The 144,179-nt window shown below is 43.8% G+C and overlaps 2 protein-coding genes across 2 annotated transcripts in view; one reads left to right on the forward strand and one right to left on the reverse strand.

Moving 5' to 3' along the window:
• The first annotated feature begins 31,283 nt into the window (after positions 1-31,283).
• Positions 31,284-102,948, forward strand: Fam117b (family with sequence similarity 117 member B). The gene is made up of 8 exons (XM_051153875.1): positions 31,284-31,884; positions 76,781-76,932; positions 83,328-83,420; positions 86,282-86,395; positions 90,651-90,794; positions 92,404-92,629; positions 95,376-95,496; positions 102,525-102,948. The coding sequence occupies exons 1-8, from the start codon at positions 31,293-31,295 to the stop codon at positions 102,841-102,843; spliced, it is 1,761 nt and encodes a 586-aa protein (XP_051009832.1). The 5' UTR covers positions 31,284-31,292; the 3' UTR covers positions 102,844-102,948.
• A 12,176-nt stretch (positions 102,949-115,124) lies between these two features.
• Ica1l (islet cell autoantigen 1 like) overlaps positions 115,125-144,179 on the reverse strand; it is a 78,941-nt gene continuing 49,886 nt past the window's right edge. Inside the window, 2 exon segments of the mRNA XM_051153876.1 lie at positions 115,125-115,722; positions 130,511-130,585. Coding sequence (XP_051009833.1) covers positions 115,607-115,722; positions 130,511-130,585 — 191 coding nt within the window. The 3' untranslated portion in view covers positions 115,125-115,606.

Genomic DNA, 144,179 nt, shown 5'->3' on the forward strand with positions numbered 1-144,179 from the left:
TGGCAGTGGTGGCACACGCCTTTAATCTCAGCACTTGGGAGGCAGAGGCAGGCAGATCTCTGTGAGTTCAGGGCCAGCCTGGCCTACAAAGTGAGTCCAGGACAGCCAAGGATACACAGAGAAACCCTGTCTTGGAAAAAAAAAATTTTTTTTTGGACTATCTGGGTGCAGTGGTGCACACCTGTAATCCCAGCACTCCGGGAGGCAGAGGCAGGCAGATCTCTGAGTTCGATGTCAGCCTGGTGTAAAGTGAGTCCAGGACAGTGAAGGCTACACAGAGGAACCCTGTCTCAAGAAAAAAAAATTTTTTTTGGACTAACAAATATGTAAAGCAGATCAGGAAGAATGATAGTCCTGGAAGCATGAAAAACTCCAAGTGTAGTTTCCATTGGGTCCCTTTAAAAAGACACCAGATGGCCAGGTGTGGTGGTGCACGCCTGTAATCCCATCACTCAGGAGGCAGAGGCAGACAGCTCACTGTGAGTTCAAAGCCAGCCTGGTCTACAAAGTGAGTCCAAGACAGTCAAGGCTACACAGAGAAACTCTGTCTCAAAAAAAAAAAAAAAAAAAAAAAAAAAAAAAAAAAAAAAAGACACCACACACACACACACTCTCTCTACAGCTAAACGCAGGATTAAGTATGTTAACTGGAAGGACAGAGAGAGAGATGGTGACACAAGCACCCCCGAAGGGCTTGTTGTATGCAAGTCTGGACTCACCTTGAGAGTCAGTGAAGGAATTTAACCATCAGCTTTTAAAGTAGCTAGCCCTCTGGGGAGTATAAAGAATGAGCTGAGAGGATGGGCACTGAGAGTAAAGTCATGGGGACAAGCACTGGCACGAGAGAGACAACAAGAACCTGCCCCAAGCTGAGTCAGAGACAGGAGGGAGGCAGTTGCAGACCAAATCAGGGTCCATGAGATCAGAGGGACCCAGTGTCTGGGTTCTCCTTAGGCAAGAGAATGACCATCCATCCCTTACCCCATCCCACAGGCGAAAGAAGTCTCAGGATGTTGAGATGACTAGCCTTAGAAGCTTGGGTATATTATATCCTATTATTAAATCATATGTTTACATTTTTGGCTGTACACATACTTTTCTGAGTAAGCCATATAGAAAGTCAATGTGCTTTGAGAAGGCCTATTATTTTGATAAATGCATGACTTGATAAGTTACCTTGTTTTACATTAAGCCTGGACGGGGGGGCTCTGTGCCCTGTTTTTTGGGGCGGGGGGAAACAGCCTTAAATTGGGAATGGTGGCACATGACAACAACCTCAACCCTCAGGATGCAGAAACAGGACTGCCAGGGCTACATGGCAAAACTGTTTCAAGAAACTAAAAGAGCCAGGTGGTGGTGGCACATGTCTTTAATCCCAGGATTCAGGAGGCAGAGGCAGACGGACTTACAAATGTTCGAGGCCAGCCTGGTCTACAGAGTGAGTTCCAGGACATGCAGGGCTACACAGAGAAGTCTTGTCTCCAAAAAACCAAAAGACAAAAATAAAAAAAGAAGGAAGCTGGTGACCTGTGTTTCACAGACACTCCCTAGAATTGTCCTCAGATGTCCCCAAGCACCTTGTGGCGTGCGCCTTCCCACCACTGTTTACTTCTATTTATTTATTTTTAAAATGGGTCAGAGCACCTTAAAAAGAACAGCAAGGCTTGGCAGATGTGACTCAGTCGCAGGCGAGCCCTTTGTATGCATGAGGCCACAGGGCATAAGGCAAGCAAAGTTGTCATGGGGTGAAGATGGGGTGGTCCAGTGTCCCTCAGTCACCTGCCCGCCCCCACTCCACCCCCGTAACTGGGAAGGGAAAAACTCTGTTCAAGGGAACGAACAGCCTTGGAATGCTTGTGTGTTTGTTCTTTGTTTTGTAATAAATGGGACAGAAAAAGATGAAGTTTTCCTTTCTTATCAGTTTTTCCAGTAGTATTTAAATCATCATGTATAATATCATGGAAAATATGCTTCAGTTCCTAAGGGGGTAAATATTTCAGGAAATACATTATTGTCTTTAGAAATCATACAGAACTTCAGAAATAACCCAGATCTGGGGACTGTATACATATGGTACATGGGCATACACAGAAAAAAAATTTTTTTTAATTATGTCTTTTCACTTTTAGAAAAGTAATTTTTAAAAAATGGCCATGGTGGTTGAAGGCCTATAATTGGGAGACTGAAGAAGAAATAGCAAGTTTGGGATAAACTGGGGAGCCTAGTAAGACGTTGTTGAAAACTCTTAAGAGATTTGCTTTTATAACACCGGATTAAAGCTCAGAGGATCCAGATGCACTTCAGGAATGCTGACTTGACCATAGTAGCAACACAAGAGATGTCTTTAGGGCAATGGAAGGCCAACACATGCCTCATCTGTTATGAACCTATGGGGGGAAAAAAGAGATACACACAAAAGGCCTTGGAGAGATGGCCAAGCAGTTGAGACCACCAACTGCTCTTCCGGAGGACCCGGGTTCAGTTCTCAGTACCCACATGGCAGTTCATAATGGTTTGCAACACAGACACATGCAGGCAAAACACCAGTGCACATAAAATAAAAATAAATAAAAAAGATAACACACAAAAAGGTCAGCCTTTCAGCGTCTCTGAGTGGCTTGTGTACTTCTTCCACAGCTTACGTGAATACGTGCTAGGAGACTTGCTTGTTTTCTTGAAATACTACCTTAGTGAAGAGCTACAATGTCCACAGTGGGGCATTAAAGATACAGGATAAATAAAAATAACACCTTTGAAAGTGCTAAGAGGTGATGATAGGATGTTGCCTAGCATGTGTGAGGCGCTGGGCTCAAGCTCCCTGTACGGCAGAGGGGAGAAAGTACAAAGATTATGTGTCCGTCTTAGCTCTTAGTGGTCTTAGTTGTGCTGAAAACTCAGTGTGAGAGCTGGTCTTCTCTCCAAGCCATCCAACCCGAACTTCCAACTGTCTACCTGTGGTGGCCACACACATGTCCAACTCAGCCTTCCTTCACCACGCCTCTGAAGTGGTTGGTTGGTTGGTTGGTTGGTTGGTTGGTTTTTCCAGACAGGGTTCCTCTGTGTAGCCCTGGCTGTCCTGGAATTCACTCTGTAGACCAGGCTGGTCTCAAACTCACAGAGATCCACCTGCCTCTGCCTCCCAAGTGCTGGGATTAAAGATGCACACCACCACCCAGCTCTTTGCTGGAACTACTAGCTTTTGTAGGTAGGAGAGTCCCATCAGTTTTCTGTCTCTGAAATAACAATGTTTAATAAACTGCTGTGCTAATGCCAAAATACTATTCTTTTTTATTTCTTTTTTCTTTGTTTTTTTTTTGTTTTTGTTTTTGTTTTTTTTGGTTTTTCGAGACAGGGTTTCTCTGTGTAGCCTTGACTATCCTGGACTCACTGTGTAGACCAGGCTGGCCTCGAACTCACAGCGATCCGCCTGCCTCTGCCTCCCAAGTGCTGGGATTACAGGTGTACACCACTGCACCCAGATAGTCCAAAAAATTTTTTTTTCTTAGACAGGGTTTCTCTGTGTAGCCTTGGCTGTCCTGGACTCACTTTGTAGACCAGGCTGGCCGCGAACTCACAGAGATCCACCTGCCTCTGCCTCCTAAGTGCTGAGATTAAAGGCATGCACCACTGTGCTCTGCTAAAAACATGTTTTTATTTAGCCTCTACTAATCTGGCTTCTTGGGCTAAAGATGGAGGTCAGTGGTGGAGTGTTTGCCTGGCAAATTCCAGTCCAAGTACCACCTAGGCACATGCATACATGCATGCACATGTAAGTCAGGCATCAGTCCTTCTGTGCTATCCTGGGTGCCTGAAAGCAACTTAACTGCAGGTCATTTGTGAATTTGGCATCTTGTTGGAGTTAAGTTGGACAGTGATCAGCACTGAAGGAAAGTGTGGCTGTGAGACTGCACCACCCACAGACTGCGCCCAGCACCGTGGCTTTCAAAAGAGTAACTCTGGGTTTTCAAATGTTTCAAATGCTTTTATTTTATATTTTATTGTTATCATTTTTTTTTTACTCCCCTCCCCCATCATATTCAGTAAAACGGAACCCAGGCAGAATCACCCACCTTTACAGATCTCCATGGATGTAGGAAAAGAAGGAAAATTTCTCAACCTTGACACAGGTCAGTTGCAACACCCACTGGTGACTGGTAATCACAGGGCCAGACTCCATTCCCGAGATAGTTTTACAAGATGTCTTCATCAAATGACATCTACCCTCCAGGCCATGCTACTAAAACCACAGCAGCAAATCTGTGTGTTGCTTGGCCACTAGGCGGCGCTCTTAGTTCATGTTCTATTTGCTGGAGTGCTTTCAAAGAGCATTGTCAAATTCTGCTCGTAATGCTTTCTGCTTTGTTACATTTATTTATTGTGAGTGTGCCTCTAGCACACAAGTACCATGCCTGCATATGGAGGTCAAAGGGAAGATTGTGTGAGTTTGTGCTTTCCTCCTACCATGTAGGTCCCAGGAATGTTTTCTTTTTGATTGTCAATATCCGGCTAGCGGGGCAGGCTCTGTGAGCACAGTTAGGTCCAGTGCTACGGTTTGAACTAAGTGGAGAGCCTAAGATCAGTCCTTCCCGGAAAGGCATGGCCTAAATGCACACTTTAACACGATCTCATGGCCTCACTTGAGCTTCTCAGAGAAATGTAAATTACGATTTATTTATTTTTGTGCATGGATGTGTGTCTGTATCTGGGGGAGGGGCAAAGGTGTGCTGTGTCAAAACATACAGACAGCAACATTGAGTGTCAGTCCCTACCTTCCAACTTCAAGGCAACATTTTTTTTTTTTTTTTGGTTTTTTGGTTTGTGTGTGTGTATGTGTGTTGGTGGTGGTGGTGGTGGTGGTTTTTTGAGACAGGGTCTCTCTGTGTTACCCTTGGCTGTCCTGGACTCACTTTGTAGACCAGGCTGGCCTTGAACTCACAGACATCCACCTGCCTCTGCCTCCCGGAATTCTGGGATTAAAGGTGTGCACCACCACACCTGGCAACAACAGCCTTCTTGTTTGTTTGGTTTTTTTTGTTGTTGTTGGTGGTGTTTGTTTGGGGTTTTATTGTTTTGTTTGTTTGCTTGATTTTTCGAGACAGAGTCTCTCTGTGTAGCCCTGGCTATCCTGGACTTACTTTGTAGACCAGGCTGGCCTTGTTCTCACAGTGATCCACCTGCCTCTGCCTCCCGAGTGCTGGGATTAAAGGCCTGAGCCACCACACCCGGCTTTGCAACATCTTTCTTGTCTGCACCTGCGCCGTGTACTCTAGACAAGCTGGCCGATGGACTTCCGGAAATTCTCCTGTCTCTGCCTCTCATTTTGCCTTAGGCGTACTAGACATACAGATATGGGCCACTGAGTCTGGCTTTACCATGGGTTCCAGGAACCAGAACTCGGGTCATTAGGCTTGCACAATAGGCACCTTGGCCAGTAAAGCCATCTCCCCAGCCCATAATTTACAATTTCTAAGATCTCTGACAAGGTCTTTCATAGAACCCTAGCATTTGGCAGAAATCTATTAAAGTCTATCCAAGTTCCTAGGAATAATTTATAAGCAAATTAGAGTTTCAGAGGGCTTTTCTTTTCATTGATTTTGGCTTTCTCAATAGTTAAGTTTTTGAGAAAGTAGTTTCTGGTTACTGTGGTATTTTTTTTCTGTTTAAGATTTATACCTGGCCGGGTGTGGTGGCACATGCCTTTAATCCCAGCACTTGGAAGGCAGGTGGATTGCTGTGAGTTCGAGGCCAGCCTGGTCTACAAAGTGAGTTCAGGACAGCCAAGGCTACACAGAGAAACACCCTGTCTTGAAAAACAAACAAACAGATATATACCTAGGCTGGGAATGGTGGCACATGCACGCCTTTAATTTCAGCACTCAGGAGGCAGAGGCAAGCAGATCTACATGAGTTTGAGGGCAGCCTGGTCTACAAAGAGAGTCCATGATAGCCAAGGCTACATAGAAAAACCCTGTCTGGCGGGGGGGTGGAGAAAAAAATGTATATATGTATCTTTAAGATGTATGTATGTATGTATGTATGTATGTATGTATGTATGTATGTATGTCCTGCACTGTGGAGTACAATTTTAGTCCCAGAAGAGGCAGAGGCAAAAGGGTCTTGGAGTTCTAGGCCAGGCTGTTCTACAGAGCAAGTGCCAGGACTACATAGAGAGACTGTCTCAAATTTTTTTCTGCTACTACCTTAAAATTGCATATGCACCAACATTATGAACAGGACTGCGCAGGTAGCGCCTGCCTTGCAGGAATGAAGACCAGAACTCCCAGAACCTACATAAAGAAGCTAGGTGTGCGGCGTGCACTTGTAATCCCAGCCGGGGAGGCAGAGGCAAGAGATCCATCCTTTGAGAGGCTTGCTGGACAGCCAATCTAGCTGGCCTACATGACAACCTACCACCCAGTCAGAGACCCTTCCTTAAAAAGTAAGGTGGGGGGGGGGGGCTAGAGAGATGGTTCAGAGGTTAAAAATACTGTCTGCTCTTCCAGAGGTCTTGAGTTCAATTCCCAGCAACCACATGATGGCTCACAACCATCTATAATGAGATCTGATGCCCCCTTCTGGTCTGCAGGTGTACATGTAGGCCGAGCACTATATACATAATAAATAAATAAATAAAGTAGCTGGGTGTGGTGGTGCATGCCTTTAATCTCAGCTCTGAGGAGGCAGAGGCAGGTGGATCACTGTGAGTTCGAGGCCAGCCTGGTCTACAAAGCAAGTCCAGAACAGTTAAGGCTACACAGAGAAACCCTGTGTTGAAAAACCAAAAAATTCAACACAACAACAACAACAACAAAAAAGGTGGGCATGACTTAGAAGATAAAAGTGATTTATACCAATTTAACAACCTGGGTTGGAGCCCTGGGATCCTCATGGTGGAAGAAAACATTCCGATACCTTCCCTCTGCATGTTCACTGTAGCATATCTCTACCCCTGTCTCCTCACCCCAGACACACTCAAATAAATATAAAAGAAAAAACTAGACATACAAGCACGCACACACACATACATACATTCATACATACAGATAGAGAAGCAAGGCAGAGGGCTAGCGTGCCCAAGGTTGCCCTCTTAGCCTCCACTTACATGACACAGACACAGCACACACTCTCATACACAAAAACACACGTGTGCTCTCAAATCATCGAACAGTGTTTTATCCGGCTTTCTATGTCTGCAACATAATACCTGAGGCAATTAACTTATAAAGAGACGTGGCGCCTGTTAAACCAAGACTCCTTAAATGATACCGTCCCCTATCTCCATCTGGATCTGGCTCAGCCAGTAGTGACTTCTAACCTACAAAGAAAACTTCCCAAAGAGGTTTACAAGGAAATGTTTTCCATTTCCTAACCCAAGGCAGATTAGAAGAATCCAGACAGGACACCAGAACCAGGGCTCTTTGTTTCAGCTCAGATGGTATTCTTAGAATTAATTACGATGTTTGACTTTCCATGTCATTTACATATGTGACATATAAGAGTGGACATGTCGGTGGTATCTGTTCTTAGGAAGAGACTACCGTGATGAGCACAGGGACGAACTGGCCAGATGCAGTTTGTTTGGTCTGCAGAATATCTGAAATTTGTTTTTATTTGGATGCCTCTTCTGTGGGGCCTGGACTTTTCCAAACCCGTTAACCTTCTTAAGTTACATTCTACAAGATTTATTCATTTATGTTACTTCCAAGACTTTGTAAGCTTTTGGCTTGTACCTGCTCCAAAACCTTTATTCCAGACATTACATGAACACAAAACCCAGAGGCAATGCTTGGCATTTTCTTTTTTTGTTTTGTTTTGTTTTCTGAGACAGGGTTTCTCTGTATAGCAGCCCTGGCTGTCCTGGAACTCCTTTGGTGGACCAGGCTGGCCTCGAACTCACAGCAATCCACCTGCCTCTGTCTCCCAAGTGCTGGGATTAAAGGCGTGCGCCACCATGCCCGGCTCCAAATGGATTATTTTAAAATAAACATTCTGGGCTGGAAATGTAGCTGGGTTATGGAGTGCCAGCCTAGGAAGCACAGACCTCATGCTCATTCCTAACATCCCAAACAAGCACCAGAAAGGACCATAGTCACTATGTGAGCACCACCACACAGACGGGGCTCTCAAAAATCAGCCCATCTGAGCTGGGAGTGGGCATATGCCTTTAATTGCAGCATTTGGGAGGCAGACACATGAGGATCTCTGAGTTCGAGGCCAGCCTGGTCTGTGTAATGAGTTCTGGGATAGCAATGGCTATATAGTGAGACTGCCTCTAAGCAGGGAGAGGGCGGGGAAGCCAGCCCATTTGCAAACTCAGCTTGGTTGTTTTTCAAGAAATTCCTCCAGAACATTAAGAACCATGGCCAGAGGAAACAATCGAGAAAAGTGGAAAGCCCAGCACTCGGGAGGCAGATGCCGGCAGATTGCATCAAGGCCAGCCTGGTCTATAAACTGAGTCCAGGACAGGCAAGGCTACACAGAGAAACCCTGTCTTGAAACAAACAAACAAACAAACAAACACTAAAACAAAAGAATATTAAAAACAAAACAAAGCCAAAAGAAAAAAGAAAGAAAGAAAAGCAGAAAAGGAAGTCAGTCTGGAGAAGGGAAAATGAAGCAAAAGGCTTTCGAGCCAGCCCTGTGGAGAGGCTCAGAGATAGGAGGCCTTCAGAAACCTTGGCTCTAGGTTAGCCGCTGGCTTTATGACAAACTGAGCCAGAGCCATGAGGAGCTCTTTGCTGTCGGCCTCCCAGACTGCCGCATGCCCTTCACCTCCACAGCGGAGACCTGCAATCCCTATCTGCTTATAGCTCTCTGGTGTTTAGTCTTAGAGTTGCCTCTGCCAAAGAAAACAGTAGTGATAAGCTATTTTTAAAATTAGGGGGAAGTCCCCCACACAGTGTTCTTCTCCAAGTTATGAAATCCTTCTGATTTGCCTCATTCTCGCACAGGGTATTTTCAAGACCAAAGTGCCAGCGTCTTCCAGAGGTGTGTCTTAATAGAGCACCCAGGCGTGCCACTTTAAACAGATCTGCTATCTGAAAATCCCAGCTTTATACACAGGCGCAAGCTGTTCCCCAATACTTCTCTTTTAATAGGCTTTTCGCTGGTACAAATAGTCTTTTCACTCGGGCATTTCTCATGCAAATAAGCATGTTCTGGAATAATGTGAGAGGGTGAGAAGAAAGCTGAGTAATGCAGGGATGAGAGAGCTGCCAACTTCATAGAAAGCAACAGTATGCCACATGCCGGGCAACTCCACTCCACCTGCCTGTGGCTTTTTGGTGAGTTTGCTTTTTGGGTGTTGTTGTTTTAAGACAGGGTTCCTCTGTGTATCCTTGGCTGTCTGGAACTCACTGTTTTTTTGGGGTGGCGGGGTTTCAAGACAGGTTTCTCTGTATAGCCTTGGCTATCCTGGAGTTGGAACTCACTCTGTAGACCAGGCTGGAACTCAGAGATCCACCTGCCTCTGCCTCCCGAGTGCTGGAATTAAAAGAATGAACTACCATGGCCCCTACATCTTTCTTAATAAGTCTCCAAGCAAGAGTAAAACATAAAGGGTCTTGTTTGTGATCCTCTATAGCCTGTTAAACGTCTCTCCAAACAGATAGTGTGAAAACAGAAAGGAAATTAACTGTGCCACTTACTTGAGGTGTGGTGGCGCATACTTTTAAGCACTCAAGAGGCAGAGGTCAGCCTGGTCCACAAAGCAAGTCCAGCAGGATAGCCAGGACTACAAGAGAAACCCTGTCTCAAAAAAAAAAAAAAAAAGGAAACATACATTTACATTTTAATATCACTTTCCTTCATGTCCCAGAACTTTTAAAATCATTTGGACTTTGACATCTGAGAGAGAAAGAGAGAGAGAGAGGGAGAGGCAGACAGACAGAGAGACAGACACACAGAGAGAAACAGAGACAGTGACAGATAGAGAAGCAGAGACAGAAAGACAGAAGAGACAATGAACCAGAGAGACAGACTTGGAGAGTGAGAGGACACAGAGTACTCATAAAGCTCAGAGCCCTGGTGTCCTTTGATGCCCAGAGCAGTCGAAGCTGCATTTCACTGTTGCCTAGAGGTTTCAGAGGTAAAGCATAGGGAACTTACTGTCCTAGACACATAGCAGGCCACTGTCCCGAGGAAGGAGGTGGGGTTGAGCAGGCTGCCTTCATGGCAGGATGGCGCGCCCACCCTCCTGCACCCAGCAGCTCTATCGCTGTGACTTAGAGGAATGAGTGGCTCATTTCACGGAGTTTAGAGCATCTCTCCTGTGTCTGCCCCTCAAACCCAGGGCTCTCACACAGGCTATATTCACTGTGGGACAGTTTTAAATTGTTGATTTGTGACTGTGGTCTAGATTAAACCTTGTTGCCATTTGCAAAGAGAAGGAAATGGATTTGTCTGGCCTTGCATCTTCTGTAAATAGTTTTTTCCCCAGTCCAAAGTAGCTGCTTTTGTTAATTTATTACCATAATTATGTATGTATGCATGCATTTGTCATGTATGTATCTACACCTTCCTGTGTGTGGTTTTGGGGGACACATACAGATGTTTTCCTCAATCCCGTTGGTTTTATTTTTGTTGCTCTCACTCTCGCTGTCTTAGGTTTCTCACTGAACCTGCCTGGAGATTGCCAATTTCACTAAGCCAACAACTTCTGGGGATCTCTGTGCCTCCACTTGCCCCTCTTGGAATTACAGGCACACAGGGCTGACCCTTATGTGTGTGCTGGAGTTCTGAACTCAGGGCCTTATCCTTTGTGGCAGTCACTTGATTGAAGGGCCATCTGCCCAGTCCTATTTGTATGTATAACTCTAAGAGATAGATATAGTTTTCACACATCTGTAGACTGTGCTTCTATCACACCCACACCCACCCACCATCCTCTAGGCTGGTTTTGTCGTTCCTTGGTTTTGTGAGACAGATGCAGCCTCAGGACCCCAGGTGGGTCTAGAATTCACTATGCAGCATGCACTCCCGCTCCTCCCAGCTCAGCCCCCCCAGTGCAGGGATGAAAAAGTACACAAGCACCTCCACACCCACCCGGCCCAGGTGTTTTTGAGATTAAACTCGTTCCTTATTAGTCAATTAAAATTCTTTTATTTTATTTTAGATTTTTTTTCTCAAATGAACTAATTCATACATTCAACAACTATTTCTTAAGCGTCTGTCCTAACATATTTAAAACCCAGAACAGGGGGAAAAAAAAAAAAGAAAGAAAGAAAAAAGAAAAAAAAGAGGCCGGGCATGGTGGCACACGCCTTTAATCCCAGCACTCGGGAGGCAGAGGCAGGCGGATCGCTGTGAGTTCGAGGCCAGCCTGGTCTACAAAGCAAGTCTAGGACAGCCAAGGCTACACAGAGAAACCCTGTCTCAGAAAAAAAAAAAAAAAGAAAAAGAAAAAAAGAATACCTTGTGGAAGAGGCAGGCGGATCTCTGTGAGTTCAAGGCCAGTCTGGTCCACAAAGTGAGTCTAGGACACCTAAAGCTACACAGAGAAACTCTGTCTTGAGAGAGGAAAAATAAAATAAAATAAAATAAAATAAAAATAAATAAAGTCCAGAACAGGTGATTTTTTTTTTTAGCTTTCTTCTATATTATTTATTTATTTATTTGGTTTTTTTTGAGGCAGGGTCTCTCTGTGTGGCCCTGGCTGTCCTGGACTTGCTTTGTAGACCACGCTGGCCTTGAACTCACATCAAGCCAACTGCCTTTGCCTTCCAAGTGCTGGGATTACAGGCGTGTGCCACCATGCCGCAAAATACAACATATCTTATAAAGGAAAACATTTAATTGGAGCTTGCTTACGGCCTGAGGTTTACTCCATTGTCATCAAGGCAGGAAAACATAGCAGCATGTAGGCAGACATGGAACCAGAGACCTAGCTGAAAGTTCTACATTCAGATCCAAAGGCAGCAGCAAGAGAGAGAGCTACAAGGCCTGGCTTGAACTTCTGAAACCTCAAAGTCCACCCCCAGTGGCAATTCCTCCAACAATTCCTCCTCCAATAAGGCCACACCTCCCTCAACAAGGCCACACCCACTCCAACAAGGCCACGCTTCATTCAAAAAAGCCACACCTCCTCCAAGGCCATGCCTCATTCAACAAGGCCACGCCTTCTTCAACAAGGCCACGCCCCCTTCAACAACGCCACACCTCCAATCTCCAATCATGCCATCCCCAATGAGTCTAGGGAGGCCATTTTCATTCAGACCACCACACCCTTCTTTATGTCCTCATGTGCACCTGCCCGCCAAACGAAGGCACTGGATCTCATTACAGATGGTGGTGAGCAACCCTGTGGTTGCTGGGAATTGAACTCGGGACCTTTAGGAAGAGCAGATGGTGCTCTTAACCTCTGAGCCATCTCTCCAGGCCCCATTATGGGTTTTTAAAACTTACTTTTTACTGTTTTATTTATGTGTATGTGTCTCTGCGTGGGTAATCGTGAATTTGTAACATGTGAGCCACAGCAACTCTTTCTTCCCCAAGCTGATCACTGTCTCATCTCAGCAGCAGAGAAACTAATTGCAACAACAGTTGCCAGAAGTTAGTTCCCGCCTTCCACCATGTGGGTGCCGGAGACCCAACTCAGGCCATCAGGCTGGATGGAGTCGTCTCACGAGCCCGGGGAAGCGGGTGGACAGAGCGCGGTGGTGCACGGAAACCTTCGATAGCACCATTCAGGAAGCAGACACAGGTGGGTCTCTATTTTTGTTTTTGTTTTTTAGTTTTTCGAGACAGGGTTTCTCTGTGTGCAGCCCTGGCTGTCCTGGAGTCACTACGTAAACCAGGCTGGCCTCGAACTCTGCCTGCCTCTGCCTCTGCCTCCCAAGTGCTGGGATTAAAGGCATGGGCCACCACTGCCCAGCCAGGTGGGTCTCTGAGTTCAAGACAAACGTGGTCAAGTTCTAGGGGAGCCATGGCTACATAGCGAGAGAATCTGTCTCAAAAAAACAAAACAAAACTAAAAACAAACAAAAAATGGATGGATGAATATGTGTAGTGTAGGCATAAGGTTATTGTGTAATTAAAATGCTGATTTTTGTGCCACCCGTATCTGGTTACAATTCTTGTTCCGGGAATCTCTTGAATCAATGTTGTGTAAACACTGCTCCCTGATTGTCCCCTTGTATGCCAATAAAGCAGCTTACAGCCAATCACTGAGTAGGGGAGAGAATAGGGCTGGACTTCCTGCCAGCCAAGCGAGGAGGAGTTAGAAGAGGAAGTAGGGGATTCAGCCTCGGGAGAGGTCTGGGAAACATCAGGAGAGAGGAGCTGTTTCAAGAAAGATACAAAATGAAAGTATCATTAGGATATAAACCGGAAAGGAACCAAATTAGTTTAGAGGGTTAAGAATAGAGTAATATCACAGCACTTGGGAGGCAGAGGCAGGCGGATCTTTGTGAGTTCGAGGCCAGCTTGGTCTACAAAGTGACTCCAGGACAGCCAGAGCTACATAGAGAAACCCTGTCTGCGGGGGGGGGGGGGGGGGAGGGAGTAATAAATGCTCAGTTCTTGTGCTGTGAAGCTTATTATTTGTGTGTTAGCCCTGTTGAGAGAGAAACTAAGAGAAATAGCATGCACAAGATGGGAGGTAAGGATTACTAGGCTGAGAGGAAGGAAAGGGATGAAGGAAACTTTTGACCCAGAGTGAGATGTGATTGTAGGATACTGAAAAGATATCATTCAGAATTCATATTCATGGGCTGGAGAGATGGCGCAGAGATTAAGAGCACTGCCTGTTCTTCCAAAGGTCCTGATTTTAATTCCCAGAAACCACATGATGGCTCATAACCATCTGTAATAAAATCTGGTGCCCTCTTCTGGCCTACGAACGTACATGCAGGCAGAGCACTGTATAAATAATAATAAGTCTTTTTAAAAAAATGACAAGAATTCATGTTCATATTAAAGATTTTTCCAGGACTGGAGAGATGGCACAAGCAACTAATAAATATTTGTTCACATGAATTCTCAACCAGCCACCTCCTTGTGCACCAGGCTCACTTAATGTATGCCTGTTACAATTTGGGATGTGATTTAATTCTGTTCAAGTTATGAGGTTTGAATATGGCTCTCAGTGATTAGGAACGAAAGAGATTTCAGCAGTTATTGAATAAACAGTGGCTTCACTCTGACAATGGGGAAACTGTTAAGTGACCTTTCAGATCTACTCAGTGGTAGATAGCTGGTTGAATCCATGCCCTGCCAGTGTCTCACCTGCTATTAAATGCCCCAAGCCCTTAAAAAGGCAGTTTCCATTTTATGTTATATGACTATGTTTTCCCTTCCATGGTTCCCTCCATGTTCACATGCATTCAGCAGGCAAAACCCAAGATCTGGAACTTTTTTTTTCCCCCAAGACAGGGTTTCTCTGTTACACAGAGACCAGGTTGTCCTGGACTCACTTTGTAGACCAGGCTGGCCTCGAACTCACAGAGATCCACCTGCCTCTGCTTCCCTCAGCGCTGGGGTTAAAGGCGTGTTTCTATCACACCTGGCAAAACTTGGAACTTCTGAGAAAACCCAGGGTATCACTTTATGGCCCCAGCTGAGGCGGGCTACCAGAACATTGCTTTCTGCAAAGGTATTGCATCCACGTCTGCTCCCCAGGCCCTACCGGAACCTGAGTTCCTGGCTTAGGCACAGGCAGCCATCCTCTCACATTTGTTTTACTTTATTGTTTGGTGCTGAACATTGAACTGGGGTACTTTACATGTTCGGCCTTGACCACTGAACTACATCCCTAACCCAGGTCACAGGCATCTATTTTTTTTTTTTAATTTGTTTAATTTTATCTTATGTCCATTGGTGTGAAGGTGTCAGATCCCCTGGAACTGGAGTCACAGAAAATTGTGAGCTGCCACGCAAAGTGCTGGGAATTGAACCCAGGTCCTGTGGAAGAGCAATCAGTCCTCTTAGCCGCTGAGCCGTCTCTCCAGCCCCCAATTACAGGCATCTTTCTGCTCAGTGGACACAGTGAAAATTTAAGGTCTCCTTTTTCATTGTGTGTGGGTACCAGGGATCCAACACTGGTTTTCAGGCTTGCTGGCGAGCGTCCCTCCCACTGAGCTAGCTCACTGCCATCAGTTATCCTTCTTGTAAACCACGCAACTTTCACTATGTGAGTTCCAAAATATCTTTGCCTCTGAAATCCTATGGTTGCCTCTTGAGAGTTGGAAAGGATATCAAACTTCACCCTTGTAAGGTTCCACCCTACTGCCTGGGGGTAGGGGGGTGTGGGGGGGTGGGGGGGTGGAGGTGGGGGAGTTGGAGGGTGGGAATCTGCTCAACTTTTTGGTGTGTGCTAGTGTTGATGGGCCCTTTCTGTTATTTGACATAAGTGAAATGGTTTGGTTTGGCTTTCATTTCAATGGTTTCAATGATAGTTTTCACCTGCGTATACCCAAGAAGTAATTGGCACAGGGGTTAGTCATTGTTTTCCATTTGCCATGCTTCCCAAGAAATAGCTGCGGGATGGCTGAAGGGATCGGTGACTCAGCTCCCTCGGGGCTGTTTTGAAGATCCCAGGCCTCCTCCACCCTCTCACCATTCACCCAGATCTGCTCTTCCTCTGCTTCTTATAGAATTGGGAGAAGGGTCACCGGATCCTGAGATAAGGGTTGGGGAGGAGGAGGAAAGCTGCCAGGGTGCTAACTCTGCTTAGGCTGAGGCCAAGAGCGAGTGGAGACTTCACACATCTCCCCTCTGCAGGGTCACTAAATTTGCACTGTCTGCAAAGTCCCCTAGACATGTCTTGGCAGCTTGTCCTTTGCCACTTTCCATTCTTCATGCCTACACACCCAGGAACGAGAGTCAAGAGATCTGCCTCCCACTGAAAGGATGTCCTGTATGTCAGAGGCAGAGGCCTGCCTGGTTCTGGAAACCATCCTGATGCACAAACCTGCAGGTTGCAGAATTACCTATTACCTGGACTTCAAGGAACCAGGGGCCAACCTTGGGTTACTTTGTCCCTAACATGCTTTTCTTTCCACCTTTGGTTGCTCACACCATCAGTCACTAGACAACATTATGAAGCACTTGCCTTAAGCCTGGAGGAAAGGTTGAAGAGGAAGAGAAATCAAGATCTCTGTCCTTGAGGACTAAAAGACTGCTGTTGGGAGAGATTGCAGAGAGATACTAACTCACTCACACACACACACACACACACACACACACACACACACACACACTCACTCACGGGCACACTAACAAAATCCATAGGGTTTGCAGGCATGTACAGGCACTAAGTGGCATACTCCAACCTTGGGTGGAGCTCATCAGAGAGGCTGTGTTGCAAGAACAGCTCCTGCAGATTTAATTGAGCATATGAATTTAGGGAACCAAGCTCATTTAAAAAATATATATTATTTGTTTTGTTTTATGACAGAGTTTCTCTGTGTAACAGAGCCCTGATTGTCCTGGACTTGCTTTGTAGACCAGGCTGGCCTCGAACTCACAGAGAACCGCCTGCCTCTGCCTCCCGCCCGAGTGCTGGGATTAATGTTGTGTGCCGTTAAACCCAGCTTGCTTTGTTTTTCAAAGACAAGATTTCTCTGTGTAGACCAGGCTGGCCTTGAACTCAGGAATCTGCCTGCCTCTGCCTTCCGAGTGCTGGGATTAAAGGGGTGGGCCACCACTACCCAGATCAAAGGCATTTTTTAAAAGTGCATTGATTTAAGAAAGTACTATTGTGCCGTAGTCTAGAAAGACGAATGGCAGAAAGTAAAGAATACATGGTAAGTTAAATATGTAATCATGAGTAGAAAGACACCGTGATGCTAACCCATGGAATCTAAAACACACACCTGAGTGGGTGGCACACATGTGGACTTGATAAAAGTATTGGTAGGGGTACTGGGGGCTCCTGAGCGTGGATGACACCTGTGGAAGTGCCACCTGCCTGCTGTGTGGGAACAACAAGGGAAGATCAGAGCCCAGGTTAGAACGGCAGCTGTGGAGATGAGGCAAGAGGGAGCCGTGAGCAAGGCTCCATGAAGCCTGGAACCGGAGAAGCCAGCATTCATGGAGGACTTGCTATGTGACAAGTTTAAGCTTATCGCATGAGTTAATGAGCCGCACCTCAATGGACTGCTATGAGATGCTGCGTAACAGGCTCCAGATTATCTATATTCGTAAGTATGGGAACGGCATTGAACCGAGACGCTGTGGCTCCAAAGTCATTTAGTCACTATGCCGGACTACCCCGCTGAAGTCAAAGAGCAAAGGCGGAAAACCACGTGAGTGCAGAGGTTCAGAGGTTCACCCCTACAGTCACGCTTCCTGGCAATTTCTAGTGTTTTCTATACACTCTTGGACAATCCAGTTAAAAATTGACCTCTCCTTTTCCTCATCCATAAAAAATGGTAAAAGTAGTAACTGTATAGTGTTTCTGTGATGTGTGGGACGTGTGGGATGGTGTGGGTGGTGCTCAGCCCAGTGACTGGTACACAAGAGCGTTCAATAAATGTTAGCCACTAACAGAACTGTTGCCATCATCCCGTGTGTCTTAGAGGCTGGAGTCCTGGCAGCACAGGTTTATAACTGCAGAATATGAAGGGAGCCAGGTGTGGTGGTGTATTATGTCTGTGACGTCAGCAGTTAGGAGGCGAACAAACGGACGGTGGCCAGGAGTTCAGGGTCATTCTCAACCACATGGTGAGTTTGAGAACAGCCTAAGCTATATGAGGCTATCTCCAAAACAAACACACCCCAAACATATACATATAGGGCGCGGGCGCGCGCGCACTCACACACACACATATCCAATACTATGATAGGCATATTATAGGTCAGAGGGCTGCTAAGCTGCCACTCCACTCACTTCAAGAAGCCATTATGCCTCTGTGTAATAATTACTTAGGGGCTGAATCAAGCAGAGCCTTGCTTTGGTTTTCTAAACACACAGTCTGGGAAGGGCGTTGTTTCCAGTAAAAGGGAGGAATCAACTATCGTTCATACCCACCTCAAGCCAGGGTCTCATTATGTAGCCAAATTTATCCTCCAACACTATGCTTTCCAGGCTGGCCTCAAACTCAAAGCAATCCTCCTGCCTCAGTGTCCTGAGTGCTGCAGTCATACACGTGTACCACCACTGGCTAAGGTTATACTTTTTCAATCCTGACAGTGTGAGCAGTTCCCTTTATTCTCATGTACTGGCCTAAGTCACTCCTCTGGGTACCATGGGTCAGGTAATTTCCTCACGTGACAACGGACAGCCTACTTGGGGGCTAAGATACACCTGTTGCTCATAACAGGAAGCTGTGATTAGACACTCTGCCCTTTTAATTCATTTTGTGTTCTGATTAAGAGACATTAAGAAAAGATGGAGGTAAGGGGGTGGAGGGAATGGACACTGGAGAGATGGCTCAGAGGTTAAGGGCACTGTCTGTTCTTCCAAAGGTCCTGAGTTCAATTCCCAGCAACCACATGGTGGCTCACAGCCATCTACAATGAGATCTGGTGCCCTCTTCTGGCCTGCAGGCTCACATGCAGACAGAATATGTATAAACAATAATTAGTTTTTTTTTCTTTTTGTTTTTTCGAGGCAGAGTTTCTCTGTGGATCCTTGGCTGTCCTGGACTCACTTTGTAGACCTTGAACACACAGTGATCAGCCTGCCTCTGTCTCCCGAGTGCTGGGATTAAAGGCGTGCACCACCACTGCCCGGTGTTAATTAAATAAATCTCAAAAAAAAAAAAAAAAAAAAAAAAAAAAAGAAAGAAAAGAAAAGACAAGGGGCTGAAGAGATGGCTCAGAGATTAAGAGCACTGTCTGCTCTTCCACAGGTCCTGAATTCAATTCCAAACAACCACATGGTGGCTTACAGCCCTCTTCTGGCTTACATGCAGACAAACTACTATATAAGTGATAAATAAATAAATCTTTTAAAAAAGTGGCTGGGCGTGGTGGCGCATGCCTTTAATCCCAGCACTGGGAGGCAGAGGCAGGCAGCTGTCTACAAAAGTTAGTCCAGGATAGCCAGGATTGTTACACAGAGAAACCCCATCTTGAAAAAAGCCAGGGGCTCCACAAGATGGCTCAGCTGCTAAAGGCAATACCCACCAAACTTGAGTCTCTGAGCTTGATCCCCAGGGCCTGTGTGGTGGAAAGAGAAAACCAATTCCCACAAATTGTTCTGCACTCTTCACATACACGTCCCGACACAGCTATGTACCTACACACACAAACACACACCAAACAAACAAGCAAACAAACAAATAATGTACAGATTCTGTTTAAAAACAAAACCCACCTGGACTGCCTTTAATCCCAGCACTTGGGAGGCAGAGGCAGGTGGATCGCTATGAGTTCGAGGGCAGCCTGGTCTACAAAGTGAGTGTAGGACAGCCAAGGCTACACAAAGAAACCCTGTCTCGAAAAAACAAAACCCAGCAATGGTGGCACATATCTTTAATCTCAGCACTCAGAAGGCAGAGGCAGGCTGACCTCTGTGACTTCAAGGACAGAACCCTGTCTGGGGGTAGGGCAGGGACGGGACAGTACATAACTTATTGTAGCGTATACTGTCATCGTAGCAGAGACAGGAAAATTGCTGCAAGGTCAAAGTTCTCGCCCCTATATATAGTTGGTTCCAAGCCAGCTAGGGCAACATAGTAAAAGGCTGAAAAAAAAAAGTTCTAATCATTAGTGGGTGCAATTGGAGTAGTGTTCTGAATATCCCTCCCTCCCTTACACATGCTTACCAGCATGTACCAGCAGTACATTACAGAATCTCAAATGCTGTCCAATTGTGTATTTGCTAACACACAGCATTTAACTGCATAACAAAACCCGTCTCCACAGGCTAAAAGGATCAGGGAGGAGGCCTGGGTTAGGTGCACTGTGGCTTGGACGTGGTTTCCTGCTTCTCCGTGCTGCTCTTTGTCAGTCCCAGCTCCCATTTGGCAGTGGTTAAGTGGGTGCTACAGCACAGTCAGGCCCCGTGTCTGGGAGCTCTCTCTCTGCAGCACAGCCAGTCCCCGTGTCTGGGAGCTCTCTCCAAGTGGCTGCTACAGAATTTGAAAGGGCAAGGCTTATTGCATAGACCAGTCCTCAACTATTTCCATCAAGCTGTCGCCATAGAGACAGAAAACTTAAAGACTTCCTTCTAAACGTTTTGGAAGAGAAATGTCTATTTCTGGCGGAGGCCTGGCCTCTCTGGAGTTTATGGGGTTTCTTACTGTCTGCTATGTTGTGTGGAATTTAAGACAAACATGGAGCGACCTTTTGGGGGGTGAGATGAGCAGCAACTTTAAAAAAGGAAAACCTTACTTCCAGGTTGGGTGAGATAGGACAGGTCAGCTGTGGCCTGGCTATAACTCAGCTCTACAGTCTATTGACCCTCTGCCTCTGCCTGTGGCTCTCTCATTACCCTGAGGGCAGATCCCTGCAAACAGTGCAGTCATAAACTCAGATATCAGTGACCAAAGGTCCTGTAGGTTAAAGACCTTTCTTTTTTTGGGGGGGGGGGGCTTCGAGACAGGGTTTCCTCTGTGTACCCTTGACTGTCCTGGTCTTAAATTCACAGCAATTTGCCTGCCTCTGCCTCCCAAGTGCTGGGATTAAAGGGGTGCACCACCACTGCCCGGCTAAGACCTTTTTTTTTGTTGTTTTTGTTTTTGTTAATTCCGTAGCTTCCTACAGATAAATAAAACAAAGCACTTCTCTCTAAATTTCCTTCCACCCCCCCCCCCCCACCACCACAGGACCAATGAAATGTCTTTTTTTCAGCTGGGTGTGGTAGCACACACCTTTCATTCCAGCACTGGAGAGGCAGATACAAGTGGATCACTGTGAGTTCGAGGCCAGCCTGGTCTACAAAAGCAAGGCCAGGACAGCCAAGGCTACACAGAGAAATCCTGTCTCGAAAAACAAAAAAGAAAATAAAAGAAAAAAGAAATAAGAGAAAGAAAGAAGAAAGCACTTCATTAAATTATACTGACATTTAAAGCTTATAAATAGTGTTTTCTTGGTTCTTTGTAACCACTTTAAACTGTTTTTTTTTTTTTTTTTTTTGATGCTTCCAAAATTGCATTGGAACCTATCAGATTTTAAAATGCATACCCGTGGCAACCACATTTTCAACTCAAGACATTTCTTCCAGAAAAATATTCCCATCCACTTTAGTCCATCTTGGCCTCAAGGGCTAGGCCCAGCTCCTGTGCTTGGTTCTCAGAGCACTAGGCAGGAAAATGGGAGGAGTTCTCCTGGTCAAAATCAACGCCAAAAACAAACACAACACAACACAGCACAGCACAACAAAACAAAACGTCATTTGGAGGTCCTGGGTGAGTTGGAGGGACCCTACTTGATTCTAGAATTGGATTCCTCCCCTAGGAGACAAACCTCATCTGAGTAGTCAGGGTTAACAGTCAACTATTATGTGGGAATCCCTTGACATTTGAGGAATGCGTCCATCCTGAAAGCAGACACCAGACAAAGGGATTTTGAGAAAGCCGCAACAATGCGGGAAGACCAGTTATCTCCATGGTGTGTGAATGGACGGTGGAGGGGGGGGGAATGCTAGAGCGAGAGAATCACAGGGGCCAGCGGGGTGGGTGGCTCAGTGGGTAAAGGCGCTTGCCACCAAGCCTGCTGACCTGAGTTCACTCCCTGAAACCTATGTGGTGGGAGGAGAGGACTGACGTGCACACGCATAGACACAGAACAGTATTATATGACTCTACCATGCCACTGATGGTTTCCAGGAACCTGAGGTAGCCGGCGGGGGGGGGGGGGGGGGGTGTTCCAGGGTTGTGAGATGGTTCCTCTGGCGAGTGCTGTATAGACAGTTATGCAAAGCTCACTGAACTGTAGATAAGATAATATTTTTGAGGTGTCCTGGGTATCAAACCCATGGCCCCACCACATGTGGTAGGCAAGCGTTCTCTCACTGAGTCATCTCCTTTGCCCTAAGGTAATACATTTTTTAAAATTTTTATCTATTTATTTTTTATGTGCATTGGTGTTTTGCCTGCATGTGTTATGTCTGTGTGAAGGTGCCAGATCATCTGGTACTGGAGTTAACACACCATTGTGAGCTGCCATGTGGGTGCAAGTTATTGAACCCTGGTCGTCTGGAAGAGCAGCCAGTACTCTTAACCACTGAGCCATCTCTCCAGCCCCTGGTAATACATTTCATATTACGTGTATTTCAGTACAATTTTTTAAAAATTTGGAGAAAATCAGTGAATAAAAGAGATTTGGATATGAAAAAAAGTATGGTTGCTGAAATAAAGTCATGGAGGGTTTGGGAAACAACACAAGGCAACTCCTCACAAGGTTGACTCAAAAGGTGACATTTTGGTGGAAAGCAGAGGCCACAGATGAAGACTAACCTAGGTTATTCCTAAGAATAACCCTTATTTCTTGGGAAACTGGAGATGAAGGAGAAAGGCAGGTGGGGGAGACAAGGGAGAAGCAGATTAGATCAGAATTCCAACAGCAAACCTAATTCCTCCCACATGGCCCCACAGAGACTTTGGTGAAGGCACTCCTGAGAGAGCTGTGAGTGGGAGGGATTAAGGAAACAACCCAGGGTGCTGTGGAGTCCAAGCCCAGGAGGACCAGAGCAGAAAGGGAACGCAGACTGAGTCCAGAAAGAATGAAGTCAGGAACAGAGGCCTTTGTAGTGGTTACAGAGTGCCTGACGAGAGAAATCCATGGAAAGAAGGTTCGTTTTGGCTTAGAGTTCGAGGGGGATATAATCTGTCGTGGAGGACTAGGCAGGATGGCAGGAGCAGGAGGTGGCTAGCATCCACAGTCAGGAAGTGAAGAGCGATGTTCACTACGCTTCATTTAGCTTTCTCCAGGACTCAGGCAGTGGGATGGTGCTGTCCACTTGTAGAGTGGGTCCCCCCACCTCAGTCAACCTCGTCCAGGCAATTTGACACTGGGTGTGTCCAGAGGCTAAGACCATTGCTACAAGCCTCCCCCCACCCCCAGGCTTGTTTCTGAAGAGATTCCAGATCCGCCCAAGTTGTCGGTCTTGACTGGCTCAGCCTGTTGCTTTGAGAAGAAACTAGTGCCTCTCGATGTGGCTGACAAGAGGGACACAGTGGGAAAATGGCTGTGCTAGGCAGAAGACATCAGGCAAGGCAGGGATGTTAGTTTGTAGTTCACAGGGTCGCTTGCAGGGCAGGGCAAGTATGTGACAGGAAATAAATTATCAAAGAATAATACAATAACATTTTCCCATGAGGAAAACATCTGGTGTCCATCCCCAGAAATTAACAACAAACAACAACAAAGCCATATTATAAGGTATAACACAAATGTCTGGAAAAAAAAAAAAGCTAACAAAGAAAAGATGCCAAGAGCTTGCAGAAAGGAAAGAAAAGAGCATACATGCATCAGAAATGGGCATGGTATTGGGTTAACCAATAGCAACCCAGAATTCTGTGTGGTCACGGAGATGTTCCTTAAACTATCTAAGGAAACATTATTTCCAAACCAAAACCAATCACATCCAGGCAGAACAAAGACTTCTGCAAACATTCACTGCTTACAAACTTTGACCTGCAAGTCCTTTCTTAGGCATCAACTGCAGAACAAGGATGCAAACAAACAGACAAAAAAAGGGAAGGCGCTGGGCTCAGCGAGAACAGGATGTATGCTAAGCCAAGAAGGGAAGAAGGGAAATCCAGGCTGACAGCTGTGCAGACATCCGAGAACACGGTGGGAGGCTCTAGTAGGATGCCCTGAGGAAAAAACAAACCACTAATCATTTTCAGAAGGCTCAACAATTCTTTGAGGGATTTTTAAAGGGCAATAAAAACAAAGCAAATGTCTGTTTTTAAAAATTAGCTATTTCTCTCTTTCCTTTTTCCCTGCGATTGAGGACGTAATCCAGGTGTGTGTGTGTGTGTGTGTGTGTGTGTGTGTGTGTGTGTGTGTGTGTGTTGCATGCATGTGAGAAGTCAGAAGAACAGCTGGAGTTACAGATGATTGTGAGCTGGCTGGCTAAAGCACTTTCTATGCAAATGTGAGGCCTAGAATTTGGATTCCCAGAACCCGCTTAAATACAGGGTAGGTGTGTTGACTTCCCTGTAATTCCAGGACTCAGGAAGTGAAGAAGAGGGATTCTCCAGGCAAACTAGGCAGCTAAACTAGCCTTATCAGTTCAACTGAGAGCCTCTGCCTCCAAGGATAAAGTTCAGAGCCACAGAAGAGACTCCCAACACCAATCTCTTGCCTCTACATATACGTGCATAAGTGGACCTGCCCTCTCACATACATATGCCCACACATATGCAAACACACATGCCAACACACCACACACACACACACACACACATTTTTTAAAAGCCTAAAACATTGAGGCTGGCCTTGGTTACATAGTGAGGGTGAGGCCAACCTAGGCTAGACCTTGTGTCTTAAAAGACAAGACTTCCCGTTGGTGATGGCTCACGCCTTTAATCCCAGCACCGGGGAGGCAGAGATAGGCAGATCTCTGAGTTCGAGGACAGCCAAGGTTACAGAGAGAACTCTGTCTCAAAACAAACAAACAAACAAACAAGCAAAAAGACAAAACAGACAAATTAAGGAATAAACTCTGACTTTTTATTAGGGTGTGTCAATTTCCTCTATCATGTACCTCTGCCTTCCCAGCCTGACTTCTGAATACCCTCACCTTCTAACACTGGCCTTCTTCAGCTTCTTTGAACACATACAGATTTTCTTTTCTTTTTCTTTTTAAAACTTTATTTATTTCTGTGTACATTTGCTGCTTGGTCTAAATATATGTGTATGTGAGGGAGTCAGATCCACTGGAATTTGAGTTACAGACAGGTGTGAGCTTCCATGTGGGTGCTGGGAATTGAACTTGGGTCCTCTGGAAGAGCAGCCAATGCTCTTAATTGCTGATCCATCTTTGCAGCCTCTGCATACAGATTTTCTTTTTTCTTTCTTTCTTTCTTTTTTTTTTTTTTGTTATGTTATACAGAGTTTATTAGATGAGCATGGGGGGAGAAGAAATGGGGGGAAAAGGGTACCCTAGAGAGGAGAGAGTCAGATTTTCTTTTTTCTTTTCTTTTTTTTTTTTTTTTTTTTTTTTTTGAGTTCCAAATAGATATTTTGTCTGGAATATTCTTTCATAACAGCTCCATAATTTTTTAGGTCTCATCTTAAAAATCATACCTTGAGAAAAAATTTCTTGCCTAGCTTAGCTATTTATCCACTGTTCTCTTACGACTAATTTTCTTCATAGACTTTTGCCATGGGCAATCACTTACATATCTAGCTATATATGTGCACGTTTTCAAAATTAAGTAATTATTTATTTTTTATGTTATATACATTGGTGCTTCGCCTGCATGTTTGTCTGTGTAAGGGTGTCAGATGCCCTGGAACAGAAATTACAGACAGCTGTGAGCTGCCTTGTGGTTGCTGGGAATTGAACCTGGGTCCTCACGAAGAGCAGCCAGAGCTCTTAACCACTGGGCATCTCTGTAGCCCTTTTTAAAATTGCTTATCTCTAGGTCCATGAGGCATGGAGCATGTGGAGCTGCCCATCACTGAAGTCGAAGTTTCTGGTTTCTTTAAAAACTCAGTTGGAAAAAGCTGGGTGTGGTGGTGCACGCCTGTAATCCCAGCACTCAGGGAGGCAGAGGCAGCCAGATAACTGTGAGTTTGAGGCCAGCCTGGTCTACAGAGTGAGTCCAGGACAGCCACGGCTACACAGAGAGATCCTGTCTTAAAAAAAAAAACCAAACCAACCCAACCCAAAAAAACACCAGGTCAGTTGGGTCATGTGATGTTTTTCTGGAAACTGTCTTGTAAGAGGGCATGTGATGTTTTGCTGAAAACAGACAGGTGAGAGGGCATGTGATGTTAGAAAGAGCATAAACAGAACCCCGCAGACAATGACGCAATGCTTTTGCCTTGCTAGGCCACGCAATGCTTCCCTGGTCTTGGCTAGTCTTCACTTTATAGAAGAAACGTGCCATCTCGTAAAAATAACTTCTCAGGATATTCTGCCTGTTTCTGCTGGATTGTGCCACCGCTGCTGATTTGTGTTGCTGTTTGGTGTTTGCTATTGACCAGGAAGAGTGGAATTGCCCCATGGAACTACTTCTAAACAGGTACAGAATTCCTATTAACCTTCTTTTTCCTCTTCCTCTGTTTTTGTTTTCTTTTGCTTTTTCGAGACAGAGATTTTCTGTGTAGCTCTGGCTGTCCTGGACTCGCTTTGTAGACCAGGCTGACCTCAAACTCATAGCGATCCGCCTGCCTCTGCCTTCCAAGTGCTGGAATGCTGTGGGCTGACTCTGTTTGGTATAGGTCCTTGGGGGTGGGCAGAAGATAGGCGAAGTGACACTCAGACCCAAACTTCCCCTGAGTTGGTCTGTTGGTCACTTCGCCTATCTTCTGCCCACCGACGTTTCTAGAACTCCCGAGCCCAAGGCCTATACCTGACTGAGATGGTCCACGTCACTGCAATTACAGGCATGCACCGCCACGCCTGACTTTATCCCCTACCTTTGGTCCGTGGGCTAGAAGGGAGGTAGAATCTTTTAAGAACCCCAGTTAAAGTAGGTTTTGAAAAACTCTAATTTGGGGAAATGAAGAATGTCTGGAGGGCCGGAAGAGACTGAGGCAGAGGAAGGCCTTGAGAGGTATGGTGAGTCCCAGTTCTGGGTGCCTCCTCTGAAGAGAAACAGAAACTGTCCAGTGGTGTTAGGTGGTCTTGTGTGGGTTTTTCTGTTTGTTTTGTGGTGCTGGGAATGGGACCTGGTGTCTGAACATGCTGGGAAAGCACTATGCCACTGAGCTATCCAACCTCAGCCCCAACTCTAGGCGTGTGTTGTTTCACTCTGTCTGCCTTTGCCTCCCCATCTCTGGGATTGCAGGCTTATACGCATCACTCAGCTCAAGTTTGGGTTTCCAAAACCATGATAACAAGCCGGGAGTGGTGGTGCACACCTTTAATCCCAGCACTGGGTGGGGGGGGGGGGAGGCAAGAGGATCTCTGTGAGTTCGAGGCCAGCCTGGTTTACATACTGTGTTCTTGGACAGTCAGAGCTACAAAATAGAGGTATTCTGTCTCAAAACAAAACAAAAGAAAGCACACGAACAATTCCTGTAGGTAGAGGGGATTAATTCTGGTTGGGAGGAGGAAATTTGAAGAAATGGGTGCTTGGAAAAGCAGAGCTCCTGAAATACTTTCCCAAGTTCAAGATTAGAGTGCACAAACTGTCAGGGCTTTTTGTTTTGTTTTTGTTTTTTGTTTTCCAAGATAGGGTTTCTCTGTGTATCCTTCACTGTCCTGGACTCACTTTGTAGACCAGGCTGGCCTTGAACTCAGATGCACCTGCCTCTGCCTCCTGAGTGCTGGGATTAAAGGTGTGCGCCACCACTGCTTGGCTTTCAGACAGACATTCTAATATGTTGCTCCTTGCTTATAATTTCATGCGTTACATATCAACCTTGGGAGAACGTGTAAAAGTGGAATCAGCTTCCGAGAGGAGTGGGGTTCAAGCAGAGGGGGCTGCCTACTTTCCTGATCCTTGACAAACAGGGACAAACTCTTTTGAGAGACGCCACAACACTAAGACGGGTACAGCAAACACCTTAATGGATTGTTTTCTTTGATTCTTCAACAGCAGACAATGAAGTCAAGGACGAGAGTAAATGATGCTTTTATTCATTTCCATTCAACCTTAAAACCAGAAGCATTCCAAGGTACCCAACTGTCCAGTTCTAACAATTTATATTTTGATTGCTAAGATTTTCTGATGATTTCATAGCTTTTATTTACAAAAAACTACAATTATCCTCAACAATGATGGATGCTGGCTGTCTGTTGAAAATTTAGCTCTAGGTTGATGAATTATGGGGGTTTGTTAATTGAGATACAAGGATGGTATTTCTTGGATCTGCTGGATTTGTGATCCAGTAAAAAAGACAGCTGGAAAAAAATATGAACAAAGGAGGTATCTGTTGGGACTCAGACCCAGGACAAGTAGGAGGTGCCTATTTAACATACCAAAGCTGACCTGGCTGCCAGGTTCTTCCAGCATCCCTCCCTGAACTTTCCAGCCTAGGGGCTTATCACTATGTAACCCAGACATTTTACTTCCTTTTCTCTCTCCTCTCTCTTTGAACTCTCAATCTTTTTTTGTTTGTTTTGTTTTTTTTGGTTTTGGTTTTTCGAGACAGGGTTTTTCTGTGTAGCCCTGACTGTTCTGGACTCACTGTACAGACCAGGCTGGTGTTGAACGCACAGTGTTCTGCCTGTCTCTACCTTCCAAGGGCTGGGATGAAAGGCATGCGCCAGCACTTCCTGGCTTGCTTTGTTTTTTGAGACATGGTTTCTCTGTGTAGCTGTCCTGGACTTGGTGTGCGCCACTGCACCTGGCTTCGATCCCTAAATCTTTCTTCCCCACTCCCCCACTTCTCTGCCTCAGTTGTCTGCATGGTGACTCCCCTGGTGACTCCACCAAGAGCGGCTCCCGATAAACCTGCCTTTATACTTTACATTGGCTTGAACTGGGTCATTTCCTCGGTGGAGAATACCTACCAGTGTTATTCGGTTTGGAGTCCCAGCACTGCACAAATTGCACAAACTGGTGGCACAGGCCTGTATCCTTAATATTGAGAAGATGGAGGAAGTCTTAATATTGAGAAGAGGAGGCCTCAGGAGTCCAAGGCCATCTTGGGGAATTTCAGGCTAGCCTGAGCTATATTCCACTCTACCCCAAAACAAAAACAAAACAACAACAACAACAACAACAACAAACTCAGTTCTTTAGCTTTAAAGAACTGAGTTTCTGGGCTTTCGCTTTAGGTCAGTACTGTACAAAATATTATCAGAGAGCCTATGACACTAGAATATACCCCTAAAGGAAGTCATTGGTCATTTATACTGGTGTAAGTCTGAAAGACTTAATAACAGACAGTGTCCCTCACACCTAGCTGAAGAGTACACACATATCATGGTACAATGATGAATGAATGAATGAATGAAAACTCGAAAAGGAGAACTGAAGTCAAGCAAGTTGGTTCACACACGCTTGTAATCCCTGCACTCGGGAGGCAGAGGCAGGTGGATTTTTGTGAGTTCGAGGGCCAGCCTGGTCTACAAAGCAAGTCCAGGTCAGCCAAGGCTACACAGAGAAACCCTGTCTTGAAACCCAGGCACTCCCTGGGCCCACTCCCCCCTACTTAAAAAAAAAAAACAAGAAAAAGAGAAGAGAAGGAGCATTGTGGATTTCCTGCCCAGAACATTCTCATCAATTGCTGGTTAATAGTCAGAACTGTATGTAGGAGATGGAATTGCTTAGGGTTAGGGCTAGGGAGATATTCTCAGAATGTACATCTATTAAAGCAGCAAAGGGATCAAGTACCTGTGCGTGCAACCTGTATGTCCTTTCTGTGAGGCACGGCTTTTCTGGGTAGCTCTGGCTGTCCTGGAACTCAATTTTAGACCAGGCTGCCCTTGAATTCTCAGAGATCGCCTGCTTCTGTCTCCCAATTACAGGGATTAAAGGTCAATTTTTTAAAAAGGGGTTTATTGATTTTATGTATGAGTGCTCTATTTGCATGTACACCTGCATGCCGGAAGAGGGCATCAGATTATATTCTAGGTGGTTGTGAGCCACCATGTGGTTGCTGGGAATTGAACTCAGACCCTCTGGAAGAACAGCCAGTGCTCTTAACTTCTGAGCCATCTCTCCAGCCCTAAAGGTTGATTTTTTATTTTTTTTTGTATATTGCCTTTCAGACACCTTATGAAAACTATGGAGACTAAACTATGGATGGTGGGGCAATGAAATGGCTCAGCCTGATCACATAAGACTGATCTCCTGGACAGACATGGAAGAACAGGTTGTCCTCTGACCACCACACGCATGCATGTGCTTATACACACACCAAATGCATAAATGTAATACATGTACCCAGTTCGGTCTCAAAAAGAAAGGAGCGAACAGAGGCTTCACTATTTTATAAACTTGCAAGCTAATAGCCATTGTTCTAAGGTATAAAGGAACTGTGAAGTATAGCCTGCATAGTGAGTTCCCGGCCATGAAGGACTACACACTGGGACCGTCTCAATAAGATAAGATAAAAGTAACGCTGAAGTTCCGTATGGTGCCTCACGTTCCTAATGCAAGCACTTGGAAACTCACAAGAAGAGTGTCATGTTAAAATAATAGTGTCATGTTAAAATAAGAGTGCCATTTCCAAAGAGATGTGAAGGTTAATTTGGGGTGGGGGGGAGCGTAAGGGGAGGGTTGGGTTTTGGTTTTTTGAGACAGGGTTTCTCTGTGTAGCCTTGGCTGTCTTGGACTTGCTTTATAGACCAGGCTTCAAACTCACATAGATCCGCCTGCCTCTGCCTCCCCAATGCTGGGGAAGATTAAATTCTTGATTACTTGAGATCTATATAGAAGGGGAGAAGCAACACCATTTGATAACTGAACCTCACGATACCATCTAAACTTGCTTTCTAACCTGCAAATGTAACTGCTGTGAGATTGAGATCTTTGTGTAGGAAAAAAAAAAAAAAAAAAGGAAAAATACCGTAAGATTATTATTTTTTGTTTTCGAGCCCTGCCCATAGGTAGATTGAATTATGACAGAACAAAAAGATTGTAGGGGTGAGGGGACTCCCCAAAGAGATGTGCGTACGTGTTAACTCACAGACAGCTACCACTGTTGATGAGTTAGAGGAGAGGAAAGGCTCCTTTTCAGACGGTCCCCAGGGACACCGTGGTCCCGCACAGTCCGTCCGCCTGGACATATTCCAGCCTTGAGTCCCAAGTGATTCCCTCCAGCGGGACACAGGGACGCGCGTGCCCGGCCACGCGCCTACGCGTACACGCACGTGTATACACACACACGCACGCACCCGCGCAACCCCCGCACAAGCGTCCCCTCCCCTCCCCAGCTGCCCCTCCCGCCACGGCCGGCTTCCTCCGCCGCTAGACCCCCTCGGGGGCGGGCCTCTTTCTCTTTAAAGAGCAGACGCAGCCTCGGGAGCCGAGCTGCACGCAGCCAATCGGCGAGGCCGAGCGGCTCGAGCGCGCTGACGCTGCACCAATGAGCGGCGGCGGGGGGCGGGGACAACGCAGGCGACACTATTGTTGATGAGGCGCGGCAGCGGCGGCTGCTGCACCACCTCGTCGCTGCTTGCCCGCCGCTGTCCGCGCGTGTCCCCCGTTCCCCGAAGTCAGGCTCCGTCACCCGCCGGCCCCGGCCTTCCCTCGGGCCCCGAGCACCCGGTCCCCGCCGCCCGGCAGCCCCCGGGCGTCCGCGCGCCGCCGTCTTCGGGGCGGGGGGGAACCATGTCCCAGCGGGTGAGGCGCAATGGGTCTCCCACGCCCGCCGGCGCCCTCGCGGGTGGCGCGGTCTGCCCGGCCGGGGGCCCCGGGAGCCGCCTGCAGCCCATGAGGGCGACCGTGCCGTTCCAGCTGAAGCAGCAGCAGCAACATGGCAGCCCCACGCGGGGCGGCGGCGGCGGCGGCGGCGGCAACAACGGCGGCTGCGGAGGCGCCTCAGGCCCCTCGGGTGGCGGCGGCGGCGGCATCCCGCGCACCGCCTCGCGCAGCACCAGCCCCACGCGAGGTGGCGGGAGCGTGGCGGCGCGCACCAGCCCCACGGTGGCCACGCAGACGGGCGCGTCCGTGACGTCCACCCGCGGTACCAGCCCCACGCGCGGCACGACGCCTGCGGCCCGAAGCAGTCCTCCGCGACCGCAGCCGCCGCCGCCCCTGCTGGGCACCGTGTCGTCCCCCAGCTCGTCGCCCACCCACCTGTGGCCGGGCGAGGTGAGTGCCGCCCCACCCCCCGCCCGCGTCCGCCACCGGAGGAGGTCCCCAGAGCAGGGCCGGCCCTCGGCGGAGAAGAGGAGCCCCAGCGCCCCGGTGTGCAAAGCAGGTAGGTGGAAGGGCAGGGGTCCCGCGTCGCCGAGTGGGGACTGCGGGGCGAGGCAGGGCGGGGCGTGCGATCCGCCACCCCGGTGTCGTGCCCGCGCCGGTCCTCGCGGTAGAGGTGCAGCCGCTAACCTTGGGCCTGGGCCCAATTGTGGAAATCATAAACCCGGGGGTCTGGCCTTGCGTCGCTACTGCTCATGCTCGCTCGAGGGTGAGGCTAGGGCTAGTCTGTCACTTTTGTTTTAGTGACGCAGTTAATGCTTGCAAATAGCACATATGGGCTGCTCAGTGTTTCTGTTCCACAAAAACAGTTTCTGATCTAGAGGACGGAATGCATCAGCCAAGGCGGATTTGGATCATTGAAGAGTAGTGAGGCTGGGAGCGGTTTTTTGCATTTCGTAAGACTTAATGAATAGCAAGACGGGAGAAGTTAAGCAAGATTGCTTTGGGGTGTGTGCATAAGTATATACCTATGCACACATGCGTTCGCCCATATACGTAAATGGTAGATAGCTAGCCTGAGGGGCTGTGTGTATTTCTGAGATATTGGTTTTATTTCTCTCTGACTTTATCGTTTGTTTGCTTTTTTACTTTTCCTCCCCGAAACAGAGTCTCACTAGCCTTGGCTGGCTTGAAACTGTCTGTGTAGACCAGGCTGGCCTTGGTTTTTCTGCCTGCCTCTGCCTCCCTAGTGCTGGAATTAAAGGCATGCCCATCACACCTGGCCCCCTCTTCCTCTTGTGTGTACCTGACAGTTTTCTTTGGGAAGATCCTTAACGGAGATGTTGGGTTCCAAGGGAATTAATTCAGGAAGTTATTTAAAGGAGAATTTGAAATTGTAGGAAGTGGAGAGGGATAGCATTTCTTATATGGCTACTGACAGCGCTGTTGTGAAAAAAAGGATAAGTAGTCTTCAGTTATGAATTAATAGTGCCAATACATACCTTTGTTTTGTTTTGTTTTCCTATCTGGAGAATTTTAGCTAAAACCTGACAGGCAGTTAATTGAGGTTTTCAGGAAACAGTCTTGTTTCCTAGCCAAGTCAGTACGATGATGATGTGATTTAGTAAATGCAGAGTAATGTGAACCCTTCTTACGTTTGTTTTATGAAAGGTTTACAAGTTACTACATTTCATGTCTCCAGTGTGTGTGTGTCCATGGCCTGCAAATGGATGTCAGAGCACTCTCTGGAGGAGTTGGGCCTCTCCTTCCATCGTGTGGGTCCTGAGAGCCATCTCCTCACCCCTGGGAAGGGTTTTAGACAATGCCGCTTTAAGGAGGATTGCCCAGAAAAAAGATTGCTAGTGTTTTCTAATTAAAACCAGAGAACAGTGTCAAATCTTTTGGGACTACAAATTGCTTTAGGATGTTTTTTGAAACAGGGTCTCCTGGTCTGGAACTCACTTTGTAGATCAGCTGGCCTCCCCAGCTGCCTCTGCCTCCCTAGTGCTGCAATCAAAAGCATGGACTACTTTATCTGGCTACAAAGTACTTACTGGTTTTTCGAGACAGGGTTTCTCTGTGTAGCCCTGGTTGTCTTGGACTTGCGTTGTAGACCACTCTGGCCTCAAACTCACAGTGATCCTACTGCCTCTGCCTCCTGAGTGCTGGGATTAAAGGCCTGCACCAAAAAACTTTTTTTTTTTTTTGAGACAGGGTTTCTCTGTATAGTCCTGGATGACCTGAACTCTGCTTTGTAGACCAGGCTGGCCTTGAACTCAGAGATCCACCTGCCTCTGCCTCCCAAGTCTGGGATTAAAGGAGTGCACCACTATGTTCAGCCAGAAAACATTGTTAAGAGCATTCCCTCATTTGCAATTATGGGCAAGTGGTTTTCATACAAGGCCTTGTTTTAATTTCACATTGGCCTTTAGATAGGTTAAGGACAAGTGGTGACAGGTGAAATCTGGCTCTGCTTGCACTCCACTAAGAACATGTCTTCAAATTATATCAAGCAAAGTCTTCTAATATATAAGACCCTCTGGGAAGTAGATTGCACACCGAAATTACATGTACGTAGTTGTTATATCTGCTGAACACGATTTCTGCACTTGCCTTTGACTTTGTGGAGCCAGGACAGTGCATGTGGTGTATGGAAGATGAGCTGCCTAAGTGGACGGTATGCAGGAGCCAGGACCCCTCAGTCTGATAACAGATCTCAACACACTGTGAGGAGAGCTTGGTTAGTGTAAATAGTCAGATGTGAAGGAGGCGGCAGTTACTCTTTAGCTTACAAGTAAGGGATACTGGTTGTCACTAGGTGTTTCAGTCTTACTAAAGTGTAAGTGTCTGATGGCGTCTTTTTGGAATATACTCTTTTTTCACTCTAGTTACATCCATACAGATGGAAATGCTTTCATTTTCAGATTTTTCTAGCACAGACCACTATGATTAAATCATTCAGTGTTAGAGGACCAAATCTAGAAAGAGATATTGTAGTTACCAGACCCCCCTTTTTGATTAAAGGGAGATTATCAGTAGTTTGCAGGCTTGGTGAAATGTAAAAGTTCTTCCTGTAGAGACAGGTGCTTCTTTCTTTATGCAGTTGAGTAACTCTCACAGGCCCCCAGTGCCTGCCTTCATCTTCAGCTGCCAGCTTCTAGGTGTCTTAGTGAGTGCACAGTGACCCACCTGGGCCAGAGCCCTAGCATTACAGTTGTAGAGTCCCGAAGTTGGAGGTCTTGGGATCTCTTATCTGGCTGATTGTTTCTCTGGGCTTGAGACCATTCTCTCTGATGCAGAATGCCTTCCTCTTGACTGTGACAGAGTCACCACACACTCCTCAGTGGCAGCTGTTAAATGCCTGACTTGAGTACCTGCCGTGTTCACAGCAAAGTGGCTTGTCTGGGTAAGGTGCACTTTCAGAAAGTAACTAGGCAATAGGGTTAATTGTGAAGTTTTTTGGTGTGCTTTCCTCCCCTCGCCTTTTTTAAAAATACTTGATTTTATCTTATTTAGATTAAAAGTGAAGAGGCAGCATCAGAACAGTTCGAATAAGCTTTGAGTAGACACTGAGTTTAATACCTGTGTTTACTCACTTACGAGTCACGGGATATGGAGAAGTGAAGAGTCTCAATTGGTGATAGAGTCCATGCTTGTATGGGATTCTTTACAGGGTTTCTCTGTGTAGCCTTGGCTGTCCTGAACTTGCTTTGTAGACCAGGCTGCCTTGAATTCACAGTGATCCACTTTTCTCTGCCTCCTGAGTGCTGAGATTAAAGGCATGTGCCACCAAGCCTGACGTTCTTTAATTTTTAAAAATAATTTTATTTTGTAAGCATTGGTGTTTTGACTGCATATATGTCAGTGTGAGGGTCTCCTATCCCTGGAGCAGGAGTTACAGACATTGATCCCGGGTCCTCTGGAAGAGCAGTCAGTGCTCTTAATCACTGAGCCGTCTCTCCAGCCCTCTTTTGACTAATAGTTGTTTATCCTCATTAGATACCATTTGTTTTTTAACATAACTACGTCGTAAAATGATCACATTCGGCTTGATATATCTACCATTTCATACTCAGTTTGTTTTGGCTTTTTGAGACATGGTTTCTCTGTGTAGCCTTGGCTGTCCTAGATTCACTTTCTAGACCAGGCTGGCCTTAAACTCACAGAGATCTGCCTGCCTCTGCCTCCCGAGTGCTGGGATTAAAGGTGTGTGACCACTCACTTTTCCTAAACTTAACTACTAAAAACAGCCTGCAGTATTGGAAGGCTTACTAGAAATAAAAACATTCAAATTAACTTACAGCTTATTACTTTTTTTTTGTTTGTTTGTTTTGTTTTTCGAGACAGTGTTTCTCTATGTAGTCTTGACTGTCCTGGACTCACTTTGTAGACCAGGCTGGCCTCGAACTCACAGCGATACGCCTGCCTCTGCCTCTTGAGTGCTGGGACTAAAGGCGTGCGCCACCACGCCCGGCTCTTTTTTGTTTGTTTTGTTTTTGTTTTTTTGAGACAGGGTTTCTGTGTAGTCTTGGCTGTCCTAGGCTTGCTTTGTAGACCAGGCTGGCCTCGAACTCACAGCATTCTGCCTGCCTCTGCCTCCCGAGTGCTGGGATTAAAGGCGTGCACCGCCACACCCGGCTTGTTACATATTTTATATATAAGAATGTAGATAGCTTTTTACTGTCAAAGGCAGTGAACCAGAGAGATGAAGAGCTCACCAAAGTGGAGGTGACCACGTCACTCTGTGTTCTGAAAACTTCAGTTCACTGCCATAGCAACAGAAGGTGGGAGTGCAGTAATGGCACGGCTGAGTGTATGTGGTTATGGTTTAACCCTGCACACTCACTGTTACCTACACTGCTCTCGAGACTAGAGCCATGCCTGTTTGCATGGGTAGGGCCTGACAACTGTTCACTTTCTATAATAGGTTTGTGTATATTTTATAGTAGTGATAAAACAGACTATCACTTGTAGACAACAGTAAAACAGAGGATACACATATTTTAGGCATCTGTGATAAAAACCAACATTTTAACTATTGTGGTATTTTTAGGCCATGCAGTGGTTCTATGAGCTTTTTCAAACTGTTGCAGAGTCTCCACCAAAATCTTTACTTAAGTGGACCTGAGCAGTTTAGACCTGTGTTGTTTAGTATCAGCTGTACATTATTAATAGCTATAGCCACCTGCATATCTTGTCCTAGGAGTCTCTGTCATCTGGCTGTGTCTATTTGTGTCCTTTATAATAAATTGTTAATATGTGTAAGTAAATTTTTTTTTTTTTTTAGTTCTGTTAACCACTCTAGAATATTTGCAAACCTTAGAAGTGTTTATGGGAACCTGTGGTCTGCAGCTGGTTGATGAGAAGTTTAGGTGGCCCGGGACTTGCAGCTAGCATCTGGGGGTCAAGCCCTTGTTGTATGAATGTGACATGCTCCTAGCTGTGGTGCTGTTTTGTAAGAGCGATCTAGCTGGAGGAAGAGGTTGCCTTGAGTTGTATCTTTGTGTATGTCTTACTCTGACCCCTTCCTGTATTCCATTTTCTCTGCTTGCTGGCTGCCATGATATGGAATTGTGTGCTCTGTCTTGTCCTCCTTGCTACAATGGATTGATACCTCTGACACTGGGAGCTAGAACAACTTTAACTTCCCTTATTTTGTTCTGTCAGGTATTTTTTGCTACAGTGATAGGAAAAGAAACTGTGGGACCCCGTCTGTGCAAACTCAGGGTAGTTAGAATCAGAATTGGGTTGTTAAATTTCCATTTGGTGAACAGAGAATTGGCTGATAATTTGAAAACACCCCCAGGGTGCTTGTTTTTTTTGTTTTTGTTTTTGTTTTTGTTTTTGTTTTTGTTTTTGTTTTTTTTAAACAGTTTCCAGGTCTAATTTTAGGCCCTAAAAGTCCCTCCTAGTGATGTTACTATGCTCTATATTTAAAGAGTAGTTGCAGAACCTTCAAGAACATAGGACAAAAACAAACAAACAAAAACCCAAGCATCAATTTAGTATTTTTGTGACTTTTGTGGTGTGGCTGATGTGTTGATAGCAAGATGTGTTCTTGAACATTGCATGTCTTCTATTGTGTGAACTTTAACTATTAGGTGGGAGAGTGCCAAGAAAACCAACAAAAGATGCACTTCCTTAAAAACATACATCTTAGATTATGCAAAGCACCCGAGGTAGATTATATGCCTGTGGAGGCCAGAAGAGGATGTTGGATCCCTGGAGCAGGAGCTGCGCATGGCCATGAGCAGCCTGGTGTGGGTGCCTGGAACTGAGTGGAGCCTTCTGCTAGCCCCAATAGATGGACTTCTTAGAAGTTGTAGGCAGACTCAGAAAGTAGGGCAAGAGTGATGTCTGTTTCCTAGTACCTTCTGAAGTAGAATTCTGAAAATTCAGCATTTCTCTAACATTTGGAAGACAGTTGCTGTTTTCACACCTTCAAAAGACTCATTTTGAGCTAGGCGTGGTGGTGGTGCATGCCTTTAATCCCAGCACTTGGGAGGAAGAGGCAGGCAGTTCGAGGCTAGCTAGGTCTACAAATCGAGTCTAGAACAGCTAAGGCTACACAGAAACCTGTCTTCAAAAAACAAAAAACAAAACAAAACAAAAAAACAAAAAACAAAACAAAAGACTCCTTTTGGCTTGTGAGATAGGGTTTCTCTGTAGCCTTGACTGTCCTGGACTCGCTTTGTAGACCAGGCTGGCCTCAAACTCACAAAGATCCACCTGCCCCTACCTCCCAAATGCTGGGATTATAGGCTTACACCTCTGTACCCAGCTTGTGATATATTTTTTACAGTTGGGGAGAAAGTATTGTAAAACATCCTAGTTCTACATTTTGGCCAGTATAATTTTCATTTAATTTCAGGTCTGCATATTTGATTGAACTACTCCTTGTTACTATGCAGTACAAAGATATAAAAACAAGTAAACTAAAACCCTTTACAAACAACAGGTTAAAAAAAAAAAAATCCAACCCCCACAGTGCTCCAGAGATTCAAATTAATCGAGCAAGAGGAGCAGGACATAGCATATACTATGATTGCTTTTATTTATTTAGTTTTTAAGATTTATTTATTTATTTTGTGTATATGAGTACAATCTGCATGTAAACCTGCCAGCCAGAAGAGGGCATCAGATCACATTATAGATGGTTGTGAGGTATCATGTGGTTGCTGGGAATTGAACTCAGGACCTCTGGAAGAGCAGACAGTAGTGCTCTTAACTGCTGAACCATCTCTCTGGCCCCTGTTACTGCTCTTGTTATAAGAGTGAATAATTTGGGGCTGGAGAGATGGCGCAGTGGTTAAGAGCACTGTCTGCTCTTCCAGAGGTCATGAGTTCAATTCCCAGCAACCATGTGGCTCACAACCATCTTATAATGTGAACTGATGCCCTCTTCTGGCCTGTAGGCACACCTACAGGCAGAATATTGTGTATGTAATAAATAAATAAATCTTAAAAAAAAGAAAAGTGAATAATTCGCTGGACTGTGGTGGCGCATGTCTTTAATCCCAGCACTCAGGAGGCAGAGGCAGGCGGATTGCTGTGAGTTCGAGGCCAGCCTGGTCTACAAAGGGAGTCCAGGACAGCCAAGGCTACACAGAGAAACCCTGTCTTGAAAAACAAAAAAAGGGGGGGGGGGAGCTGGAGAGATGGCTCAGAGGTTAAGAGCACTGGCTGCTCTTCCAGAGTTCAATTCTTCCTGAGTTCAATTCCCAGCAACCATATGGTGGCTCACAACCATCCGTAATGAGATCTGGTGCCTACTGGTGTGTAGTTGTACATGCAGACACAACATTGTTAGATATAATAAATCTTTTTTTATTAATTTATTCATATTACATCTCAATTGTTAGCCCATCCCTTGTATCCTCCCATTTCTCCCTCCCTCCCATTTTCCCCTTACTCACCTCTCCTATGACTGTGACTGAGGGGGACCTCCTCCCCCTTTATATGCTCATAGGGTATCAAGTCTCTTCTTGGTAGCCTGCTATCCTTCCTCTGAGTGCCACCAGGCCTCCCCATCGAGGGGACATGGTCAAAAATGGGGCACCAGAATTTGCATGAAAGTCAGACCCCACTCTCCACTCAGTGGTGGAGAATGTCATGACCATCGGCTAGATTTGGGTAGGGGTTTGAAGTTTACTGCCTATATTGTCCTTGGTTGGTGCCATAGTTTGAGCAGGACCCCTGGACCTAGATCTGCGCATCATAATATTCATCTTGTAGGTTTCTAGGACCCTCTGGATCCTTCTATTTCCTCCATTCTCCCATGCTTCTCTCACCTAGAGTCCCAATAGGATGTCCTCCCCTCTGACCCACTTTCCTGGTAAGTGAAGACTTTCATGGGACATGCCCCTTGGGCTAGTGTCTCGATATAAGTGAGTATATACCATTTGACTCTTTCTGCTTCTGGGTGAACTCACTCGTTATAATAATTTTGAGTTCAATCCATTTGTCCACAAATTTTGGGAATTCCTTGTTTTTAATAGCTGAGTAGTATTCCATAGTGTAAATGGACCACAGTTTCTTTATCCATTCTTCTACTGAGGGACACTTAGGCTGTTTCCATGTTCTGGCCATTATTAATAAGGCAGCTATGAACGTGGTTGAGCAAATGTCCTTGTTGTGTGCTGGAGCATCTTCTGGGTATATTCCAAGACCTAGACATAATAAATCTTAAAAAAGAAAAAAAGAAAAACAAAGAAAAAAGACAAAAACAAAAAGAGTGAATAATTCGGGGCTGGAGAGATGGCTCAGAGGTTAAGAGCACTGTCTGCTCTTCCAAAGGTCTTGAGTTCAATTCTCAGCAACCACATGGTGGCTCACAACCATCTGTAATGTGATCTAATGCCCTTTTTTGGTGTGCAGGTGTGCAAGCAGAGCACTGAATACATAATAAATATTTTAATTTTAATTTAATTTTATTTATTTTGTCCAAGACAGGGTTTCTCTGTGTAGCCTTGGCTGTCCTGGGCTCACTTTGTAGACGAGACTGGCCTTGAACTCATAGCAATCCGCCTGCCTCTGCCTCCCGGGTGCTGGGATTAAAGGTGTGCGCCACCAGGCCCAGCTTCAGTGGCATTCTTAGTTTAGGCACTCAAGTGAATTTAATGAGATGGAACTTCCAGAGGTCTTGCCATGGGGGGGGGGGGTCCCCTTTCCTGATAGTCCATGTGTTTAGCATCAACTTTCTCTTTAATGAGGGCTAACCTCTTTAGCAAGACAACTGCTTTCAAAACTGCCTTGTCTGTACTTTCATAGTTATACTATTTCCTTGCTAAATTGCATGTTTTCTCATCTTTCTATCATACCTGTTGCTCTTTTTCACTATAGCCCTGAATGAGAGTAGTGAGTAGTGATTGTGACATAACCTGAATTCTATTCCTGCCTTGAAATTTCCTCTGCCAAATACAGTAGTTCACTACTTTTGAATTTAGTACTACTCAGTCTTAGGACATAGACAGAATGTAGGTTCTTTCCCATATTTTACCTGAATGGACTCTAGCCCAAATCCTAAGAGTCCTTATTCTCCTGTGCGCCTCATGAGCCAGGCCTTCATTGTCCCTGCTTAGCCAAGCTCCCATCTCTTCCAAGCTCCCATCAGAATGACTTACTGGGATCTCTGCTTACAGAATTTGAAAGTGTTGTAGCCCAAGATTCTAAACTCTTTCCTATTCCTGCTTCAGACCAGTTAAAAGGTCAGGTGTGTCATAGGGGGACCCTCACCTTAACACACAGGTCACTTCCTCGAATTAGTCACTGGCTGCTGAGACAAAACACCTGTCAAAAGCAACCTAAGGTGGGTGTGCTCTGTCTTACAGTGTGAGGGCATGTGTAGTTCATTATGGTGGAGAAATGACAGCGCACGTGTGCGAAGCAAGTGGCCACATAGGGCCTGCTTTAAAGAAAGACAGAGATGAGTGCTAGTGTCATTGGCTGTTACCTTTATTCGGTCCACGACCCCAACCCATGGAATTCTCTGACTCACAATTAGGGTAGTTCCCATCGCAGTTAACTCACTCCAGACACTGCCTCAGCTTGTCTCCTAGGTGATTTTAGATCTGTCGGGTTAGCGGTGAATACTAACTGCTATAAATGTTTCTGATGTCAGTGGAAGGAAGCAAGTTGAACAAAGCATTGTGCTTGGATCCATTTATAGGACGAAGAAAAATTCATGTTTTTTTTGGTTTAGTAAAAGTATTAACAGGAAAAATGCATGCAGGTCAAGGGAAAATGGCCATGGAAAATGGACAGGTGATGGGCCCTACTGCATAGAGTCTGGAAGTCTCAAACCATTAACAACTCCTCTTTTATTTACTAAGGAGGGGAAATGGGTATGGGTGTGGTTCAAGATGACAGATAACAGCAATAGAAGGGAAGGAAGTTGAGAAAGGCAGCAACTTCTGTCTTTAAAATACTTGGAGAAAAAATAGCATGTTTGTGGTTCCCCCTTTCCCCCACAGGGTCTCTCTGTGTAGCCCTGGTTGTCCTGAAACTCACTCTGTAGACCAGGCTGTTCTCGAACATACAGGTCCACCTGCTTCTGCCTCCTGAGTGCTGGGATTACAGGCATATACCACCACCACTTGGCAGCATGCTTGTTTTAATGCTACACTTAAAAATCAACCTTTTGAGCTAGGCATGGAAGTTAAGCCATGCCTGTAATCCCAGCACTCAGGGAGGCAGAGGCAGGTGAATCTCTATGAGTTTGAAGCTAACTTGGTCTACAGAGTGAGCTCCAGGACAACCAAGGCTGCACAGAGAAACCCTGTCTGGGAAAAAAAAAAATTAACCTTTTAAATCAGAGTACCTGTAAATAATTAAAAATTACAAATAGTAGTATACTTGTAACCAGATCATACCTCTATTTATTCTCACTCCTGTGGCCCCTAGAAATAATAATTTTCAACCCTTAGGGTTTTTTTTAAATGTTGAATATTCATACATGCATATAATGTGTTTTGATCAAATCTACTCTCATTTCCTCTCCTTGGGGTTTTTTTAGTGCTTATTTATTGATGCTTTAAGAAGATTTCCCCACAAAGTTTTATGTATCATTATCTAATTCTACAGAAAATGCAGGCTTGCCAGTGGTTACTTAGTATTAATGTAACTGTTTGTATCAGAACCTTGAGGTGTGCTATAAGTATCTTTTCTTCCTTGATAACTTTTTATGTGCCTGGAGATGAAATGTGCTTTGTTTGTTGTCTTTGTTTTCTGTGTACTTACTTAACATGAATTTATTCTGAAACCTTTAAAAATGAAAATTTTTTTAATATTTTAAAATACACCAGGTTTCCACCTGTCTTGTCACTATCACTGTTCTGTTGCTCTGGAGAGACCCCATGACCAAGGCAGTTCTTATCAAAGGAAGCATTTCATAGGGGCCTTGGTTACAGTTTTAGACCTTAGTTCATTATCATCATGGCAAGGAGCATCACAGTGGGCAGATACAGTGCTGGAGAAGTATCTACATCCTGATCTGCAAGGGGGGAGACAGACAGACACAGAGACACAGAATCATATAGAGAGAGGCAGACAGAATGACAGACAGAAACTGACTGAGAGAGACTGGGCCTGACATGGGCTTTTGAAGCCTCAAAGTCCACCTCTAATGATACACTTCCTCCAACAAGGCCACACCGACTCCTGCAAGGCCACACCTTCTAACCCTTCTCAAATAGTGCCACTTCCTGATACATGAGCCTGTGGGGCTACTCTTATTCACACCACACTACCCTTTCCTCCTTAGATTATGAACTGGCCTGTGGCTGTTTAGTCTATGACATAGCTACTATCCTGGAACTTTCCTGAGAATTCTCTTTGTATCTTGTATTTATTTATGTATTTTAGTATTCAGTGTTCTACCTGCATGTACACCTGCAGGCCAGAAGAGGGCATCAGATCACATTATAGATGGTTGTGAGCCACCATGTGGTTGCTGGGAACTGAACTCAGGACCTCTGGAAGAGCAGTCAGTGCTCTTAATCTCTGAGCTGTCTCTCCACCCCCCTTGGATACTGTAATTACAGGTGTGTCCTGCCACTCATGGTTTATGCATTGATGGGATCAAACTCAGGCTTTCACGAGTGCTAGGCTTTTTTGTCAATTGAGCTGCGCTCCCAGCCCACTAATACTCTTCTGCATTAAAGTTACTGAACTTTTATTTCTTTGTAATTAACAACAACAAAAGAGCTGGGCGGGTTGTGCACACCTGTGGTCCCAGCAGTCAGAGAGGCAGAGGAAGTTGGATCTCTGTGAGTTCAAGGCAAGACTGGTCTACAAACTGAGTTCATCCAGGATAGCCATGGGTATGCAGAGGAACCCTGCCTTGAAAAACGAAAGAAAAAAGAAAAACAAACGAACAAAAAACCTGAAAATTGTGTAAATGTTCACCATCATCTTTAGTCTGTAATAAACTTATGTGGCAGCCATGTTGGTACAAATACAGAATCGTCCCAGAATTATGAAAAGCAATAGTCAACTGTATTTCTATGAGATGATCTGGAAATCAAACAGCAGTATACGTTTGTTGTATTCTTTACTATTTATAAACTTTAACAACATGTAACTGTAAAGAAAGAAAAGGGGTGGATGAGAAAAATCAGAGAGAGGGAGACACTTGATAAGCAAGTTAAACTGCACAATTACAGTGTTAGCTCTTTGGAGGCCAGGGTTCTAAAAAAACTTCATTACCCCTCCCCAAAATGTATTACTTTAAACTCACATAGAAAGGGACCAATTTTTGTTTGTTTGTTTTCGAGACAGGGTCTCTGTGTAGCCCTCGCTGTCCTAGACTCACGTTGTAGACCAGGCTGGCCTCTGCCTCCTGAGTGCAGTGATTAAAAGTGTGTGCCACTATGCTTGGCCCCATATTTTGTTCTTAATTCTCCCTCCTTGCCTACCCCTATTCCTCTCTCCCAGATAGTTTGCCTATTTGCATATTTCCCAGTAAGCAGCCCCCACCCCATTTTGGAGACAGGGTTTCAGCCTTTTCTGGCCATAAACTCACTATGTAGTTAAGGATGGCCTTGAATGCCTTAGCTTCTGTCTCTGCCTCCTAGTAGCCAAGCTGCATTTCCAGTCCACTCTCCACTTCTGTTAAGACAGGGTCTCAAGTGGACTAGGTTAGCCTTGAACTTACTAGTTGTCTCTGCTTCCCAAGTGCTGGGATAGCAGCTGTACATTACCATGCTCAGCTTTATTATCCTCTTGTTCCTTTCCACCAACTCTTTAGGGCTCTTTCTCCTTTCTCATAGTCCCCTTTATGTTGCCATGTCCAACATGTATACACATATTTGTATGTATATGTAATTGAAATGAGGGGACTGGAGAGATGGCTTAGAGGTTAAGAGCACTAGTTCTTCCAGAGGTTGTGAGTTCAATTTCCAGCAACATTCTTAATGTTTTGGCTATTTGTATTTGACAGCCTTGAAGAAGACATCTTTCCTATCCTGGTGCCTCTAAATTTCTGAATGTAAATCAGTCTCCATCACATATTGTCATTATCAACTTAGAACACCTATCTAGACCTAAAAACATCTTAACCCCTAAACAATTAAGCTCCATTGTAAAACTAAGCTTACTGGCCTTCAACTCCCTCAGAAACTTGAGGAGTAAACTTGATTATCTGCTTATGCTGGGAGTGCAGGTTAGTGTCTTTCCAAATGAAAAGATGACAGAGACAGTTTTCTACCAGAATAGTCACCCAAAACTCTCTATAACGCTGGGGCATCTTCTTCAGCCTTCGTGCCCAATATATCTGACAGACATATTTTTGAGGCAGGAACTATTGAGGACTTGCTTACCCTGTTTTGGCAGAGTTTGGCCGTCAACTCTGCCTGCATCCAAGCTTGCCCTATTTTTAGGCAGAATTCTGTCTGTAGTATAAAGGAGGACCTTTTGCCCAGTGCCTAGTTTGCCCCATTTGAAGCCCTCTCCATAAGGAGGTTCTTTGATGCTCATCATCATTTATGAGGTAGGCTGGGTGTTGCCAGGAGTTAAGCTGTCTCATTGTCAATGAATCTTTACAGTAATTAAAAAAAATTCTAAATGCCATATTTTGCATGTCTCTGGGGTTTTTGAAGACCTTGTCTTTCTACAAAGTCTTATCTATCTGCTGTACTTAAGATGTATATTCTTGTGATAAAAGTAGACTAGCAACTGATATGACTATGATTTAATCTCCTAACATTTAATTTGTATATCTTACTTCTCCTAAATAGCTTGATAGCACTTTCAAAGCTTTGGAATTAGCCCTTGCATTATAATTGAGGTATATGGGCACAATAACTCATAGCAGAGTGCGTGTTTGTATATAATGTGTGGAGAGTAATCTCACATTTGATTTTTCTATACCACTGTTTCTAGAACTTATTTTGCATCTATATACACATATTTGTATGCATATGTTATAGAAATGAGAGGACTGGAGAGATGGCATAGAGGTTAAGAGCACTAGTTGTTCTTCCAGAGGTCGTGAGTTCAATTCCCACCAACCACATGGTGGCTCACAACCATCTATAATGCGATCTGGTGCCCTCTTCTGGTCTACATGCAGACAGAATACTATATAAGCAATAAATAAATACATCTTTAAAAAAAAATGCTGGATCTAGTGGTGCACCCCTTTAATCCCAGCACTTGGGAAGCAGAGGCAGGCAGATCGCTGTGAGTTTGAGTCTTGGACAGCCAGCGCTACACAGAGAAACCCTGTCTGGAAAACCAAAAAACAAACAAACAAAAAGAGGTGTTTTTCTTTCTAAATCTGGCTTATTTTGCTTAACATCTTTTTCTCCAAGTCAGTCTATTTTCTGAATGTCATAATTTTATTTTTCCTTTTAGCTGGATGGAATTCCACATTGCATATCTACCACATTTTCTTTATCTATTCATCTGGAGATGGTTATCTACACTGATACTTCTTAGCTATCTTGAACATTGTAGCAAGAAATAAGGATGCACACATATCTCTGTGGTGTGCTGATTTAAAATCCTTTGGTTTGGAGCTTCAGGTCTTATATTAAAGTCTTACAGGTTTTTTTTTTTTTTGTCATTTTATCATCTTAATTTATTAGTGTCTTTTTCTTTCAGGTAGATTGGCTGGTGATTGTAAAATTTATTTGTCAAAGGACCAACTCTGGTCAATTGCATGTATTCTTTAACATTTTTAAAGAGTTGTGTTTATGTGCATTGATGTTCTGCCTGCATGTTTGTGGGAAGGTGCTAGATCCTTTGGTGGAGTTCCTGTCAGTTGCGGGCTGTCATGTGGGTGCTGGGAAGTGAGCTCTGGTCTTCTGAAAGAGCAGAACAGCCAGTGTTCTTAATGGCTGAGCCATCTTTCCAGCCCTGATTCTATGTCTTCTTTTAGTCTCCATTTCATTAATTCCCAGCATGACCTTGATTTTTTTTTTCCTTTTCTTTTTTTTTTTTCTACATACTGGTTTAAAGTTTGGCTTATATATAAATTTTTTTTTTTTTAAATTAAACCTAGAGGTACATCATTAGGTTATTTGTTTAAGCTCTTTTGGATTTTCAATGTAAGGGCTCATAGTAATAAACTTTCCTCTTGGAATTGTATTAGCTATATCCCAAGCATTGTGATTAAGATGTACTTGTATTTTCATTCAATTGTAGGGATTTTTAATTTTCCTGGTTTCCTTAATAACTTGTTGGTTATTCTAGAGTGTATTGTTTAGGCTCTTGAGTATTTGCCTAGTTTCTGTAGTTTATCTTTTTAGTTTTATTCTGCTATGGTCACAGTCCCTCATTGAAGGAAGTCATGGCCAGAACCTGGAGGCAGGAGCCATGTAGGGGACAGCTGCTTACTGCCTTGCTCAGTCTGTTTTGTTGAACATCCCAGGATCACCTGCGCAGGGCAGCCCCACCTACATTGGGCTGGATGGCAGCATCAGTCACTAATGTAGAAAATGGTCTACAGGCTGCCTACAGGCAGTTTTTATGGAGAGTCAGCCTTCTGAAATGATTCTAGCTCATGTCAGCTTGACCTAAATCTCATCCGCATACTATCTACATCACTGTGCAGAGCTAAGCTACGTGAAACCTCATCTATTATAAGTACATGTAAGAAACGCCATTTCTCAAAAAGTTTTGTCAGCCGGGCATGGTGGCACACACCTGTAATACTAGCACTAGGGAGGCAGAGGCAGGTGGATCGCTGTGAGTTCAAGGCCAGCCTGGTCTACAAAGTGAGTCCAGGACAGTCAAGGCTACACAGAAAACAAAACAAAACAATCCCCAAACTTTTGTCTATTAAAGTATAGCAGGACTTTTTAGGACCTGCCAGTGGTAAAAATAATGACATGTTGGCTTACTAATGTTTAAAGGCTTAGATAGACAGACCCTCAGCGAGCTTTTCCAACTTAACTAGGCCTCTCCAGCCCTCCACCAGCCACACGGCTAGTTCTTTACCTCTCTGCTGCTGTTCACCCCTGTGTCCTGCTGGCAAATCTCTGGCCTCTGATTTTTTTCTCTCAGAGTTTCTGTCTGAAAGTTCCACTTTCTCCCCTTCCTGCCCAGTCGTTGGCCACCAGCTCCTTATTGAAGTCAATCAGTCTAGATTGCCTTAGGCAAGTGAGGAAGGAACAGATATTTAAAAAATATGTGACAGGTTAACGGTCATAACTCTCAACCCAGGTACAAAAGTAACAATTGAATATACAGAGACATACCTTCAGACAGTGTACTCAAAGAGATTAGTGGAGCTGGGCGGTGGTGGCCACCTTTATTCCCAGCACTCAGGAGGCAGAGACAGGTGGATATCTGAGTTTGAGACTATCCTGAGTGAGTTCCAGGAAAGCCAGAGCTACACTGAGAAACCCTGTTTGGGCGGCTGTGGGGGTGGGGGGGTTGATTGATTGATGAGTAGTAATTCTCTTTCTTCATGAGGATTTATTTTACAAAACACTTTTGATTGGCTGGAGTGGTAGCTCAGTGGTGAAAATCACTTCCAGTTCTTCCTAGGTGACCCCAGTTTAGTTAGCACCCATAGCAGGCGCCTCACAAGAGCTTGCAACTCCAGCTTCAAAGGTTTCCATAGGGTTCGATGACATCCTTTGGCCTCCTCAGGAACTTGCACACACATGGCATATATTTTCACATACAAATGCATACACATAGTAAAAATAACAACATAGAGAAGCTGTTTTGAAAGTGATATATTGGACAGTAGATTCTGAAGTTTTCTGTATCAGCAAAGAACAAGAAGGGAAAAGGATAATATAATTGGATGTATACTTCTAAATTAGGCTCTCATTTCATAAATGAAAATACTTAGGACCAGAGAACTGAGCAGTAAGAATTCAGTATTATACAAGACTGGAGAGATGGCTCAGTGAGTAAAGGCAGTTGCTGTTAAGTCTGTTGATCTGAGTTCAACCTCTGGGATCTGTTGAAGGATTATTAATATTTAATTATTATTTTAGTGGAATTAGCAGTTACTCCAACTTTATGCCCAAATACCCACACAGACCAGGATCTATTTAATTAGCCTATAGCACAATGCTGGGCAATAATTACTCCGTCCTAAACCTCCATGCTAGTATAGTTTTCTCGCATTCTGATTTCCTACTTTGTACTTGTTTTTAAATCATCTCCTAGGCCTGGCTCATTTCTCCTGATGTTTCCCGGTCTTCTCCTCTTGGTTCCATCCCCTCCTTTTTCTCTTTCTCCTCCCCTCACTGGATCAGGATGTCCTACTCTGTTTTTGCCCAGCATTTGGCTAGCTTGTTTTATTGGCAACACAGAGAACAAATGGTAACATGTTTACACAAACTTGAAATAGGAGCTACTTAGAATAAACATCACAATGCAATGTCCAGATTGATGCAGATAGTGGGGTAGAGAAATCAGCATTAATAAGGGTAAACTGTACATAGTCTGCATGAACATTATGCCAACAGGGATCCATGTGGTGGAAAGAGAGAACTACCTCCTTCAACTTGTCTTCTGATGTGTGTACACACATATTGTTTGTTTTTTTACAAGTCTTATATATATAGCCTTGGCTACCTTAGAATTTGCTATGTAGATTAGGTTAGCCTTGAACTCACGGAGATCCTACATCTGCCTCCCAAGAGCTGTGATTAAAGGCATGTGCCACCATGCCTAGCTCAATTTACACCTTATTTTGAGGACCATTTCAAAACCTTAGAGTATTACAATGATAGAATTCGTCCATTATGCTCCTATTAAAGAACACAAAAATAAGCCAGGTGTGGTGGCGTATACCTTTAATCCCAGCACTGGGAGGCAGAAGCAGGTGGATCGCTGTGAATTCAAGACAAAGTGAGTTCAGGACAGCCAAGGCTGCACAGAGAAACCCCATGGCATGGGGGGAGAACATAAAAACAGGGCATTCTAGAATTCCTTCTTGAGTCTCAATTTCTTGTTGAAGTATAAAAGTTAAGTATAGTGATAAATCAGGGCAGAATGATCGGAAAAGTTGGTAAACTTGGGAATGTTAGATAAAAATATTTTTCAGCCTTTTAAGTCTGTGCCTGTCTTTGGTAAACAGACTCTGCTGTGGGAATTTCAGAACAGCCTTGAAAAATAAAGTTGTGGTTGTCCACCTTTGATCCTGGCACCTGGGAGGCAAAGGCAGATGGAGTTCAAGGCCAGACTGACTAAGTTCCAGGACATCTGGGGCTACACAGAGGGACTGCCTTTAAAAAGAAGAATGAAAAAAAGAAACTAAAGTTAGTAAATAAAGCAACGGTAGCTGGTGTGGTGGTGCACACCGTTAGTCCCAGCAGAGGCAGGTGAGTCTCTGTGAGTTTGAGGCTAGCCTGGTCTACAGAGTGAGTTCCAAGACAGAGAAACCCTGTCTCAAAAAACAAAAAGAAAAAGGAGGAAGCCGGGCCTGGTGGCGCACGCCTTTAATCCCAGCACTCGGGAGGCAGAGGCAGGTGGATCGCTGTGAGGTTGAGGCCAGCCTGGTCTACAAAGTGAGTCCAGGATGGCCAAGGCTACACAGAGAAACACTGTCTCGAAAAACCCAAAAAAAAAAAAAAAAAAAAAAAAAAAAAAAAAGAAAGAAAGAAAAAGGAGGAGGAGAAGTTGTTTGCTGCTTGTGCCTGTTTGTGGGGTTAAAGCAAAAGACATTTTCCTCTTAAATTCTCTAGTTTGTTTTTCCTGGAAGCTATTCTGTTAACTGAATTAAATTTGAATTAAAAAGATTATTTTTGGAGGTATTTTGGCAAAGATGGAACATAACTAAGGAAAAATTTTCCTTATATTGTTTTAGATGGAATTTTTAGGCATGTCATTGTGAAAGTATTTCCTTAAACCATCCTTCTGAAGGGGGGAAAACACCCAAAAACCAAACCAGCTGAACAGTGCCCTTTGTTTGTTCTGGAGAGGGCAGGGTGGGTGGTGTGCCTAGCTCTGAAGCTCAGGCTGGCCTTGACCTAGGTAGGACCCTTGTACCTCTCAAGGGAAGGGGCCTCAAGTGCGTGTTGCTGTGCCCTGCGCCCTTCCCTAGTTAGTCTTTGAAATCTTGAACCTTGAGAGCTTTATTGGGCCAAAAAACGGAGCAGTGTTAAAGTATATTACCTTATGATTTGTTTGACTCTTTGTCCCTGGTTAAGGTGGTAGTTTTCCAGATCTGTGGTTGTGGATGTCAGTCCAGCCTTTAAACTCAGCAGTATGATAGTAGGATTGGAGACTGAATAAGAGTGGGTAGATCTGGTGACAAGAACAAAAATGCTTTCTAGGATACTTTTACTGAATGAGTCATGTGTCTGTTCGCTTCATTCTGAACTACTCTTTAAATTCACAAGTATTTTCTGAGTTCCTGTTAAAAGTAACAGCATGAAAGATCCCACTTTTGTTGTCTAGGAAACAAACGATAAAGTAAGGCAAAGTCTCCCTTCTCAAGGAGCTTATTTTCTAACCCAGGAACTTTTTTTTTTCTCCAGAGAGGGTTGCAGACATTTGTAGACTAGTGTTTCCATCTGTGAGTCCTGTGAGGCAGACACACTTGTAACTAACTACTTCCAGGGAAGGACTATGGCAGGCTGTGTGCCCATCCCAGATCCAAGTCCTATGCCTAGAAGGATGCAGTATAGTTAGCAACGGATCCTCATCCTGTTACTCACCCACTTGCCTGGAGGGTGAGGGGTGGGACAATTGTGGGGGCAGGGCGAGGGGTGTGTGTGGGGGCAGGAGTTTGTGGGAAGAGCTAGGGGAAGAGAGTGCACTGGGCAGGCAATGCTCTTCTGCAAGGCTGTGTTTGGAAATTTGATTCATTGTATCTAATACTCGTGAGAGGGCTTGCTGAAGTCTGCCTCCCTCTGGCATCCTTCCTCTTCAGCTTAGAGCAGGGAGTTTCTCTTTAACACGCACAGCTTCTATCTCAGTGCTCCTTAGCTGCAAGTTTAAACTTCATTAAGCGCTTTTCCTCAGCAAACTACAGGTTTTTGTTTGTTGGTTGGTTTTGTTTTGTTTTGGCCCCCCAACAAGGGTTTCTCTTGTGTAGTCTTGGCTGTCCAGTAGACCAGGCTGGCCTCAAACTCAGAAATCCACTTGCTTTTGCTTCCCTGAGTGCTGGGATTCCAAGTGTGTGCCACCGCTCTTGGCAACTACAGTATTTTAAAAACTCTTTCTGCCATACCTGTTGCTCTTTTTCACTATAGACCTCAATGCGAATGGAGAGCATTAGCCATGACACAGCCTGAGTTTACCCTGTCAAACAAACAAAATATGAAATGAAAATGAAAATACAGTTTATTGAGGGTTAACCAAATACCCTGTAGTTTCCAATATCTAGATAAAGAGGGAATACTATAAGTTTTGTTAGTGATTTCTGTGTGTGCGTGTGTGAATGGGTGTGTGCGTGTGTGAGTGTCTAGAGGACAACCCCAGGTGTCCACTGCCACCTTTTTTTTGTTTTTTGACCTGGGGTGGGGCCAGTGGGGTCCATCACTCACTGGCCTGGAACTCAACATCTGGAAAGCTGTTTGGCTGGCCAGTGTAACCTTTCTCTACTTTCCAGGTGCAAGGGTTATAGTGCTCTCCATACCCAGCAGTCTTACATGGGTTGATCCTTGTTGCAAAGCAAGCATTTTGACACCAGGGCTCTCGTCCCAGCCCTATAAAAATCACCTTGCTATCTGGGCATCATAATACATGCTGATAGCCCCTGTTCTCATGAAGGCCAAGGAAGGGAAGATCCAAGGGTTTGAGATCAGTGTAGGTGACATAACTAGGTTCAGTCAAGGCCAGCTTGTGCTACATGAGTCTCAGAGAAAAATATAAAGTGACATTTCTTCTTCCTTAGTTGAGAGCATGCAGTTTTATTGGTAGCTTAATCACAAATAGTAAAAGGCAGGTGTTCTTGTTAGTTTTAGCTACCCACTTGAGACAGCCTAGAATTCCCTGAGAAGGGGGTCTGAATTGAAGGACTGCCTGGGTCATGTTGGCCTCTCAGTGTATCTGGGGCATTTTCTTGATTGTTAATTGACTAAGAAAGAAGGACTAGTCTGTTGTGGGCAGCATCATTCCCTGAGCTGAACAGAAGATACATTGTTTTGTTGGTGGGTGTGGGTGTGCAACTTTATGTGACCCCAAGGTCAAATTTTACATTTAAGTGAAATTTTGTTACACTTAAAAAAAAAAGTGCCAGTCACAGTAGTGCATGCCTGTAACCCCAACATTCAGGGAGGCAGAAGTAGACAGATCTCTGAGTTCAAGGCCAGCCTGGTCTGCAGAAGGAGTCTTGGACAGCCAAGGTTACACAGAGAAACTGTCTCGAAAACCAAAAAACAAATGAATGTATATTTGCATAAACTGCCAGGAAGTATAGTTGTGATTTCTATGACGATTCTACAGTGAACATAATAGGCGTTTCCATGTAAATAGAAAATTATATTAAGTATACATTCTTGTTCTAGAAAATGATATTTTCCTGCCACTTGCAAATTACTAAGGTAATAAGAAAACTGTTAAAGACAAAAAGCAAACCTTTGCTGGAAAGAATGTGATAGTAAATATTTTGAAATTGTAATTCATCCATAGTTTTTATGACTACTTCTGCTGTTTGTGGCAAGAAAACAACCATAGACGTTAAATAAATAAATGCACATGATCATGGCTGGCTACACAGCTTGCCGTGTAGCTAAGGTTAACCTTGAATTCCTGATTCTCTTGCCTCTGCTTCCCAAGTGCTAGACGTACAGGCATGGCCCACTATACCTGGGAACTGAAGTAAAGGAAAAGGCATCTGGTTCAGGAGGCTCAGATATAGACTGCATGGTAAGCATTTTTATAGAAAGTGAGAACTGTACATTTTTCTTTTCTGTGGCATGATCTTTAAATAATATGCTAAAGCGACAGCAGTATAGACATACTTCTAAAATCTATTTTTATTTTGGTTTCTTATATCTCTTTTTCCTTTCTCCACCCCCATCCCTTCCAGTACCACAACACCAGGTAAGAGAGAAAGAAGGTTAGTGGGGAGAAAGGAAGTATTTCTCTTTGACTATTTCCTGCTGTTTAGGGTCTTTGGGTTCTTTGGGACAATAGCCATCTCTGTTGTCAAGATATTCAGCCTGCAGCAGTGGCCTTGTCTTCCTCTGATCTCCTCCAAGTGATCTTCTGGAAGCCCTCCTTCCCCCCTCTCTCTGTGGTCTTGTATTTATACCCTCTCAGAATCCACCCAAGGATATTTTCCAAATGGTAAAAACTATGCCCTTGCAGGAGGTAGTTTCCTGCTGACAAAGGTCACTCACCCTCTCAAGAGGTTGTTACCAGCTGTGGACAAACAGGAGCAGCCACCATATCCCACACCTGGGATTAAAACAAAAACATGTTTACATAAGATAGAGTTTTTAAAGAAGCCAAAACTTCTACAACATATAAGATATCTTTTTCTTCAAGGATTTTACAGGCCAGGATGAGGTCAGTATACTTCAGAAGTGCTTGAGTGTGTATCCAGAAGAGATTCCTGTCTTGAGAGTCAGGAGAAATTTCTTTGAAATGATACTTGAATTTAAGAGTTCCTAGGGCTTTGTCACTGGAATAAAAGGAAAGGGCACACTCTCTCTTTCTGTGGTATGATTGTATTGGCTGTGTTTTGGTTTATTGGGTGCTCTCTTCTGCCTGTAGCCCTTTGTACTCTCCTTGCCAGAACCACTTCCCTCAACCCACCAGCTCATCCCTGTCAGTTCTTCAGGTCTCAGCTATGACTTAAACTTCCAGGGCAGTCTGTACTTTGCTTAAGACTCATGAAACTTGATTGCTGTTCAGAACCTGCCTATTACATCAGAGTGTACATACACAACATGAAATGTTTCAAATAAGTTTTGAATTTTAGAGGATTTAAAAATACTAAATGTATTTGTGTGTATGCATGCATTTTTACATGAGTGTATGCTTGCCTCAGCGTATGTGTGAAGGTCAGAGGACAACTTGCCTAGTTATTTCTCTCCTTGCACTGTGTGGGTCCTAGGGAACATGCTCAGGTTGTCAAGCTTGGTAGCAGTCACATTTACCCACTGAACCACCTTGCTAGCCTTTTAAGAGTTTGCTTTTTAATTTTTAAAAAGATTTAGTTGTGTATATAGAGGCACTATTTGATATATAACCACATGATAGAAGAGAGCATCAGACAGAAGAGGGCATCTGATCACATTATAGATGGCTGTGAGCCACCATGTGGTTGTGGGGAATTAAACTCAGGACCTCTGGATGAGCAGCCAGTGCTCTTAACTGCTGAGCCATCTCTCTGTCCCCCTCCCCTTAAGTTTTAAAATAACATCTATTTCTCTGTGTGTGTATACATGTAGTCACCCATGTGCCTTTGGGCAGCATTACAGATCCAGTTATAGCATTGGCATTCGTAGGTATTTTATGAATTTTAATTTAATAATTATTTTGGGATAGGGTTTCTCTGTGTCCTGGCTTTTTGGAACTGAAGATATACGATATACTGTATACAAAATTAAATGCAATTGGCATGTATTTGTGTCCAGGTGTATGTTTGTGTTGATACACATGTAGAGGTATGCATGTGTGGAGGGCAGAGAGGACATTTCTTTTAGTTTTTTGAGACAGGGTTTCTCTGTGTAGGCTTGGCTGTCCTGGACTCAGCAGACTGGCCTGGAACTCACAGTGATCCGCCTGCCTCTGCCTCCCGAGTGCTGGGATTAAAGGCGTGCACCACCACGCCCGGCTAGGAATAGTTCCTTTTTAAATCAAAACATTTAAAAATATTATTTACCTTTATTTTATGTGCATTGGTGTTTTGCCTGCATGTATGTCTATGTGAGAGTGTCAGATGTTGGAGGTACAGACACTTATGAGCTGCCATGTGGGTGCTGGGTTTTGAACTCCGGTCCTCTGGAAGAGCAGTCAGTGCCCTTTACTGCTGAACCATTTCTCCAGCCCTAGAGCTTGTTTGGGATGAATTGTATTTACCTTAACTCCCCCGTTCTATTATCGCGCTCATGCTGTCAGGAAGCATCCTCGCTCACTCTTGCACTTTACTCTGTGAGGATGGCAGGGTTTCTTTGTGAAAGCCGGAGCTCTCCAATATGGCTGGTCTTGCTAGCCATCTTGCTCTAGGAATTTTGTCTTCACCTTCTGAGGCTGGAATTCCAGGAGGTGGCCGTGCTCTATTGGTATGTACATTGGTATGTTTCTGGGGATGCCCTCCCATACGCATGCTTGCACATCATGCACTTTAACCACAAGCCATCTCCTTAGTCCCTGCTTTACTTTTTGAGATATAAACTTAACAGAACAACCTTTTTGTTTTTGTTCAAATTGTGTTTTCATATAGTATCACAACTGAATATATATTTAATATATAAGAAAGAGGTGACAGGGAGATATACGTTTAGCTTAATATTTCAAGTCACTTTTTGTGTGTTATGGCAGACAATTTTAATTTTCATTCATTTAAAACAGATTTTTATTACTTGTTTGCGTGCAATTGCATGTTTGTAGGTGCCCTTAGGGCATTGGGTCCCCTGGAACTGGATTTGTAGGTGATGATGGTAAGCTGCCTGATTTGGGTGCTGGGAACTGAACTCTAGTCCTGAAAGACCAGTACGCCCCATATCTGTTAAGTCATCTCTCCATTTCCTAGCTGTATCTGGGGGTGGGGTCAGGCATGGCATGCTGTGCATGTGGGAATAAAAAGGGCAACTTTGGAATCTGTTCTCTCCCACCTCTGTATGGGTTGCAGGGAGCAAACAGGTGGTCGTTGTGTGCAGCAAAGGCCTTTACCTACTGAGCTGTCTCCCCAGCCACTGTGTGTGTGTGTGTGTGTGTGTGTGTGTGTCTGTGTCTGTGTCTGTGTCTGTGTCTGTGTGTGTAGGAGGAGGAGGAGGAGGAAGAGGAGGAGTGCCTGTAAGTTTTTCAAGGCCAGCCTGATCTGATCAATGACTTCCAAGCTAGCCTAGGCTACAAATGTAGTAAGACCCTGTCTCAAACAAAATCTTAAAAACCTAAAATTCCAGAAGAAAGGATCATTGTACCACCTTCATCTTACAAAGGAGGAGACAGTAAGTGCAGGTAGAAGGTGCACACTCACAGCCAGAAACTTGTGTTCAGTATTAAATAGCTCAGGGGATTGCTTCCCTTTTATTTATTTATTTTCTCCTTTTTCTTCTCCTCCCTTTATCCTCTTTTTGGATATTATTTTCGAGACAGGTCTATCATGTAGCCTAGATTGTCTCATTTCTCCTGGGATGATTTTTTTTTTAAAAAAAAATCCAGTCTGATGTCAGAGCCTGTGTTTTCACCACTGCATTCTATTGCTTGTTTGTAGTCATACCAGTGGGTGAGGTAGGAAGGGTAAAATTGGTCAGGGTCAGATGCTGTATTAAGATAAACCATTTTTTAAAAAATTTTATTTATTTTATGTACACGAGTGCTGTGTGTGCATGTATACCTTCATGCCAGAAGAGGGCATTAGATACAGATGGTTGTGAGCCACCGTGTGGTTGCCGGGAATTGAACTCAGGACCTTTGGAAGAGCAGGACCTCTGCTCTTAACCTCTGAGCCATCTCTCCAGCCCCCAAGATAAACCATTTTTAAAAGATAAGTATGTTAATTAGTTCTCTATAGGCATTATGCAGGGTATAGATACTTTGTAAAATATTGTGTATGATAAATACACACTACATTTTTTGAAAAAAGTGAAAACTGGAAAAGCAGCCAGTGCTGTTAAGCACTGAGCCATCTCTGCAGTCTCAGAACTTAAAATGTGTTGATTGTGATGGTTGCAGGAATCGTGGTGGTCACGCATACTCTCAGGATGCTTGCTTATCATTTCTCAGCTGAATCAGTCTGCAGTTACTTCTGCTTCATTTTGGTTTCTGTTCTTTTTGATGTTACCGTGTCAGATGCCTTCTGTCACATGTATGTAAAGTGACAACCCCATGTAGAATGCGTGTCCCTTCCTGTTCTGCTCTGAGTGTTAGCACCTGGCATATTTGCCAACTTTATGTATCTCACTTTCACTGTTAAAACAGAAGCTTTCCAATGGCAGAAACCTTTTTCTTTATTTCTGTATTTTTAATAGATGCTCAGTGAATATTCAGTGGACGAATGCTGTTGGACTTAGGCAGCCCTCAAAGGTCTGATTGTAACTTACCTCTTTAGACACAGAAGGCAAGCAGAAGGTCTCATAGAACATAGAGGAGAGAAAGAACTGAGGCTGAAGATGTGGGTGCTGACATGCGCAGTGTCAGGGCACATTGGCGGCCCCGTTCTAAAAGTGCCTTTTGAAGCATGAAATTTAAGTTTTGTTGAAATTGCTGGGCGGTAGTGGTGCATGCCCTCAATCCCAGCGCTTTCAAGGCAGAGGCAGGCAGATCTCCAAATTCAAGGCCAGCGTGGTCTACAAGAGTTCCAGGACACACAGAAAAACTCTGTTTCAGAAAACCAAAGCAAAGCAAAGCAAAGCAAAAAGTTTTGTTGAAATTGCACATATTTTTTTGTCTTTTGTTCCTTTATGATCGTTCTTTAAAAACTGATGTTGACACACAAGCTTTTTTTTTTTAAGTGCTAATGGATTTATTAATACAGTGTATGTTTTAAATTTCATTTTTAATTCTTTGCAATACAGAACACAGAAAGTGGACTTGGCGTACATGAACTAGGGTAGCATGTGCTTTGATTATATTTGGCTGAAACTGTGTGTGCTAGAGGGCTAAGTCTATACTTCATCATAAAACATTTCCTCTTACTATTTGCTTTATGTTTTAATTAGCGATAAAAACGTTGCTAATGCCTGTTGTACAGTGATGAATTAAGGGCTAGTTATTCTAGGTGTGATGGCACCACCCTGGTACTCTCTTCTGTGACCAAAGCAGGAGGCTCATGAGTTCAAAGCCAGCCTGGGCCTCATAGCAGCTAGGGAGCTAGCACCAGTTTTAAAAAGTCAAGTTGGGTAGCTCACATCTATAAATCCCAGCCCTTGAGAAGCTAAAGTTGGAAGATTACAGCAAGTTGGGGGGAAATCTGGTTTACAATTACAGACCAGTCAGGGCTGTATAGATAGACCGGAGGTCAAAAGAAATAAGCCAGGCCGGGCGTGGTGGTGCACACCTTTAATCCCAGCACTTGGGGGGCAAAGGCAGGTGGACCGCCAGCATGGTCTACAAAGCGAGTCCAGGACAACCAAGGCTAACACAGAGAGACCCTGTCTCAAAAACCAGGGAGGAAAAAAAAAAAAAAAAAAAAAGAAAGAAAGAAAGAAATAATCCAAAACAATAAAAGGGCTCATCATTGTAGATTTTGTTTTCTGAGACAGGGTTACACTGTGTAGTCCTGGCTATCCTGGAACTCACTCTGTAAGCCATACTGGGCTCAAACTCACCTGCCTCTGCCTCAGGGTTGCTGGGCTCACAGGCGTGCACCACCGTCCCCCCACTCTAGATTTTTTAAAGCTTTAACTTCATTTCTTTCTCTTCATAAGCAACCTTAAAGAGATTATGTCTATCTTCTTTTTTCTTTGCCCTTCAGACTACCTAGCCAATATGATTTCTACTTGATAATTTTTATTTACATCTGTCTTTTCTCTGTTTATTTGTATATATACACATGCATGTGCATATGTAGAATATCTTTTGTTTATTCTTTGACAATTTCATACATGTAGACAATGTATCCTCATTGTATTCATCCCAGCTACTTTCTCCTACCCCTTTCCCCCTCACAGAGCCCCAACACGCACTCTTCCCTTTTTTTTTTTTTTTTTTTTTTAAAAGACCAGTTAGTGGTGCCTGCTGGAATGTAGACTGCTTTTGTTTAGGTAGCCATAGCTGTAATGAGTTCAGGAAAGCAATGGCCATGCCTGTCCAGAAGACAGCATTTCACAGCTTCCCTTCTTATGTCCTGTCTTCTAGGATGTTCCAGGATGCGTGCGTGCGTCCGTGCATCTTGATATAGATCTCAGGGCTGAACACCCAATAGTCACTTATTCTGAGCACTTGGATTAGTTCTAAGTCTCTACATTAGCCCTGACACTGCAGAGAAAGCCTGCACACGGTTGAGGGCATCTCTAATCTGTATGTCAAAACATAAATATTTAGAAGACAGTTTGATAGCTTGTCCATTTAACAAGACAACAGTAGAGATTCCCCAGTTATGGCTTACAACCCCCTGAGCCATAGGGAGATTTTGACCAAGTTTAAAGTACCAGACAAAAGCTGGACGGTGGCACATGCCTTTCATCCCAGCACCTGGGAGGCAGAGGCAGGTGGATTGTTGTGAGTTCGAAGCCAGCGTGGTCTACAAAGAGAGTCCAGGACAGCCAGGGCTCAGTTACACAGAGAAACCCTGTCTCTAAAAAACAAGAAACAAAAACAAATAAAGTACCAGACAAGAATTCTCTCCTGTGGAGCAGGCCTGTAATCCAATCCAAAAGTGACCAGTTACCCATAACCTTCATGTGACTCTTGCACTGGTGGGTTCATCTTACCTGGCAGACTGGCATTCAGGGTTTGCTGTTGGGCAATACACCAGGCTTTTTTTTTTTTTTTTTTCCCCCTGTTTAATTATCACAGCAACTCAGCAAATCTGTACTTTCTCTTTAGTTCTCTGGAGAATGTTTTTGTTTCTTATAGTTTCTTCCATTCAGTACTTTCTTTAGCTATGTCTGTATGTTTGCTTGTAGTTTCTCTCCATTTGCTGTCCAGTAACTATCAAACTGAGCTGATTAGAACTTAATACTGAAATGGGTTCATTTCATTTAATCACTTTAATCAATCAATTTATTCATCATCAATCATTCTCTGTCTCTCTTAGACATGTACACACAAACACAAATATACACCTCTGTCCCAGTCTAGTCACTGTTAAGTTTCCCATTTTAAAAGATGTTTGGATCAAGTGCTAATTTTTCATGAACTCAGTTTCTTCCAGACACACCCCTGACCCTATACTGGCTCTCAGTTGTTCTCACTTCCTGGTATTTGCTTCCCTTTTTCATTATCCTCCCCGTGATTATGAGTTGGACCAGGTGACAATTCTTCCATTTTGTTTTGTTTTGTTTTGAGATAGCATTTCTCTGTTACATAGAGCCCTGGCTGTCCTAGACTCTGTAGATCAGGCTATCCTCGAATTCACAGAGATCCACCTGCCTTGGCCTCCTGGGTGCTGGGATTTAAAGGCCCATGCCACTACACCTGGCTCAGATGACAATTCTTATGAAGACTGTATCTTCATAAATGTGAGATGTTGCCTCTGAGATTAAATTGTCAAAGCTTTCTTGCCTCCTCCTCCTCCTTTTTTCTTTTTTGTTTGCTTTTGCTTTTCAAGACAGATTGAGGCTGAAGAATTTTGCACCATACTAGACAAATTCTCTTGAACATAGACCACTGTTTAAGGTCATACCATCCTGAATTTACCTAGTCTTGTCTGATTGCTGAAGAAAAACAGGGTTGGATGAGAGAACAATATTGTTGATACAGTTCTTTTTGGAATTTGAGGAAGATGTGTGTGAGGGCTTAAAGAGAAATGAAAATCATATTCTTAAAACCTGGAGGAAGAGGCGTATCTGCTCTATGGATGCAGAAAGTTCCGAATGCCTACTCAAGTCACACAGAGCAGCACATTTGCCTTGGACAAGGTGATCTGACTAAGACAATGTGTGGAAGTGTTAAAGGCATCGCTGGATTTCTTTTTGATGCTTATAGTAAAATGCAGAAGTGCCCTGAGTCACACTGTGAACACACCCTTCCTACATTATTTGTCAAATTTATGTACTTAATAATTATCTGAGCCGGGCATGGTGGTGCACTCAGGAGGCAGAAGCAGGTGGATCGCTGTGAATTTGAGGCCAGCCGGGTCTACGAAGTGAGTCCAGGACAGCCAAGGCTACACAGAGAGACCGCCTCGAAAAACCAAAAGCAAACAAACAAAACCCTGTATTCTCATTTGGTGGTAAATGAGCTTTAAACATTTTTTACATCTTGCAGTAAGTAATAGAATATAAACTCCTAAGGACATTGTTTATATTTGTGTACACTATCATCAGCACCTACAGTAGTCTTTGTTCATAATAGATGCTTAATAAAGGTTAGTGGGTGTCTTAGTTTCTTTTCTGTTGCTGTGATAATGATTCCCTCCTCCCCATCCCCACCTCTGCCAAAAAAATCCTCAGGGAGGAAAGAATTTATTAATTTTGGTTTACACTTCCAGGGTACAATCCGTCATTAGGGAAGTCAGGCAGGAACTGAGGCAGGAACCAAGAAAACTGCTTATTTGCTTAGGTAGTTACATTTCTTTCTTTGTTATTTTATTTTCTTTAATTAAGGAGCTGGAAATACCCACTGGAGAAAAGACATCGTCTTCAAACTGATCAAATTGGATGGCCACATGTAGACGAGTCCAAAATAGACTCTTACATAACACCCTGCACTAAGTCAACACCAAATGGATCAAGGACCTTGTAGTTTGAGTAGGGCCGGCCCCCCAAAGGCTCATGTATTTGAATGCTTGGTCTTTAGGGAGTGGTGCTGCTTGAGAGGGATTAGGGTATGTGGCCTTGTTGGAGGAAGTGTCACTGTGCGTGGGCTTTGAGGTTTTGAATGCTCAAGCCAGGCCCAGTGTCCTTATCTTTCTGTTGCCTGTGGGTCCAGATGTACAACTCTGAACTGTGGACTGCCATGCTCCCTGCCATGACAGCAATAGACTAAACCTCAGAAGCTGTATGCAAGCCCTATTTAAACGCTTTCTCTAAGTAAGAGTTGCTGTGGTCATGGCATTTCTGCAATAGAACACTGACTAGACAGACTTCAACATAAGATCAGATACACCGAGCCAGGTACGGTGGCGTAGCCTGTAATCCCAACACTCTAGGAGGCAGATGCAAGTGGGTTGCTGTGAATTTGAGGCCAGTCTGGTCCAGGACAGCCAAGGTTACACAAAGAAACTGTCTCTCAACCCCACGTCCGCGCCCCCCCCCCCCCAAGAAAAATCTAGTGTTTAGGAGGCAGAGGCAGGTGGATCTCTGAGTTCACATCCAACATGGTCTATAGAGCTAGTTCTAAGACAGCCAAGGCTGTTACACAGAGAAGTCCCATCTTGGAAAATCAATAAATAAACAAACATATAAGTTTATTTGCAGATTAAATGGATGAAGCTAGGGGGAAAGACATTCTGAGTGATGTAACTCAGATAAAAAAAGACAACTATTGTGTTTTCTCTTACATGTGGATATTAGCTTTAAGACTTTAGTGTGCATGCCTCAGCCCATATAACCACAGAGGTCAGATAGCTAGTAAAGGACTAGGGGAGGGGAGGAGGATGGTCCAAGGAAGGGGAATGGAGTATATTGTTGGGGGAAGACTGGAGAGAGAATGACGAGGAAGATGGAGGAGAGGGAACGGGAGGAACAACTAAGCGCATTTGAGGGGCATATGGAACCTGCTACTATAGAAGCTTCCATCATTTATGCATATATGTGTGTGCATACACATACATGAATGAATGAACGAATGAAATGTAAGCAGAGTCACCAAATAATGGGGAGACAATGCCTCAACTTGGCATCTTAAGTCACCAAGTGAAAGCTCTAATGCCAGGCATGGATTATATCTAGCTTGAGTCGTCAGCCAAAGGGGCCCCATGTATGCCCCCAAACATCTCACGTCGCTTTCCACAAATTAATGGTAAGGCCCTATTGCTGAAGCCAACATTTAAACAATTCATTCAACACAGAGAAGGCAAGCTGGTGTCCAAACAGAAGCTTCACTCTTACTGACTAGCCTTTATGGTACTAGATGGTACTTGGTATACTACTAGAGGACAAAGGTAATCATCAGCCTCCTTTAAACTCTGACCACAGCTGTGACCTGCCTGGGAGGCAGTCTGCTGCAGTAGTAGAAATGCAGTACAAACACTGTGGAGTTACCATCCACTCTGAGTGGATTTAAGGGTCACGCCTTGAGATGGGATTTATGACGGACAGTGCTAGGGTTGCCAAGAACCTGAGACTGGGTAAGGGGGAAAAGCAAAAGGTAATATTCCACTTAAAAAACACAGCAAAAAATGACTCCCAATGATCTCTACCTTGCTCAGCCATCATCAAAGAACCTGCTTCTTGCAAAAAATGGGAACTAACTCAGAGATGGACAGCTGGACAGTGAGTGTGCAGAGAGTGAGAGAACTTGCGGCACTCAGTCCTAAGTGGAACGTCTTTATCCAACCCCCTCCTCTCAGGGCTCAGGGATATATTTGGAAGAAGAAATGGAAAGACTGTAAGAGCTAGAGATGATGGACTCCCAAGGACACAGGACATATCATGGGTATATTAGACCCCTGGGCCTGGGAGTATTTAACCAACACAAAACGAACTCAGTGTGGGATTTTGTAGACTTTTTGTCTCATTGTTGTCTGCTTTGTTTTTTGTTTTTGTTTTTGTTTTTTCGGAGTGGTGATGGTGGGTGTCTTGCTGGTCCTATGATTGTATGTTTTTGTTTCTGTCCCTCATCCCGAGCCCCCCTCCCCTACCCACCCAGTGTTTCTCTGTGTAGTCCTGGCTGTCCTGGAGCTCAACTCTGTAGATTAGGCTGCCCTCAAATTTAGGAATTCTCCTGAGTGCTGGGATTAAAGATGTGCACCACTATACCCAGTTTAGTTTAATCCCAGCATTCAGGGAGGCAGAGGCAGGTGAATCTCTGTGAGTTCGAGGCTGGCCTGATCTACACAAGTTCCAGGACAGCCATGACTACACAGAGAAACCCTGTCTTGAAAAACAAAACAAACATCTTAAAAAAGAGAGAGGGTTTAGCTGGGCGTGGTGGCACACGCCTTTAATTCCAGCACTTGGGGAGGCAGAGGCAGATGGATCTCTGTGAGTTCGAGGTCAGCCTGGTCTACAGGAGTCCAGGACAGCCAGGACTACAAGAGAAACTCGGTCTGGAAAAAACAGAGAGAGAGAGGGGGCAGGGGGGGGGGGCTTGGAGCTGGAGAGATGGCCTGGTGATTAAGAGCACTCACTGTCTGTTCTTCCAGAGGTCCTGAGTTCAATTCCCAGGAACCACAGGCGGTTTATAATCATCTCTACTGGAATCTGATGCCCCTCTTCTGGCCATGTGGGTGTACAAGCAGATAAAGAACTCAGACATAACATAAGTAAATCTTTTTTTTAAAAAAAGAGAAAGAGGCCTTCAAAAAAGGGTATGGTGCCCCTTGGGTAGGTAGGGAAGATCTGGGAGGAGGTGGGGGAGGGGAAAGCATGATCAGAATATGTTGTTTGAAAAATGTTTTCAACTAAAAATTGTGTTGGGGTTCCATGTGCCCACATGTAAGGGTCATCAGACAGCTTTGGGGAGTCTGCTCTTTTTTTTTTTTTTTTTTTTTTGTTAATCATGTGCGTTCTAGAGCTCCAACTCATGTTGGAGCAACTCATGTCAGAGCAAGTACCTTGATCTGAGAATCATCTCTCTGGCTGCCTCTCAGCTCTCTTACCTCTCAGTTCAGGACCATCTGCCTAGGGATGCTAGACCCTCCCACATTGTCATCAATCAAGACAGTAACAGACGGGCATAGATGTGCCCATAGGCCAAGTTGATTGAAGCAGAGTTTTTGGTCTTTTGGTTTAATACTACTTTATGTAGTTCTGTCCTGGGACTTGCTGTGTAGATTATGCTGGCCTTACGCTAACAGAGATCCTCCCATCTGTGCCATCTAAATGCTGGGTTTAATCTCGGGTACCACTGTCAGGAGCCATAGGACCTTGCCTGACCTGCCCCAGTGGCTGAGAGGCCCTGCTGGCTGAAAGCCACAGCTGTCTGCATACTTGAGATAATTATTCTGCCTGGCTACCACAAAGATCCAGCCTGACCTTGAGAAAGAGAACATTCAGTGTATCGAGACTTCTGTATAATTGCCCACTCCACACCTGCTGTCCTTGGGCCTGGCCCAGAAGATTTTGTAACCTTCCACTGCATTCCTTCTCACCCCCGCCCTTTCAGAAGCTCACTTTAAATTTGGATACCCCCTTACAATAAACGGCCCTCGATAAGCAAAGTTTTCCCTGGGCTCGTGTCTCTCTTTCGCCTAATTCTTTATTCACAGGTCGCGACCCTCCTCGCCACTCCACGGATAACTGAACCCGCGGGTCGGGGACATACCACCACCCATAGATTGAAACAGTTCTTAGCTAGGTTGTGTCAAGTTGACAAAAACTAAGACATGATGTAATATCTTAATTTAAGGTATTATTGTGACAGTTAAATGAAGTAATTGGTGGAAAGGAGTTGTTTAATGCCTAGTAAGTGTTAATCGTTCAATGTTGGTTGTATTCAGCTGTTTGTTTTGCTCTTTATTATATAGTCCCTGATTCTTAGAAAACTACGAGTAAGACAGTTCCTAAAGGGAAAGATTTGCTTTTAGCTTTGGATGATAAATCATAAGTCAGTCAAATTTGAAGTACTTGGACATAAGGGTATTTTTGTTTCTGGCTATGATGGTCAAATTGTCTCTCCTCCAGTAAACAGGGAGAAAACTGGACAAAAGATAGGAAGCAGCTGTATGTTTGCAGGTGTACAAGACAGCTTATTGCAGAGAAAAGTGGAACACGCTCAGGTAGGCGAGTGGGCAGTGTTTAAAGGGGATGCTGGGGAAGAAAACTCTAAAAGACTGAGTGTGAGGTGATGCTTAGGTGACAGTGGCCAGAGAGACTGCTGTGCTAGTCCACATGCTGGGTGAGCTGTGTACTGTTTCTTAAAGCTTTGGACAGACTGGTTATCCGAGGGGTGACGAGTCGGCTGTTTTTAGATACTACATAACAGCCTGTGGGAATATGATTCCTGAGAGGAGTGCAGCGTGTGGTAAGGTGAACTCTGGATGTCTTCCGGAAGACACTTTGAGACTACAGTGTATGCAGGGTGTGCCAGGACACGGTACCTGATTAGACTGATGAGATAGAAGGAGGTTTGAGGGGAGGGTGCGTTAACTGTAAAGCTCTGGACCAGGCTTCACAGGAGAAGAGAGTTGCATAAAAAAGATGCCATTTTTAGAAGAGTCTCCTTCAGTGTTTGCTAAAGAGAAGGAACTCCCATGAGGCTGGACAAGGAATGACTGGAGGGACCTCTAAGTTGAGCGATTTTCCAAGCTGGGTGTTGTTTAGACACTGACCAGACAGAGTGATATTTTGATCATCCACGTGTTTAGTAGAGCCTCTAGAAGGACCCTGCCTTAATAGTAGGGTTAAATTCTAGAGAAAGGATTATTTTCTTCTTCTTTCTTCCTTTCCTTTTTGGTTTCTCAAGATAGGGGTTCTCTGTGTAATTCTGGCTGTCTTGGACTTGCTTTGTAGACCAGGCTGGCCTCAAACTCACAGAGAACCACCTGCCTCTGCCTCCTGGAGTGCTGTGCCACTGTGCCCAGCTGCTATCTTTTTCTTTTCTTTTTTTCCAGTTTTTTTTTTTTGGGGGGGGGGTTGTTGTTGTTGTTTTTTGTTTTTCAAGACAGAATTTCTCTGTCTCTGTAGCCCTAGCTGTCCTGGAACTCTGGAGATCAAACTGATTTTGTAATCAACTGTCAGAATAAAGCCCAACAATCTCAAGAACATTTTACTGTTTTTGGAATCTAATAAAGTAATTTATTGAATGCAGGACATATGTGAACTGCAATGAAGAGATGGTAGAATCAAAGAAATAACAAAACAAGCAAGATTTGTTTAGTGGTGTGTGCATGTGGGAGAGAAAGAGAATGGATATGAGAGAGGTGTGTGTGAGGGGCATGTGTGCGGGCCTCAGAGGTCATCTTTGTGGAGACTAATTTTTTAAAACTCAGCACATTTGAAGGCATAATAATAGAACCTACAAAAAAGTAGACTAAATACGAAGACGCAACATGGGTGCAGCTGTACTTCCAGAAGAAAGGTAGGAAAAGAGAATTTAGACAAAGACAGGTGAAAATTTTCAACTTTATAAAAGCTGAACTAATTGATTCAAGAAGTTCAGTTAATCCTAAGAAGAATAAGTGGGAGCTGGAGAGATAGTTCAGAGGCTGAGAGCACTGCCTGCTCTTCCAGAGATCCTGAGTTCAATTCCTAGCAGCTACATGGTGGCTCACAACCATCTATAATGTGATCTGATGCCCTCTTCTGACCTGCAGGTGTACATGCAGGCACAATATCATATCATACAATAAATAAATAAATAAATATTTTAAAAATTCTATTAAAAAGTGTACAGAAGGTAATTTAAGGCAGGTTGTAATCAAATAACTGAGAGCATGTGAGAAAATGTGTTATTGAGGAGCAATGAAAGATGACAGACAGATTTCTTGACAAAACCAATATAAGACAGAAACCAGAATGGCATAGTAGGTAAAACTGTAAATTCGTATGTAATGCCACACACATCCCAAATATCCTTTAAAGGTAACACACATTTTCATGTGTGGGAAATTGTCTAATAGGAAATAATACCTTTAGGTTCTTTGTGGTGAAGGAAATGATACCATATGGAACCTAACCTTAAAGAGGAATAAAGGGCACCTGAAGTGGCAGATGAGTAAGATAAAAGGGGCTGGAGAGATGGCTCAGTGGTTAAGAGCACTGACTGCTCTTCCAGAGTCCACGAGTTCAATTCCCAGCAACCACATGGTGGCTCACAACCATCTATAATGTGATCTGATGCCCTCTTCAGCACTGTATACATAATAATAAATAAATAAATCTAAAATGAGTAAGATAAAAGCATATTTTATTTTTTGATTTCTTTAGAAGATAATTGCTTTACAACTGAATTGTAACATACTGTGGCTCTATTCTGTATACATAGGATCTAGGACAACTATAATACAAAGGACAGAGAGCACTAGTGGAAATCCATAGTCTTAAGGGTCTTATGTTGTATGTAAAGAGATAAAATTTAACTTGAAGATACATTGTGATAAGATAAATGTGCATGTAGTAAACTGCTCTAGCGCAATTAAGCAGTTTCAAAGAAACACAGTTTCAGTGTCTGTAGATGTTTAACTAGCCAAAGTTATGAAAAGAATAGACAGGGCAGAGAAAAAATAAACAGCAAGGTCATAGATTGATATGACAGCGTATTAGTTGGTCTAAATATTTCAGTTAAAATACAGATTATCAACTGCATGTGGTGGTGCATGCTTTATAACCCTAGCAGCTTGTAAGTGGGCACCTGAGGGTCAGGAGTTAAAGCCCAGCCATTGTTACGTAGCGAGTTTGAAGCCAGCCTGGTCTACAGGAGACCCTGTCAAAGGAAGGAAAGAAATAACTTTAGTGTAACATCACCAGGCAGAGTGAGGACCATTTCTGCTGTAGTATCCTGTATTTGTATTAGACCTGTACTATGACCTGTATTAGAGGGTCAAGTATAGGGCTACACTTTAAAGTCTTTATGTGTATGGATGTTTTGCCACCATATTTGTGTGTGTACCACTTGCAGAGGTCAGAAGAGGCCATTGGAGCCACTGGAACTGGAGTTAAAGGTGTTTCTGTGACACCTAGTGGGTGCTGGGATTGAACTGAGGTCCTCTGGAAGAATAGACAATGCTTTTAACTGCTGAGCGGCATTGCTTCAGTAGGGCTACACTTTTGAGAGGTGGGGGCTGGTGGAGCGTTTTGAATTGTTGGTGGTGTGCTCACAAAGGGGATTGTGAAACCCTGTCCTCGTCTGCTGAGCTCTTCTTAGTCAGCACGTGGGCACCCACTGCCATTTGCTCCTACCAAGATCTCTCCACTCTCATAGACATAGGGCAGTAGATAATCATTCATGAATGGAAACCTCCAGAAATTGTGAACCCAGTAAGACCCTTTAAAAAAAATTGACATATCTAACATTTCTTACAGTAACAAAACTATTTAAGTAACAGCAGCCTGTCCCCCTTATCCTCCCAGATTTCTTTGTATAGCCCTGGCTGTCTTAAAACTCACTCTGTAAAACAGGCTGGTCTCAAACTCAGAGATCTGTCTGCTTCTGTCTCCCGAGTGCTCGGACGAAAGATGTGTGTCACCACTGTTCAGCAGTCTCAATAGAATTTTTTAAAAAAAGAAAGAAAAGAAAAAGCTATAAGAGGGTTAGGCATTCATGGTGCACAGACACACATGCGGGCAAAGCACCCATACATATAAAGTAAATAAAAATTGAAATTTAACGCTGCAAAGAAGTAATTGTTAAAGTGGTTATCACTAGAGGATGTCCTGTTGGAAATTCAGGGTGTGGGCACTATTAGATTTAATTTTTATACTAAAAAAGAAAATTTCCCATTTTCTAAACAAATGCATCTACTTTGTCCTTTCTACTTGTTGATTTTTGTGGAAAATAGAAAGCATAGCTTTGAAGCCATTGCTTACTCAAGTTACACAGCTATTCAGGCCTAACACTGTTTGAAGGGACATCTAGCGGCCATGATTTCAGAGCTGTGCTGGTGTCGTTGAAGTTACAAGGAACCAGTTTTTCTGGAGCTGATAGGTGGGAGCTCTGAATTTCAAAGCCCAAGGCATTGATTGAAAATGTGAGTGCCACACCCTGTTGTGTGTGTTCTTTCTATAGGCTTGTTTTTTAATGAACACGTGAAGCATCTCTGAGCTGTTGTTTGGATTACTTTGAATAGAAAAGTCTCTGAGTTTGTTGCACACACACATATCAAGTCCACCACATTTGGGATAAGTGATTTTTCCCTCATAACCCGGAGCATTAATTTCCCCCATTGGCCTTTTTTATGAGATGCTCTCATATGTCAAGAGTTTCGTCACTGGGATGAAGCAGAATTGTCTATTTACTCTTGTGTTTGAGATGCACAAGACCTTTTCCTGGAGCCACCTTGCAGCAGCACAGGGGAGTGGGCGCTTTTCACCTAGCTTCTGTTTCTTGGCTTTGGGTGACTGTTGAAGGAAGATTTTCTAGAGGAATGACTTCTGAGCTGAGATTGCAAGGTTGAACATGAGTTAGCCTAACTCAGGAAAGGGAACTGAGGGGGATCCTAGCAGAAGAAAAACCCCAGAGGCATGGCACACACTGGGGACTGCCATGGACAAGGCTCTAGAGGGAATTGAGGCTGGAGAGAATCTGCCAGATGGTAAAGGGTCTTGTCAGCTGTCAGAGTCTCTTCCTCTGTGCCTACTTACACGTGCAGTCTTTGTTCAGCAAGGCTGGGAGTTTTGAGATTCCCTACCCCCTCCCATAACCTCTTCGTAATTATTTAGGGCAACAAATCTGTCAGTTTTTAAGGAATGTGGGATTCAAACCAGAAATGTTTTTTAAAAAGACTTTTTTTTTTTTTTATCATTTTAAATTATGTATATGTGTTCAGTGTGGGGGTCTTGGCACAGTAGTGCAGATTCCTGGTGGAGGCCAGAGGCATCGGCTTCCCTGGGGCTGGAGTTACAGGCTGCCAGAGATGTTTTCTGGGACTTAAATTCAGGTCTCTCTAAGATAAGTATGGACTTTGAACTACTGAGCCACCTTTCCAGCCCCTATTACAGTTATTTTTTTCTAATTACACTTATTTATGTGTGTGTGTGTGCATGTCGAGGTCAGAGGACAGATTGTGGGAGTCAGTTTTTGCCTTCTACCATGTGAGTCTTGGTGTCAAACAGAGGTCGTCAGGCTTGGTGGCGAGCGCCTTTATATGATAGCCACCTCTACAGGTTGAGCCATCTCATTGGCCACGAGGAAATGTTTAAGATTTTTACTTGTGATCATATGTAACTCTGCGATGCTATAAAAATAAAGATCCCAGTGATTTGGGGAGGTTTGGGGAGTTGGACGTTCTTGAGTTGATTTGATTGCTGTGCTGCTGGGAACTGAAGCAGTGATTGGTAGTGTTGGTGAGGAAGTGTGCCAGACAACTTTAACTATTCAGCCCTCCACAAATATACACACGTTTGCATAAATGTGATGTTCTTTTTGCTCCTGGATGACACAGTTTTCTTACAACTATCCCCTGTAGTAATTTTTAGAACACACATGAACATGTGTATTTATTGCTTTTCATTTCTCATAATAGGTACATATTTTCTTGAATATATGGACATGACTTACTTCTATTCTGTCAAACATGCTGTGAGAGGAAGTTGAATGTACATGGAGAAATAGTTAGCCCCCCCCCCCCCCCCCAGGTTTCTCTGTGATAGTTAGCTTTTTGGTTTGGGTTTCCTTCCTTCCTTCCTTCCTTCCTTCCTTCCTTCCTTCCTTCCTTCCTTCCTTCCTTTTTTTTGAGACAGGGTCTTTCTGTGTAGCCTTGGCTGTCCTGGACTCCCTTTGTAGACCAGGCTGGCCTCGAATTCAGAGAGATCCCCCTGCCTCTGCCTCCTGTATGCTGGGACTAAAGGCCGATAGTTGGCTTTTATAACAGGCCTTGCTTTAGTGAAATAATTGCCACGGTGAGCTGAGAAGTGGTGGCTCACACCTTTAATCCCAGCACTTGGGAGGTAGAAGCAGGTGGATCTCTGTGAGTTCAAGACCAGCCTGGTCTACAGAGCAAGTTCTAGGACAGCCAGAGCTGTTGTACAGAGAAATCCTGTCTTGACCAATCCCCTGCACCCCAAAAATTAATTGCCACTGTGAAAACAAATTATTATCTGAGACGTGAGTGTTGAAGTAGCTCCTGTGGTGATCACCAACATAGCTGTAACTATTGTGTTGTTGGAGTTGAGTCTTTTGAAGCTAAACTCTTATACTTAGAGCTATGCAAGACTTTTATTAAGACAGTAGTGTGAAACAGACCTGTCAGAAGTATTTTCACAAGTACATGGCCTTAAGAACAAGGTACTGGCCATTCTATAGACCTAGAGTAAGAACACTGTCAGTATGGCCGTACATGGCTCCTTGTTTGTGCCCATTTGTGTGTGTGCACATGCATAGGGAGTTACCCTTAGTTGCCCTCTGCCTTTTGAGACCATGTCTTTACTGAACCTGGAACTCCTTTGGCTAGGTTGGGGCAGCAAGCCATAGGATTCTTCTGTCTCCTTCCTAACTAGCACTAGGATTGCAAACACACGCCATCATACCAGGTTTTTACATGGAGAGGTGAACTTGGGCCCTCATGCTTGAATGGCAAGCGCTTTACTGCTGGCTGTTTCCCTACCCCTTTATTTACTATTTAAAAACATAAATGTGGTGTACACCATTGACCTCAGCAGTGAGAAGCTGACCAAGAGGATAGCGTGAGCCAGTTGAGGCCGGTTGGGCAACACTGTATCTCCAAAAAAAAAAAAATTTTTTTTAAGCCCATGTTAAAGTTGCAGATAAACTAACCAAGCTCATCCTTTTTCTGACACCATCCCCTCCCCCAAAAAAGAAAAAAATGATATTAGATATTTCAGTATTTCTAAAGAAACCAAGACACATAAAGTCAAGCGTTGTAACCCAGGGACTAGGCAAAATCCAGAAATACTATTTGCTCTAGTTAGGGTTACTGTTGTTGTGGTGAACAATGTGACAAAAAGCAAGTTGGGGAGGAAAGATTATTTGGCTTATTCGTTCACATCACCACTAATCATTGAAAAAGTCAGGACTTGACCTAAGCAGGGCAGAAACCTGGAGAGGCAGGAGCTGATGCAGAGGCCATGGAGGGTGCTGCTCACTGGCTTGTTCCTCATGGTTCTTATAGAACCCAAGATCACCAGCCCAGGTTGGCACCACCCACAGTGGGCCTGGGCCCTTCGCATCAGTCACTGAGACATGCTCTACAACCAGAACTTACGGAGGCATCATCTCAATGAGTCTTCCTCCTTTCCAGTGACTTGTGTGAAGCCGACATAAAACCAGCCAGTTCCTTAATTTAATAATGTGGATGCTTACATGAAAAAGAACTTCATGGAATTTCAGAATGTAATAAATATATTACAATTTTACTTGGTGTCGGGGGAAGGGGACCATCAGCCAGAGTGTACAGGTTGTCAGCTTCTGCCAGTCGGTTTTCTCCATCAAGTGGTTTCCAGGAATCACATTCGTCTGTCATGTTTGGTGTGGCAAGTGCTTTTAACCTGCTGGCCTTCTCTGCAGACATTTTAGTAGAAAAGGGTTGGGGGAATAGTCTTTAGGGGTAACGCTTCACTTAATTTTGTTTTAGAGTTATGTATCAGTGGATCAGTTTTACTGTGTTCACCTGTTAAAACTGATCAAGGATGGCATTTCACTATTACCTTCTGTATTGGCTGCTTTTCTCATTGTTGTTAAACAGTGGGTAACGAAGTAAAGGGGAAGAAAAAGCTGGGCATGGTGGCACACGCTTTTAATCCCAGCACTGGAGAGGCAGAAACAGGCGGATCTCTGTGAGCTGGACGCCAGCCTGGTCTACAAAATTAATCCAGGATAGCCAAGGCCACACAGAGAAACCCTTTCTCAAAAAAAGTATAAAGCAAAGCTTCAACATAGCTTGCTATAACCTCAAGGAGAAAGACAGTTCAGTGAGAAACCACAGAGAGCAGGAGCACAGACACCAATGAGCTTAACCCTTCAGTCAGCAGGAGGGTCAGAGCAAGCAGAGGTGCAGAGAGATCCTCCCCTCCTCGAAGTGGATCTCATCAACTGAGAACAACCCTGGAGTTGGACAGCACTGAGCATGAGTTCAGCATAAAAATCAGCCTCCCATTCATCAAGCAGTGTGCTCGAGACCCTCAACTGCATTCCTCCGGGAGGTTAAGACTCAAGAGGTTGAGCTGGAGAGATGGCTCAGTGGTTAAGAGCACTGTCTGCTCTTCCAGAGGTGCTGATTCAATTCCCAGCAACCACATGGTGGCTCACAACCATCTATAATGTGACCTGATGCCCTCTTCTGACCTGCAGGTATACATGTAAGCAGAGCATTGTATACATAATAATAAATAAATCTTTTTAAAAAGTTGATTTTTTTTTTTCTTCCTAACCATTTGAAAATGTACATCCAGATTAGTAGATTGAGGACCAGATTTGGCCCATGGCCTGTAGCCTCCCTAAACCCAGGTATAAAATATGAAAAATCTCAAAACCTAATAGTAAGTTTTATATCTTTTCATCATTTTGTTAGTTTAAAAAATAGTACTTAGGGCCAGGCGGTGGTGGCACACACCTTTAATCCAGCACTGGGAGACAGAAGCAGGTGGATTGCTGTGAGTTCGAGGCCAGCCTGGTCTACAAAGTGAGTCCAGGACAGTCAAGGCTACACAGAGAAACCCTGTCTCAAAAAACCAAAAACAACAAAACAAAACAGCCAGGTGTGATAGTACATGCCTTTAATCCCAAGAGGCTGTTCTATAGAGTGAGTTTCAGGTCAGGAAACCCTGTCTTGAAAACAAACAGTTAAGCAAACAAACAAAAATCATGTGTGTGGTGCTAAAAGGCACTGAGGTTTATTTTGGTTTACCAAGGTTTGGTCTGTTTTGTCACAGAAAACAAAAAATTGTTTTGGTTACCAACTAGAATTCTGGGATTTGCACCCTTGTAGGTTTCTTTATAGTGAACACTTTCTTCTGTATGTATAGTGTATACATTTGTACATGTGAGAGAGAGTGTTTGTGTACACAAATGTGAAGGCCAGAGGTTGACATTGGGTATGTTCAAGAAAAAAATTTGTTGGGTACCAGGGAAATAATCAGTTCTGTAGATAACTGCTGGGCTCACTTCCTAGAGATTTTGATTTGGTAGATTTAGGGTGGGGTACAGGAGCATTCATTGGTGGAAAGAATCCCAAGAAACCTGGATTCGCATCTGCATATTACAGCAAGTAGTTAGATATTCAGCAACAAGTGACTGTCTCTCCTCCCTCTACTTCATGCCTACCATGCCATTCTTTTTCAGATGAGAATACTTACTTAGCGGATGCTAAATAAGTGATGCACCGATGTGAAAAGGGGGTATTAATGATTAAATTAGGGCTGGATTTCTGTAATCCCTTTGATACTCTGAATGCTTTGTGTTTATATATAAAAGTGATACTCTTCCTTTCTTGTCTAATGTCTCCCTTCTGTAGCCATCCCGTTTACATCTGTCTTCAGGTGTGCCCTATGATGTCACTCTTAGCACCTGCCTTCTCCTCCCTGCTCCGGCTGGCTCTCATATAGAACCACTGAGTCCCTTCAGTTTAATATGTAGCATTCTCTTACTTGTGATTCCAAAGAAACCCCAGCTTTGGCTTACACCATGGCCAAGGCCATTTCAGGAAATAAAAAGCCGCTGAATTCTTGGGGCTAACACTTGGGGGGATTTACTAATGGAGTACAGTTTGAAGCTGAACATTGGCCCTTGCTTGCTGTGTATCAGAGTTGGTGCTGAGAGTTGAACACTCCCTAGGTGGAATCCTGTGTTTTGTGTTTTTCTTTATTCCAGAACCCCTCCCACCCCCAGACAGGGTTTCTCTTGTAGTCCTGGCTACCCTGCCCTGGGCTCTCTTTGTAGACCAGGCTGGCCTCGAACTCACAGATCCTCTTGCCTTAACCCACCAGGTGTTGAAATTAAAAGTGTGTGCAATCACTGCAGGCCCATAAATTCTTTTAAGCTTTATTTAATGTCTACGTGTATTTATTGGGCTTTGTTTTTATTTATGTAGTTGGAACCAAAGCCTCATGCATACTAGGTCTGTGCTTCATTTACTACTGAGCGGTATTTCCCACTCCTGAAGCCCTTTGAAAGGTTTATTACTGTTATGTGTGTATATGGTATGGTAGCTATTATAGGCATATATACATCACAGCTTGTGTGTGTGTGTAGAGACCCACAGACAATTTTGTAGAGTTGATTCTTTCCATCTTTATGTAGACTTTAGGAATGGACTCAGGTCAGGCTTTTTCAGAAAGTGCTTTAGCTGCTAAACCATTTCACTGTTGGTAGTTGATTGCCCATACCTTTCCCCAGTTGAAGACTTCTGCACTATACTTTTAAAGGGCTTTTATTCACATTTGCCTTCTTAGAGTCGGACTTAGTGTTTGCATAGCTAGCTGATAAACAAATGCTTGGCTGAAGGCTAAAGGTTCTAAACTAATAGTTAAACACTTTTCTTTTATATGCAGGTGACAAAACACGCCCGCCTTCCTCAAGTCCCTCCAGCATTATCCGGCGCACTTCCTCCCTGGATACTCTTGCAGCTCCATACCTTGCTGGGCACTGGCCCCGAGACAGTCGTGGGCAAGCAGCACCCTGCATGAGGGACAAGGCTACACAGGTAGGTTTCTTATTTGTTGTACTCTGAAGCATTGTGAACATCAGAATTTCCTCAGAAGTGCAGGTTCCCAGGCCTACCTTCTAGATGCTCTGCTGGATTCTGTTTGGCCTGGGAGTGTACATTTGTAAAAATTCTCAAAAGTAACTCCCATAGTGATAGATAATTGTGGGCATACTTTGTTTTATTACTTAGAACCTGGACTAGAATCTCACAATATTTCTGTACCTGGAATTTGGACTTGAAAATGTGTAATACTAGCATTAATCTGTACACCATTTATTTCTGTGTTCCGAACCTTTGTGTATTAGGAGAATTATATTACATTGTTAACGGTCTCAGTCCCCCTCGCCCCCTCTCCGTGTGTGTGAGAGAGAGAGAGAGAGCTGCATAGTTACACTGTAGATGGGTATGGAAATCAGAGCACAATTTTGTGGAGTCAGTTCTCTCTTTCCACCTTTACATGAACTCTAGGGGTCAAAATCAAGTCCTCAGCTTTGCACCATTTTACACTGCGAACTGCGTTTGCTAATAGATTCCATAAATGTAAACATCGCATTGTAGCAGTGGAAATCTGAAAGTGAAGCTGCACATTTATAAAACTCACTGGTTAAAGGGATCCCAGAAAGTCATTCATATGAAGATTTATAAATTAATAGTTAAAGAATTGGAGTCCAGCCGTGTGGTGCTGGTTCACGCCTTTATTCACAGCATTTGAGAGGCAGAGGCAGGAGGGTCTCCAGTTTAAGGCCAGCCTGGTGTATAGAGGCTGTGGACCAAGGAAAGAAATGAAAGAAGTGTTCTCAGAAAGTAATGTCTTTTCTGAATTTGTTAAAAGGCTTCTACAGAACCCTTTAATTTTTAAAAATCTGTAACTGCTATACGGGGCACAAAACAGTGAGGAAAATTAATAGTTTCCACATGGCTTTGCTGTTTAGCAAAGACTATATAGAGAAACCCTGTCTGAAACAAAAGAAACCATAGAAAACTCAAAAATCAACAAAAGAAGTTCAATATTGTACAGGCAGTTAATGACTGCATACTAGTTTGGAGTTAATTAAAGATTTGTATAGTCATTTATCCATTGTTTTTCATATTTACTATACAGCAAATCCTGGTAAGGTGAAGCTGTGTCTGGGTGGCACCTGACAGTAAGTGCTTGGGGAACATTTTCTTTTTTCTTTCTTTTCTTTTCTTTTTTTTGGTTTTTCAAGACAGGGTTTCTCTGTGTAGCCTTGGCTGTCCTGGACTCACTTTGTAGACAGGCTGGCCGTAAACTCACAGCAGTCTGCCTGCCTCTGCCTCCCAAGTGCTGGGATTACAGGCGTGTGCCACAATGCCCAGCCCTGGGGAGCATTTTCAAGCCAACAGATCAGCATACATTCTTGCTAATGGAGAATGAAAGACTTTTCATATTGTTGGGAATCAGCCAAGCAGTGACTCCATTTTGGACTTCAAGTTTACATTATTTAGTTGCTTCATCCCAGCATTTTAAGGGAGAATATCTTTGTCCAGAGGCAAGCATACACGGTTTGTTGGTTTAGTTTTCAGATCCACATTGTCCGCAGATCTGTCCCCTGTATCCTCCTTGTCATTAACCAGACTCAGGAAACCTCAAGAAGCACAAGCTCCTGTATCTGTGGCCCAAGAGGAAGAGAGCCATGTGCCGACAGCTTACCCATCGTGAAGAGAAGCTGCACAGCACTAAGAAGTGGCTGTACCTGCTTCCCACGTATAGTAGTCGAGTTGTGAGGTGTCTGCAACAGCAAACACAGAACTGGCCCAGAAATAAGGTGGAGAGCAATTGAGGATGGCACTTGACGTTCACTTCTGGCCTCTGCATGCACACACAAACATACATGTACCTTCACCACTCACAAGTTCTTTGTTTTTGTTTTTCGAGACAGGGTTTCTCTGGTAATCCTGACTGTCTTGGACTCTTACTTGTAGACCAGGGTGGCCTCAAACTCAGAGAGATCCACCTGCCTCTGCCTCTTGAGTGCTGGGATTACAGGTGTGCGCCACCTTGCCAGACTAAAAAAAATTTTTGTTTTTGTTTTGTTTTTTGAGATAAGGTCTTTTTGTGTTAGCCTTGGCTGTCCTGGACTCACTTTGTAGACTAAGCTGGCCTTGAACTCAAAGCGATCCACCTGCCTCTGCCTCCCGAGTGCTGGGAAAACAGGCGTACGCCACCACGCCCGGCTGCCAGGCTAAAATTTTTTTAAATTATAGTAAAGTATAGAATTTTTTTACTATTTTTGACCATTTAGAAAGATTTTGAGACAATAAAAATTTTTTTCTTGCATTAATAAAAACTGTAGGGCTGGGGTTAAGAGCACTGGTTGCTCTTCCAAAGGTCCTAAATTCAATTTCTAGTACTCAAATGGTGGCTCACTGCTATCTATAATAAGTCTGGTGCCCTCTTCTGGTGTGCTAGTGTACATGCAGGCAGAGCACTGTATACATAATAAATAAATAAATCATTTAAAAAAAAAAAAAAAAAACAAGAAACCAACTGTAATTAGAAACTACATTCTACATAGAGGAGTTATTCCAGGAAGTTTCATTCCCTTGGTTAGGACAGGATAGGCAGCTTTGAGAAGATGAAGTCTGGCCCCAGCCACTTCAGGAAGACAATTCTGTACTTGGAGTGTTTTAAAGAGTAACTAGCAACTGGCCTAAGTTAAAAAGCACCTCGGTGAGCCTGGGAAGATGCTGGAGCAGCGAGGCAGGCCCCGGCTTTTGTAAACAGGCCGTGCTGAAGCGACCGGAGAACCACGGTATGCTGAGGGAAGACTGGTGTCCCAGTGGCCCGTGGTCCCGGAGACGCCTCCATTTCCTTTTATTGTTTTCTGTAGAAGCCTTTTGCTTAAAGTTCAGCAACTTGAAGACATTTTGAGCCTTTTCATAAGGAAATGATTCTCCTGAATATTCATGCGTGTATTCCTAGATACCCATAGAAATGAATGTTCTCATCAGTAGTCAAGTCCCGAAATCTTTGCCACAGAAAGTGCCTGTGTGCCCCCAGTTCTAGTCCATGGAAGAATTCGTGTACTAATTTTGCTTTTTTAAAACATTTATTGCTTCTTTATTAATTTGTACATAACTTCAAAGAGATGCTGTGTAAAGGATTGGATTGGAGCTTTTCTCATGACCAGGCAGTTGGAAAAGAGTTCTCAGGAGACAAAGCTGTGTAACCCATCTCCACAGTAAGCTATTGTGTTTGTTCATTTCCAAGACAGAGTGTCTTTATATAGCCTAGCTAGCCTGGAGTGCTCTCTGTAGACCAGGCTGTCCTAAACTTTCTTTTAGATTTTCATTAAGATACCCTGTGACAGTGGATTGCAAATGCCCAACATGAAACAAATGCATTAAAATTTAAAACATGCTGGTTCCTGTAGTCCATCCCTTTACAAAACAGAAATTAAATTCATAACCAGATGTCAGGTATGTTTTATAACACGATTTAGACCGGGTGTATAACATCAACATACATGATCTACACCCTGTGAATTATGCTGCATAAGAGGAATGCTGTTGTAGTTTTGTTTTTGTTTTTTAATTTTATATTATACAGATTGGTGTTTAATACTGAAGATCATTAATTTTGGTTTTAGTTTAATATGGATACTTTATACTCTGATTTCATGTAGGTTGGTGTTTGTGATGGGTATTTTTGTTTGGGTTGTTTTTGTTGTTGTTGTCTTTGAGACAGGGTCTTATATAGCCTTAACCGGTCTGAGACTCCCTATGTAGACCAGGCTGTTCTCAAACTCACAGAATGCTCCTCTTGTGTTGGGGGGCGGGTGGTGGCAAATAAGGGCGTGTGCCAGTGTGCATGGTGCCACTGGTGTTCGACAGTTGACACTGAAGCCAGGTGTGATGGCGCACACCTTTAATCCCAGCAGTCAGGAGGCAGAGGCAGGCGGATCTGTGAGTTTGAGGCCAGCCTGGTCTACATAGAGTGAGTTCCAGGACAGTCAGGGCTACACACAAAGAAACTGTCTTGAAAAAACAAAAAACCACAAGACAATGACACCGAGCCTTTAGACCCTCGTGTGAGAAAGCATTAAGCAGGGTAGGTTGGCGGTCCGCAGTGGGCAGTGGGATTTAGAGTGCGTAGTGGGCACTGACTGAACTGAATCTTGAGAGTCAGTATTAAAGGAAGCTAGATCTGTGGAGAGGTCTAGTTCAGATCACAGTTCTGGGTTTTGGAAAATCTTTCATTTTTATTTCCATTTGAAAGTAGATCATTTATAGTTATTAAGTAGTAGGCTAAGAATACCAAACTGCCAAACAGTGAGCAGTATTTCTTAAGAACATTTTACTGCTTTGAGTAAGTTCTACATTTATATAGGAGAAAATTGAAGATGTTCAGAAAGGTACATTGCAAAGAGTCCTCTCTCCACAAGGAGGCCACTAGTAGTAATCAGATTGTTTGCTACCAAGAAAATTCTTTAAAAAATCAAAAAGCCGTGGGGTACTTTATCACAGGGTGGTCTCTAACTCCCTCTATAGCTGCAGATGACCTTGAACTTCTAATGTTTATGTCTCTACCTCCTGTAATCTGAGTGGGCCACCAGTTTGATTGATGCTGTGTTGGGAATGCACAAACTCAGGGCTGTGTGCACGCTAGGCAAGCACTCTACCAACTGAGGCACACCCATCCCAGCCCTGTGTATGTTCTTAAGGAAATAGTTGATTTAAAATAGACATTGTCTGCAACTTCCATGTAATACATAGTTTTTACACACACCATATTAAACCTTGAAATAGTTCACTAACTGTACATTTAAAGATTGTTATATACGTACATTATACATTCCTATATGTTCATATATCTCTCTGAATAGGATTCTGTTGGAAATGCTCTAATTTGTGTAGCCAAGCCTAAATTTTTTATTTATTTTTTGTATTATTCAGGTATTTTAGTTGTGAGAACAGAGCTGTAAAGGAATACTGTGGATGCCTCATTTGTATATAAGGATGTACTTTTGTGGGCTGGGGGGATAAGGAGCTTGCTGTGTAGTGGTGGCACACGTTTGAAGGAGGTAGAGGCAGCAGATCCCAGGTCCCTGGTATGTGCTGGTGAGCCAGCTTAGCTTGTTCAGTGTGTCTCAAGCTAGTAAGAAGCTGTCTCCAAAAATAAGTGAATGGTTTCTGAGGAATGTCAGTTGAGGTTGCCCCCTTGCTTCCACACACATGTACCTTTCCATATGAACATACAGGCACATACCCGTGCACAAAGAGGTGCCTTTTGCATATCTGCAAGTTAAATTACCAGTCCGCAATTGAATTGTCAAGTATGTGACTTTCAACTTTGACACCAGCTCCCAAAGCTTTTCTCAAAAGGCTGTCCTGATTTATACTCTGATCAACAATGTAGGAACGTTTATGATACCAAATCTTTCCCAGTCGTAGTTAAGTTTAAATTTGATTTCTCTTACTATTCATGAGGCTGAACATACTTTCTTATGTCAAGAATTTGCTTATATGTCTATTTTCTGAAACTTAAATTCCAATTTTGGTATAGCAATTAAAGATTACTGTTTTTGAGGCTGTCCTCTGCACAGTCTCAGGTTAATATTTCAGGCTTTGTTCCAAATTTGTTTCTAGACCTCTCTGCTTCCGACCCATGAGGCCTTCCTTTACTTTCCCTTCCTTTCCTTTTTTCAGACCTGGAACTCACTCTGCAGACCAGGCTGGTCTTGAACTCACAGAGATCCACCCGCTTCTGCTGGGATCAAAGGCATACTCCATGAATCCTAGCCTAAAAGCACAGGAGTATTAACTACTGCTACTGTGCCTCTCTGTCCTATGCTCTGTGTACTTACACATTTAAAGAGATAAGAATGGCCTTACTAGTAATAGAGATGAAGGAAAGGTTAAATATTGACTGTAATCAACTGGTGCTAAGTGACTTGGGTAGTTCTTGGTGTTTAAAATATGCTGGAGAAGCCGGGCGTGGTGCCCACGCCTTTAATCCCAGCACTTGGGAGGCAGAGGCAGGCGGATCGCTGTGAGTTCGAGGCCAGCCTGGTCTACAGATTGAGTCCAGGACAGCCACGGCTACACAGAGAAATCCTGTCTCGAGAAACACAAAAACAAAAACAAATATGCTGGAGAACTAGCTCAGGAATTAAGAGCACCGTTACTGAAGAGCACCCAGCTTTGTTCCCAGCACCCATGTGGCAGCTCACAGCCATCATAGACACACACGGTGCATATACATATATGCAGGCAAAACACCCACACACATAAAATAACAGAACCGTTACAAATTTAAAATATGTTCTAGTATCTCTAATTTTTTTGTAGCATACATTTTTAGTAGAAAAGGTCTGGTGTGTTGTTAAGTACTTTTTGTTAAAATAACTTCTTTTCCTCCTCTACAATAGACGGAGAGTGCATGGGCTGAAGAGTATGCTGAAAAGAAGAAAGGGTCTCACAAGCGCTCAGCGTCCTGGGGCAGCACAGAACAGCTCAAAGAGGTCAGCAGAATGGTCTGTGGAAGCAGAAACTTGGCTTTTCCAGTTGGCTAGTTTCTTAAAGTTGTGAACTGCAAATGTCACTTTTCTTGGCAGTATATAGTGTTCATGCATGTCTGTGTGAGGGTATGTGTGCCTATTCATGAATGTGTGGAGAGCAGACGTCAATGTCACATGTTGGTTACTTTCACTCTGTTTCTGAGATAAGATCTCTGACTGAATCTCTCACAGCTGTTCAGTTGTGCTGACTGGCCAGTGAACCCCAGGGATCCACCTGCCTTTCTTCCAACTCCTGTCAATTCTACTGAATAAGAGTCAGCACCGTCACCCAAATTCTTCGGTCAAATTAAGCAAGCTTTATTTTCTATCAATTTTTCCACTTTATTTAAAGTGAGCCTTGAGGGGGCTGGAGAGATGGTTCAGTGGCTAGGAGCACTGCCTGCTCTTCCAAAGGACCCGGGTTCAATTCCCAGCACCCACATGGCATCTTACAACTCCAGTTTGAAGGGATCTGACACCTGTATACTAGTGCACGTAAAATAAAAAATAAATAAAAAGTGGCGCTTGAAATGTATCTGAAAATAAAGCATTGAACATAGGAAAAAGTGAGGCTTATATAGCCCAAAAAACCTGCAAGGCTAGTGGGGTTTTCAAGGGCTGTGGGATTTCCAGAGGAACCTTAGTTACGTGGGAACTTAGCTGAACATTTCAAAATGATTTGGCAGAACATCAGGGTACAATCAAGGTGTGAGTCAAACTCCACAAGGGTGGGGAGCATATCAACCTGAATTTTGCTGCAAACAGAAATAAACTTGTTCTGGCCTTATAACAAAATAGTTTCCATGCTTATGAGGAAGTCAAGCTGGTCCACCCTCCCGCACAGAGTGCGCACCACCACACAGCTGCCCACTCAGGGCCTCTCCACCTTCCCCTCTTTACTAGAAAACAGTAACAGAAGGAGCTACTGTGTTGATTTGATAAACTTTTTAGAGCGTGAAGCCAGATGTCAGCACAGAGCATACTATAAGTAGTGAGGGTGTTGAGGCAGGAGGATTGGATTACTCTGAGTTCTGAGCCAGCTGAGCCAGTTCCCCATCACCACCACCACCACCACCTCAAAAACCCCATAAGATAAAAAGATTTGAATAGGGCATTAGGGATTTAGCTGAGTGGTCAAGCACAAGGCCCTGGGTCAGTCCTCGGCTCTGAAAAAAAAAAGGAAAAATATTTTACTAGGAATTGTGCACCTTATTAACCTGATGCTGTAAGGCTTGTTTTAAATAGGAGAGTCTGTGTGTACCTAGAAACATATACACACACATCAGACTCATAAAATTAGTGTGACTGAGAAACTGACTTCTTTTTTTCTGCATATGATAGTATTTTTGAAATTTAGTTTCTTGGTTATGGATAACTTTGTTGTTTCCTGTATTAATAGTTAGCAGCATTGCAATTTATCAATAACAGAAGTAAAAGAGAGAAATTCAGTCAAGGATAATAACAAGTAGCCATTGAAATTGTATTTGCAGCCAGGCGTGTTGGCACATGCCTTTAACCGCAGCGCTTGGGCAGGGAGGCAGGAGGGTCAAGAGTTGAAGGCTCCCCTTTCCGTGGTGGTTTGGATGAGATGTCCCCCATATTCTCTTGCTTTTGAATGCTTGGTTCCCAGTTGGAAACACTGCTGGGGGATAGGTTTAGGAGGTGTGGCCTTGCTGGAAAAACATCTCACTGGGGGGCATGGGTTTCAAGGTTTCCGAGTCATGACGCCATTCCCATTTTTTCCTCTGCTTCATATTTGTAATAAAACATGTGAGCTCTGAGCTTCTCCTTCCAGCCACTGTTTTGCTCTGCCATCATGGACTCCCTCAAAGATGCAGTCCCACGTAAACGTCCTCCTTCTATATTACTTTGGTGCATGATATTTTCTCATAGCAATACAAAAGTAGATAATACACTTGGCTAATGACATCCTGGGTCAGAAAACAAGAAATTGTATTTGCTACTTAAAGATTTTATCTTAAGTGTATTTCATGGCTTGGTGTCCTTCTAGTTTCCTTCCTGTTGTTGTGATAAAACACTCTGACCAAAAGCAACTTGGTGAGAAGAGGGTCTTTTGTTTTGTTTGTTTTTTGAGACAGGGTTTCTTTGTGTAGCCTTGACTGTCCTGGACTCGCTTTGTAGACCAGGCTAGCCTCAAACTAACTCATAGTGATCCGCCTGCCTCTGCCTCCCGAGTGCTGGGATTAAAGGTGTGTGCCACCACCGCCCAGCCTTCATCTTTATTGTTTTTTGGTTTTGTTGTGTTTTATTTTTGGTGAGAAGAGGTTTTTATTTGGCTTAAGGTGGGAGAGAAAGGAAGGGGAGGAGGATGAATATGGACGCGTTTCATCAAAACAGAGACCTATACAAGCTCTAGCTTCTCCAGGAAGGCTCGCCTCCAAGGGTTCCAGAACGTTTCCAGACAGTGCCACCATCTTGGGACCAAGTGCTCAAATATGTGAGCCTGTGGAGGATATTTCTCATTCTAACTAGCACACTGGACTTGCTTTGTACTTGTCATTTAAAGTTTGTATTTATAAAGGCAAGAAGAGAATAAGTTATTTCTAAGAGCATAATTTAAATGCTGAAAACTATTTACTACTTGAGAAGCTTCAAGACTAAGGAAAATGTTGACTGTAATTCTGTTTTTCTTTAAATCTATACATATATATGTGAATGTATGCATAAAATACTGTTCAATTAGATTTTGTAGTATGGTTTAAGTTTTCAGGGTACTAAGGGTAAATATTCTTGGTTCTTACTGAGCAAGAATGTGTTTTTATTTAGTTTGGAAAACACTCTTTCCTGCTTGTTCTCCTTTTTAGATCGCAAAATTACGCCAGCAGCTGCAGAGAAGCAAACACAGCAGTCGTCATCATCGAGATAAAGAAAGGCAGTCTCCATTCCATGGCAACCATGCAGCTATTAACCAGAGCCAGGTGAGGAAGGAAACCACTTTTCTTCTAGGTTGTTTGTAATTGCTTAGGACAGAATGTCCAGAACCATGTTTGAAACAAGGTTTAAGTACTAAGTCACAGCCTTTCCCCTCCCCTAAGTGTACAAAGTGGTATTTCAGCTACAAGACATAACCAGTTACACATTTTAAAGAAAGTGTCTTTATTTATTTACTCTGGGACCCTCCCATCCCCACCCCCTGCCAGGGTGTCCTGGAACTCACTGTGTAGACCAGGCTGGCTTTGAATTCACAGAGATTCACTTGCCTCTGCCTCCCAAGTGCTGGGGTTAAAGGCGTGCACCTTGACCAGCTCCAGCTGCACATTTTGGATTAACCCGCTTTGCTGGAGCAAGATGCTACCATATCATTGGCCATGGAACAAACCTCCTCTCGTAGTTTCAGTTATAGTACCTGAAGATGGGGAGTAATAATTGTTGTCTCAATGTCTTTTGGGAGGGAAAATGAACAGCTTTAACCCATGGAGGTCAGTAAATGGCTCACCATAGAGCTTTCTCTGTCCGGATTCAAACTGGCTAGTGTTACTTGGCAAGGAGAGAGCAGGTTTATTTCACATGCCATGATTAAATATTTCAAATCCCAAAAGCAAAGCTTTGGGAATACAGGCTCCTGCATCGAGTCTTTTATGGGAGCAGTAGGACAGTGACCTGGGAAGGTGGAAGGAAACTAAAAGGTTAGTCCCGACTTCCAGATCATGTTTAAGACCCAGTTAGCATGCGGAAGCCAGCTGCCTTGCCACCTGTTTGTCAGTAAAGCTTTACAAGATGTAGACAGTCTTGTTCTTTATTTACTGTCTTTGACTCTCTTCTTAGTACTAGTTAAAACCCCCTACTTAACCTCTCAAGAGCTGCAAGGCCTTACTAGATGACTAGCTCTCAGCACTCCTCTATCTCTCTTTCCATTGCTTGAGACAGATTAAGCTTTTGATAAACAGTGGCTGCTAAGGAGATAATATTAAGAAAATCTGTTTAACTTCTTATCCTGCTTCGAGATACAGAGGGCATAATCAATGTCTGCCCTTTTCTCTTTGTTATGCTGGGTTAGCTTCATACTTAGACCGAAGCTTATTAGACCTAGCATTGATGTTCCCTGTCTACTTTCGTTGCTTTATTCTTAGTTACCTATTGTAACTAGTTCTTTCAAAGTCTGTAAACAGTCATACTACTGTTCTACAAGAATAAAGTTCATGTTGCTACTGCAAAAAAAAGAAAAGAAAAGAAAATATCAACAGACCAGGTGTGTGGAGTCAGCCACTTGACTGCCAGGTTCCTGGCTGTGCCTTTCTCAGCATGGCAAGTTCTTACACTTCCTTTACCAAACAAGCTTATTAGTCATTTGTCTTTATGCTCCTAATACCAAAGGCTAGCATCTCGCAAAGACTGTGACATATTGTCTTCCTCACAGTCTCTTTCCCTGTTTCTGTAGCAGTTGCATAGCTAAAAGCCCAGTGTGAGGTCTTGTTGATGTTGTAATGGCAGTTAGGAGAAGTTGGGGGGGGGGGGACTTGATTTAGAACACATGCTTATAGTCCTGAGTCTTGAGATTGCTCTTGGCCTGCTCTGCTGTGTCACTGTGTCATCTCATTACACACAAGAGGAACCCCGACTGAGGAAAGATGGCTGCATGACAAATGCCTCTGCACTTCACTCCAGGCTAGGGACTGTAGGCTTCTTTCCTCTCGCTTCACTGCTTCCTCTCCAGTTTCTGTTGCCTTTTTCTTCAGAAACGTTTCATCTCTTCCATGATCATGAGGAGCAAAGCAGTGCTAGCTTTGCCCTTACACTGCCTTATTCCTGAAGAGCCTGTATCTGAGAGGGGCTGGAAGGATGCTGCTCTTCAGAGTTCAGTTCCTGGACACTCATGTCAGGTGCCTCACGACTGACTGTAACTCCAGCTCCAAAGGACATGGCATTCTCTTCTGGGTTGCTGTACTTGCATGTGTGCATATACAGATGTACCTTATACACAATGTTAAATATCATAAAACAACAACAACAAACCCCTAACAACTTTTGCTTGATCCTACTTTGGAATTTTACATTTGATGGGCAGGAGATAGGGTAGTGAAGATAGACAGGAGTCAGTGGCAGCCTTAGGAATCTAAGATAAGCAGTAGGTAGCCGGCTCCAGTGACCAGCTTTCACACTGCCTCAGTGCAGCTACAAATAAAAGAATGACAAGGCTGGAGAAATTGTTCAGTGGTTCAGAGGAGTGTTTCCAGTTCATAGGGTGTGGTGGCCTTTACAGGCACCTGTACATATGTGGCATGCACATGCACACATGTTCTCACACACAAGCTCACACACACAAGCTCACACACGCACTCAGAGAGAGAGAGAGATAGAAGAAGTGAGAACCTGACAGGGAGATTGGTGTGGGAGAGGAAAGAATGCAATAGTGAAGAGAAGAGCCCAGAGGAGGGTAGCGTGTGCTCTTGCCAGCTTTGTGGGGCTTGTGGCACGTGAGGAAGGTGCTGTTCTTGTCAGTGACTGAGAGAACGTTACCTATAAGTCTTCCATCTGTAGAAGGAAGAATATAGTGACAGATCTCTAATGTCAGCACTGAAGATGTTGAGGCAGGAGGATCATGAGTTTTACTCCTACCTGAATTACATAGCTTAACTCAATTAACTCATAGCTTGTCTCAATTGTTGTGTGTTGCTCCACCTCACCCCCCCAAAAAAACCCCACAACTCACTATTAGCAACAACAATTTTTTTTAAAAAAGAAATTAAAATTGAGTAAATAATGAGAAGCCATAGAGTATAGTGAAAAGAAGACATGTGAACAGAAGGATTAAAAATAGAGAAGACAGCCAGGCATGGTGGCACATGCCTTTAATCCCAGCACTGGGAAGCAAAGGCAGGTAGATCTCTGTGAGTTCAAGGCCAGCCTGGTCTACAAAACGAGTCCAGGACAGCCAAGGCTACACAGAGAGACCCTGTCTCAAACCTCCCCCCATCCCCCCAAAAAGGAAAGACTACTTAAGAAATGGTGTGTCCATTTTGGGAAGAACATGGGGCTAAGTACTCTTACCTCATTTCAAAAATCATAGATTAGGATGCTGAGCCCTTCCTTATAGGTGAAAAAAGGCCCCTGCCCAGGAGGTAGGATGCTGAGACCACCTTGAAGGTGAGGGCTCTACACTAACAGCCAGGAGTCACGTCAAAGATTGATTTTGGCTTCTTTCTCACAAATTTCCTGTTTCCCAAGGACCTTTGGGTCCCAAAGACTGTGCTTACTCTGGTTTTGCTTTGTTTGTGTATGTTAAAGATGAGCAGAAGTAAAAGAGAAGAAATAAAACTTGTACTAATTTGTGTGCGACAGTAAGATTACCATTGACTGAGGCTGTAGGTAAATGACTGGGGGTCAGCCCTTGCCTCCTTGTCAGTCTCCTAGGAGACGGGAGTGGATTAGTCAGAGATCCCTATCAGACAGCAGGCCAGTGGGCGCCGACGCGCTGTTGCTGTTAACTTTGCCAGATAGCCCCATTAACCTGTTTTATATTTTATTTTGAGCATCTTATAGGGGAACAGGTAGTAGTCTATATTTATTTAACATGTCACTTTTGGAAAGTAATACTGTGACAGTGAAAAAACTTGTAATTAGAAAATTAAGAAATGGATATTGGAAAAAAGAGGAAAAAAAAGTTTTTTTTTTTTTTAATTTTCCCCCGAGACAAGGTTTCTCTGTGTAGTCCTGGCTGTCCTAGACTCACTTTTAGACCAGGCTGGACTCAAACTCACAGAGATCCACCTGCCTCTGCCTCTGGAATGCTGGGATTAAAGGCGTGTGTCACTGCACCTGGCTGCATTTTATTTCCTGGGCTGAACTTATTAAAACCGTTATAGTAGTGGTATAAAGGAATGTTATAGGAAATTTATCTGCAGTTATGCAGTCCTGTTGTTATGTACAGACTTGAGAATGGATCCTACCATATGGGTGTCAGACTCCAGTGCCAGGCTTGGTGGCAGGCACTTTTGCACACAGCCACCTCTCTGGCCCCGAGAAAACATTTCAGAGGTTGACATTCTTGAGATATTTGCTGTTTTCTTAGTAGCCTTTCTAGTCTGTGACAGCTTTGGGCACATTTCTGAGAGTCTGGTCTTCACTGTGTGGGCTTTGAGGTTTAAATTACATTTCTTACCCTGACATACAGATTTGGTTGTTCTTGAGTTACGCCCTTGAAAACCTCTCATCACCTCTTCCCCTTCACTTAAGGCTCCTGCTCCAAAGAGCACTCTCGTTCCCGCTGTCCCCATCACCAAGTCTTCAGGCTCCAGGTTCCGGAACAGTGTGGAGGGGCTGAACCAGGAGATCGAGATCATCATTAAAGAGACGGGGGAGAAGGAAGAGCAACTGGTTGTAAGTAGTCTTTACCCTCACAGCTGCCTTGCTGTGAGCTCCGGAGCTCTGAAACAAATCACTGTTTTGTTGGCTGTATTTAAATTTGTTCTTATTAAGAAAATGAAATTTTCATTTGTTCAAAAAAACAAAACCACAAAACTGTGGCCATGAAAGTGATAGAAGAATTTTAATTTCTTTGTATTTCACAGAATGAACTGGCCTGACCTAGATTCAGATCCTCTAACAGAAACTGGTTTGGCTTGGTTTTGTAGAAAATACCAGATGGGAGCCAGGCCCACGCCTTTCAGGAGGCAGAGGCAGGTGAATTTCTGTGAGTTCAAGGCCAGCCTGGTCTACAAATCAAGTCCAGGACGGCCAGGGCTACACTGAGAGAAACTCTGTCTTGAAAAAACAAAACAAAAAAGAAAGAAAGAAGGAAAATAAATATCAGATGGGCAATATCCTCCTCCTTTGTTATAAATGCATATAACATGTGCGATTAGTTCTGTGGGGAGTGGGGCAGTTAGAGCAGTAGATTGTTTCTGAAGAGGAGCCTGACTACTCCATGTTTGTCATGGTGACTTGATTTGAATTGACATGCATCTTCATAAAGTGAGCTTAGAAACGCTCTATGAATCAGTGGAATTTTCTTTCTCTCAGCCTCTGTCCTTGTGTGAGGGGAAAATTAGTTTGGAGAAATACTTGACAGATGTGTGAAATTCTCTCCCTGAATGTGAAGACATGTGTGCTAGCTGGCCTGTGATCCCAGTTACTCTGGTCTCCAGTTTGAAGCTGGTTTATATAACCGAAATCCAATCTCAAACAAACAAACAAACAAACAAAAGATAAGAGCTTGGTTTAGCTGTTTTATTTGGTTTTAGTTTTTGGAGACAGGGTTTCTCTGTGTAGCCCTGGCTGTCCTGGGTTCATTTTGTAGACCAGGCTGGCCTCGCACTCACAGAGATCGCCTGCCTCTGCCTCCCGAGCGCTGGGATTAAAGGCGTGCGCTACCATTCTTGGCTTAGTTTAGCTTTGAAAACACACAACTTTCCCATCCCTGTCTTCCATTCTACAGGATAGGTAGAGTATGCTTTCCCTGAATAATCAAAGCTAAGGAAATCAAAGTTGTAGAGGGAGCTGGCTTGTCTGCTAAGTGAGCTTTCATATGTGTCCCCTTGATTCTACTGTAATTAGAACTGCTGTGATCAGCCTTTCACTCATCAGGAAGAGTTGTTTGAGAAAAAACAGAAACTTTGAGGAGGAATGGGCATGAGGGCACAGGAATCAAGGGCCACCTAATGTCACTAATACCAGTTTACCTTGCTTCTTCTAGGAACCGTGTGTGTGTGTAATAATTTTATAAATAACAGTAAATGGTATCATTCAGTGCAGTACAGTAGGAGAAGTGTGGATACTTGCTTGTTTGCTATGTAGCTCAGCTGCCCTGGAAATCAGAATCCTTCTGTGTTGGCCTCCCAAGTTCGAGGAATACAAATTTGTGACGCCATGCCAGGTTTAGAGTTTGATTTATGAGTTTCTGGCCACGCAGGAATGTTGACATTGGGTGCACTGCTAGTAAATTTCAAAATCAGTGGTGTAAGCATCTATTTTTAAAATTTTGTAACAGCCACAGGATATTCCAGATGGTCATCGTGCGCCTCCGCCCCTTGCACAGAGAAGCAGCAGCACTCGCAGCATTGACACACAGACCCCTGGGGGTGCAGACAAGGGGAGCAACAACAGCAGCCGCTCTCAGTCTGTGTCCCCCACATCCTTCCTCACCATCTCCAACGAGGGCAGTGAGGAGAGTCCCTGCTCAGCTGATGACCTGCTTGCAGATCCCAGAGATAAAGGTACCATGGGGCCGACTTGATCACTGGGTGATGATGGCATGCCTCCTGTTTCCTTCTGTGTGTTCTCTGTGGGACACACACGTTAGAGGAATGGGGTCAGAGCTGCAGGTCACAGGAGCTGGAGCACAGTGCAGCTTTGCTGAGGTGTTCTGATGGTGTCTGCTTAAGTGGGTGCATGGGCTTTCATTTGAATGTTTTATTTCCCAGCGTTTGTGACTAGAACGGTGGCTTTCAACCTTCCTAATGCTGTGACCCTTTTATATAGTTTTTCATGTTGTGGTGACTCCCAAACCATAAAATTGTTTTTGTCATTACTTCATATCTATGACGGTGCTGTTATGAATCATAATGTAAATATTTTTGGAGATATGGGTTTGCCAGAGGGGTTGCGATCCACAAGTGAGAACCACTAGACTCGTTATTTTTTCTAAAAAGCACTTTGTTTTAGTTCATTTCATTTGACTAGTTGGAATTTTATTTTATTTTAAATACTTGTTTGTTTATTTATTTACTTATTTACTATGTATACAGTGCTCTGGCTGCATGTACACCTGCAGACCAGAAGAGGGCATCAGATCACATTATAGATGGTTGTGAGCTACCATGTGGTTGCTGGGAATTGAACTCAGGACCTCTGGAAGAGCAGGCGGTGCTCTAAACCTCTGAGCCATTTCTCTAGCCTGACTAGTTGGGATTTTATTACTTTAATATTTTCAATTAAATGTGAAGCCTTCAATTTAGTGCTGTTTAGGATACCTCTAAAACAAAGCTTACCACTTATCTCAAAGAAAAATGAATGTTCAGAGGCAAACCTTCAGTCAAAGGCTGGAGGGTACTGAGGCTGGAAGGATGGCTAGTGGGTAAGAGCGCTTGTTGCTCTTGCAGAAGACCACGGTTCAGTTCCCAGCACCCACCCACCCATCAGCTGCTGCTTATCCTTCTGTAACTAGTTGCAGGAGACCCTTGGGTTTTCTACAGGGAATGCATTGATGTAGGTGCACATAGAAACAAGTGGGTAGATACATACTTGTGAAAAACATTTAAAGGCATTTTTAAAGGTTGGAGGTACTAACAGTAAAAACTAGCCTAAAGTCAGAAACAGTATGAATATTAAATACAAAATCTTACCTTTTAAAAGAAAAACAATAATTTTTGTTTTGTTTTGAAGACAGCGTTTCCTCTGTGTATCCCTGGCTATCCTGGACTCACTTAATAGACCAGGCTGACCTTGAACTCACAACTCTCTGTCTGCCTCTGCCTCCAAGAATGCTGAGATTTCAGGCATCTGAACCCCTTCCCACCCATGCTCATGGCACCAATCATAGTTCTTGTATGTACTTAAAAACAGTGATGTAGCCAGTTGTGCTGGTGCACACCTTTCATCCCAGCAGCACTCAGGAAGGCAGAGGCAGCTGATCTCCATGAGTTCAAAGCCAGCCTGGTCTACAAAGCAAGTCCAGGACATCCAGGGCTACAGTTTAAGCTCTGAATCACACTGTGAAAGAGAACAAACTCCCTAAAGTTGTCTTCTTATTCCCATATGCATGTTGTGGCATGTGCGTGCCTACATACTAATAGTAAGCAAAGTTATTTTAAAAGAGTAACAAAAACTTGAGGGCTGTGTGTGATGGTAGCACATGCCTCTAATCTCCGCAGTGTCCAGGCAGAAGCCTGTCTGAATTCAGAGGCCAGACAGGGCTGCATAGTTAGATCCTGTCTCAAAAACACTTTGAAAAAATAAGGTGGTGGTGGCACATGCCTTTAATCCCAGCACTCGGGAGGCAGAGGCAGGCGAATCTCTGAATTCGAGGCCAGCGTGATCTACAAAATGAGTCCAGAACAGCCAGGACCGTCACATAGAGAAACTCTGTCTCGGAAAAGAAAATAGCTGCTAAAATCTGCCTGTTGATTTCTTATTCCTTCAGTTTTCCCTGGCTGTATGAATTCTATAATTTTGCTTTTTTGATGCTTTTGATTTTTAGAAAGGAATGACTGATGGCTTCTGTCAACCTTTTTCATTAAGAAACAGGGTCACAACACTACTTTCAGTAAGGAATTTATAGTTTAGTGATAGATTGAAAAGTTCAGTACAGTTAGATAACATACCAAGAAATTTAAATTACTGTAGTATGAACCGAGGACAGCAGCACTGAACAGACGTTAAGAGTAGTGAGATGTCCCCACCAATGGGATGAGTTTGGAAAGATTTCAGAAGCTTTGCAGTAAGCTTGGAGACCATTTTGTAAAATAAGTAGAACTTAGTTCTTGTAGGTTATGGAAGCTTGTGGGCAGAAGGAAGTGTTTGGTGTGTATAGCAGCTTTGACCTAAAGTAGAGATCCAACAGAGGAACAGCAAGAAGAGATTGTGGAATTTGCAGGGCAGGCCAAAAGTTAATAGCAAGCAGCCACTGAAGAGCATTTTAGATACATGTGTTGAGGAAAACAGACGTTGTTTGAGGGTGTTTGCCGAGTACTGAGCATATAAATAAGGTAGTATGTGTTCAGTCTGAGCAGTAAGGGACATAGGTCTAAGCTAGGCTAATTCTAAGGAGAAAGAAACAAAGGTATTTTATTTATACATTTAGTTTTTCTTAAAGCTAAGAATGTGGTAGCTATTAGGGTGATGTGAATGAAGAAAGCACTCTCCTTGCCTTCAAGTAGTTCTGTGCAGAAGTCCAAGAATATTTATGGTGGTTTGATGCATTTTATAATAGTATTTTTAGTAATCCAATGCTATTTCTTACAGAGAATGGAAACAACTCTCCTTTGCCAAAATATGCAACTTCACCCAAACCTAATAACAGTTACATGTTCAAAAGGGAGCCTCCGGAGGGCTGTGAAAGGGTCAAGGTCTTTGAGGAATGCTCGTAAGTACCCCTCCTAAACACACAGTGTTTAAGTTAGAATAAGTTGAAAGAGCAGTGTGGCGATGCAGGATATCTGATCCCCTGTGAACCCCAAGATTATGAACTGTAAAATACTGTTCCTTGTTTGGTGTGGCTCCCCACCACCCCCAACACACACCTTTAATCTAAGAACTTTATGCTTATCGTAAACAGATGGTTGTGGTGTGGCTCAGCCCTAGCACACACCTTTATCCAAAGCTTTCTGTACACAGGATTTAATAAAGTTAATCCCAAGTCAAGAGGTGGAGCAAGAAACCAGCTGACATAGTAAACAAAAAGGAGGGACATTGAGTTGAGGGTATTTAAAACTGTGGAGGAGAGGGGGTTTTTGGCCTTTTCCTCCTGGGATGTGAACTGAGTAGGAAGGCCAGCTGGGGGCTTTATCTGCCTCTGAACTAGTAGGTTTCTATTTCAGCGTCTCGCTCCTGAGTCTTGATTGGGATTTTCTTTCTGTAAAACAACAGTGCAGTGATTACCTAGGGATCTCCACTCAGATTATATAACTGATAACTATTTTGCAGTGGTTTTGTTTGTTTTTTGTTTGATTGTGTTTGTTTTTCAAGACAGGGTTTTGCATGTCACCCACATTTGGGGAGATCAAAGGACACTTTCTTCGTTTTGTTTTGTTTCTCGAGACAGGGTTTCTCTATGTGTATCCCTGGATGTCCTGGACTCTCTGTCTTTGTAAAGGCGCCACCTGCCTCTGCCTCCTGAGTGCTGGGGCTAAAGGCATGCATAGAGGACACTCTTGGAGTTGGAGTTCCCTCTTACATGTGGGTCCTGCGGGTTGGCCTCAGGCTGTCAGGCTTGGTTGAGCCATCTCAGCAGCCTCCCTAGAGCATCTTCTCCTTCTGCATCTGTAGTCATCAAGTTCACATGGTCGGTGTAGCCTCTTAAGGTGAAGCACAGATTTCACCCAGTGTAGTTCTTTTTCCCAAAGACCTCGTCATCCTTGGGGTTTGCCTACTTTTTTGGTCTCCAATAATTTCACCCTTTCGGGGGGGGGGGTTGTTTGCTTCTATTTTTTGTTTTTCAAGACAGAGTTTCTCTGTGTAGCCTTGGCTGTCCTGGACTCCCTTTGTAGACCAGGCTGGCCTCCAACTCACAAAGACCCACCTGCCTCTGACTCCTTAGTGCTGGGATTAAAGGTGTGCACCATCACACCCAGCCGTTTCACACTTTCAGTCAAACAACTGTGAGAAGATAATTTTAAGCAGTGGCAGATTTTTGTGTGTGTGGTACTGAGGAAATTAAACGAAGGGTTTTCTTCACACATGCTACATAAGCAGTCTACTGATGGATTGTTCCCCTAGTTCCTAGAAGCAAAATTTAATTTATTAATAATTTTTTACATATGTGAGTGTTATGTCTGCACCATTTGGGTGCCAGGTGTCCACAGAGGCCAGAAGGAACAGGTTTGGACCCTATGGAACTTGAATCATAAAAGATTGTGAGCTAGCATATGGATGCTGGGAATTGAGCTTGTGTCTTCTGTAATAGCAGCCAGTGCTCATAATGTCTTAGCCATCCTTTCAGACCCAAGAAGTAGAATTTTAAACTAATAGCTCTTGTTATTTGGCCCTGTTTCCCATTTCTGCTGTTTTGCTTAGAATGTAGGGTTTTCATTATTTGTCTCCTTACTTTGTAAGTGATGGCTTCAGGGTTATAAACATATATGCGGTTGAACATTACTTGGAAATATAATGATAGTATTTAGGCCTTAACCTCAGACTGTTGGGGTATTTCTTGCCTTGGGGATCAAATCCAGACCTTGGGTATGCCTAGCAAGCAGTTTCCCACTGAGCTGTGCCCCTAGCTCCTTTTTGCTTTGCTTTGCTTTGCTTTACTTCCTTTCTACCTTTCTTCCTTCCTTCTTTCTGAGACATAGTCTTACTTTGTAGCACTTGGTGGCCTTGAACTCACAGAGGCGAGCATCTTCTATTTTCTTTTAGTGAAGCCTGAAATACCCTATGGAGATAGCCCTTCCTGTTTGACTCAGGTTGCCTTACCTTCTCATGAACGTCTTGGAGTGAGCTGGAACACGCTTCCTTTGGTTTCTGCTATGCTCCTTCCCATTGATGCTTTAAATTCTGAATAGCTCTGCTGCTCAAAGAGCATGGTCTCTACGTGGGCTTGGTCCTGCACTAGAGAGCACCAGCTGTTGTTGTTGCCTGCTTCTGAGCAGGAATTGAAAACTGTTGTTTTAGCAACTGCTTGTTGCAGGGTTTTTACCTTGTCAGCTGTGAAATTAAGCGGTGGCTGCTGAGCGCCAGAGCTTTTGCAGATCTGTTCTTGGCCTCTGAGTCACAGTCATGCAGGGAGTCACCAGAACTGCAGCTTCTATCTTCTCCGGGTCTAATCAGTCAGTGTGTGGAGATAGGATGAGTTTGGACTGTTCACTAAGTTCCTTAATTAGTGTTCAATTTGACAAATGCTGGTTCCTGTGAAGAGACAGCAGCACCAAAGCATCTAATAGGGATCTGGCTTACAGTTTCAGAGATGTAGTCCGTTATCATCATGTGGAGAGCAGGGGCCCATGCGTGGTCCTAGAGCTACATCAGACAGAGACTGAGACAGACAGACACAGAGCTGGGTGTGGGCTTCTGAAATGTCAAAGCCTTCGCCCTCAGTGACTTTCTCCAACAAAGTCACACCTCCTAATCCTTTTAATCATAGCAAAGAGTTCCACTCCCTGGTGACTAAGCCTTTAAACATACGAGTCAATGAGGACCTTTTTTTTTTTTTTTAAGATTTATTTTTATGTATACAGTGCTTTATCTGCATGTATACCTACATACCAGAAGAGGGCATCAGATCACATTATAGATGGTTGTGAGCTTAAGTGTGCCAGGCATGGTGGCTCATGCCTTTAATCCCAACAGAGACCGGCAGATCTCTGTGAGTTCAAGCCCACCCTGGTCTACAAAGAGAGTTCCAGGACAGCCAGGGCTATTACACAGAGAAACCCTGTCTCTAAAAAACAAAACAGACAACAACAACAAAAATTGTTTAAGTGCATAGAGATGGTTGTATTTTCCTTTAGAAAGGATTTTTTAATATTTCATGCATGGATGGTCGTGGTGGCTCACAACTGTAATCCTAGCACTCAGGAGCCAGAGGTAGCAGATCTCTGTGAATTCGAGTCCAGCTTAGTCTACAAAGAGAGTCCAGGACAGCCAGGACTCTGTGTAACAGAGAAACCCTGTCTTGAGAAACCAAAAAATAAAAATTTGATGCATGAGTTCGTGTCTTTCGTGTGTTCTGTTAGTTGGAGAGATCGCTCAGGACTCACTGTTTCGGTTACATCTATCACACTGTCCCCGTGGGGTGGGGTGGCCAGTATATGGTAAAAAAATAAATAAGATCAATTCCACTGATCCCATGGTTTTGTTTGGTCCTTTTTATTCTGAAAGGAGCAATAGTTACTCAGGGTCCCTGATGACTCAGAATGATGAATGGGATTCTCACGGGTACTTCAGGATCTTTAGCTTCTGAATTTTCTTGTTCTTTTACAATTTGTTTTATGTTTTATATTTGAGATAATATATTATTTCCCCCTTCCCTTTCCTCCCTTTAAACCCTTTTCTACATCTCTCCTTCAGAGTCATAGCTCCTCCTTTCGTTAACTGTTGCTCATTATGTATGTGTATAGATTCTTACAGAGTATGTCCCCTGTCTGTGTTTGCAGGGCTGACCGGCTGAGGTTGGGTAGCCAGCTGGTGAGCTTTTTCTTGAGGAGGATGCACTCAGCTTTCCTTAGTGTCCTGGAATTCTTCGTGTGGGGTTGGGCCTTCCGGTCTCTCTCCTGTGCGCTTTGGCATGGCTGTTGGTGCCGCCTTTGTTCAGCTCATGGTTATACAGTAATGCACACCCACAGGCAGAAGGGCTAGAGCATGTGGTGCTGTGAATAAACCTCCACACGGTTTCTTACGGCTGCATTTGTTTGCCTGCCCACCAGTCCTAGGTTAAAATCATGCAGGGCCCGTCCTCTTGCTCAGCACTCCTTTGTTTTCTTGGGAATAAATGTTCTGACTAGAGTCAAATAGAATCTCAATGTAGTTTTGATTGTCATTTCCATGATGGCTTTTAAATTTCTGTCATTTTAAAAATGTATTTTCTAGAATTATAACTTGACAGAAGGGTGAGAATGTTGTTGTTGTTGTTGTTGTTGTTATGTTTTGTTTTAAGAATATTCTTTGACAACTTGATACTGTGAGCAGTGTGTGTTGATCATACCCACCCCACCTCTGGCACCCCAGCGCTGCCCCTTCTCCTTTTTTAAGAACTTTTTTTTTTTTTTTAATTAAAGATTCATCTTCAGGAAGCACATATCTTACTTAAGCCAATCATTTCTTTTAAACTAGAGATAGCACAAACATCCCTAGCCCTGTCTTAAATAATTTTAAATAAGATAACATCAGGCAAGTAAATTAATGACAGGCCTAGCCCTTTCTGTTAGGGATATAGCTCAGTTTCTAGAATGCTTACCAAGTGGGAATGAAGCTCTGGGTAAGTCTTAGCACTCTGTAAGACCCACACAATACCCACACCTATGATCCCAGCACTTGGGGAAGCAGAGGCAGGTGGATCTCTGTGAGTTCAAGGCCTGCCTGGTCTACAAAGCAAGCTCTAGGACAGCCAGGACTACACAGAGAAACCCTGTCTTGGGGGGAAAATTGACTGTGGTTCTATTCATAAAATACCCAGGTGCATTTGTGACACTGCTAGTTCTTGACCTGTTATTTCCATTGGTTAAATACTGTGCTTCTCTCTGTTCTTTGGCTGTACTGCCCCATGTCTTTGGGGGATGTTCAGTGTCAGTCAGTGGAATCAACTTTGAGGACTGAGATATAACTCATTGGTTAAGGTCCCTGGGTGTTTTCTAAAAGGAAGAATATCAGCTCAGGATACCCCAAGACCAAGCTCTCAGCACAGAGAAGAGTTATTTGACCCAGAAGGACAGAGAGCAGGGAGTACACAGAATACAAGACAAAAGACAGGAGATAGAGAATGAGGGAGAAGCAGAAAGGAACGAGGGGAGAGGGGTATTTGTGCTGGAGTGGGGACAAAGGATTGCCTCTGGATAGAGAGACAGAAAGATTTATTTATTTATTTATTTGTATGTTTACTTACTGTGTATACAGTGTTCTGCCTGCGTATACACCTGAGGCCAGAAGAGAGCACTAGATCACATTATAGATGGTTGTGAGCCACCATGTGGTTGCTGGGACTTGAACTCAGGACCTCTGGAAGAGCAATTGGTATTCTTCTGAGCCATCTCTCCAGCCCCCAGGGTGTTTAATTTTAATTGGACATGTTAATTACATGAGCCACAGGGACTTTTGATTGCTGGACTTCAATACTTTGATAGCTGGACTTTTGTGGTCAGCTTTGGGGTGAGGAAGTGGCCAAATAGGGGAAAAGACCTTGGTGGTGGCTAGCTTTAGGAATACAATCTAATAGGTTTTTTTTGTTGGTTTGCTTTGGATTTGGTTTTTCGAGACAAGGTTTCTGTGTGCAGCACCAGGCTGCCTCTGCCTCCCTGAACGCTGGGGTTACAGGCGTGCGCCACTACGCCCAGTCAGTCTTAGTAGTTTCTAGGAAGGCAGAGGGAATGTGGAGAAGAACAAGGCCTGCCAGAGCCGTATTATCACAAGAGTCCTTTCAGGTTCCATTCCCAACATCAAAAACTTGGAGTAACCCCACAAGCTCCCCACTGTTTGCTTGGATTTCACATTTAACTTTTGTTTTTCTGAAAATCTGTATAATTGGCTTAGAAGGATACCTAAGAAATTTTTAATTGTATTTGGAAAAACCGGGTATGGAAGTGGATGCTTTAAGCCCAGCACGGTAGAGGCAGAGGCAGGTGAGTCTCTGTGAGTTCAAGGTCATTGTGGTGTACATAGCAAGTTCCAGAACAACCAAGGCTGCATGGTAAGACCCTTTCTCAAAGAAAACATAACAAAAAGACCCCAAAATCAAACAAGCAAAAAAGAATACCTGAAAGCCATTGGGCTGGAGAGTTGGCTCAGCAGTTAAGAGCACTGTCTGTTCTTCCAAAGGTTCTGAGTTCAATTCCCAGCAACCACACGGTGGCTCACAACCATCTATAATGAGATCTGGTGCCCTCTTCTGGTGTGCAAGTGTACATGTAGGCAGAGCACTGTAGACATAATAAATAAATCAAAAAGAAAGAAAGAAAACCATTGCTTATCAAGGCATAGTCCTATAGGGGTGGAATTTAGCAAAAACAAAACCAGACGCTTTATATAGTTGATTTTTTAGTCTTCTGCCTTATAATCTTGAAAAACTCATCTTGGAAAGCATTTGCCTCTATGCATGTGGGTTTTCCTTTGCTTTAGGAAATCCATATTCCTGTTGGCTATCTTGTAGATCCTGTTAAAATTCAGCCATGTAGCTGGGCGTGGTGACACACGCCTTTAATCCAAGCACTTGGGAGGCAGAGGTAGGAGGATCTCTGTGAGTTCAAGGCCAGCCTGGTCTACAAAGCGAGTCAAGGACAGCCAAGGCTATACAGAGAAACCCTGTCTCAAAAAAGAAAAGACAAACAAAACAAACAAACAAAAAAACCGCAGCTGTGTCAGCCTGAACCTAGGCTTGGTCACAGGGCTCTTGAAGGGAGTGCCTGGCAACACTGAATCAGATGTCTGATAGCATTTTGGTGACATAGCTTCAGTTGTAGTTCTTTTATAGTATCTCTCCTGTACTGTTTATTTATTTATTTATTTATTTTTGAGACAGGGTTTCTCTGTGTAGCCCTGGCTGTGCTGGACTCACTTTGTAGACCAGGCTGGCCTTGAACTCACAGCGATCCGCCTGCCTCTGCCTCCCGAGTGCTGGGACTAAAGGCGTGGGCCACCATGCCCAGCCCTTTTTTTTTTTTTTTTTTTGCCCAGCCCTTTTTAAATGATAGGTTTCTATCCAGTATTAAGTGACTTACAGTACTGTGTTGTCTGTTTTGTATCCAGGCCAAAACAACTTCATGAGATTCCAGCCTTTTACTGTCCCGACAAAAATAAGGTGAATTTCATTCCTAAAAGTGGCTCTGCTTTCTGCCTCGTGAGTATCCTCAAGCCACTTCTCCCCACGCCAGAGCTAACCCTCAAAGGCTCTGCTCACAGCCTGACCGTCAGCACTGGCATGACCACCACCTTGCTCCAGCCCATCTCCATGGCCTCCCTGTCTACAAACACAGAGCAAGAGCGTGTGTCTCGAGGAACCAGCACAGTCCTGCCGTCCACCTCCCTCCATGCACCGCCAGAACCCATTGAGGAAGCTGAAGGATAGGGCCCAGGTCCTGTGCTGCGGGTCCTGGAGCTGAGAACCCTGCAGATCATGTGACTGTGGTGGTGTGGTGTCCTCCTGGTCGGCCGCGAAGTGCTTTGGCTGATGTCTGACAACGAGGCTGCCGGAAGAACACGTCCCCTGTGAGTGCTCTGCCCTGCGCATGAAGGCCACTTGACAGTGCTTCACCCACTTGGCCTTGAAGCACTGGCTGCAACATGAAAAGTCTCTTCTTTGCTTTTGGAGGAACAAAATTCCATTTTCATTTGTTTTCAGATTAGACTTGTTTAAAAAAACACACACACAAAACCTGATCCCTGCAAACATGATTTCTGAAGGGAGATGTGATTGATGCTGCAAGAAACCATCTTTTATATGAAAATGACTATTTTATAATACCAGTGTTACATTTTCTGAAAGTAGCAAGCAGGATGTTCAAACGATCCTTTGGTGGCCTCTGTTTCCTGTTTCCCTTTTCTAGATATTGCTTTTCTCGGCTGTTTTCAGCTTTGGGACCAAAGGGATTGTTGACATTTCCCCAGCACTGTCAATCTCATGACTATGTTCTTCTCCCAAGTAAGAATTGATAGGTAAATGCATTGAACCAAGTATAGATAAAAGGTAAAAAGCAATATTCGTACATTATGTGATTTATGTTTCTTGATGTCAAAAGTTTGTGATTTGGGTGAAGTATTTGTAAAACTGCTGTTTTCTGAACTACTCCTGTTCACATTTCACCGTGTGCTCAGTTACAGTCTGAAGACAGGTTGCTTTAACATGAGAACTTGGTTTAACAGTCAGTGAGCCAAAAGAAAAAAAGTGTGGATTGTTAGCTAGGAGTGTGGCGCTCTCCGGTTTTCTGTGAACTGTGTGTCACGTGGTTACTCTCCCTCGCCAGGTGTCATTCTACCTTTAATCATCACTGTATCATAGCCCCCAGAGACCCTGAAATGGCTGTGCATGGATTTCCTCTTCTGCTTTTGTGGTGGTGTTGTCTTGTGGACTTGGTCAGGGTTCGTAGTTTGCCAGGAGTGTGAATCCATTGAGTAGCAATTGGGAGCTGCAGAATCTTGAGGACTGACGGTCTGTATCGGTTGGCGCTGAGATTTGCTGCATACAGATTTTGCTAGTTTCTTCTCCAACATTCCACACACTGGGGGAAATGGTAAGAGGTTTGGAACTTAAACAACAGGTACCTTTGGAAATAAGTATACAGTTTTGGATTTGGGCTCGTCTGGTAACCATTTGCCATTGTCACATTACAGTATTTAATTTCTAGGTGTGCTATAATAAAATTAAGGAGCCACTCTTTAGAAATAAATTCCATCAATGTTGATAAAGCATTGTTTTAATACGTGCTAACTTAACGCTGGTACATACAGCAGGCAGACGGTTTAAACCCTTTTTAAGAGGGCCACCATTTTGAAGGCTAATTCCATCCACTGGTCGGTCTAGTCGGTCCATCAAGGGTACGTCTCCTGCATGCTGTTTGTTACCTAGACTGCCTAGCAATTTAAAGTAGTCCCTACTTAATTTTAAATGAGGGCAATTTAGGCTAATTGGATAAATTCAAACATCTAAGAGAATCTATCAGTTTTTGGTTGGGAAGACTGATAAATTTTGGTATGTTTGCAACCCAAAGCTTACTTCTTGGGAACTGGTAAATCGTAGCTTCTAAGTCAGTGTAGACTTTTTGGTTGGTGATTGGGTTTTGTTTCTCAGTTTTGGGTTTTTTTGTTTTTGTTTGTTTTTTGTTTTGTTTTGTTTTGTTTGTATATTGATGCCTTTTACCTTTGCTGTTTTACCAGTTTTCAGAAGTAGGAAGAAAGGCAATGCCAGTTCATTACATTGAGTTGCTCGGAAGGGAGAAGGAGGCATCTAAGAGCAAGGGTTCTTGGTTTCTTTGTTTGTTTGTTTGTGAGAAGGCTCTTGTGTAGCCCTGGCTGGCCTGGAACTTGTGATGTAGACCAGGCTGGCCTGGAACTCAAGAGATCCACCTGCCTCTGTTTCCCAAGCGCTGGGATTTAAGGTGTGAGCCACCACACCTTACTTGTCTTCTTTTTAATCCTGTGGGTTTCCACTCCCAACTTGAATTCTATTCTATTTATGTTGTTTTCCCTTTGTCGTACACCACCTCCCTCTGGCTTTACAAGTAGAGTCACTCTGTCACAGATCTTCCCTGTCCTGTGACTCTTGTTTGGCATCCTTGAAGTAACGCAGAGATAGGGACAAATTTCAGGTCAGCATCTGCTCCTAGAACTAGAACTTTAGTCTGAGGTTTGACTGGAAGATGTGAATTTGCAAATAAATGAATTGTATGGTGACCAAACACTTTGAGTTTTGGAGAAATAGAGCCTGAACTCTTAACTGCCAGGGCCAAAGGGCTAATTTTTTAAGTATATGAGCTTTATTGCAGTCTTAAAATATATTAACCATAGGTCCACCTAGCTGTTTTTATTTAACTCTTTAATTCCCAGGTGGTTGGTTTTAAAAATGGTCTACTCTCAGTAGAGTAGGTATGATTGCATTGACAAACCATACTTCATAATTATGGTTATTCTGTAGAAAGTGTACAGCGGTAGAGTAGCTTCAATAGAAATACAGGTTGGGTTTTTTTTGTTGTTATTGTTGTTTGATTTTTGTTTTTTGTGTTTTGTTGTTTTTTTTCTCCCAGTGCTGGGGGTCAAACCCAGGGCCTCTGTGCAAGTGCTCTGTCACTGGCTTCTTTTCCCCAGTCCCTAATTTAAATTTTTAATTAAAAGAATTTTCTTCATTGTAGTAAAAGTGGGTGGAGTGTATTTTTTGGCCAAAGGAGCTGTTCTGCTAGTTACTTGTTTGTCTTAGTTATTCTTTCCCCTTAAGCAGTGTCTTCCCTGCGATGATAAACTGCAGGCTTATTGCTTCTGCTACGGTAAGTCTGCTGCTTATCATTGCTTTATGGACAGTTGTGTTTAAAAAAAAAAATAGTAGTTTTGGTTTGGTTAAATATGGTGTGGATGTCAAAATTCTTTGTATACCAGAGTCTTTGTTTTGTTTACAGTGTTTCCTAGACCTAGGACCATAACCAGGTCTGCCTCTCAGAATATACTGTTGCTGACTGGGTGTACCTGGCAACAGGGAAAGGTTCCTTTTTATTTTTGTTTTTTGTGTTTTGATTAAAGAAACAGTTGGCTTTTCCTAGAAGGTCTTTTTTAAAAATGGCAGAATGTATAGCTTTCTCTGTGTCTGGGATTCAAACCGAGATGCTATAGTTTTCTTTCAAGGAAAGTAAAGTGTGTCACTACTAAATTTGTAAAGTTGAGATTCATTCCTTAGCATTGGGTTTGGGGTGTGTCAAAACTGGACCAATGGAAGTGCTGATTTGCAAAATAAAGCCAAGATACTTAACTCTGCACTTTAAGGCTCCTGGTTACTGTGCCCTCATCAGCGACCTGCTGAGTGGCTCTGGACAGTATTTTGTTTATACAGTCCTGTTGGAGATATATAATTTATGTTTTTTAAACTCTGCATCTTTGTCTCTGTTGATGTAAATCTTTTTTAATGCAGTTTTTTAAAGTTATAACAAAATTCTCCCCCCAAGACAGCATTTCCAGCGATGATCAGTATTGTTGTGGACTGTGTCCCTGCACCTGAGCGCTTACTGCTGTGTCACAGGGAGTAGGACTTCCTATGCTCAAATAAAGTCTGTTGTTCTTGAGTTTTTTCCTGTGTATTTTTATGAGTATTACTGCAAATTGAGATTTCATTTGTCTTTGGGCATTTCCAGTCTGATGTCGCATATGAACAGTATTTTCTTCCCACAAGTTGGTAGATAGATGGCTGTTCTCTGCTGTCCCGACTGCCCTAGAGCTGGGTGTAGCCGGTCCTGGTGCTGGACTCGTGGACAAAAAGAGCACGCCGGCAGGCTTCACTCAGAAGCAATCCACTGATGCAGTCTGCTTTTTGTAGATTATGAAGCTGGAGAAGTGAGTGCTCCGTGGAACATGGAGGTGACTGTTGCAAGATTGTGTGGTCTCGGGATGTTGAGTCTGTGTGGAATAGAGCCGGCCAGGTCAGCCTTAAAGCTTATATTTCTGATACGGGAATGGTGCCACGCACCACAGTCCTGGCACTTGGAAGACTGATACAGGAGGATTACAAATTCATGGCCAGCCTGGGCTATGTTGTGAGAGTGTTGAAAAGATAAATAAGCTGGAGACATAGTAACTGTTAGAAGCACTGAGTTCCGTTCCCAGCCCCACATGGTTTCCTCCCAGCCACACTAAAGCTTCATAAACCTGTTACTGACCACTTACTAAATGTTCCTTTCTGCCAGAAGTGCTAACACACACCTTTAAATCTCAGCACTCAGGAAGCAGAGGCAGGTGGATCTTTGAGTTCAAGGCCAGCCTGGTCAACAGATGGAGTTGCTGGACAGCCAGGGCTACAGAGTGAGACCTGTCTCAAAACAAGATAAATAAATCAGAACTCTGTGTCTGTGCGTGTGCGTGTATGTTGTTGCAAATTGAACCCTGGATCTTGCACATCTCTCTCTCTCTCTCTCTCTCTCTCTCTCTCTCTCTCTCTCTCTCTCTCTCTCTCCCTCTCTCTCCCCTCTCCCCTCTCCCCTCTCTCCTCTCTCCTCTCTCCCCACTTCAGTTTTAAGACATACCTTACTAAGTTGCCCAAGCTAGCCTCAGACTGACTCTGCAGGTTAGGCTGACCTCAAACTCATGATCCCAAGTATGTGCCACTACAACCATAAAAGATTTGTCATGAATGCTGTGATGATTCAAAACTAGTTTGTCTCAGCCTCCCTGAGGGTTCAGGTGGTCTGGAGAGAGATAGTTTGTGTGGTAAGGTCTTCCACTACTGCTCAGTGGTCATGGACCCGGAACCAGCAGTCACGTTTTTAACCTCCATTTTCACTTGTACGACTAGAAAACTGCCTTCTCCTCAGTGGGATAAGGGAACTTTAAGTAAACATTTTGCTGAATTTTTTTGTCAGATAAGTTTAATCTTTGTAAGAAAGCCACGAGGGAGAGTTCAGCCATGGAAATTTTAGCTTCTCAAGTATAATCTAGTCAAAGCCTGCAGCTGAGAGTGTTTACTAACTCCAAACCAGTGCCAGAGTCTATGTCACGTCACTCTGTGATCTCCCAAGAACTGCTGTGCAGATAACTAAGTTGGAATTAAGTAAGCAACCCAAATCATATCTGGGAAATGTCAGTGTGTCTTTCTGCTGTGTCTGTCTCCAGAACTCACTGTGGACCATGCAGCCTTCCGGTTCCCACCTGCACCAGCAGCACCCAAGTCATCTGATTGAGGGTGTCTTGTTCTTATGGGCTGGCAGCCTGGTTCAGAGTGCCAGAGAAAGAATGCCACCAGGATACCAATTCATGACCTAAGAAGTTAGTGACACATTCTTTGTCTATTTATCTTTGTCATATCTACAAAAAAAATGAGAGAGATTTTTCTTTAATCTGGGGAGTTTGCCTTTCAGAGTCTGAAATTCAATTACATTTTTCTTGTTGGAATACTTGATGATGGTGCTTATTCTGTGGAGTGAGTGCAGCCCCCTGAGCTGCGCCAGCCTCAAAATCACACTGTAAGAGCCCGGCGTGGGGCGCACGCCTTCAATCCCGGCACTCGGGAGGTAGAGCAGGCAGGTCTCCGAGTTCGACACCAGCCTGGTCTACAAAGTGAGTCCAGGACAGCCAAGGCTACACAGAGAAGAAACCCTGTCTTGAAAAACTAAAAAAAATCTCTACTTGGTCTGTTATAGGGAGAGATGACAGTAAAATGATTCGTGTGTGTGTGTGTGTTGGGGTGTGTGTTGGTGTGTGTGTGTGTCTTGGTGTGTGTGTGTCTTGGTGTGTGTGTGTGTTGGTATGCCTAACATGGTAAAGACATGAATAATCTTTCTCCCTTTAAAAAATTTTTTTATTTTTATTTTTAGATGGATGAAAGTTCTGCCTACAAGAACAGAGGGCATTGAGTTCCCTAGAACTGGAGTTATGAACAGTTCAGAGCAACCTTATAGTTACTGAGAACTGAACCTGGACCCTATAAAAGATCAACTGTAGCTTTTAACCTGAGTCCTCTCTTCAGCCCCCACAGTAGGTGAGTCAGAATCTTACTCTGTTGACCAGGCCAGCCTCAAACAGACACCCTCCTGCCTCCACTGGGATAAAAGGTGTGTGCCACCACACCTGGCCTCTTTTTTAGAGGGTATTGCTTTGAAACTGAAAAAAAAGTAGCCACTTTTTTAGGTGCTTATTTGAGGTTCAGTCTCAAGAAGAGATGGGAAAGGCACAGGGCAATCGTTGTACACTGAGGGGAGGCGGAATGGAATAGAGCACCATGGGTCTTACCAAGGCTGTGGGAACTGTGTGCTGGCTCCTGAGCACATCAGCCTTGGGGCCAGTGAAGAACAGAACAGTGAGATAGATCTCTCACCTATGCATTTCAACCTTTAAGGTCATGGGATAGAGTAGAAATGGACCACACTGGTATACCTAGCTAATGGGGAGTTTTAAGTGTACAATATAAGGGCTGGAGAGATGGCTCAGCAGCTAAGAACACTGTCTGCTCTTCCAAAGGTCCTCAGTTCAATTCCCAGCAACCACATGGTGGCTCACAACCATTATAATGTGATCTGATGCCCTCTTCTGGTCTGCAGGGGTACAAACAGGCAGAGCACTGTATACATAATTAATAAATCTCTTTTTTTAAAAAGTGTACAATATAAAATTAAACACTTAAAATCTTAACTGTTTTTGAAGACCTTATTTAGCTATTTTACCTTATGTATCTATAGAATCATATCTATCTGTTAGACCTAGGATATATATTCTTGTGATAAAATTAGTGTTTGACATCACCATGATTTGCATCAATATACAAAATTCTATACCAATGAATTAAAAATAACCTTATTTGTGAGTAATCATTGAGGCCTTGAGTAGATTCAATAATCTACCTTTTTTTGTTCTCCCTCTATATTTCTGTATCCCCCCTTTCTTTTCAGCTCCTATCTCCTTATCTACGAAAGAAAGATAAAGGAAAAGAGAGACGTCCTTGAGTCCAACCTCCCTTCCTCTCTGTATAAGACCAATAATAACTTAGAACCAACTCCTGATGAAAGTAAGCATCTGTAGATCAAGAGAGCAAACCCCAACCCCCCTTAGAGGAAATAGGACATTGTTCTCTTAAGATTTCTTCAAGCTGATTTAGGGCAAATAATACTTTTGAAGGTCCCTGCCCCCAAAATTGGGGAAAATGGTTAAGCAAGCCAGGGATAGCATTGTGGTCCAGTTTCTAAATGCTGAGAAAGTCCAGGCTTAATAGGGAGTCCTGTATGGAACAGTCTGAAATGTTGGACCAATTTGGATCAATTGCTTTCTACAACACTGTCCTGGAAGCTGTCCAATTCTGATGGGTTGACAGCAACTGAGGCGCCTGGGCCTGGAACCTGGAGGATGCAGGATGTCATAAGGGTGCAGCATGCTGAGAGGAATTAATCCTGTCAAGTCTGATCCAGCATCAGTGTCCAATTCTTTTGTTCTGAAAATATAATTTCTCACAAGTGTTACATAGTTCAAAAGCCTCAGAGACCTACAGAATATGGCATTTAAAGATGTTTTTATTATTCTAAAGAAGATGATCAGCATCAAAGAACCTCTTTATGGAGTTGGTTTCAAATAAGGCAAACAAGCCACTAAATAAAATGTCCTTGTTTCTGCTACAGACAGAATTCTGCCTAAAAATGGGCAAGCTTAGATGCAGGCAGAGTGGACAGTCCAACTCTGCCAAGACAGGGTAAGCAAGACCTCTATAGTTCCTGCCTTGCAAATATGTCTGTCAGATATGTTGGGCTAGAAGGCCGAAGATGATGCTCCAACGTTATAGAGAGTGTTGGATGACTGTTCAGACAGCAAACTGTCGAAGTCATTTTTTTCACTTTGGAAGCTGCTAACCTGCACTTCTGGTTCACTCAGGTATTTAAGTTTTATTTCTTCTCTCGTCTCTGATGGGGCTGAAGACCAGATCGTTTAGTCTTACAATTAAGCTTAGTTGATTAGGGGTTAAGATGTTTTTAGATCAAGATAGATGTTCTAAGTTAATAGAGATAGATATTGATTTTTTTATTCAGAAATTTAGACCTGACAAGATCGGAAAGATGCTTTCTTCAAGTCTGACAAATAAAAATAGCCAAATCACTATGAATGTAACATTTATGTAACTCCTGATTGATTGTCTCATGGTTCTTCCTGCTGTATGTAATTTGTTTCATTCGTGTATAATTTAAAAATCTTAAGTGTTAATATCAAGCAGACCTTTTAGTTTGATTTTGTATTTACTCTGGCTAGGAGCTTGTTATTTTACACCAGCGAGTGCAGAAGTGTGGTGTTGACTAAATGCCAAAGGCGTGGGTGGTACCATACCCATGGTGCATGCAGAGTCCATGGATTCCGTGCGTGCTCCCTCAGGAAAAGGATGGCCATGAGTTTTCACTGTGCTTTGTGGCGTTTTAAATGGTTCATAGGAGATGGAAAAGTTACAACCCATTTTACCAAGCATTTTCTCCTTAGTCTTTGCATAGCACTGTGCTATTTTGTTTTTGTTGTTTTGATTTTTGAAACAAGGTTTCTCTGTGCAGCTTTGGCTGTCCTGGACTCTAGACCAGGCTCACAGAGATCCACCTGCCTCTGCCTCCCTGAGTGCTAGGATTAAAGGCAAGCACCACCATGTTCAGCAAAAACTTTTTTTTCTTCTATATTTTGATTAATTTTTAAAAAGATTTATTATGTATTCAGTACTTTTGCCTGCATGTACACCTGCAAGCCAGAAGAGGGCACCAGATCTCATTACAGATGGTTGTGAGCCACCTTGTGGTTGCAGGACTTCAGAAGAGCAGACAGTGTTCTTAACCTCTGAACCATCTCTCCAGCCCTATTTTAATCATTTTTTACTTTCTGTTCTTTTACTTGTTTTGATTTTCATTGTTGTGCTTTGTGGAGTTTTGTGCTCCTTCCTTTATTGTTTTTGTCTTCAACAAATGAAGCTAAACATCGTGACTAACATTCACAGATTATTTCTAGATTGAGATTTTGATAATTGATTCTCTTCTCATGCTTTAGAGTACTCTCTTCTGGGTTTGTCTCACAAGTAAATTGTACTTTTTATTTTCATTTTAAGGGTTCGTGTCTGACACCGGGCAGGGGGCTTGAGGCGTAAGGCTACATGTTGTGTCTACCTCTTGCTCTTCATCTGATACTTATTTTTTTATTTTTTGGATTTTTTCGAGACAGGGTTTCTCTGTGTAGCCTTGGCTGTCCTGGACTCACTTTGTAGACCAGGCTGGCCTTGAACTCACAGTGATCTGCCTGCCTGTGCCTCCCGAGTGCTGGGATTAAAGGCGTGTGACACCACACCTTTATTTTATTTCAAATTGTGTGTCTGCATGTGTGAGGGCAGATGCCCTCGGATTACAGAAGAAGGTGTCCGATCTCCCCGTAGCTGGAATTATAGGCAGTTACAAGCCAATTGATGTGGCCTCTGGGAGCCAAATGCAGAGAGAACTTAGATTTTTCTGGAAGAACAGCCAGTTAAACCTAACACTGGCCCATCTCTCTAGCCCCCATTTTTGAGAGGGTGTCTCATTGAACCTAGAGCTCTTTGCCTGGACTGGGTAGCCAGGGAGCCCCCAGGGGCTGGCGGTACAGACAGGGCCTTATGTTTGCAAAGCTAGTCCTTGCGGTGCCATCGGCCTCTGTTGCATTCTTTGACTGTGGTCCAGAAGTTTAAAAAAAAAAAATAAAAGAACGGTTGTGTTTGGAGTGAGCACTTTAGAAAGTACATTGCTTTATACCACCTGTAACCTTTATTTTTAAAAAAGCCCAGGAGAGAGCACAATCAAACTAACTCTATCCTAATGCTGTAAACCCTGTAAGACAGGGAAAGTGAAATAAATACCAGAGCAATAGGTAATGTGAAGTCAACAAATACCGAGATTGGGGATATATTTTCTTTCAGTGTACAAATACTGAAATTATTTTTTTGAAATACAGTTTGTTTCTAATGATAGTAAAGCTGTATTGTACAATTAAAAATCTCAGAAAATACAAATTACACCAATCTGATCTTATAACCTAGCATTTGTGTGCCTCTTGAGGAGAAAGCAAATGTGGCTTCTGCTGGGGTCTTTATCTGGAATAAAATAAAGTAGAATATGGGTATTTCCCCATTTCAATATAAAAGATGGCCATTTTGGCAAGGATGCTGTCATCTTCCCTTGTCGGGATAGTGTATGCCCCTCCCCCAAGCAGCTGTCTTTCTGGATAGTGTGTGCTCCCCCCCAACAGCTGTCTTTCTGGATAGTTGTTGCCCCCCCCCCCCCCCAGCTATCTTTCTGGATAGTGCATGCCCCACCCCCCAGCAGCTGTCTTTCTGGATAGTGTATGGCCCCCCCCCCCAAGCAGCTGTCTTTCTGGATAGTGTGTGCTCCTCCCCCAGCAGCTGTCTTTCTGGATAGTGTGTGCTCCTCCCCTAGCAGCTGTCTTTCTGGATAGTGTATGCCCCCCCCCTCCAGCAGCTGTCTATCTTCTAGAGAAGGCTTGCTGCTTTGCCTTTTCTTGCTCTCTTACCAGTGTTGGTTCAGAACAGCAGAGTGTTGACTGAGCCTCAAATTACTTAACTCTGAGAAAATAATATAAATAACTTTAAATAAGCTATTAAATGGAATTGTTTGACTTGAAGTTACAACTAGACGTGGTAAGGCAGTTATTGTGGCTTCCTGGTTAAATAGGAATTTAAACCATACACTGTTATTGAAAGGTAACCAAAAGCTGAGTAGTAATAATTGCACTTATATTGATTTGTGGTGGCTTTGATCTGGGAAAACTGAAGGTATTGGCCCTTCGTTTTTGCAGTTGAGAATTCAGCCTTTGCCTGGAGTGAGCATGATTTTCTACTCACTGAGCCTTCTGTTTATACCAGATAGCAGGCTACTTCCTGTGCCTTTGAGGAAGACAGGCAGGCAACTGAACTCACATTGGGAAAGATACTCTCATGAAGAAAAATAGCACAGACTCAACATGTAAGTTTTCATTCCTTAAAGTTGGTGGCAGTGGTTGCTGTGGGCATTGGACTTAGACTGTGTTTCATAATCTTTTTGCGGGGGGAGGGGCAGTTTGGTTTTTTTGAGACAGGGTTTCTCTGTCTAACCTTGGCTGTCCTAGACTCACTTTGTAGACGAGGTTGACCTCAAACTCACAGCGACCCGCCTGCTTCTGCCGAGTGCTGGAATTAAAGGCATGCTCCACCACGCAGGCCCGGCCTGTGTTTCATAATCTTAATCCTGGTGATTAATCTTGGCAGGACACTGACAGTATTGTATTCTGGCAATCTTAACTGAATAAAAAGAAAAGTGCTTTTGAAGGGAAAATAGTTCATTAAGATTAAATATAGTAACATGGCAAAAAGATATTCAGGACCAAGTTTGTGACCCTTGGTCAAGTCTTTGCAGTCTTTGCTGGCTTCCTGAAGAACCCAGGTTGCCAGGACAGGCTGCTGAGCCCACGGAGTGGATGGTCTTGCCCCACTCAGGTTTACTCCTTCAGAAAAGGTCGATACATACCTTGATTTGGACATCATATGTAATTCCACCTGCTTGTGACTAACTAGATGCCCATAAAAAAAACCACAGTCAACAACTTCATTAAAATGTCCCTTGTCGAGCTGCAGTGGTGATAGAACACATGGGAAACTACCCCAAATTAAAGGGTGGACAGGAAAGGACAGGAAACTGAGCAAGTGGCACATCCATGAGCTGTGATTTTGCCAGTTGCCCAACTGCCAGTTAGTTAGCCTTCCCTCCCAAACCTAGACTGTCAACTGTCTGCCAGTAGTTTCTGCTTAGTTATCCAATGGTGCCTTGGGAGTTAGACCAAAAAGAACATGAGACATTTCATATTTTCTGTAGAATTTTCCGTGTTAGAAATCCTAGTAGGTGATAAGAATGCAAGCATATATAAAGACGAGGTGTTCAGAACTGTCTTGCTTGTTCGCATGGAAGTTTCTGGAGGGTTCAGGACAATTGCTGCCCAGGTAGACAGTAGCAGTGTGCTCCCCTCACTGTGGATCGAAGGAGAGGAGTGTGTATGAAGCAGGGCTCTGGATTCTTACTTCTCTCTCTCTACTCCATAGAGGATGGATTTCATATCCTGCTGTTTCCCCATGAAAACTTAATAATGGAACTAGGTGTAGCTATGATTGTGCATCAACGAAAGGTAACAAGTGGGCGTCCTGAGTTCTCTAGTCCTCTTCTACACTATAATCAGGAAGAAAGCGGTCTAGTTCTACTGCTGTTTCCCCTCAACAGAAAACACCTGCTGCCATAAAAACAAAAGGAAAAAAACAAACAAAACCCCAAACTATAGCTGCTGTATAGCCCATTCTTTATCCCTTACAGCAAAATAAATGGTAAAGCACCTTCCCAAGAAATACGTCATGCTCCTGTGATTCAGACATAAGTTTGGTTTCTCAGTATTACAGACTCGGGAGTTTCTCTAAAAGTTTCCACATATGATCAACAGCTTGCAGAGCCAGCATAGTAAAATACAACAGCCTGCTCAGACGACGCCCCAACCCTCTGACGAGAATCGGCTGGCAAACGTTATGTCCTGAGCACATGCTTCTGTGTGTGGTTGCATAGGGAACTCCTTTCCAGAAAGGCAGACATTGCACAGTTGATGCCTCAAGACCCCTGAACCTGTGACATCAGTCAGGCGTTCAGAAGCTCGTCGTCAGAGTGTCCGATGGCATCTGGGTTTGAGAGTGGATCCAAGTCTGCAAATAGATTGAACCAGGCTGACATGTCTTGGTTACCATTGTTGGGGGCTATTTAAAAAAAAAAAAAAAGACATTAAAGAGTTTCACCTTTTGGAAATAATATTTTTGTACTACTTTTATGATTTTCAAGGAGATACTTTTTAATAAAAATGCAATTGGCTGACAATGATTCATTATATCCCCTTAAGAGTAATTTTTAAAAGCCAATGCAATTCCTCCTAAGAAAACTTAAAACTCTCCTTAAAAATCTCATTATTATAAAACTATTACTTTGAGCTGGGCATGGTGGCACATGCTGCCTTTAATCCCAGCACTCAGGAGGCAGAGGCAGGTGGATTGTGGTGAGTTCGAGGCCAAAGATAGCCAAAAATAAATAAAGTTATTACTTCAAAAATATTATCCCTAAAGGAGAAAAATCCCTCCTAATCCTCTCATTGTACACATTTGACAGTTGTTTCTTTAATTTTTGTCTTTTTTGGTTTTTTGAGACAGGGTCTCTCTGTGCAGCCATGGCTGTCCTGGACTCACTTTGTAGACCAGGCTGGCCTCGAACTCACAACGATCTGCCTGCCTCTGCCTCCTGAATGCTGGAATTAAAAGCGTGTGCCACCACGCCCGGCTTAATTTTTGTCTTTTTAGGCAAGGTCTTGCTGTGTATCTCAGGTTGGCTTCAGATTTGTGATCCTGCCCCACGCTTCTAAGTTTTGGATTGCCAGGTACACAGCATGAGGCCCAATGCTTGTCAACATGTTTGCTAACAAGGGCTGGGCAGATGGCTCGCTCGCTCGGTAGGTAAGTGCAGGCTTGATCCCAGGGCACACATGGCGGAAGGAGAGAAACACATTCTCTCCCTCTCTAAAGGTAAGATGACCAAATGTTGAAACATTTTGATAGCATTGTCTGTACTATCACTCTGATCACAAATCCTTAGAAAGGGGATTGTTATAGAGTGTGTGTGTGTGTGTCTGTCTGTCTGTCTGCCTGCATGTCTGTGAATCACACGTATGCCTGGGACCTATGGAGGCCAGAAGAAGGCGTTAGCTCCCCCGGAACTAGAGTTACATGGATAGTTGTGAACTACTATGTGGGTGCAGTGAATTGAACGCGTGTGTCCTGGACAAGCAGGCAGTGCTCTTAACCACTGAGCCACCTCTCTAGTCCCTCAGCCTACCTTATTAATGTTTCAATCTCTCATTTCCCTCCTAGGATGAAAATTTTTGCATGTCAGTAGCCTGCAATTTTTACTGTAACATTGTCAAGGATACATGTTTATACTGAGGGTTAGGACCAACATGACACACGGTCATAACAGTGGGTCACTTCTTAAGGCTACACCATGACCAAAAGCAAGGTAAGGAGGAAAGGGTTTATTTGGCTTACTGGTCCACGTTGTAGTCCATCACTGAAGGAAGTCAGGACAGGAACCTAAACAATGCAGGTGCTGATGCAGAGGCCATGGAGGGGTGCTGCTTGCCAGCTTGTTTCCCATGGCTTGCTCAGCCTGCTTTCTCATAGCACCCAGGACCACCAGCCCAGGGACGGCTCCACTCACGATGCTAGGCCCCTCTATCTTCAACCACTAATCACTTCAATTAAAGCAAAAACATTTTTTTGTAATAGTAAGACATTTAATTTTTCTATAAGCAGTAAGGCTGTCATTCTGCCATATCCTTGTGAGCACGAGGATTTTCTTCTCATCTTCGCCACAGCGTTGCATTCTGAGGTTTTTAGTCTTTTGTCGGGATTGGGTTGTGTTCCTCTAACACGGTCTTGCTTCAAAGCTTAAGTTGGCCTTCAACTAACCATGCAGCAGTCCAGGCTGGCCTGGCTCATCCTCCAATCTCTGAATGCTGGAGACTGGGTGTTAGGTCCCTACCTGCTGTAGGGCGTGGCTGGAATACCCTGCCCTCTACCCTGAACTCTCCAGTCCCGCAGTGGGACTTCCCCTCCCCCAGAGGCTCTTCACTATACAACCCAGACACTTTGCCTTCTCTCTCTCTCTTCTCTCTCTCCTCCTCTCGTCCCTCTCCTTCCTTCCCCCTCCCCTGCTGCTCCCAATAAACCTGCATTTATATAATATAATTTCGTCTTGCCATTAGCTCATTCTGTTATAACTTATCACTGGGAATTAGCAGCATCTCGACGGGAGCCTCGGGTACTCCCCTCTGTTAGTGTAAGCAGCTTCACAAGCCTGGCTCCAGGTCACTTAGCAACCTCTGACATCATCACTTGTTGCCTCCACCAGGGGCCCAGGATAAAAGGGACAAACTTGCCATCTGTAACTCTCTTACTTTGCCTCTCTTACTCTCCCTGTCCCCCTGGGGAACCCCCTTCCTTCTCTCCCCATGCTTCTACAATACATCTTACACCATGTATGTTGTGTGGCTCATATTTAACATTGGTGAGCTGGGGGAAAGGGCTCTTCCAGTATTGCCTGTGCACTCTAGAATCCCTTCTACCTGACACACTGCCCTAAACACTTTGCCTTTCGTTCCACCAACTGATTGGTAGATTTTTCCCTTCCTGGTTAGCACACAAAGCAATGGCCAGCTGTTCTCACTGGCCTCTGATGGGACACGTTCCCTGGGTGAGACTTCCTTCTCCTGCCAGCACAGTTTTCTTCCCTTTTCTCACAAACCAAAAACCCTGGAACCAGGTGAAATGCTGCTCAGGCGTCTGCCCTGGCACTGGCAGACAGTGTGACTACACATTTGACCAGCTTGTGCCAACCTGTTTCTAGGCCCCAAACCCTCTGGGATGCATCTCTCTCTTCACCCACCCACGGGAACGCAGACCCCAACTCAGATCCTCGAGATTTTTGGAGAATTGTCTCATCACACTGCCAAAGTGATTGGGGAATATAAAAAGTATTCCTTTGGTGGCGCAGGCCTTTAATCCCAGCACTCAGGAGGCAGAGGCAGGTGGATCGCTGTGAGTTCGAGGCCAGCCTGGTCTACAAAGCGAGTGCTTCTGATATAAAAGGATAAGTTTCATTTTAAACTGGTAATAGATTTTTATATAAATTCAAAATTATACTTTTACAACATGCTGTATATATGACTCAATCCTGGTTCTAAATGCTTTTAAAATTGTCAAGGTTATGAAGGTCTATTCAGACAATCTAATTTAAAATACCTATGGCTTCACCAACTAGTGCTTGGATGAATGCTATTTGCCTGTCGCCAGCTGCTCTGGATTCACCTGCAAGCTTCCTGGCCAATGGGTTTAACATAATAAATTCAAATATAATTTAAAACCATTCTACAATGTTCTACTATATTGCCAGCCCTGGAAACTGATATATTAATTCTAGAGACACTCATTTGTTTATAATATTACAACTTGGTTATCATGCCCTGTACCTTCCCAAAACCTTAAAAATCACTGCCTTAAAAATGTTTAGCCTTGTTTTCTGAATATGGTAATGTTATTAATCTATTAATGTACCTTTTGACTTTATATGCTATGAACTTTTTATAAACTAAATCATATAGGAAACTTCTGCTCTTTTTATGGACTGTGTTTATGGTTTTTGTTTTGTTCTTTGAGGCAGGGTTTTTCTGTGTCGCCTTGGCTGTTCTCACAGAGATCTACCTTCCTCTGCCTCCCTAGTGCTGGGATTAAAGGCATGCACCACCACACTCAGCCGTGTTTATGATTTTAAAGGCTTCAATTGAACAGTGATGAAACCTAAAGTCCTATCTTATAAATGATCAATTCCTTTAACATGTTCAAAAATATATTTAATCATGCTAAGAACCAATGTGACATATTTTCAAGTTCAAACACAGAATAAGATCATAACATTCTGTTTTATGTTTGCAAGATGTAGTTTAGAGCACTAGAGACAGACTAGGATTGCTTAACTCAAATGTGTAAGGGATAGGTTATTACGTACTTTAAGTTCTGATTTTCTGTCTAAATGTATAAATGCTGCTCCCCGATTGTCCCCCTGTTATGTCAATAAAGCAGCTTACAGCCAATCTATGAGCAGGAGAGAGAATAGGGCTGGACTTCCTGCCAGCCAGGAAGAGGGGGAGGAGTTAAAAGAGGAAGCGTGAGCCTCAGGAGAGAGGAAGGAAGTTCAGGAGGAAGGAGCTGAGGCCTAGGAAAGCTGCAAAGTGCAAGTATACTATTGGGATGTTTGCTGGGGGTAAGAGAACATAGAGGGTTAAAACAGACTTAACCTACTCAAGATGGCGTTGGGAAGCTTATTTTTAAACAAATATAAAAGAGTCTCAAGTGTTTGTATGATAGCTGGGCTACGAAATAAGCTAAGAGAACTGTGCAATGGTGGCACACGCCTGTAATCCCAGCACTCAGGGAGGCAGAGGCAGGTGGATCTCTGTGATTTTGAGGCCAGCCTGGTGTACAAAGTGAGTCCAGGACAGCCAAGGCTACACAGGGAAACCCTGTCTCAGGAGAGAGGGGCGGGAGGGAGAGACATAGAGACTAAGAGAAATAAACACGCTTATAAATAACTTCAACACAAATATACTAACTCTCCAACTTGTCAGAGATCTGCTGAATATGGTATTTAACATATGTGCATTTATTATGAAGAACGGAGATTTCCAAATTCTACCAGTAGTTCCCCCAAGGTCTCAGAAGATTTGGAAATGATGGATGACTTCAATTCTGGATTGTGGTATCCTAACCATTAGGCAAGGCTGCCTCCAACGTCTCACCCTCTGCTGGGGCCCAGCCTGAACTGTGGACAAACTGTGGACACCTGGAGAGTTATTGTCTCATGTTGCTGAAAACGAAGTGAGGTCATTTTCTCTATGTTCTCTTTCCACAGAAAAAAATACAGATGATCTGCACCTGATGACCAGACTGCCTGCCCATGCTGCCACAGGAGCCTGGGACAACTGTCGAGGTACTGTCATCTCTGTCATTTTAATTGATACATAAATTCATTTAGTTTACAATTTATCCTTCTCAGGTCTCTGATCACATTGACCGTTAAGCTAATGGTAGCTTGATAGCTAGGAAAACAGGCTTCAGACACCTTCTCAGTACTCTTCATATGCAGGTGACCAGGCCTTGAGGTTCACTCCTAGAGCTAACTGTTGTCAGATCTAAGTACACTCTACCTTGTTCTCATACTCAAAGCACTGTTTTATTCACAAAGATAACCCAGGGTTCAAATGAATCTTTCACTGACTTTTTACAAAGATCAACTATAGCTCTAAATAGAACAGTATCAGCTCTAAATGCTGGAGAATTTTTAACTGAATCTTTAGCTTTTGAAAATGCTAATGCTAGCCAGGTGTGGTGGCCCACGCCTTTAATCCCAGCACTCTGGAGGCAGAGGCAAGTGGATCACTGTGAGTTCGAGGCCAGCCTGGTCTACAAAGTGAGTCTAGGACAGCCAAGGCTACACAGAGAAGCCTTGTCTTGAAAAACTAAAAAAATGACATCAGAAGATGGAAGGATCTCCCTTGTTCATTGTTCGGGAGAATTAACATAGTAAAAATGGCCATCTTACCAAAAGCAATTTACAGATCCAAAGCAACTCCCTATCAAAATACCTACACAATTTTTTTAAAGACATTGAAAGATCAATTCTCAACTTCATATGGAAAAACAAAAAACCCAGAATAGCTAAAATAATCCTATACAGGAGGAATTTCCATACCCAATCTCAAGCTGTATTATAGAGCAATAGTAATTAAAACAGCATGGTACTGGCACAACAGTAGGCTGGTTGATCAATGGAATCGAATTGAAGACCCAGAAATTGATATACACACATAGTTACTTGATTTTTGACAAAGAAGCCAAATCTAGTCAATGGAAAAAGGATAGCATCTTCAACAAACGTGGAGGACAGTCATTGAAGACCCCCAAGCTCATAGTAAGATCTACTCCTTTCTGGCTATAAACTACCTTTTCTAGTAAGACCACTGGTAAGATCAGATAAAGGCCAGCTGCTCGCGAGGCCACCCTGTTCGCTTGACTAACCAGACCCTTTACAACTTCTCTCTTTCTGGAACTTTCCCCCCTTCTGTGGTTAGAGCAGCTGGAAAAGTAGATAACTGCTGGAGCATTTTACAGTTGGGTATCCATAGTGACCTCACTTACACAAATACTCTTGCCCCAGGCTTGATCCAAATCCTGTCTTGCCTTCTGTTTCTCGTGTCTCCTGTCCTTTTCACTCCCGCACCCCCTCCTAGTGTCTCTGTTTGAAAACTCCGCAGGCCGGGACAAACAAATGATGCTGGTCTAACTGGAGGTCTACATGTAGAAAAATGCAATTAGACTCACATTTGTCACCATGCACAAAACTCAAGTCCAAGTGGATTAAAGACCTCAACATAAAACCAGAGACACTAAATCAGTTAGAAGAAAAAGTGGGGAAGAGCCTAGAACACACATGTAAAGAACTCAAGAAATTAAACACCACCAAACCAAATAACCCAATTGAGAAATGGGGCTCAGAACTAAACAGAGAATTCTACACAGAGGAATATCGAATGGCTGAGAAACACTTAACGAAATGCTCAACATCTTTAGTCATCAGTGAAATGCAAATCAGAACGACTGAGATTCCATCTTACACCTATCAGAATGGGTAGTGACACCACATGCTGACGAGGATGTGGAGAAAGAGGAACACTCCATTGCTGGTGGGAATGCAAACTTGTACAACCACTTTGGAAATATATCTGGCGCTTTCTCAGAAAACTGGGAATAGGGCTTCCTCAAGACCCAGCTATTCCACTCCTTGGAATATACCCAGAAAATGTCCACCATACAACAAGGACATATGCTCAACTATGTTCATAGCAGCCTTATTCATTATAGTCAGAACATGGAAACAGCCTAAATGTACCTCAGTTGAAGAATGGATAAAGAAACTGTGGTGCATTTACACTATGGAATCCTACTCAGCTATTAAAAACAAGGAAATCACAAAATTTGTGGACAAATGGATGGAACTAGAAATGATCGTAATGAGTGACTTAACCCAGAAGCAGAAACTCACATGGTATATTCTCACTTATAATTGTGCACTAGCCCAAAAAACATGTCCCATGAAAGTCTTCACTTACCAGGAGATTGGGATAGATGTGAGGACATCTAGGTAAGAGAAATATAGGAGATGGGGAAATAGAAGGACCCAGAGGGTCCTAGAAGCCTACAAGAAGAACATTGTGACGGGTAGATCGGGGCCCAGTGGGGTCTGCTCAAACTATTGCACTAACCAAGGACAATACAAGTAGTAAACATTGAACCCCTACTCTGATCTACCCAGTGGACAGGACATTCTTTGCAGTTATGTGGAGAGCAGAGGCTGACTCTGACATGAACTCTGGTGCCCCTATATTTGACCACCTCCCCTTGGTGGGGAGGCCTGATGGCATTCAAAGAAAGAATAAGCAGGCTACCAAGATGAGACTTGATAGTGGGGGAGGAGGTCCCCCTCGGTCATAGACCTAGGGGAGGGGACTAGGGTGAACATGGGAGGGAGGGAGGAATGGGAGGATACAAGTGATGGGATAACAGTTGAGTTGTAATCCGAATAAATTAATAAAATTTAAAAAAGAAAAGCAAAAAAAAAAAAAAAAAAAAAAAGCTAATGCTGAGCACATGCCTTTAATCCTAGCATCTAGGAGGCAGAGGCCGGTGGATATCTGAGTTTGTGGCCAACTTGGTCTACAAAGTGAGCCCAGGACAGCCAAGGCTACACAGAGAAACCCTGTCTTCTGCCCATATATATTTACATATTCAAAAAGAAAAAAGAAAAAGATAATGCTGAATGCAAAAAGGCTATTAGATCTTTAAGGGCCAGATCCACACCTCTTTATGAATGGGTTAAAACTACTTCAAATATTGAATTTAATGCCCACAAATCAGCTGTGGTTGGACAGACAATTATAGAAGATAAAAAAACAAACAACAAAGTCAAAATGCCCATTTCTCTGTCAGTGAAAGATCAGATCAATCTCTAAATGACTATGGACAGACAGTTCCTGAGGATGAATTTTTCTCTAGTAATAATTCTGGGGGAAAGGTAGAAGATGTGAAAGGAATGAACATAGGGCTCATGAATGTAGGTCATCCAAAGATATTAAAGGAAATACTATAATGTTGGAAAACTGAGTAAGGGGCCTCCCTCGTGGCCTAACAAAAAACAACATGAGCCATGCATTTCCTGTCGGCCAACAAACTGTTCTGGAGAGCAACTAGAAAAATTAAAGCCTGATAAGACAAACAGCTGCTCAAAACTTACACAAGCCACTTAATAGAAATAGAGCAGCTCCTATGGATAAAACAAAAGATTCTAAAGATAACAACAACAACAACAAAAAAAACCCAATAATATCAGCAACAGAAAACACAGCGGATATCTTGGCAAATACTATAAATTATAGGAGACCAAACTTAAAATTACAGTTGGATGGAATTGAGCTCGAAGGCTTAGTGGACAGAGGACCAGATGTAACAATAATCTCACATGATTCCTGGAATCCAGTTTGGCCACTTCAAAAAGTGCCTACACAGCCCCTAGGAACTGGGGCATTGGCTCAGCTAAGACAAAGTCTAAAATGGATGCAGAAGGTCAAATAAGGAAAGTAATGCAGTGTGTGTCTAGTATAGCAAACAATCTATGGGGAGAGATCTATTGCAACAGTGGGAAACACGGGTTAGCGTTCCTCTGACTTCAGAGAGGCTGTAAAGGATATGTTCCTAATAAAGGCATTAGTAAAAAACGTTATCAAAGACAGTTGCAGACTGTCCAGTCTGTCCATAAGCAGGGCACAGCAGAGGCTGGCTTTTCAACTTTATACGGGGGAGCTACTGCTGGTAGAACACCAACTGCCCTAGCAGTACCGTGATTAACTGGCAACCCAGCCCTTGGAATTCTATATTTGTCATTAAAAAGAAATCTGGAGTGCCAGACGTGGTGGCGCACGCCTTTAATCCCAGCACTCTGGGAGGCAGAGGCAGGTGGATCTTTGTGAGTTTGAAACCAGCCTGGTCTATAAAGTGAGTCTAGGACAGCCAAGGCTACACAGAGAAACCCTGTCTCAAATAACAACAACAACAAACAAAGAAGAAGAAAAGAAAAGAAAAAGAAATCTGGAAAATGGAAGATGGTAACTGATCTGAGAGCAATCAATAAAGTGATTCAGCTTACAGGTTCCTTACAACCTATATCCCTTCAACTTCTTTATTACCCTAAGTCATAATCTATTATATTAACTGATTTAAAGGATTGCTTTCTCACCATCTCTTTGTGTGAGTAAGATAGAGAAAAATTTGCTTTCACAATGCCTACTTATAAATCTCAACCTATTAAAAGGTACCATTGGAGGGTCTTGCCCCAAGGAATGTTAAACAGTCCTACCTTGTGCCAATATTTTGTAGAACAGCCATTAGAAATTATTTGTAAACAGTTTCCTCAATCTATAATTTTATCATTATATGGATGATATCTTGCTGCGGATTTAGATGCAGATACCTTAGAAAAAAGGTTTGATGAAGTAAAGAGAATTTTTGCCTTGTAAGGGACTACAAATTGCTCCTGAAAAAACACAAAGAGGAGATTCTGTTAATTACCTAGGATATGATAGGTCTACAGAAAATTGGACCACAGGAAGTCCAAATCTGGAGAGACCAATTATAAACTCTTAAAAATTGTTGGGATATTAATTGGCTAACGCCCACAATTGGATTAACTATTTACTCAATCCTTCAGTCCTTAAAAGGTGATAAGGACTTAAATAGTCCAAGAAAATTGTCAGCTGAGGCTGACAGAGAATTGGCTGTGGTAGAAAATAAATTATAGGATGCACACGTGGATCACTTAGATCCAAAGCTTGACTGTGTTTTATTTATTTTGCCTTCTGCTCATTCTCCCACAGGAATTCTTACACAGAGAAGATACTATCTTATGGTGGATATTTTTATGATCCAAGACTAGGTAGAAAAGGTTTCTGAATGGATTCTAAACGGAAAAATGAGACTTCGTCAATTAGTAGGAATAGACCCAGCAGAAATTATAGTCCCTTTTACTAATGTTGAAATTACCTCATTATGGGCATAAAATAAACATTGGCAAAGGACTTGCAGTGTTATTTTTGGAGAAACTAACGACAAATTCCCCAAAATCAAGAAACTTCAGTTTATAAAAAGAACTAATTGGACTTTCCCTCATATAGGAAAAGAGACAGAAATTTCTGGAGCCCCTACATTCTATACCGATGCAAGTAAATCAGGAAGGTAGGTTATAAGTCAAGAAAAATAAGTTAAGTGGCTAAATTCAAAAATTAGCCACAGGGCCTGTAATCCTAGCACTCAGGAAGCAAAGGTGGGTGGATCTCTGAGTTCGAAGCCAGCCTGGTCTACAAAGTGAGTCCAGGACAGCCAGGGCTACACAGAAAAACCCTGTCTCAAAAAACAAAAACAAAACGTTCTTATGGTATTATGTGATCTCCCAGAATCTCTCAATATAGTTGCTGACTCACAATATGAGAAAGAGTTGTTTTGCATGTAGAAACTGCTGAAGTTATTTTGGATGATTCAGAATTAACTTTGCTACAATAAATAACAAGAAACTGAAAGCATCCATTGTATATAACACATGTCAGATCCCATATGGGCCCTCTAGTACAAGGTGATGATGAAAATTTTCAGCTATTAATAGGAAACGTACTAGAAACTTAAGAATTTCATAAGAAACACCATGTTAACAGCAAAGATTTGAAGAAAGATTTTTCTATTACTTGGCAACAAGGAAATGTCCTACTTGTTCTTTGTAAAACCAAACTCCATCACCTGCAGGAAGTAACCCAAAAGGTATACAAAGAAATGAAATCTGTCAAATGGGTGGGCTTCATTTTGTGGAATTTGAAAAATTAAAAGTATGTGCACCGTACTAGAGATACATATTAGAATTTCAATGGGCAAATGCTTTTAGCTCTGAAAAGGCTGATTCTGTAATTACACATTTATTAGAAGTTATTTCTATTATGGGGATACCTGTACAAATTAAGACTGACAGTGACCCAGCACATGTCTGCACAGCACTACAACAGAAGCTTATTCACATTGCAGCATAAAGCACATTACAGGTACACCACACAACCCTACAGGACAGGCACTTGTAGAATGACCTAATTGTACTTTAAAAGAGCTTGAAGCCCTTTGGGGGCCTTAATTGGATTGGAGAGATGGCTCAGTGGTAAGAGCATTGTCTGCTCTTCCAAAGGATTTGGGTTTAATTCCCAGCAACCACATGGCAGCTAACAACTGTCTGTAACTCTAGTTCTAAGGGATCTGATACCCTCACACCAATGCATATAAAATAAAATTAAATAAATTATTTTTTAAAAAGAAAGGGTCCTGCCTCTAAAGGCAGTAGCTGCAAAGAGGAGACACTAACATGGCTTTTTAAAAAGGAGAGAAAGAGACAATAAACAAAAAGGGGTAACGAAGACCCCAAGAGATAATGTTTTATACATAATGCTTTATTAAATTTAATTTTTTTGTTTTGGTTTGGTTTTTAGTTTTTCAAGACAGGGTTTCTCTGTGTAGCATTGGCTGTCCTAGACTCGCTTTACAGACCAGGCTGGTCTCTAACTCACAGCGATCTGCCTGCCTCTGCCTCCATAGTACTGGGATTAGAGGTGTGCACCACCACACCTGGCAACTTTAAATTTTAAAAATGCTAACGAGTAAAAAACAGCTGGTGAGAGACATTGGATTATGGAAAAAACTTGAAGATGCTTTAAGAACGGAAGGCAGGAAATGTTTACACTGGGGAAGAAGTTTTGCCTTTGTTTCCACAGGAGAAGAAAAGCTATGGATTCCTTCAACATTAATAAAGATTATATTTGACCAGGGAAGACCTCCTGAAAATCTTGGCTGCAGAAATGAAGGAAGAAATCTAGAACAACAACAAAACAAGTAACATGAATGCTGATCCTCTACTTGGATCCAGCTCTGCGGCTGGCTGAGGCATGAAATTGTCTCTGTATGGCCAGTAAATCTTGCTGGCTACAGAGTCCTCAGGACTCACCATGCCATTCCTCCATATGGCATGGATGGAGATTTATATGTTAGTTGGTTATGCAGTCCGACTGACTTATAAAGACAGGTGCCTTTCACCTGCTCAGAAAAAGAGCAGAGAATCGTCTTTGGCTGATTGGTGCACACTGAACATCCCGTACATGTGTTAATGCAGAAATGTGTATCACCTTTAAAGTTTAGATGTCTCCAGAGTAAAACAACCAGACACCAAGGAAGAGCAGGAGCCAGGTGATTGAGCCTCACCGACTGCCTCAATAGCCCTGCTCTACCCCATCACAGAGACTGGACAGCTAATACTACAGCTAGCTCTTAGGGTTTGGACATTATCCCAGATTTCTTAGGGACCCCCCAAAAAAGATACCATTGCCCCCAGACAGCAGGAAGCAATTTTAAGAGAATGATGCCCCATTCCCACAAGCTGGTCATTTGTCATCATTTAGGGGAAGCTTGGTGGTGGGGTGGGGGGAACAAAGTAAAGGAGGTTCAGGGATTTCTGTTTCTCTTTCCTCTATGCTTTTTTCCTTTCTACTGGAGGGGAGAAGAAATGAAAAGGAAAAAAGAAGGGTACAGGGATGGTAGGGGAAAAGGGTAGATTATTGAATTTACTTTTAAACTAAAGACGTCAACAAGACAAATATTTTACACTGGTATGGATTTTATATATTGATACAAAGTTAATATATTTTGGCTGAGTGTGGTGACGCACGTCTGTCATCCCAGCACTTGGATGACAGAGGCAGGCGGATCTCTGTGAGTTTGAGGGCAGCCTGGTCTACAAAGTGAGTACAAGACAGCCAAGGCTAACACAGACAGACCCTGTCTCAAAAAAAAAAAAAAAAAAAAAGATAATGAATACAAGAGTCAATGAAACTTGTGGTCTTGTTAGGTATTACTTTAAATACAGAAATAGGCTTTATTTAACTTCCTGTAGATGTTTTCAAAGTTAGATAGTAAATAGCTAGAAACAAGATTTGCCTATTCAGTATTACATAGATAGATAGTTGGTCTTCAAAAATCTCAGAGAAGTGGGGCGGTGGTGGCACACACCTTTAATCCCAGTACTTGGGAAGCAGAGGCAGGTGGATTTTTGTGAGTTCGAGGCCAGCCTGGGCTACAAAGTGAGTTCTAGGACAGCCGGAGCTGTTACATAGAGAAACCCTGTCTAGAAAAAACAAAACAAACAAACAGAGAAACAAAAAACTCTCAGAGATAGAGCTCTTTAAATGCCAGATTATGGCATTTAAAGATGTTTTTATTAATAAAAGGCTTTTTTTTTTTTTTTTTTTTTTTGACGAGACATGCTCCTGGCAGCAACCCCATTCTACTTCAAGAAGATCATGAGCATCGAAGAACCTCCTTATGGAGTTTGCTTCAAATGTGACAAGCTGTCATCAGGCAAAAAAACAAAAACAAAAACAAAAAGCTGCCCTTGCCTCAGCTGCAGACTGCATGCTGTCCAAACTGTGGTCAAACAGTATGCAAGGAAGTTGCCGCATGTGCAGAAGCAGTGACCAACTGACCATGACCTGAAACTCTAAAGCTATGAGCCAAACCAGTAGAATGCTAATGAGCACATACGCAGGGAGGAGGGAAAAGGGGTCAGCATCTGGGCTGAGGGTAGGGCTAGCAGGGTGTCCAGCATGTGAAGGCCCTGGGTTCCACCTCAAGGAAGGAGAGAGACAGAGAAGAAGAAAGGGGGGGGGGATGAGAAAAAATACAGTTTATCAGCAACTATAATAATAAATACTATGTAAGAATTACTAATGAGGGCTGGAGAGATGGCTCAGAGGTTAAGCGTCCTGACTTCAATTCCCAGCCACTACATGGTGGCTCACAACCATCTGTAATGAAATATGGTGCCCTCTTCTGGCATGCAGGTGTACATTCAGGCAAAACATTGTATACATAATAAATAAACAAATCTTTTTTTTAAAAAAGGATTACTAATGATTGAGATGTTGGTGAGCTTTACCCATAATCCTAGTTCTCAGGAGGTTGAGGCTGGAAACCCAGCAGTTCAAGGCCAGTGGGGCTACACAGTGACATCCCTGTGTGCCATTTAAAGTATTTCACTCAGCAGACCCAGAATACAGAACTAGGTATCATTGGCAGAAATTATGATTACCAAATGTGACAATACTTTACAAAATCCTCTCAAAGAACACATGGGGATACTTTATATTGATTTTTTAGTTTTGCTATGATGCTGAGTTTATTGAAAACTTTTTAAAGTATTGGTATCGTAAGAATTTAGAAGCCTGCTCAAAGACTTCCATAGGCAAACACTCAAGCAGTCTCAACACAAAATGATTAAATATAGTGAGGACTATAAACCACAGAAAAATAAGAACGTAAATGGATAAATAGATTATGAAGGGTAAGAGTCAAGTCTGCTTAGATCATCCTCTCGTTTATTCAGGAGGACACTGTCTATCCTTACAAAGCAAACGCTGTGGTGCTTGCTGCAGGATGAATGTCCTCTGGGGTCATTATGCTGAATGACGTGCCCTCTCACCAAAGCCCAAAGCATGTCAGTGGTACGGAGCGTCTGAACACACCTGGAATGTCACGGGGCTTTAGGATTGCTTCCTGGGGCCCTGGATGCATTCTTGCCAACAGGTGTCATATAATCCAAAGCATCTTCTGAGCTGGGGGTGGCTCAGTGATGGAGTGCATCTGCCACTGATGAGGCCTGGTGTGTGTGTGTTTTTCTTCTTTGCACTATGAGGCTAGCTCCTTTTCTAAATTCTCCTGAATTTCACTATTATTAATGCAATGGGGAAAAGTGACTTACATTTTAACTTCTTTGGGTGCTGCGAAGGCACTGGCAAGGTATCTGAGTTTTCTGATCCCTCTTGGGAGGCCCAGCCTTGCGGGTGAGGAGGAAAGATAAAGAAACAAGAGTTAAAAGCTAGATTCTCCTGTGTAGGAGAAAGTAAACATTTGACTGACCAAGCCATTTCCCTAGTCTGTGCCTTTTAATTGGAGAGTAAAGACCATTTACATTTAAGGATATTGAGAGGGGTCTGCAAATTTCTATACTGGAGTTTTCCTGGTTTGCCAAATTCCTTCCTTACCCTGTCTGTTCTAAGGTTTATTGCCTTACCATGCTAGGCATGATGGACTAATATTACTTTTTCTTTTAGGATAGTCAACAAATCCTCAATAATTGTTTAATGCCCTCACGCATGCCTTTGGTTTGCCTTTAAATACATGAACAGAAGGGTTTTTACTATAACAGACAACCCATTGACTGCTGTTGGGTGCCATGAGAATTTTTCAGAAAACATAATGAGATACAGGGATATGAGGGAAGCAACACTAAGATTACAGATATGAAAACAGGAAGCAAAGCACTGAGGTCTCAGGAGACATGTACACCACCACCTTCATGTGCAACAGAGTAAGTAAAACGACTGGATTGGGAGTCCGATGCTCAGACTCATGTCTGAGTTTATGAAGACAGAACATCAGGAACTAAAAAAAGCAATAGGTGCTGGGTGGTGGTGGTGCACCCCCTTAATCCCAGCACTCTTAACAATGCAGAGGCAGGAGGATCTCTGTGAGTTCGAGGCCAGTCTGATCTATGGAATGAGTTCCAGGACAAATACACAGAGAAATCCTGTCTCTCAAAAAACAAAAAAACAAACAAACAAAAAAACCAAAAGGGGGGTGGGAGTACCCAACACTGTAGTAGAAAACAGTATTTTGAAGTAGGGCTGGTGATAAGAAAGCAGATGCAGGTGCAAGCAGATTTTTATCCTGCATTGCTTTTTGTTTGTTGAAGGGTTTCTCTGTGTAACAGCTATGGCTGTCCTAGACTTGCTTTGTAGATCAGGCTGGCCTCAAACTCACAGAGATTCACCTGCCTCTGCCTCCTGAGAGCTGGGATTAAAAAGGTATGTGCCACCGCACCCAGCTATTATTTTTTTTAAGATTTATTTATTATTTCCACATGTGTGCCTGCATGTACACCAAAAGAGGGCACCAGGTCTCATTATAGATGGCTGTGAGCCACCATGTGGTTGCTGGGAATTGAACTCAGGACCTCTGGAAGAGCAGATACAGCTCTTGACCTCTGAGCCGTCTCTCCACCCGAGAGGTCGAAAGCCTGTTGGACTCTCTTGCAGCACACAGGGAACTACATGTTAAGTTCTGAGTGCAACCGGAATAGGCTCAGTGTCATAACCAGCACAGAGTCAGGAAAAACACGAGTCCTAAGGTGCAGCCCTGGACACAGGATGGTGAGGTGGCCCTTCTCTAGGATAGCCCTGTGGCCCCAGCGTGCTCTAGTGTCCTCCACTCCTGCTGGCTTGTTTTCTGTTTCTGGCTAATTCTGAACCCATGTGAAAAACGACACCAAATTTTGCTTGGGGTGGTGGTAGCACCGCCTGACCCAGGAGTGGTTTAGTAGATCAAATGTAGTAAGGCAGGCACCCAAACAGTCAGTGGGGAACACGTGGGCTTGGTGAGGTAGCAAGGAGACAGTCAGCTTTACTGACAACTGCAGTGCAGTTAGATTTGGTATTTTCTCAGTTGGTGGTTGTAGCTGCAGATTGTATGAAGCAGTGTTAATGTTAAAGTCTCTTTCCCTGGATTCTAGTGTCCCACAGTAGATTTGCTTAGCAAACAAAGCACACGTCCAAATGTCTCATCGACACTTACTACTGAACGCTCCATCAGCATGAAGACCAAGGTCAAAGAGCTGTGAAGGGAGGAATTGGGAGGAGAGAGTGAGAGGCCGGGGTCCCACTGACGGCTCCTGGGATGTGAGGCCAGCACTGGGGCTCCCACAGGCCGGCTGGCATTCCTGGGTTAATTCACCAGCACTTGAAGAAGTGGGGCTCAGGAGGCTGTTCAGAAATGAGAATTCCTTCTCAAAATCATCTCTTTCCAGCGAGTCTCTAGGCAGAGCTCTTGCAGCTAGCAGGTGAGAACAGAAACAGCAAAGGTTTTATTTCCTTTTGTAGAAATAAAAGCAGGGCATAGAAAAACGATTTTTCCTTTATGGCACTAACATAATTTTTTAAAACAACAATATTGATTAGAAGTCTATAACTATTTGTAGTAAGGATTTAGAGCAAAATGGCCATTTAGCATTTTAATAAACAGTTATGAATGCCTACGTAGTAATAATTTACTGCCCATGTGAGACTCGGGGACACCGGAGGAAGACACAGGCCTTCGAGGTAAGGAGCTGCAGACAGGGAAGTGAAGACACGGCAGACAGACAGCAAGGCCATGCTCTAACCGGCAGCACGGTCTTTCCATGCGTGCTGAAAATCCATAGACACCATGGAAACTCACGTTGATACTCGTACACATAAAGCTGAGGAGTTCATGAAGTCGGTGGTAAAAAAAATGTGCTTTGATTACAATGTAAAAAATTAAAGCTGGGTGTGGTGGCGCACGCCTTTAATCCCAGCACTTGGGAGGCAGAGGCAGGCGGATCTCTGAGTTCAAGGCCAGCCTGGTCTACAAAGCGAGTCCAGGACAGCCAGGGCTGTTACACAGAGAAACCCTGTCTCGAAAAACCAAAAATTAAAAGGATGCAGAAGCCTGGTGGTGGTGACGCAGGCTGTGATCCCAGCACTCGGAGGCAGAGGCAGACAGATCTCTGTGAGTTCCAGGACACCCAGGGCTACACAGAGAAATGTTATTTCAGAAAAACAATAAAAACACAAAGCCAGAAAATAAGGCTCTTGCTGATAAAGTTTAAAACCTTCAGTGAAATGATTTTAGCTAAAAGGAGAATAGACTGATAAAAATATTTCATGAAGGCCGGGCATGGTGGTGCACGCCTTTAATCCCAACACTCAGGAGGCAGGGCAGGTGGACTGCTGTGAGTTCGAGGCCAGCCTGGTCTACAAAGTGAGTCCAGGACAGCCAAGGCTACACAGAGAAACCCTGTCTCGAAAAACTAAAAAAAGAAAAAAATTCATGCTCCATGGGATAATTAAATACCAAGGATAAAGCTGTGGTCCATACACACTACTTTATCAGTAAAAGTAACAATCTTCACAGTGCCTGCACTCCAGTAAAACTAGTAAAAGTCTCAAGACCATTCAGGATATGAAAACAAAAACAAAATGTACTTCAAAGTTCCAGAACTCAGGAAGAACTGAGAAGAGCCCTCTGCCACCATAACCATTACATCCTGGAATACTTTTAGGGGCTACCTTCCCAGGAGGGCAGGACGCCAGCACTGCACAGTATGCCCTTTACCTAAGGCTGCTGCACTCTATGACTGCAGTTGAGCAGAGGTTCCCTTTGCCCATCCAGACCCTGCTTAGCAGATGGACACTGCACTGCCCAGGTGAGGTGGGCTGGCATAGAAGCAAGTATGGAGATGTGAGGAAAAGGAGCTACTCACTCTGGAGTTTGGTTGAAGCTCACACCACAAGAAGCAGAAAACCTTTGCTCAACCCTAGTGGCTGCAGGCTTTACCGACTATAATTATAGCCAGGACACAGCCTCCCTATAATCGCACTTGTCAGAAACAGGTTTCTTAGCTGTTGGAGATGCTACTTGAGAACCAGCAAAGTGGCATGTAAAACTAAGACACCTAACTGTGACTCTCTTGAAAAGCTCATGTCCGTGCCTGGGTGCTTGGGTCTGTCTCTTACTTTTTCTCAGCACCACACTACTGCATGAATGTTTAAAATCTTTGTTTAAAAAAAATAAAATAAATTTTAAAAAAAGGCCTGGCATGGTGGCGCACACCTTTAATCCCAGCACTTGGGAAGCAGAGGCAGGTCAATGGATCGCTGTGAATTCGAGGCCAGCCTGGTCTACAAAGCAAGTCCAGGACAGCCAAAGCTACACAGAGAAACCCTGCCTCAAAAAACCAAAACCAGGAGGCTGGAGAGATGGCTCAGTGGTTAAGAGCGCTGCCTGCTCTTCCAAAGGTCTTGAGTTCAATGCCCAGCAACCACATGGTGGCTCACAACCATCTATAATGAGATCTGGCCTACAGGTGTACATGCAGGAAGAACACTCAATACATAACAATAAATATTTTTTAAAAACCAAAACCAGGCCTCACATTTGACCATGTCCCCTGGAGGGGGAGACCTGGTGGCACTCAGAGGAAGGACAGCAGGTTACCGAGAAGAGACTTGATACCCTATGAGCATATATGGGGGAGATAATCCCCCTCAGGAACAGTCATAGGGGAGGGGAATAAGGGGGAGGGAGGGAAGAATGGGAGGACACAAGGGATGGGATAACCATTGAGATGTAACAAGAATAAGTTAATAATAAAAAATAAACCAAAACCAGAATAAATAAAGACTTCATAAACTGCAACTCTTCTTTGAAGGGCCACACACTTGCTCTCTGGAAGCTTGCATTTTCAGCACCTTCTGGTTTGTGCTTGTCTATGTTCAAGTACATGTGTACAGGGTGTGCACACCCATGTGGAAGCTGGAGACTGATGTCGGGTGTCTTCCCCAGCATCTCTCTGCACCTACCTTATTTTTTGAGACAAGATAGCTCACTAAACCTGAAGCTTGCTGACTGGCTAGGTTAGCTGGCCACCAACCCAGGGAGCTTCCTGTTTGCTTTCTGAAACTGGGAATTACAACTACAGTTAAGGGCTGCCTTACCCGGCCCTGTTTGTTGGTTGGTTGGTTTCGTTTCGTTTCGTTTTGAGACAGGGTCTCACTATTATGTAGCTCTGGCTACTCTGAAAACTCTCTATGTAGACCAGGCTGACCTTGAACTCAGAGATCCATCTGCCTCTGTCTCCGAGTGCTGGGATTAAAGGCGAGTGCCACTACGCCCAGCTAGCCAGCTTGTTTGTTTGTTTTTGAGACAGGGTTTCTCTGTGTAGCCTTGGCTGGTCTCCAATTTACACCAATCTGCCTGCCTCTAGGATTAGAGGTAAGCGTCACCATGCCAGCTTTTTATTTTTAACCGAGGTTATTTATTTATTGGGGTGTGTGGGTATGTGTGTGTGTGTGTGTGTGTGTGTGTGTGTGTGGTATGTATGGGGTGTGTATGTGTGTGTGGGGTTGGCGGGTGTATGTACGGGGGGTGCATGTGTGTGCATGCGCAGAAGTGTGCACACACTCGCACACATGGGTATTAAGGAGCCAAACTCAGGTCCTCATGGTTGTGCAGTTATATTGATGGAGCCATCTACCCAGTCCCTGTCTTGTTTTTTAATAACAACGGACTTTGGAGCGCATTCCTCCAATAGAGCCCAAGTGTGACTGGTTTGGTCCGTGGAACGGTTTGTACTGTGGCATTACTGAAGTCAGGGGAGCGATCAGCTGGGAGTGAGGAGAGCTGGCTAGTCTGGTGTGATCAGGGAAAGGTCAAAGCTCTGATAAAGCTGCCACCACCATGGAGTGTTTGAGTCCTGTAAGGCATCCTACCCTCAGGTGGGGAGAGGAGAAGATGACGGCTAGACCCCATTAAAATAATTCTACACTAAAAACCAAGTAGTTAGGCCGGGCGCAGTGGCGCACACCTTTAATCCCAGCACTGGGAGGCAGAGGCAGGTGGATCTGTGAATTCAAGGCCAGCCTGGTCTACAAAGCAAGTCCAGGACAGCCAAGATAACAGAGAGAAACCCTGTCTCAAAAAACCCAAACCCAAACCAAACAAAACCAAGCTGTTAGTAGGTGGGACCAGCACCCAAAGTTACTAAGGCACATTTACAATATCCAGTTTTCAGCGAATGCTGTGAGGCATACACTGGCAAGAAGGCAGTGTGACACTAGAAGCCTTGCGTGACACTAAGTGCCATATTTAATGCTCAAACTTTCAGTCACTTAGCTATTCAGAGAACTAAAGGAATCTATGGTAAGAAAATAGGCAGAGATTGGATGCAAGATGGTGGCCTAACTGACGGGATGAAGGAGTGTTCTCCTCCCACAGAGACACCAAGTCTTGCACTCTTTACCTTTCCAAGGGCTAAGGAAGCTAGGGTAAGCCTGCAGTCCCTGCGTGTAGAATAGCAAGAATACACTGAGGAAACCAGGAAGGCATCTCTTGCCTCAGCCCTCCCCAACTCAGAGCGGCACAGTGGGGAGGAAGACCCCCGCCTGTAGGAGGGAACACATTAGGGCAAGCCTTAGCTTAGCTAGGCTCACTAGGTAAAACCCAGACAGGGCCCCGCAGCCTCTACCCTCACACCACCAACTGATGCTCTAGCCCTTAGCCAGATGCCAAGTAACTGTCCACCAGCCCCTCCCACCCAGACGTAAATTCTGTGGCTAGAGCAGGAAGGAGATCCCAGGGCTTGACCTGAGGGCTCAGTCAGCACGAGCCCCACCAGTAGGCAGACCTGAGGACTGTAACCTCTAGGTCAGTTCTCGAGACGTCGCTTCCTGATCCACAGGGGCGTCATCGGGTGAACACCCCACTCTGGTAGGCTGCATTGCTGTGAGCACAGGCTCCACACTGCACAGGACTCTGGCTGTGAGACCCCAGAGGTAGAAGTTATCTTAGTTCTCCCAGCGTTCCCAACTGGAATAGGTAAGAAGCAATGCTGTTTGGGATTTGTTTGCTGCTGGGCAAAACCAGACACTGGGGCAGCCCTGATGGTCCCTGTCCCCAGGCCTGGGCTCATATGATCAGACTTACATTTCTCCTGGCATCAATGAGTCCTTTGCAGTAGTCTTGACAGTGAGTTCACCAGCAGCAACAGTCATTTAGGTCCTACCCTGCTCTTCCCCTCTGTGCTGGTCTTAGGCTATAGGATCCAACTATGGCCGAGCACTGCAGTGTTGGTCACCTGAAGTCGTCTACACACACACACACACACACACACACACACACACACACACACACACACACACACACACACACCACCAGCCATCCCAACAGAAGAGTTCAACTGTCTGCTTCGGGACAACAAGAAAAGTAGATGCCCACTTACTGCATAAGAGCCGGGGTGGTGGCGGCTTACGCCTTTAATCCCAGCACTTGGGAGGCAGAGGCAGATGGATCTCTGTGAGTTTGAGGCCAGCCTGGTCTACAGAGTGAGTCCAGGACAGTCAAGGCTACACAGAGAAACCCTGTCTCGAAAAACCAAAAAAAAAAAAAAAAAAAAAAAAAAAAAAAAAAAAAAAAAAAAAAAAAGCCGGGGCTGGTGCCTCCATGTGACATCCCTAGTAAGAGAGGACACCATACTGTCTGGCTACAGGCCAGTGACAGTGGGTGGAGTGTCTGGGCCCATCCAGGCCCAGGGAAGGCTTACAAGAATCAAGTCCTTATACACACCTCCAGTTATTTCTAAATAACACATTGGCTATGGATTGAACAAACATGGGCTGGGGAAGATGCCCTTTTTAAAATTATTGAGACAAGGTCTCATACTGTAGCTCAGGATAGCCTTGAACTGGTGGCAATCCTCCTGTCTCAGCCTTTCAAGTGCTGAGATTTCAGCTGTAAGTCACCATGTCCTTTCATGGTGCTCTTGAGTTCTGAGGGCCATCTTAAAGAAAAATGAAGGCAAACTTGGGTGTAGGGCGCCATCTAGTGCTAAGCCAGTGGAAGTGTCCACAGGCAGAGACTACAAACTACTTCCTGGAAAGGCAGCGACAAAGGCTTTCAATGTGAAAACACAGTCTATGGATAGGAAGGAAAATATCTCAGAGGAAGGAGAAAATAAGAGAACTGGGGGGGGGGGGACGACAAGAAGTGTAGTACAGTATTAAAGAGTAAACATCTAGTCATTACACTTCAAGAGGGACTTGAGAAGGTCAAATAACTGAAGACTTCCCAAACCTAGAGGAGTCTATCAAAAAACAGGAAGTCAAAAGTTGCCAGCCACTCTCATGAAAGAGTAAGATATGCAGTAAGCTCTCCAGTGTTAAAGCAAACATACATAAACCTGTCCAATTCTGCTTGGGCCAGAATATGCTGTAGAACGTTTACAGGTCAAGAGACAGTGGCTTGAGGTGTTAACGGTGTCTAAGGAAACTGATAGCCAAGAGTAGCCCAGAAAAGCTGTCCTTGGCTGTCCTAGAACTCACTCTGTAGATCAGGCTGGCCTTGAACTCACAGAGATCCGCCTGCCTCTGCCTCCCAAATGCTGGCATTTAAAGGTGTGTGCCTGGTGACAACAAGAAACTTTGCTCAACCATGTTCATAGCAGCCTTATTCATAATAGCCAGAACATAGAAACAGCCTAAGTGTCCATCAGTAGAAGAATGGATAAAGAAACTGTGGTACATATACACTATGGAATACTACTCAGCTATTAAAAACAAGGAATTCCTGAAATTTGTGGATAAATGGATTGAGCTAGAAATTATCATAATGAGTGAGTTAACCCAGACGCAGAAAGTGGTATATACTCACTTATATCTGCATACTAGCCCAAGGGGCATGTCCCACGAAAGTCTTCACTTACCAGGAAACTGGGACAGAGGGGAGGACATCCTATTGGGACTCTAGATGAGAGAAGCATGGGAGAATAGCAAAGTAGAAGGATCCAGAGGGTCCTAGAAACCTACAAGTAGAACATTATGATAGGCAGATTTGGGCCCAGGGGTCCCACTCAAATTAAGGCACCAGCCAAGGACAATACAGGTGGTAAACTTTAAACCCCTACCCAGAGCTAGCTAATGGTCGGAACATTCTCCACAGTTGAGTGGAGAGTGGGATATGACTTTCTCATGTACTCTGGTGCCTCACATTTGACCATGTCCCCTGTCAGAGGAAGGACAGCAGGTTACCAAGAAAAGACTTGATACCCTATGAGCATATACATGGGGAGGAGGTCCCCCTCAGGAACAGTCATAGGGGAGGGGAATAAGAGAAAATGGGAGGGAGGGAAGAATGGGAAGATACAAGGGATGGGATAACCATTGAGATGTAACAAGAATAAATTAATTAAAAAAAAGAAAATAAAGGAAACAGTGAGGACAAAAAAAAAAATTTAAAGAAATAAAGGTGTGTGCCTGGTGAAAAGCTGTCTTTTAAAAACAAAGAAGTAGAGCCAGGCGTGGTGGCCCACACCTGTAATCCCAACATTAGGAGGCAGAAGCAGGTAGATCTCTGTGAGTTCCAGGCCAGCCTGGTCTACAAAGCAAGTCCAGGACAGCCAGGACTACAAGAGAAATGCTTGTCTCAAAAAGAAAAGAAAAGAAAAGAAAAAAAAAAAAAAAAAACACACACACCACACAAAAAACAAAAAAGGAAAGATAAAAACTGGGGGAATTTCTCTCCACTAGGACTGTCCTACAGCAGTTAGGAAGCAGAGGTAGGCGGATCTCTGAGTTTGAGACCAGCCTGGTCTACAGAGTTGAGTTCCAGTACAGCCCAGGTCAACATCAGCTGGATTTTGGGTTGGCACTCTGTGGCTCCTGGAATCAGCTTCTTTGCCTCTAGAAGAATTCTTTCATGTTCCTCAGTGGTGAGGAGAACCTGTAAAAGCTGCTAGCAATCATCCCACATGGGTAAATGAGTAAACAGAATAGTTTCTAAAGGATTCTCTGAGAAGTGGGGGATTCTGAATTTTCCAATTATACAGATCTGAGGAGGAAGATGGCCAACACTGGTGTGGCTGATTGCCATTTCCTGCTATGGGTCCTGCCGCTCGGAGGGGCAGCACAGTAGGATCTGCTTCAGGGGTGGCCCCTCTTCGGCTTCTGCTACCCTGAGCAGGTCCTTCAGCCAGGAAAGGAGGAGGCGGCAGAGAGGGAATGGGCTGAGATTTGAGGGGGGGGAGGAGGAGGAGACAGAATAGGGAGCTTGTAGGGGGGTAGGGGAAAGAGAGGTTCTTCTTCTGCTCCCCTGAAGTACCGAGTAATCGGCTAATTGGGATCCTCCTGATCCAGCCTTAGTTTGAGTAGCCAATATCTGAGGGGGAGAGGTGGACGGCGGATTTGCTATTGTCTCCTTGGTACCTGGTCTGTGGCTCCGGTCTAGGGGGAAGAAAAGGCTTTACCCAAATGGGTGGGTGTGTTACCGGTCCTTTTCATACCAAAATATAGGGTACCTGGTCTGGGTGACCATGCGCCCTATGAAATACCTTCTCTTTTACTGCTTCAATAGTAGGCAGGTGAAATGTGCCTTCCAGAGGCCACCCAACACTGAGGGAGGGCCATTCAGAGGCACACAGGAAGTTGTCATCTTTTCTTTCTTAATGTCTACTGACAGATCGTGTGCCCTAGTTCTCACTTCCTTAAAACAAGTCAAGACTAGGTCCAGGGGGATCGAGGTCGTCTGTCCCATCCTTCAGTCCATCAAAGTCTCAGTCAACACTACACAGAAAATAGTCGTCAGGGGCTGGAGAGATGGCTTTAGCGGTTAAGAGCACTGGCTACTCTTCCAGAGGTCCTGAGTTCAATTCCCAGCAACCACATGGTGGCTCAAAAACCATCTATAATGAGATCTGATACCCTCTTCCAGCAGGCAGGCACACATGCAGGCAGAACATTGTATATGTAGTAAATAAATTGTTTAAAAAAAAAAAACAACTTAAAAAATAGTCGTCAGACACATAAACACATACAAACACTGTCAGCTTGCCTATTTGACAGGAAACGAGTACCAGTTCGGCCACCCAGGAGAGCGTTCAGTAGCCAGATCTGGTGTGAGGCTTTAAGTTCTTCTGGTGGGGACTGGAGTGCCCCCATAAGGCTCTAAGGCCTCCCTGACAGGAGTAAGAGACTCCCTCCTAATGGAAACCGAAGTTGTCCACCCCCCCACCCCCTACTCCACCCCCTGCCCCATGAGACTCTAAAGTCTCCCTGACGGAAGTCAGAGACTCCCTCCTGATGGGGACCTGGACCGTCTTCACAGGTTTCCGCAGCCGTGACTATACAGCGCGTCTGCTAAGTCACTCCTGGCTGCCACAGATACAGGCGTCCCACCTGGGAACACAGAAACACAGAGCCGAGGCACAGACACGCATAGACAGTACACTTAACATGGTAACACGGACACTTACCGGCCGGTCTAGAACCCTTGGCTCAGAGTCCTGGAGGCCTGGGGGGGATCCCGGACGAGCCCCCAAATGTTATACCAAGATCGCTCAGTGTAATACTGAGCTTACCCAGATCAGGAGACTCCCAAAAAGACCACCAGGACTCGATACTGATGTAACATATACAGGGTCCTGTATTACGGGCTCAGAGCTTCGGATCACAGTCCTTCCTGATGCAGCAGGATAGGAGAGTGACCCCGAGCTTCAAGGGCAGTGGGCTTATAAGGGGAAGTGGGGGTGTGGGTCCCAGGAATGTTGATGTTTGGGCAGGTTGGGTGGAGACTGAGTGTGGTGGGGAAGTCGTTTTATCTCTGAGGAACCTTGGGAGCTAATTGTATGTAATCACTCCAGTGGAGTTTCTGCGGACTGCTGGCAGGTGTCGTTCCCAGAAAGCAGGGAGAAGGGTCACTTAGGGGACAAGTTTTTATACAGACCATCATTAATTGCAGACTACACCTTACATATGAAATATGGCATTAATTTTGCCCTTACAAAAGCACACTGAAGAAGCACCCAACCACTTAGGGAAACTGTAAGATGAGAAGAAATTATAAAGTTTTGTTTGGTTTTGTTTTTTGAGACAGGGTTTCTCTGTGTATCCTTAACTATGCTGGACTCACTTTATAGACCAGGCTGGCCTCAAACTCACAGCGATCCACCTGCCTCTGCCTCCCAAGTGCTGGGATTAAAGGCATGTACCACCACACCTGGCCAGAAACTATAAAGTTAATGCTATACCACCAGGAGTCTGAAGCCATATGCAAAAGCAAGGGGTCTTTATTTAAACTCTAGCCTGAGGGCTCTCCAACCTCACCTAGGCAGCAGATCAGTATGAGAGCCCTGAACCACCAGTAGGCAGGGTTTTTTACCGTGGTTATGACAAAGAACAGGAGTTACCAGTTCGGCAGTTACAAGAATTGGTTGAGAGTTAGCAAGGTTGGGTGGGTACTAGGGGATTGGTCAAGCCTGACCTCGAAATGCTTAACATCTGGGGACGTTAGGTACTTTCCTGCTGTCCCCTGATTGGCTCAGGCCTAGGGTGGGTCTTTTCCTGGAACAGTTTGCGGTTTTTACAGTAACTGGGGTGACCTTGAGGACAGGCTTAAGATGAAGTCTAGCAGTAAGATGGGGTTGCAATGGTGGGATTCTACAACTAATATTTGTGGGGCTCTGCTGGATAAGGTTGAAATTAAAGCAAACTCCCTTCCTTAGTGGGGTTCTCACTCCACCTGATCTAGTAACCCCAGATTTTGCCCTCAGGGAAGATTACAAACCTGACCCTTTCCTGATGAGGAATTTATTCAGAAAGCACAGAGAATTCCTGAAAGTACCCCACCCTATGCTGAGCAAATGCTAGCCTCCAGCAAATGACTTTTAATTGTACCTAGAAGTCATCTCCTCACACATAGGATAATTAAAGTACTGTTTTCAACTTCTTGTGATACCCTCGCCCCCACCCATGTTACTGCATGTAAATTAGCTATTGTGCTACTGTATGTGGATTAAGTATCCTGGTACCCTTAGCCCTAGTGAATCAGACATATTCAGCCTCTCAACCCCTCCCCACTGCCCAAAGTTGATGAATAAATGCTGTCTGGCTTTTGGGGTATGCACATGCTCAGTCATACTCTCTTGCTTGCCATTCCTCAACCATGACCATCTGAGACTCCATTTATTGGGGGCGGGGGGCGGACTGCCATTGGATACCAAGTGGTCAGGCAGCAATGGTAGAACTGCCTTTGCAGCTGCTGGGGCCTGCTCCGCCACTGCTGATAGCTCAGTGCTGATCCCCCAGTGAAGAACTGCTGGGCCTGTGTCTTACCTGGTCAGTCTCTACCCCCAACGCCCTAACCCCCAACCCCCCACCCCAGACTGGGAACCTGCCCTAGTGCCCAGGCAACAGGCTTCACCCTAAAGTGCTCTAGCCACCCCTGAGTGAGAAATGTTCTCATCCAGAGGCAAGCAGTGCCTGGACCAGCCAGAAGGACATGGCTGCAGCAAGGAAAGGCATGCTGACACACACCTTCAATCACAGCACTCAGGAGGACGAGGCATCTCATCTCTGAGTTTGAGGCCAACCTCGTCTACACATCAGGGCTTGGGAGACCCTGTCCCAAAGGGGGCGTGTGGCAAGACCCCATCTAGTAATAATCAATAAGTGTAAATGGATTAAATTATTTAATTAAGAGTCAGAGTACTGATGACTAGGTGTATTTTTTTTAAAGTCTCCATTATATGTGGCTTAAAAGAAATTTGTTTTGGCCTCAGTCCTGTTAGGGAAGAATGTACAGTGGAATTATAAAGTGACAACATTTTAAATGTAATTTGAATCAATCTTTTAGAACATTTTACATTTTTGAAAGACTATGACAAACTATTTTGACATTAAAAATGTGGCCATTTCCCTCAGTGGTGGTGGTGCACGCCTTTAATCCCAGCACTCAGGAGGCAGAGACAGGTGGACTGCTGTGAGTTCGAGGCCAGCCTGGTCCACAAAGCGAGTCCAGGGCAGCCA

The sequence above is a fragment of the Acomys russatus genome, chromosome 12 (genome assembly GCF_903995435.1).
Source record: "Acomys russatus chromosome 12, mAcoRus1.1, whole genome shotgun sequence".
NCBI lineage: Eukaryota > Metazoa > Chordata > Mammalia > Rodentia > Muridae > Acomys > Acomys russatus.

Bases quoted from the DNA above. Each gene is read 5' to 3' on its own strand.
- Fam117b (XM_051153875.1), top strand. From the start codon at position 31,293: ATGTCCCAGCGGGTGAGGCGCAATGGGTCTCCCACGCCCGCCGGCGCC. The intron at 86,396-90,650 runs GTGAGGAAGGAA...CCTTCACTTAAG, and splicing joins CAGCTATTAACCAGAGCCAG to GCTCCTGCTCCAAAGAGCAC. The intron at 95,497-102,524 runs GTAAGTACCCCT...TTTTGTATCCAG, and splicing joins AAGGTCTTTGAGGAATGCTC to GCCAAAACAACTTCATGAGA.